General features: G+C 39.7%; 2 protein-coding genes across 4 annotated transcripts; both read left to right on the top strand.

Moving 5' to 3' along the window:
• Positions 1-3,540: 3,540 nt before the first annotated feature.
• On the top strand, positions 3,541-20,135 carry LOC106955430 (secreted frizzled-related protein 1-like). Its single transcript, XM_015045598.1, has 3 exons — positions 3,541-4,262; positions 8,559-8,639; positions 18,958-20,135. The coding sequence occupies exons 1-3, from the start codon at positions 3,752-3,754 to the stop codon at positions 19,281-19,283; spliced, it is 918 nt and encodes a 305-aa protein (XP_014901084.1). The 5' UTR covers positions 3,541-3,751; the 3' UTR covers positions 19,284-20,135.
• A 17,963-nt stretch (positions 20,136-38,098) lies between these two features.
• On the top strand, positions 38,099-106,678 carry zmat4a (zinc finger, matrin-type 4a). Of its 3 annotated transcripts, none has more exons than XM_015045595.1 (6): positions 38,099-38,268; positions 56,460-56,561; positions 69,505-69,594; positions 85,058-85,214; positions 95,084-95,305; positions 106,127-106,678. In XM_015045595.1, exons 1-6 carry the CDS (start codon positions 38,182-38,184, stop codon positions 106,225-106,227), a joined length of 759 nt encoding a protein of 252 aa, XP_014901081.1. In that variant the 5' UTR covers positions 38,099-38,181; the 3' UTR covers positions 106,228-106,678. The 3 variants fall into 3 exon arrangements, with proteins under 3 accessions (XP_014901081.1, XP_014901082.1, XP_014901083.1); XM_015045596.1 differs by lacking the exon at positions 38,099-38,268 and adding an exon at positions 48,216-48,323; XM_015045597.1 differs by lacking the exon at positions 38,099-38,268 and adding an exon at positions 48,496-48,683.
• The last annotated feature ends 18,018 nt before the right edge of the window (positions 106,679-124,696 follow it).

Genomic DNA, 124,696 nt, shown 5'->3' with positions numbered 1-124,696 from the left:
AAGTATTCAATGAGAATATTTCATTCATTCAGATCTAGGATGTGTTATTTGAGTGTTCCCTTTATTTTTTTGAGCAGTGCATAGTTCGAACATCCCGATGGCTGACCCGACCCCTTGGTGGGCCATGCAGGAATCTGTCCTCCCAGGGGCCCAACAGTGTTAATATTTAGTCTCCCTATTGTTCGCCATAAGCTTTTAAGGCACCGGGGTTTAGAGGCTGAATGTTGTAGTGACATGCACGCTCCGATACTCATCTGCTTTTGCTTGCAAAATCCATTTTTCTCCCACTTCGCGTTCCTCCTCCTATTTATTTGGCTCCGTGGGTCTTTTGGCTGAACTCTTTCCTGGTGGGAGAGCCTCTCAACCAGATAGGACGCTTCCTCTTACAGCTGAGCGAAGCCAGGTTCTTGTCTGAAGGGAGAAAAAGAAGAAAAAAAAAACTCTGTTCTACACGTTTTTTTCTTCGTCTTCTTTGCTTTAGCAACCAGATGCACAAACAGTTGTTGAGTGCCATCAGCCCATTAGGCGGTGTGTGTAGCGTTTCCAAAAACACAAGCATCCTTGTTAAAACATCACTGTTATTTTGATATGTTAATTGATGACTTGGTCCTCTCTTTTTGTTTTTTTGTTGTTTTTTTTTCTTTTTATCATATCATCACTTTGGTATGCAGATTTTTGCTCAGAGCTCTAAGTAATTTTCTCATTTAGCTGATGAGCGTCGCCAGGTTATATTTTTGGATCTGATGTGATTATAGCTTATCGGTGATTTACGGCGTTCCTCTGACATTTACGAACTTCACTCCAACTGTTGCACTCAGCAGCACATTACAGTCACTAACTGATTACAGCGCCATCTGTCACCTTCCCTCCACGCACCGCGATGCGTTAAGCATTCCACGTCTCGCTCCAGAGTATTTTCTGCTGGCTGCAGTTAACGATGTAGGAAAAGAAAAAGAAGGAAAAGATTGTCTAGGTGAGTGGTGTCTCTGCAGAGGAGTCAGCTAGAAAACACATTTATCTGATAAACAAGATGGGCTAAAGCGTTGCCTTCCAGCTGCTTCAGAGTGTGGAGTTAAGTGGAGAAATTTGCATCATTATCAAGGGATAGTTAGGAACACCTCGAATTATAAAGTTTGCTCTTTTCTAATTGGAGGAATTTCACATTAATGGTTTGTCGCACAGCGAAGAAAGACTGACATGATCTCTCTGGGGGCCTCGGCAAATTGTCTTTCGTCAGCAGGGTTTCATTTGGGTAATTACAGAAACACTTAGATGTGAGTTGCTCGCAAACAGTTTTACTGCCTCTTGTTGAGAACTGTGTAAGATATGACTAAGAACTTAGAAACCAGAAGAACAGCACATATTGTTCATGGTGTGAGTGAGGCCTCAATTAGTGCTTTCAAGGCTTTGTTTGAAAGTTATTTAAAGTGGCAGTATTAGGTTAAATCCACGTTTTGTTTTGTTTTTTAGCTATAACTACATCATGTTAAAGTGCTATTCCCTCATTAAAAAAAAAAAAAAACATCGGAGTGTTTGTTTTGTTTCTTTTATGTTTGAGAAATTCTTTTATCTCCCGTGGCAACCATTCAGCTGTGCAACGCTCCCCCAAACCGAGCTTCTGCGTTACAGAACAGTCCTGCCCTGTGACTGCCACGCTTAGCTCCTGCAAACTAGCAGCAGCAGCTAGCAATTTCCACAGCAAGTCTTCTGTGAAATGGTGAACTCTCTTCAGAATCAGGTGTCTGATGTAAATGAGATCTTGGATCTTGTACAATGAGGCAACCTGCATGACTAAAGGTCAACTAAAGAAGATTGGCGACTCACTCTACGTCATTCCCATCTGAAATGCAGCAGCAACACGTAGATGAAAAGTTATCTACAGTTGCTTTCAGAAGTATTCACACTACTGGAAAGTTCCAGGAGAGAGAGAGAGAGAGAGAGAGAGAGAGAGAGAGAGAGAGAGAGAGCGCTGCAGCAGCAGACCGGGCTGATTAACGAACAGGCTGCAGTTATGAGGAAAGAGAGCAGGAGAGAAAGAGCCTGGCACACATGGGCGAGTGAGGTAGAGTAAACAGAAATCAAATCCAACGAGGACAAAAAGCTAAACAGAGTCGAACTAAAATGACTAAAGCAGACTGAACTAAAGTGGAACAGACATAAGGCTGATCTGATCAAAATAAACAACAAAGGCAAACACAGACAAGAAATAATCCCAACCATGAACACAGAACAGACCAAGGTTCTGACAGCGATATCGTCACAGTCACTTTGCGGTGGTCTGTTACACAAAACCCCAATAAAATACTTTGATGTTTCTGATTGTAATGTGAGGAAATGTCAGAGTTCTTCACTATCTAGACGGGTTTAGAATAATATGGAAAAAACTATCCATCCATCCATCCATCCATCCATCCATCCATCCATCCATCCATCCATCCATCCATCCATCCATCCATCCATCCATCCATCCATTTCTTCACAGTTTGCTTTTTCTGCAGGTCCTAGTGTATATACAACTTGTTAAATAGGTGCTGGGACTTTAATTTGTTCATTTCTAGTTACAACGACTTTAACGCAATAAATATTTCAACCCAATTAATAACTCTTTTTTTTCAATTTTTAAATACAAACAAAAGTCCTGAGCCATGCAGAACCTTTATGTCACAGTCTGGAAGTATGATTGGAACCCCTAGTTGGAAAAACCTTTCGTCGTGTCCTTAGACTTTATGTAAGAGCTGAAAAAATAAAACTGTGGTAGAAAAGAAATGATGAGAAGTTTAAGGCACAGCTAAAGTGTTCCAAGGTGACCAGGTCACCTGTGGTTGGAAGCAAACACTAGACTGACCCCTGAACACATCATCCCCACCTTGAGACAAGAAGGCAGCAGCATCATGGAGAGCTGGTGTTCCTCAGAGCTGATGATGGTCAGATAAACGGAACAAAACACACACAAAAAAAATAAATAAAAAAATCACTGCCGTAGATGACCCCCCCAGTGTGAGTTATGATTTCTTTCTCTTTTTTTTTTCATTTCTAACATTTCTTACATTGTCTATGTATTTTTATGTCATTTAATATGTTTTGAAATTTCCTTGAATTTTCTGGTCAGACAGGGCTGAATTAATGTATTGGAGTGGTATAGTCAAAGTCCAGTCCAGAGTCAAAACCAACTGGGAGTCTACAGTAGGACCTAAAACCTGCTGTTTGAGATGCTCTCCTTCCAGTCTGACTGAGGTCGAACAATCTTCGAGAACTGGGAATAGTTTCTAAACGTGCGAAGCCGGTGCATCCTGCAAAAGACTCGCAGCTGTAATTGTGACAAGAAGAGGGCTTTGAAATAAATGAGTAGTATGATTTATAAAACCTTTAAAACCACGTATTAATTTTCTCCCTCTAAGCATCAACAGCACCGAAAATGGAAGCGCACGGCAGGACAGCAGTGGAGGGGGGTAAACAGGCTCCTGTGTTTTACTCTGGGGGTAATTAAAACCTTTGACTGACAGCAGACAAGCAAAAGGCGCAGACGCGCTGTGATTGGTCGGGGGCAGAGCTTTACAATCCCCTCTTGTTTCCACCCTCAGCGCACGCTGGGGCTTCAGCTCGTCCAACTTTCTCTGAAGCCGGACCCAGACGCACAGAGTGGCAGAGCAAAGTTGAAGAGCCTTCCTCCGCACTCGCCTTCCGAGTCTCCTGATAAAGTGAACGCCGCGGGTAGGACTTGAAAACAAAACAAAACAACGACAACAACAACATGAGGTCCGTTTCTGCTCTCTGGAGAACGATCGGGATGGTCGTGACGGTGGCGTTCATGTCGGCGTGCAGAGCATCGGAGTATGAGTACGTGAGTTGGAAGATGGAGAGCGCGGGGCCCATCTACGGCAAGACCCCCCAGTGCGTGGGGATCCCGGAGGACCTGCGGCTCTGCCACGGCGTGGGCTACACCACGATGCTGCTGCCCAACCTGCTGGAGCACGAAACGATGGCGGAGGTGAAGCAGCAGGCCAGCAGCTGGGTGCCGCTGGTGCACAAGAGGTGCCACACGGGCACGCAGATCTTCCTCTGCTCGCTCTTCGCACCCGTGTGCCTGGATCGCCCCATCTACCCGTGCCGGAAGCTGTGCGAGGCGGTGCGGGACGGCTGCACCCCGATCATGGAGGCGTTCGGCTACCCGTGGCCGGAGATGCTCACCTGCGACAAGTTTCCCGAACATGACGTGTGCATTGCCATGACGCCCAACATCACTGAGACCGTCGAGACTACAGGTAACGACACGTCCCGACACTCCCGATAGTAATAATAATCATAATAATTCATTAATTAAAAAGCAGATTATTAGTAGTTTTGATGTGGATGTAATATCATATTCTTCTTAAAAGTAATGGCGCATGATTTTTTTTTTTTTTTTTTTTTTTTGCCCAAATAGTTTTTTGACAAAAAGGTGACGACATGGAAGGTTAGTTCTTCACGTCGGTGATGGCTGGAGATGATAACTAAGTTGTACATATTCATAAATGAATCAATAAATTATTTATACGAGTTCCAAAAAATGATTAAAAAAATAACCAGTTAACAACTATTTCCGTCATGTCTTTAATTACAAGATAATAATAATAATAATAATAATAATAATAATAATGATTTTAAAAAAGCTATATATGGAGCTAACATAGACGTTTATTTTTAAGTTGAATTCTTCGCATATATTGTTAAAGGAGGTTCAGTATTATATGGTATTTGCAAATTAATCAACACTTTTGATAAAAATAGATTTCTGCTGTCATGACGACAGATACAAACTGTTTCAACTCCTACGAATTAGGAGAAGTTAGAGTTTTTCATCATTCACCTGCACATTCATCAACATCATCCCTCAGTCTACAAAGGTCTGAAAGAAAGTACAAAAGAGCATTACTTTAATATCTGCTGCTGTGGCAACATAAATAATGAGAAAACAATAAAAAAGAGGCAATTTTTCTTTTGGATCTTCAGTCCGAAATGTTAATACTGTTTGGATGAGGTATTGGGTTTTACAAACTTTGGCTCTAAATCAGTCATTAAAACTGTTGTCTTGAAAGTTGATTTAAAGTTGTACAAGTAAATACCTCTCTGTTAATTCTGTTATTAATGCTGCATGAATCTTTGATCATTTGTCAAGGAATCAGTGAATTTTCCATTGTAAATTCTGCAATTTTAGTGCAGTCTGGATGAAGACTGAATTTCACTCACAGAAACAAAGGCTGCAAGTTAGTTCATACTTCAGACATCAACTAGAAACCTCCAGCTAACGTCACTTCTACAGAAACACATTGAAAAACAACAATAATGAGGAGAAACAGCTAAAATGTGCTATCACAATACTATGATGCTTAGATCCATCCTCTATAACACTTTTTAGATGTTTAAATTTAATAAGCAGTTTATATGTTTGTAAAATAATCAGGAATTTTTTTAATGTCCCAAATTCTTTATGTTGTAGCAGAAATACAGCAGAACCGTATATATTCACTCAGAGGCGCCTTCAAAATTGGAATATACTGACATATGTCTGGCTTTATTTTCTTGTTCTGTATAATAAAACAATGTAGGATTTTGCTCTCCAAAAAAAAAAAAAAAATAAATAAATAAATAAATAAATTAGGTACCAAACATAAGCTTCTTACCTGATATAGAAAACAAATCCCAGGGACTTTTGCTGTTGTGCAAAAGTCAACACCCTTCTAACCCTCGTAACACTCTTAAATGGGCTTGGGAATGTTGTTTTAGGGGTAACGGTGTATTTGCACATGCAAATCCCACACAAAGAAACCAAATAGAACCTTTTGGAAGAGAAAACTGAGCTGTGAAAAGCCAAATCTGCTCCCATTTAACCTCCTCCATCCCCCCCTTCGCCCAAAGAACTGCTAAAACTAAAGGTGAATAGTTTATTTTCCTTATAATCGGCTACCTAAGCACTCCCTTTAGTGTGAATGCAAGCTGCCTGCTGTTGACTTTGAATGATCACGAAATATTGGAGGGGGTGGGGGAGGTGGGGGAGGAACTCCAGATGGTAGCGATTATTTTAAGGTGTTTGCCGAGTTTTGGAGGACAATGCTGGGAGGTAGTCCAGCTGCAACGAAAAAGCCAGTACCTGCATATATTAATGCTCGTTGTCTGACAAACACATTAAATCTGATGAGGGATGAAAAGCTGAAAGACAGTCGGGTGGGAATAATGCGAGCCGCAATCTAGGCTGCAGGCGGATTCCAGAGGCGCTGCCGAGGACGCATTCCACCGTCGCTTCATGCACCCTGTCAGAATCAGATGGGTTAGCTCAGGTTGTCCAGGACAAAACTATATGTTGTAAAACAAAACAAACAAACAAACAAAGAACCCACACACAAACAAAACACAGTTTCTTAAAGGATCAAGCTTGGACCGGTTCTAAATACTTGAGGTTTGGGGGGTGGGCTGCTGTGCCAGCAGCGTCGGCGCTGGGCACTTTAACGAAGTGCACAGAGGAGGGAGTGGAGAAAGCACAACCGACTCATTCACTTTAAGCACTACACTGTGTGACCTTCCATCATCACATCATCAACTTACTTTTACTGCCACCTGGAGGTGTAAATGAAGTTTTCAGAGACGTTTTTTATTATTTTATTTTACTGAACACATTAGGCTTAAATACATAACTTAGACAGAGCTCAGGGCAGTTTCATATTTCTGTGTGCGTGCGTGCGTGTGCATGTGTGTGTGTGTGTTAACATTTAACAGCTTTTTGGGGTGGGTGGAGTACCTACTCCTAGAGTGGCATAGAGGGACTTAGAGGGATTTTTGGTAAAAGTTTGCATTTGCAGGTTGAGGTTGGGGACCACACAAGCTCTGCCCTCCCCAGACACCACCTGCTGTCACTTGTCAACTTGAAGAATAAAGTAAGGCAGTGATTTCACTCAAGCTTCTTAAAGGGGCAGTATTATTATTATTATTATTATTATTATTAGCTTTACATCATGTTGTATTGTTATTCCCCCATTAAAAACATACCTGGAGTGTTGCCTTGATTCTTTCGTCCTTGTTTGAGAAATCCTTGAGTCTCCCATGGCAACCGTTGAGCTGTGACAAACACTTGGTGAGGCCGAGCGCCACCGTTTCAGAGCAGCCCTCCCCTGCGACTTCCCCAGTCAACTCCTTCAGACTAGCCAGCAGCAATTAGCAAACACCTGGTTGAACTGAATATCTGCTGAGCTCATTATATGAGCTGCTTCTCAGTGCATCGCTGGTAGAAACACTGGTGACGGGTTAAGAGAGGAGCCATATTGTGACAACTTTCTGAAGGCAGGATTTCAGAAAGATGAAGAGTTTCTCCAAGTTCAGAGGTCCAATTTCAAGGTGTTAAATTATGAAGTCACGCTTCTTTTAAGTCATATTTCATATAACATTTTTATAACAACTGAAGGTAACAGTTATTTGATTGACCTATATAAATGCATAATACTGCCCCTTTAAAGCTAATCAGCTAAATTTTTTTGTGTGTTTTCTGTTATCAGTAACGGTTCAGAAAGGGCCAGTATCTAATGCTGAGGCGCATAAAGACACAACAGATGCAGACTGATCTTCTTGGCTGTACTGAATGTTAGCAGAGGTTTCCATGCAGTAGTCTGGTGTTAATGGATTTAAAGGGTACAGACAAACAAAAGATCCAGTGACTCTGAAAACAGAGTTTACTTTGCACCAAACACTTTGCGCCTTGGGTGTTACTTTCACAAGCCTACGTTAAACATGTGTAACTGACATCTGGCAGCTAAAAGAGGCTATTAGTTTCCACCTTACCTGCCCCTATCTTTTGATTGATCTGAGTCAACACTGAGACACTAGTATCTGTTAAAGGTCAGTGCTGCAGGATTCCACAAACAGGGGAAAAAAAAAAATAAAAAAAAATAAAGAAGGTCCAACTTCGGAAAAGTAGGCTCAGCTGTTTGGCATAAAGCTTTCGTTTGCAGTATTATAAAAATTAAACTGTGGTAGTAAAGTATTTGCAGATATGCCTCCAGACAGAACTTTTTGGCTAAACCTATGTTGGCTTTCCTTGTTGTTCTCCATGAGCTAGCATTTCTTGGAATGTCCGACCATTCCAGTAAGCTGTAACTGAATATCAATACTATTTCTTCTTTTTTTATGCATTTCTCAGATCTTTGTAGTTGTTTTCCACATAGAACAATGTTACCGTTGAGCAGGCTCATTGTGAAAGCTGCGTACAAAGTGAAGAGGAGAGTGTTTACTGCCGCACTTAGTTACAGCTGGCTATAAAAGCGGAGTACATTCTTCTCTGAGGTCAGGTCGCCAGGACACGTGAAGCTGAAGAAAAAAGTTGAGTGACATCAAGAACAAGACGAGATGTTTGCAGAGAGAGAGAGAGAGAGAGAGAGAGAGAGAGACGTGGAAGTCAAGAATCCAAAAAGCACAGAAGTTTTAGTTCTTTCAGATGGGTTATGCTAATTTGTGACTAATCAATTTCTGACATGTCACCAGCTTTATTCATTATATTTCCATTTATTTATTTTTGTTTTTGTTTTCCTTCCCAGGCTCTTCTGCCATCTGTCCTCCATGTGACAATGAAATGAAAACAGACACCATGTTGGAGCACATGTGTGCCAGCGAGTTTGGTAAGCGTCCTGCAGACATTCACTAAAGACGTCCTTCTCCACCTTGGCAAGGATTAACTGGTTCAGTTGGTTTTATTTAGATTATTTCTCTGATCAGGGGAAATTGTGCAAATATTCCAAGTGAAGCTTTCAACGCATATGGATGCAGACGTGTGTTCAGGCCTTGGTGGAGGACGAGGTCATTTGACTAATGAATTGGGGTCGTTGGAGTCTTTATGTGGCAGTAGTAAAGCTGGATGTTTGCTCTGCCGTCTGGGCCGGTTCATGTTACAGGCGAACTTTTCCATATGGTGGACAGTCAGCTGTGACAAACTGTACAGAATGTTAAAAATGACGAGAAGAAATCTCCTGAAAACACTGAATTCAGTAGTTATTTCCAAATGTTTTGACATTTTTCTTACTGTGGTGTGTTTTACGAGTCCTAATTACAAAAGGACTTTGTTAGCCAATAAAAAGCTAATGAGTAAGATGGAAAAACATGTACCAGGGCGACACTTTTTACTAGGAATTTACGCAAAAGTTCATAAAATTCCTGAACAGGATCCTTATCGACCTGGTGATTTTGCCCTTTCTGTTGGCTTTTTTTTTCTCTCTTCTTAAAATTTTCTGTCTTAAAACATTTTAAGAATTTTTTTCTTAAGATGTTTGTCTTGTAAAAGTTTGTTGAAACATTGGTTGCTAATTCTTAGACTGTGCTTGGAAAGAATTAATTTTATTCATCCACGATATTTAAGCGGCATATTTAATCCGGTGATGCTATTTTCCAACTTAGCCAAAATGTTTGGGTAACTTGATTGGTCAAGTAAAACAAAGAAAGGAACACAAATGCAAAATTTCAAAAGTAACATCTTAACATTGTTACTTGCAGTATATTTCTGTATTAAACCTGCGTTATGTAAGTTTTATAAAAAAATATACATATATATATTTTACATATTTGTTGAAACAGTCACTGTGTTGCGACATCATAATATGAGACATATAATCTGAGAAAAAAATCAAGCTCCTCTGCCGTCTGCCAGTGCTAACTGAGCAGAACCACGCTCACTAGCCCCCCTTTGTCCTCTGCTACGCTGCAGCTAGCTTGGCCTGTTGTGAGCTATTTAGCAGTTAGCAATGCCACCAACAACAAATGAAAGCTATGACGACTGCTACTTTAAAGGGATAATCCAGATATTTTTGAAGAGAAGTTCAGTCAATTCATCATCAGTAATGGCTCTTTTACACAAAGTAAACAAGTGTCATACTGCAGTAAGATTTAACAAAAGTGAAGAAATCCTAAGCAGAGGAAAGTTTACAGGAAGTCAAACCGATCCCCTCTTAGCTGATCAAAGTGATTCAGCCACTCGGACTGAAAATATACATATCGTTCCAATACTCTGCAGCGAAGCCTGGAATTATTTGTTCCCATGACAGATGGCAATTTGAAGTGCTCTTTTGATTGGAAGTAATATTAATGTTTTGAAGTTGTGCAACCAGACAAGATGTTCCAACCTCCAAGACAAAAGATTTACAACAAAAGATAAATGGCCAAAAATACCAGATGAATCAACCAAAGAACTGTCTAGAAATTTCTAAGAATGGTTTAGTTTCTGTAATGTCATCAAAGGCCTTCCCATTAATCTTTAAAAACAGCATAAAGAGTTTTTGACCTACAATTTGTTTTGATAAAGCGTAATGGAATGTTTTTTTTTCTTCTGTTATACATCCTCTGTATTTTCTTCTGGAAAATATATACACTATCAGAAAAAAGTGTATTCATCAAAAATTATAGAATATCTCAATCTATCGGCAGCTTTGTTTTGCTATCTAACCTCTGTTTGTTGAGTCTGCCTCCTGTCAGTCTGTCCTAACGCTTGCACAGGATTTTTGCATCTTTTGCATCTTGTCAGTTTCGTAGTTGTCCGGGTTCTGTTGTTTGGTAATTCTCCCTACACGCACATCCATCTGATGAGGTCGTCTGATCCAGGCTGGGCCAGTGTTTGTTTGCATAGTAATGGGGAGATTGTTCTGCTGAGGAACGTGCATCCTAACGTTGGTCTTTAGTGAAAGCGTAGATGATTGATACCAGACAGTGAAGTGTCATGTCCCATGGATCCAGTTTGAATTGTGTTTAAATGGCTAACTTCAGATAAAATAAGGGCTCCACCTGAGCAGCTGTGAGCCTGTCACCTCTCAACTGACTTCTTCCGTTTTCTACAAAAATTGAACTTTTCACCAAACCTCATCTGAAAAACATCAACCCTTTTGGTGTTAAACTTCTACTCATACTTAATTGTAGTTTCAACATTTCGAGGGTTTATTCAAAACCACCTACATATGCTATTGGTCACTTTGTAGTTAGTAAAAAAGGGACAGAAAAATCTGCCCATTGTTACTGAGGGAGGTTTGTGAGATGTCTAGCAGAGTGTTTTCAGTCCGACTCGAATGGAAAATGTCCAATAAACAACAAACCCAAAAAGCAAGCGAGGAAAGAACATAGTTGGCTGCAGTGGGTATTTATAGCCCACTGCAGCCACTCAGCTGCAGTGGGTTTCAGCGACTGGTAATCCTGAAACCCACTGGTAATCCTGAAACCCACTGGTAATCCTGAAACCCACTGGTAATCCAATGGGTTTCAGGAAGTTCAGCAGAAATATTTAAAATGTTACACCTTGCATGTACCTGCACATTGAAATGCTTGTGTCAAACCAAACAAATCCAAAGAAAAAGTCAAAGTACAAACAAACTACAGCTGCAGAGTTCACCGTTGCTGCCTGTGGTGAACCGAAAACACCCAATGGGACTGCATCTCGAGGGGACGCCAACGATACATGCGAGCGGCGTACATGAGACACACAAGCGCCTGGTGCTTTACTTGCTAGTGGAGCCTGGAGCCATGGCATCCTGAGACCCTGGTGCCATGCCGAGCGAGCGGCCCGCCCGGACGCACATTGGAACCAGACTTTCCAGCGGTTCTCCAGAGAAGTTTAAGGTTACGTTTGTTTTAACGAACTGCCTCGGTGTTTATGTTGCGGTGATGGGACTCGCCTTTTTTTTCTTTCTTTTTTCTGTGTGTCCTCATTTGCCAGGAGAGCAGGGTGAGTGGTGGAGGGGTTGGTGGGGGAAGGCGAGGGGCATTTTTGGCTCGTTTCATGTCGGTTGAAGACAAATGTTGTTTTGCTTGCTTGCAGTAAGTCCCCTAACCAGCTGACAAGTGAGGATACACAGGCAGATTCACTGTCAGGCTGAAGATGATACACCACTCTAAGTGAACGTGTGGGCAACAGGGGGAGGAGGGGTCATCATTTCTGCAAAGCATCAGATTTTTGCCTTAAGCTCAATTTAACTTCATTAAGACCAAAAAAAGAGAGAGACACGAGAAGAATATACATAAAAATGTTTTTGTATATTTCTTTTTCTTCCAAAAGAGTTAAGTTTCAGTCCAAAGAGAAAACTGCAGCTATAAATATGCTGCGGGATACCTGAAGCCAAACATGGGTTAGTGTCTTGTCTTTGAATAGAAAAGAAAACACAGTGGTGGAAAAAGCCTGGCTCTAATCATGAAACACTTTATCCCCCCCAACAAAAGATAAGGCCATCATCCGGATTCCATTCTGCTGGTTTCAACTTGACTCTACAGTGTTCAGTGGGTAAAAAGTGTGTTTTTAGGATCCAGGGGGTTTTCTGCATCCCGGTTAAGGATGTGTTTGCCTGATCTTTGTAGTCGAGGGGGAAAACGCAAAAGCAGATATGATAGATGGACAGGATGTTGCTCCTCATCCCCGTTGGACGGCCGGGAAAACGGCAGGGAGGGTCAAGAAACGAATCAGCAACTCTCACCAGTCTCTAGTAAGCGGTGCGGACCAATCGTGTGTAAAATATTCACGACCTGGCAGCGAGGGAGTATGTTTTTTTTTTTTTTTTTTTTTTTCTTTTTGGCTCTCTTTAAACCTTATTTACTGGAAGCTGGGAAAGATGTGTTAGCTGAGGTAAATGTCAAGTAGGATGCTGCTGTTCTCTTCACACTTCCAAGAAATTGCGCAATTGTCTTCCCAGCAGAGTAACACAGATCTAAAGCAAAGAGTCAATTAGTCTGGTGAATCTCTTTTTTTTTTTTTTACTTACTTTAGGGCTGCAGTTCTTGTTGAGTTAATGAAGAGGTTACAGGTTTTGGAAGTTATTGTTTTGCAGATGGGCATTCACTGAGTTTTCTGACATCTCTTTATAATTTCTCTCTGAACAGACGCGTGTGTTTTGTTGATCGGCCAATAAAACAAACAAAAAAAGTTCATATCGTAACAGACAGGTGATCAATATTAATAGAATATATGTCAGATAGAATTTCTTTAATTCCAGTAATTTCCTGAAGCAAACAACTAAACAAATATTATGACACCAACTTCAGAATGGCTAGTGCCTTAAATTGCTTGGCTGAGCATGTCAAGACAAAATGAAGCTGGAAACTCTACAAGCTTCAACTTCTAAATTGAACCTTTGCTAAAATGTAGCTCTTGTTTTTACATCTGTAGACATTGGGAATGCAGCAGAGAGAAAGGGCTTGTTGAAATCTAGTGAGAGCTGAACTTGTAGCCTTGCAACATGTGAACTCGTCATTCACTGCAAACAGTGATTTGGGCAAACATGTCTGGAGGCTAGCAGGTCTTGATTTAGAGTTATTATCAGGGTCAACAATCCATCAGTTTTTACTCCTTCTGCTCTGTCTACAGTTTCCTTTTGAATATATGGAGCCATGAAAAAGTAGCCTACTTGACCTCTTGATTTTTTTTTTTTTTTAGCAATTCGGATGTGAACATGCTTGTGTAAAATGGATCTTTGTCCTGCTACAAAACCCAAGCACAGCTGAGCTTAAGGTTCTACCAATTACACTCAGTCATCCAAGTCCTGAAGCAGTAAAACCTAATGCATTATGGTCCAATCTACTCTCTGCGACTGGACAGCATGAATGAAATAAATCTGGTAGTTGCTCCGGCCTCCAGAGGTTAGAGGTCTCTCCAGAGGTCTGGATGCAGCCCAGATTTTTGTGACAGCTTGGACAGTGTGTGTCAGTTGGACATCACGGTTTTACACAGAGATCCAGCCTTTTGTTTACACAAAACCAGTGACCGGGGTTTATCAGACCAGCAGGTTTGGAAACCAGGTCTCAGAGTGAAACTTTTCTGGAACATCCCACTGTGGAAGCATGAAGCACTCCGCAGGTTTGGAATCGGACATGCACAGGACGCACAGATGTAGGGTTTACTTTACGCATCGGCAGGTAACAACAAACACAGCGACGCTTAGCGATGTGCTGCATTGTGCTACTTAACCTGTTCACATTAGAACAATTTCTGATAAGAAAAAATATATGTGTTATCTGAGCACAGAGACATGTTATTGTTTACGATGCGATGAAAACTGGCGGGGTGGAAGCTAAGGGTCAAAGGTGCATGTGCGTTCATACACATGCGAAAATCACAGTGCCATTTAGTGGCTTGGCATGACAACTACGGCTGACTCCAGGTGTGTTAGTGTTGCTGTCTAGACGTGGATCATTTAGTAAGTGGGTCTATTATGTTATTTGAGAAGCTGAACTAAACATATGTCATTAGTCAATTCACGATATAATAAGGCCATATTCCCGTCGTGGCTTTGTTAGGGTCGGTCTTTTCCAGTAGATCCTCTGCTGACATGATTCTTTTTCAGATTCCTCCAGTTGTGTAACTTCAGTGGTTACATTTTGATTTGGTTTTGAATCCACTGAGCTTGGAATAATGTGACCGAAGTTCAGCTAGCATAGTGCCAATGTCGATTATGCTACCAGTGCTGACGACCCCCCACATTGTCTTCATCGAAATGTCAGCTTTGGCTGGATTTTTGGGAACCAGCCCCTTGTCCTATGCTTTGCTTCGTCCAGGAGGTCTAGACTCTCGGCTGTTGAAAAATGTTTGCCGAGGCATGGACTCTGTTGAAGTTAGCAATTGTTACCCAGTTCCTAATATTTGACTGGAAATAGCTTGAGCAGAAAACAACCATCCTCTACTGCGAAGAGAGATTACTGTTAATGTTCATTCAATATTTGGAAGCAACCCCTTCTTCTGTTCGCTGATTGGCCAATGGATTCCTTTCTATTGGAGGAATCTAAGTCAATGAGAGGAAGCTCAGACTGTGAAACGAGATTTTAACAGGGCAATGGCCAGGCTAGGGAATAGATGAACTATCACTGTTCTTGACAGCACTTGTTTTTGACAGTTTTCAGTTCGAGTTACATTTCTGATCCTGGGTCTTTCGTAGTTTCTGATGCAGACGACACAGAGCAGCCACTTCATGCTGCCTGCTTCGTGGTTCCATCGGATTTTGTAGTTTTGTTCTTTGGCATCTGGTTTGGATCTTGTCTATTTATTCATTTGCTACTGAGTAGCTAGTTAAAGATACTGAGTAGCTTTAACTACTGAGTAATTAAGGCTACCCATAGATGGCCGTATTTAACTACCCGATGGTTAAAGCTTTAACTACAGGGTAGTTAAAGCCACTCAGCTTTAACTCAGCAATTTTCCTCCAAAATGGACCCGGGGTGGATTTTGTGCCACTGACACTGGGCTTTTGGAGGAATAGCAGAGTCCGTTTCAAAGAAATGACCAGATGTCACTGTTCCTATGTGATCCTGCTGAAAAGCTCTGGTCCCTCTGACAACACCAAGGGCAAAGAAAGTTCAAACTTCAGGAGATTATAGGTGCTGGAAGACTTATCTAGATGAACGTCTTGCAGGTATTGGCCAGGATGTCTCCATCGTGGCTCACTAATTATGAATGCTGTCCAGTTTGATTCCATAGAACACTAAGCCCTTTCACAGCGAGGGGGATAAATCTTTTAATCCCTTACATGCGCACCGTTAATACAGTGGACGGAAAGAGAAGCACTTTATTACTTTAATTAGCGATGGAAGACACAAGTGGAAAAGGAGAGTTCAGGAAGTCAAAAGGGATGTAGTGTTTTAAAACTGGGGAAAAATAAAAAAGACCTGTTTAATTTTTAACTACTTCAGTTCTTTGCTGGAGGCAGATAATTATTCTTACTTATCTGTTTTATTTGCACTGTACGTCAAAGTCAGATGTTTTTGTTTTTTTCCAGCCGTAGCACTGTGACTTGGTCTTGTGTCCTCAGGGTGTGTGGGGGGTTTACTGTGCACCTGGAAAGTATTCACAGCTCTTCACTTTTTCCACATTTTGTTATGCTGCAGCATGATTCCATATTGTATGAAATGAATCTCTTTCCACAAAACCTTTTTTTTCTACACAGCAATACCTTGTTATGAAAATATGGAAAAAAAATGTTGAGTGTTTAGCAAATTTATTAAAAACATAAAACCAAGATATCACAGTTATGTGAACCTTCCCAGCTGTTGTTTAATACATTGTTGACTCACCTGTGGCAGCAGTTCCAGCATCAGGTCTTTTTGAACATGAAGCCTCCAGCTCAGCTCACCGACCTTTAGGCAGTTTGCTCCGTTCTTCTCTGCAGTTTTTTTCCACCTCCATCAGGTTGGATGGGATTGGTCAGATCTCTCCAGAGACGTTCAGTCAGATTCCAGTCCAGAGTCTCGGTCTCTCCAGGACTCACACGGTGGTTCTGGAGCCTTTGACATCTGGGCCATGTGCTTTGGGTCTTTGTCCTGCTGGAAAATGAACCATCACCCAGACTGAGGTGAAGATGCTCTGCAGCATGTTTTAATCGGGATCTTTGTACATTTCTACATTCACATTTCCCTCTATCCTGACTGATCTGTCAGTTCCTCCTGCTGCAAAGATTCCTCTTAACGTGACGCCTGGTGTTTTTTTTTTAAATTTATTTTCTCTGCAAAGACGTCAGCCAATTCATTGCAGGCCCTGGTCAAGTGCCATTCAGATGCCACAGACACAGCAGGCTTTGGAAACCTGTCATCACCAAGGCACAAGCATTGCTGATGTTTGAGTAAAGGATTTACTCAAAGAATGTTTCTCTCGCACGTTTCAGTGTCAAAAAGCTTCAGAGTCCGTCTTTGTAGATTTCACAGTGAACTTGGATTCAGGTTTTTCTACCATTCATTTTCTGTCCTTTTTCATTTGTTCCACTGATATTTCTTCCCACTAGCCGCCATTTTGATTGCAGTAATGACGTGTGAGATTTTCGAATGGGTTGTTATCTAGCAACTCATTTACTGGGGCTACAGGATAAAGGGGAGATGGAAGAGTAAAGTTGATTTAAACGTTTTATAGTCGGATCAGCAGAAAATGTGTTTTTAATGATAACAGTCAAATTGTCATAGAGTGTGTGCAGAGTGTGTCCTCGGTTGTGTGTTTCCTCTTTAGCACGTTGAGTCAAACCAAAGTTTTGAAGTGTATCACAGTGTTTTTGCACCTCTGTTTTGGGGGTTAACATGGATGTTGAACATCTAAACAGTCATGATCAATACAACTCACAGACAGAAGGTCACTGAACTCATTTATTGCACATCTGTTTTTTTCTGCACTGCCCTGATATACTACGTTAAAAATAGTGTGTCATTTTGTGTTCAGTTCAGTACACGCGCTCATTATGTACATTTTTTTTTTAAAGTTGTCCTCCTCAGCTGCATGTCCCTTGGATCCATACTATTTCTATTTCTGATAACTACGCAGTGTTTTTTGTTGTAATTTTGTACAGTTTATCATTACAGTCATTTTTTAAACTTGTTTTTTATGTATTTTCAACACATTTGGAAGTTTTGTGTCTCACTGCTCCCATATAGCCATGCTTTTGTTAACAGCATAAGATGGATATTATGCTCAGTAATAAAATCATAATTAAGACAGATTTTTCTGATAAGGATCTGATTTTCAGCAAACGTAGTTAATTCACCTGGAGGTAGAAATAATTTTTCGGTTTGCTTTAGATGGAATAAATGTGAGGTTTGATTTCAGACCCACTTGATTTTTCTCAGCTGTGGTTTTTCTCTCACAGGGATTCTGCTGTATATTCTACTGTATCTGGGTTACAACAGGTGCAGAACTGATGCCTGGTTCCTTTCCACATCAATATATCAGACATCCAATTAGGATGTGAGGATATAGTATTTGTTGTTTGAATACTTTGCAGGATGTTCGCGTCTTTCTTCGTCACTCATTCATTTTCTTCCAGTGAAGTTTAGAAAGGGTGAGCCAGGAGATGGAGCACCAGTGGCTCAGTTACCAGGTGGTTTCCTAGGAGACAGCGTGTTATCTGGTTGTTGTGGAACAGCATGCTCCTGGTGTAAAGTTGGTATCAGCCGTGGTGATGATGTGGGAATCTTTGTTTGGCTCATCTGTCTACGTCGGTGTTTAATGTGTTCTGCTGGTTCATGGATTCCCGTTTCTGATTCACAGAGAAAAAGGTGGTTGATGTGATTCATTCTGGTCCAGATTTATTGAGACAGAAGCCGTCTGGTTTGAAGATGGAAGATTCTGTGACTGTCGCCAGAGTTTACTGATGCACTAAGTGTGTCTCTCATCTTCACGTTGAATTGTTGGGAACGGTCCACTGATAAAGACTTTGGTTTTAAGATTTCTGATTGTGTTCACCAGACAACTGAGATTGTACGAATTTTGAAATTTTGTTTTGCACCATCATTCACTCCAGAATGGATTATAAGATTCAAAATTTTTGCTTAATTATTACAAATTTTTAGTACTTTATATGCTATATTAAACACCATGTAATTCAGTGTGTAAACTACATATTTAGCTTGCTAACAAAATTTAGTTTGGAGTAAAAAAAATTTTAGCAATCTTAACATTTAGTTTGGAGCTAAATATTTAGTTGGCAAACTAGATATTTAGTTAAAAAGTGTGACATTGTGAAAATCTGACCTTGAGAAATGAACCTCAGATTTTTCTGTGACAGGCTAAATAACCCAAATTGTTGTTAAGTTTTGACTGTTTAAGTTTTAACTTTACAGACATCACCCTATATGAACGACCATGCAAAAAAAAACTATCTATCTATCTATCTATCTATCTATCTATCTATCTATCTATCTATCTATCTATCTATCTATCTATCTATCTATCTATCTATCTATATATATATATATATATATATATATATATATATATATATATATATATATATATATATATATATATGATTTCCGCAGGATTTTTCAGAATTAGTCATAAAGACCTGTTGTGTGAAGACAGCCTTAATCATTTTCTCTATTTTCCTGCGTATTAAACACTAACATGATGCCTTATGCGGTAGGGATATGCTTAGACAATATATTTTTCCCCCTCACATTTGGATTTAAAGTAATCTATGTTTTTGTCTCGATGTGTCTCCACCACAGCTATCAAGGCCAAGATAAAGGAGGTGAAACGAGAAAACACGGACCGCAAGGTGATCCTGCAAAAAAAAAAGAAGTTGATAAAACAAGGGAACCTGAAGAAGAAAGACCTAAAAAAGCTGGTGTTGTACTTGAAGAACGGCGCGGACTGCCCCTGCCAACAGCTGGACAACATAGCGAACCAGTATCTAATCATGTTCAGGAAGGTGGATAAGCAGTACCTCCTTACAGGCATCCACAAGTGGGACAAGTCCAACATGGAGTTCAAAAAGGCCATGAAGACACTGAAAACCCACCAATGTCCTGAATTCACCAACGTCTTTAAATAGTACATCCGCAGCCCCCGAATCCGGTTGAATTGCATTCTACATTCGAACTGGCAAAAGCAACACCAAACTTTGCTTTCTGTTGTCCTGTTTATATTCCTACATATCTCTGTATTTTTCACACTTATTCTTCAGAATGTCCACAGTTCGGTTTAGGATAAACTTGGTGAATGACAACAAAAGATGAGTTTCCTGTGTGCCCTTCAGCTCAAGGGGAAAGACTGTCGAGTCAGAGGTTGGGTTGGTTTTTCTGACCAAACGCTTGTATTTCTAAGAGTTAGATTAATTCTGCTTACAAGTTTTCTTTGGTAAATATAAAGTTATGTCAATTGTATTTTGATGTATTTACCTGAAAGTAGCAATCATTATGTAATTGTTCCTATGGATAGGCCTTGCTAGCATGTTCCTGCTTCAATATGCTAATGCTGGCTAGCGAATGAAAATAGGCAAGAAAAACTATTCTTGAGTCTAGAGAACTTAATGTCTTAACCTTTATGTGTGCTTGAGATTCGACAGTGACAAAAAGTATGAAATATTGCTTCTGTATGATAAATATGTGTCAAGCTGAGTGATACACAGTTAGCATTAAGGAAATGCTTTTTGTTGGATTTTATGATGCACATTGCAAAGTCTTCTTTAGTATTGGTTCATGTGTTTTTCTGTGTGTTTAAAATGCTAAATCTGGCACAGTGTATCTAAACTTGGTGTTTACGTCTGTTCTGCTTTGACATTTCTAGTCCATTTTAGCACAATTTCTTTTTTCATATTTGAATATCAGTATTGCTTATTACATATACTGTACATATAAATTTGACATAAAATATGAAAAAATAAAACAGTGTCACAAAGTATTAATTCACTGTATAATGCTGACTTGTTCTGTGGTCATGTGAAAATGTTTGCACTGTTTCAATTTTTCACATGTGGTCGTAGAAAACATAAGCTAACATGTTGTGTTCAGTGGAAAACTGGAGGTTTCTTCTTTTTTAAAAATGTTGTTTTAGGCTCTAGTGGATTTTATTGAGCAGGGAACAGACAGGAAATCAGGAGAGAGAGAAGGGCTAGATATCCAGCAGATGACCAGAGGCAAGGAATCAAATCCAGGAGAACTGCATGAAGGACTACAGCCTCTGCACATGGTGCGAACGCTCTACCAGCAGAGCCACCCAACGCTCCAGAGCCGGCGCTTTCTAAGCAAACTCTCAAAACCCTCAAAATGGTTTTGGCCACAGTACCAAAACGATGAATTTAGAAACAAAGTGTTAATTTACATTTTGTCCATCGCTGATGTCAGTTGCACACACATATCTTGTTAGTGAACATTTTGGTTTGAACATTTTCAAGATGTAAAAAGCACTAGCTTTTCTAGCTTGGCTAATAAGTACAATGTGAGCAGAACTCATTGTTTTCCCAATTTGTCACTTGGAACAGCACCAACTGAAAACTGATACTTTCAGTGTAAATACAACAAAACACAAGTCCAAGGTGTTCAGTTTGGATGAAGGATGTGGAACGGCCCTAACACATTTCAAACTGATGGTTCAAACACATTTTCCATGAGTACAGTGATTTTTATTTCCCCTAATCAAATGCAGAGAATTAATAGTACTTGCTAACATCTGAGGTGTCATCCAGGATGTATTACCTTTCAATATTGTTTCTGCTGCTTGGACGTTGAGCTGTTAGCATGTTATGACAGAAATGAGTCGGTCACACAACAGCAGTCTTTAACTTTTTATCTGACATGTACCTGCACAGATGTTAGGCATACCCAAAGTTCTGACTGCATCGGATTTACCATCGCAGTTTTACGGTTTTATTTCTTTTCTTAAATCCCTACAGATAAAGGCAATATTGACTTCTAAATGATTAGCAATGTAGTAAATATGAGGTTCTCTTTTTGAAGCAGCAACTTAAAAACCCCTTAAGATAAAATAATCAATGTGTTGAACCTCTAGCCCAGTGACAACTGACTACAGGAGGCTACTGTGAAAACTACTAATCCCACGGTGCACTGCTTTAACTTACTTTCAGTTTCAACAGGAAGAGAAGGAGTTTTGCTGCATCAAAACCCAACATCTGGTTACAAAACTGAGCAGCAGAAGGAAGTACGGTAGTCGTGTATTTCCCTTGTTGCTCAGGAGGGAAACATCAGAGAGGCCAGCATGCAGCCTTTCCTCCTGCTGGCAGAGAGAAGGTCCTCTCCATGTCCCAGGAGCTCTGGATCCAAAATATACAGGTGACTGTACTGCATTTGCCCCAACTGAAGAAATACACCTTCATTCTGGTTTTATTGTGAATTCTGCAGAAGGAACCTTGTAATTACAGGTTTCCCAAGACTGCCATCAACAAACTGACTCCAGCCGCTTGCCAAACGGCTAAGCTCACCTCATCCATCAGAACCGAGTTCACAGTAGATTGTGTTCTGGGCAGAGATAACAGTACAGTCTGGACAATAAATCCCAATTGTTAATGTTTAAAGTGCTGTGTAAATAGTATTCAACAGCTATAACAATAAAACCTGTTTAAGTTAGAAAAATAAAACAATGTTTACCTGGCTTAAGCTGCTATAAGAAGTATCATCATGTCTGGTGGAGAGACCAGACTCAGAACTACAGTAAGGTCCAAACGGGTCAGACGCTTTTACATTACTGCCCTTCCTCTGAAGGTTTTCTCAACTTTTCAGCGCCACCTTTATGTTTTGTAGTTTCCTATCACTGCTCCATCTTCACGGGTAACCTGAACTTATTTTGAGCAAACTTTTAATAAGTCAGGGAGTGTTCCATAGAGGAATGAGATGATGACGGCTGGTTAAAAGCAAAGCAAACAGCTGCTTAGGCCCCCAAGACCTTCAGGGGCCCCAATGAATGATTGAACTTTAACACAGACCACAGATCTAATAGTCTCATAAAGAGGATGCTCAGGGTTGTCCATAATTTTGTTGATTTTATAAAGAATCCTCCCTTGTATCATCATCTCCAGAGATTCCACAATCGTTCCCCAGAACAGAACCAACCAAAAGTCTGAGGCTATGAAATTGCTACCCAACATATGACAATAGAAGAGATGGCACTCTTGCATCTTGTTGCAAATACTGGAGGAACTAAGCTTCTTCTTATAGACATTTCATTGTCAAGGCTCGATTCCAGTCTGTCGTTTAGGTGAACATTGAGGTATTTACATTCCTCAACCAACTCCACTCCTTCTCCCATGATGGAAGTAGGATTCCTTTTAAATTCCACACTCATCACCTCCTACAATCATAAACTAGATCCAAGTAGCGACAGACACTTTTTTTTATTTACATTTTTAAAAGGCAAGTCATGTGTGAGAAGCAGTTATCTTCAGGCTTATGCCTGAATACGTTTGCCATCTTGAAATCATCTCCTCAACCGTGCGATTTCTTATCTGTCGCAGCCCACATTTGGGTCTTTACATGTGAAGTGTGACCCTGTTAGAACGCAGCAGAGAAAGGCCGGCGCAGATAGCTGCTGCTGCTTTGATGGATTTATCAAACGGAGCTGTTTGTAACGAACAATTTCACGCTGTTTTGAAAGAACAAGCCATGAGGTTGCCAGATCTCTGCACCAGAAAATCTCTCGAGCGTGATCCGTCTTACCTCCATTTCTTGGACGATATATCACCATCTTTCTGTTTGGATTTGCTGCTTCACACACTGTTGGCGTCTTGGTATGTTGCCTGTAAATTCTAATCCAGAGATGAGCATCATTAACCGTTCCTAGCAATATTTCCCTAAGGGGGACTGAATTGAGAGTCTTATTTAAAGGAAATGTTTTCATAAAGTCTATTTTGATGGGCAGACTCAACAGGTTTCTCATTTTTTAAGACCGTTTCATTTGAATCATGTAATGTGTGTAACCATCTAAAGCAAAGCAAAAACACACGTTTAAAAAGAAACAAAAAAAAAACATAAAACCAGCTTGACAATAAAAAAGCCTGTTAAAAACCAGGAGGTATCAAACAGGCCCACATTTTGCCCATCTGGTTCCAGTAATGGCTTCACCATTGGAAAATATATCTCAGATGTGGATTTTACTTTTTAATCGTTACTTTAACTTCCTTTAAAGGAGCCCCAGAAAATTCAGGGCATCTGTGCAATTAAGAGGTGATGTGAGAGATAGCATCCTGTTGCCCTCCTTGTTTCACGGAAAACCTCAGACTGCTGGTGAACCTACTGATTTTACTGGTTCCAAATCACTTACTAACATAAGATTTAGTTATCTTTATTTAGTTTTTTCCAATAAACACATTTTGAGATTGGGCAACAGAAGCTAGAAGGTTAGACACTTTCATTGTCTGACTAATTCAATTTATGCTTTATGTACTAATTTTCTGCTGCGCTTGCAGAGCTGGGCTATTATTATAAGGATTCCTCGTCCTTATTCCTGACATCAACCTGGGGACCCAAGAAAAGTGTTTGTTGTTCTTTTTTTAGATCACCAGAAGTGAAGTCCCTTGGATACTTGCTCCAAGAGTCTATTGTATTCTCTTGGCCTATTGCATTCAATAAACCAAGAGTAATTCAAAAATGCTTCATTTATTCCAAAGGGAAATTAAATGGCGTCATAATTCATGTCATCCAAGTATCTTCTAAGAATGGTTGTGTGCAAGAAGGATCTCTGGCAGCGGAGAGTCTCGGACTGAAGCTGACTGACTGAAGCCTGCTGTTGTATGACTGTGATGACATGCTAATTGCTCAGTTTTCAGGTAGCAAAGACAATATTCCACATTTCCTGGTTGACACTATCAATCGGTGGCAGCTCTGCTAATCCACTTCTTTAAATCTCTGTCGTAAGGGTAGAAAGCCGGGTAGAGAGATGTTGGAATCTGGGATGTGACCATCGTCCAGTATGATTGATGGAAGAGAAGAGATTGACATTCAAGGTGACAACACTGAAGGAATTACAAGCAGCAGTTGACTGCAAGCAACAACTGTTGCTAAGGTTCCTCTCCAGGCAGACCTTTATGGAAGAAATAAGAAAACCACTGTAGAGGAAAAGTCGTATCAAGGTTTGTGTTGGAGACTCCGGGGTCAAATGGAAGAAAGCTCTTTGGTCCGAAGAGACCAAAATGGAGCTTTTTGACCATCAGCAAAGCGTTATATTTGGACATCACCGAACACAAATCATCACCATAACCACTGGAGATGGCTCTTGGAACCAGACCTTGGAAGGAACGTAAAAGGAATTTGGCAAAATGAAGAAAAATTGTGGACAATATTTCCATCTGCGAGAAAACTACAGCTTCTGGTACTGACACGGCTTAGAAACAACAAGGTGGATGTTCTGGAGTGGCCCAGTCAAAGCCTAAACCTTAGTCCCATAGCAATCCCCATGAAACATGACAGAACTGAAACAGTTTAGCAGGAAGAATGGAGGAAAACCTCAGAGTCCGGATGAGAAGCCTGATCCACTGAACTCCCTGCTGGGACGACTTCTTCTGAATACTGACCTGGATTTATGCAACCACTTATTTTAAAAATGTTAAATGTTTTAATTGAATTATCATTATTTTGTAGGAATCTGTTTTCACTTTGACATTAAAGGGGAGGTATCGTATTTTCCAGGCACACAGTGCCATTTTATGGCACAATTAACTATAATTCCTTTGTTACTATAAAAAGGCTGCATATATCAAATACAACTTAAAAGAAATGTAACTTCACAATTGAACACCTTGAAATTGGGCCTCAGTCTGTCCAACACTCCACCTTCAGCAATTCATCACAATTCTCTGCCATTAATGGTGCGTTCACACGTTTAGATTGTCAGGTGCGTCTGGTTTACATTCAGAGTTTTATGTGGAGGTGAGTTGAAGGCTCTAGCGCAGAGCGATTCGAAGCGTTTGGAGCATTTTGACGCATCCAACGCATCCAATGCTTCCGACAAATAGGCTGGCAACGGGAAAAAAAAAAAAACTGCTGGAGAGATTTTGACGCATCTGATGCTCCCTCAACACACTTTCAATGTAAACCAGACAAACCTGACATGTCAAATGCTAGGTGTAGAACACAATGTCTAGTGTCTGCATTCATAGTGCATATGCATCGAACTTGAATCATCAGACATTTTTCTGACTCACATAATGCGTTTGTTGTGAACGCACCATAAGCCCTTAACAACATTCAAGGGTGTTGGACTGAGGAGTAGTTTATATGATAAGCTCTACAGGTGCACAATTCCACCAGGTGTTCGCTAATTGCTGCTGCTGCTAGTCTGAAGGAGCTGAGGGGAGGAGCAGTGTGGAAAAGGCAGCTCTTGGTGACATCAGGCATTCTGCCCTACTGAATGGTTGCCACGGGAGATTAAAGGATTCCTCAAACATGCATGAAATTATCAAGGCAACACGTTTCATCAAAAATGAGGGAGTAACACTATAACATGATGTAAAGCTAAAAAAAAAGTCCATTTTACATAATACCCCCCCATCCTACTTTTAAAAGCTTCAAAATGAAGTTCAAATTATTTTAATAAAGAATCATTATGATTATTAGTTCCCCCTTTTCTGGCTTTAAAGGCCTAGAAGTTAGTTTTTTAAGGGTAATTATCTCTTTCACCAGATCCAAACTGTTATTTTTATAAGTTTTGAGGTTTTTAAAAGTGAGGCCCCTCTGATCTCAGACCAGGTTGTAAAATCATCTTTGGAGTTTAATAATATATTTATGTAGAGTTTTATGGTGCTCTGTCACAAACCAGTGCTTTAAACTATAACTTCAGTCACGTCGTGCATGGAGGCTCAGTCAACCGTTTGCCATCACAGATCAGTACCGTATTCACAAGTCACATGTACATGTCGGAATGAAATAATTTCCTGAAGCAGCATGATGTTTAATGTGCCTCTTTAACACAAACTGGGCTGACCTTTGACATTTCAAAAGAACACCTCTGGCTTTACCGAAGCTTCCTCTGTGTGTGTGTGTGTCGCCGCATAAATTTTGTCTTTGAAATCCAGAAGTGTGTTTTTCCCTCTGTGGTTGACTCTCTGCCACAGAGCTCTTAGTTAATGTTTCTGGCTTGTCTGCAGGATTGAGGAGGAATGAGTCGGCAAAAGGGATTACAGACCATATCGCTGTGGAATTCTAAGATCGTAGTAAAATATGGCACATTGTTCCCATTAATCTTGTTTTTTTCTTTTTTTTTTGTCTTTTTTTAAACGAACTTCAGGCAGTTTGATCTTGGTAGTAGCACTTAAAGCATACAATTATGACATGAACAGTCATCAAAATCCAGACAGCAGTTAAAGCAAAACAGAGGAGCAATTGCTTTTGTGTTCACAGACGTACACAAGGGGCCAAGAGGAGGTGTGAGAGAAGGAGGAGGACCATTTTCTTGACACATACTACATTGTGGGGACCCACTGCTCCTTGTGGGGACCGAAGCCTGGTCCCCACAAGGTACCACAATTCACACCTTAGATTCAGGACTAAGGTGTGAATTGAGTTTTGGGTGGGGTTAGGGTTAGATCTGTAAGGGGTAGGGTTAGGATAAGGGGTTTAGAGTGTAGAAATGAATGGAAGTCAATGGAAAATCCCCACAAAGATAGCCACGCAAACGTGTGTGTGTTTAGCGTGGGCCACATGTGGGCAGCAGCCACATGTTTCTGAATAATAGCCATTAGTTTTAAGAGGGTGATATCATCGTAGGTGCGTTGTTGTTCCAGTAACCATATTCGCCAGATTCTGGATCAGATCCCCCTGGCTTTAGTAATTTCTGCATAGCTTGATCCTTACTCCTCACTAAAGGAGGTTAGCAGTTACCAAGCAGTGATCAGAGAGCATTTGGTTTTAGCATAATCAGAGAAATCCAAACATCATATCAGGAATTCTGCAGCATTAAAAAGGCATAACTTTCTGCATGTAGTCCTGAGCTACTTGCGCCAACATGGCGGTTCACTTGTGGGTGACCGTCAGCTGTGTGTGACCAGCCAAACAACATAGAGCTGCGGTGTGAAAAATGAGGATTTATTATTGTTTTAAAACCAATAAAGACCTGTCAAAAAAGGAAAAAAGACCCACAGAGGGGTAATCAAATCGCGCTCCGAATCAGAAACAGCTGCTTCTACTTTGGAGACTTAAAATGTTTTGATTGGCTGATTCTTTAAGACAATTGTCTGTTGTTGCGGTGGCTTGCGAAACTGTTCACTCACAGTGAACAGTGAACTATGTTTGATGGCGTGTAAGAAATGTTCTTTTCTCTGTCTCTTTAAAAGTCCAAAAAGTGCTCCATGCATTTTCAGTGTGGGCTTTTTTTTCTTTTTTTAAATCTGAGACCGCTCAGTCAGATCCAGCAAAACCAATTTACCATCAGAAGTCACCTTGTCAGTAAATACAGTACTCCTGTGTTTAATTGTAATCCAGCTGCTCTGTGAAGGCCTCACAGGTTTGTTCTCTAATAAACCTGTGAGGCCTTTAACTGATGGCAAGGACTTTAAAATACTTTGGTCAGTTTATAAATTACTGAACGTCTTAGCATCACGATAAATTTGAGATCTGCTGTTGTTGTATCAGCTTTCCAGACCTCTCAGGTCTTCTGGTTCTGGTTCTGCTCTGCATCCCCAGAACCAGAACCAAACACAGAGAAGCAGGATTAAGCTTTTATGCGCCGTTAATTTGGAATAAAGTTCTAGAAAACTCCTCCCCCTGCCTCAGCAGCTGATGAAAATCTCTTCAGCATTGCAGGATTTGTCTTCAGACCAAGAAGAGCGAGACTGGATTCACGCAACTTTGAAAAACAACTCCTTCTGAAGATGAACAAACACATTTACAGCTCCAGTTGACTACTCAGCTCCATACCAGTTAAAAGACAAGTTCAGTTTGTCTATACAGTATAATTCTCTAACGTTTATCGTAGTTCTGTATTGGAGAGAGATGGAAAGACTTTCATTGTCCGATTCCAATTTTTAAAAGAGTTTATTTTGTCTTTGAATATTCCTCCCAATAAATGTTTTGGAAATTCTAACCACTTTCTTTTACTCTATACTTTTACTTCAAGTATGTTTTACATGGTAAATTTACTCTTGATATTTAAGTGCGGTAAATGTCAAATGCGTTCAGACTTAAATGTCAAATAATCAGAACAGAAATGTTTAGCTGTTGCTCAACGCTGCGTTCTCAGGTTTCTGAAGCCAAAATTCTCAGGTGAATTTCATCAGTTCTGCTCACAGAAACAAACAGTTTTTACTCAGAAAATTATTTGGAAAAAAGGAGGGGTAAACCCAGTCTGAATTGCTGTTTTCTTTTCTCTCTCTTTTTTGTTTTTATTTATTTATTTTTTTTTACCATCACTTAAAATGAGTTTACTCAGTCCTCAGCTTGAACACTTCATTCTCGGTGAAAGATGTTCCAAGCCTTATGGATCCATAGTGGAATGATTCGCGACGTGTGTAAAGGTACGTACAGAGAGGGATGTCAAAAGTTTGAGTATTGAATATTTCAGTCAACAGAAAACAAAAAACACTGCAAATTAAAACTTTGTCAGCATTATCCTCATTAAAAAAGAGTATCAGCAAGCACCTTTACTAAAATTCAATTCAGTTTATACATAGTACCATTTCACAACAGTCTCAAAGCACTTTATAAAAAATATATATATATATATATTAATTCACTCACACTTATATTCCAACTGATCCAAGTTATCAATTATTAATGTTTCACCTAAAAGAGCAACTTTGCTTTATATCAAAGGGATCTTGGTGCCTTAATGCAGAGTTTGACCAAAAAAAACTATAAGAAAATAATAGATTATATTACAATTCAAATAGTCCTCCAAAAGTTACAGGCTCTCACAGACTGAGGGCTGGCACACACAGCCTTAAGGTCAAGATCCTGTTCCCATCCAACACAGCAGGATGTGTTTAGGCTGAGGCCCGATCAGCTACGATATGAGCAGTGTGTGCAGCAAAGCAATTATAGTTGAAACCAGAGCCAGCTAATAAAGATTTGGATGCAAGCACAAAAGAAAAATTTCAACCATGTGCTCCGTAATGGAAGTCCAAAGCTCCATCTGGGCCTTTCAATTCCTATCTGTAGAAGAGCTCTTGATGCAATGTAGCTCACTGCAAATTTGGGCTTGTAGCAAACTGATGGCAAACTAAAAATATCAATGATGATGATGGACATATTTCGTTGGTCCATTGCGTAATATTAGTTTGAGTCTAGCTATGTAGATATTTTCCTCATAACTGCGTCGGAAAAGTTTTTATGCACAAGAAGTGGAACAGCTTGGAAGCAAAGGCCCAGTGTTCATAGATGGACTGAGAACTCAGATCTGATGAAGCTCAGCATATATATGGAAACTTCCCTAGAATTATATTTTCTTGCATCAAAAGGAAAGATCCACGCAACGTACGGCACAATAAACCCAGGTCCCTATAAAGATCAAGAGCACACAGAGGCAAACTGAGCTCTGCCTCAAAAAGAAAATATGTGTTTTAGAAGTGGTGTAGCTTTGATTACAAGGCATCATAGAAAGAATTAGGAAATATGTCTTTCTACATCAAAGATGTGGCTCTTGGCCCACCACATCTTAAAATCAAAGGCTGTTTTAGACTCCTGCACAAAGTCAGAGTGGAAGGTTTGCTTTTTTTAATTATACAACAGTTACTACAATTAGAAAAAATAGAGGCAAGAATCAATGGAGTTTGCACAAATACCTGGCTGACAAAGGTATCACTCAACAGACACTACAGGGCCCCAGTGCTAATCCCAGTGGTCGTACACTTTGGCTACACCAGTAACACTGTCATGGCGGGAATTACACAGGACACCTCCTGGCCTGCTATGGAGCAGTGCTGCCAGCAGGCACTGCTGTCACGGTTGCCTGGAGACGGACGCCATGCACCTTGGTGCTCTCAACATCTGCACTCGTGGATGCTTGTTCAACAACTGAGTATGGATGTGAGGCAAATTTTTAAAAGACAAAAAGAATCAGGAGAGAGAAACAGAGCAGGAGATCCAAGAATCAATGTCACCGTTCTTCATAGCAACTTTTTTTTGACCCTCTATGACCTCCATTGTTGAGTATCTGATCACAGTCTGGTCTACCTCCAGTGTTACGGAGTAAAGCTTCTTCTCAAACAAGACGGAGGCTCGTATTTCTTTTACTGAACCTTTCTGTTCAGTATTTATTGAAGAGGAAAAAAACGGCGTCAGCTGATAACGGGCAACAGCTGTTCGTAACCAATAGCAATCAAAGTCAACAAAGCAAGATAGTGACAAAACAGTAACAGATCCTTAAGCATTCTTCAAAATAAAAAACTTCCTCTATTCAAATAAATCATGTCTTGCACTGAAATATATTTCACTTCGCCTTTGTAATTATATACAATCATGTTCAATACAATTAATAATAATCATCATGTAAATTATGCTTAACATATAATTGTAAATCAGTCACTTATCATGCAAATATACTGAACAACATAAGTGTAAAAAAGTCACAACATCCAGTGTGTGGAGGCTGTGTGGGTCCATCCACACATTCAGAAGGTGGACATGTGAGACCACTAAAGCCCTGATGGACTGCTTCGGTTGCACAGACTGAAATACACAGTTAGGGGTTCCTGGTGATGATGGTGGAGAAGATACAGTTTAGTTTACTTCATTATTTGAAGTAAACTAAATGATTTGAGTAAAACTGATTTAAATTTGTCAAGTTAAACCAACTTCATAAATTAAGTTGGTCAAATTTAATTGAATTACTTGTTACCAATTGAACCAACGTAACCAACTGAAGTTAAGTTGGTTCAACTATTTTCTCTTTTCAGGTCAAACAGTGACACGGTGCAGACTTCTCCCCACCAACACCAGCAGTTTCCAAACAGCGGTCTCATGTAATCAAAGCGTAAAACTAAGCTACATAACAAACAGTCATTTTTGTGCACAGTTACACACCAGCTGCATATCTACAGATAAATGAAGATGCTCAGTGTTATTCACCACCTTTGCAGGTTTCATTTACTCTCCAAGTTTACTCTCATTTGAAATGCCACAGTTCTCAATTGTTCTTTGTCATAACACAGAACAATTGCTTAAATTAGGTTTATCCAAGCCTAATTTAACCTCCTATGTCTATCAACATACAGTTTCCACCTGTGAACCTGTGAATTTGAAGTTCACGTCTGGAATTAAAATCAAGGAACTTTGCATCCACAAGAAGGGTAAAGAAATCTCAATGTTTTGAGATGTGTTCAGGGTGAGTTATGTTGGCCTGGTTTGTGTGTGCAGACAAGGAAGTTGTTTCTGATGTAACCTGTTATGCACCAAAAGAACATCCCTGACAGAAACTGTTTTTGCCTGGGATGATTTTTGCAAATAGCTCTGTGTGGACCTGACCCAAATGTAAAAGTCATATACTGTTTTTGTCCAGGATGTGTGGGGTCTGTAGAATTCTTAGTTGCCTCCCTCCTGACCATAGAGCTGTAAAGGTCCTGGATGGAGGGAAAGTCGGCCCTGACGATTGTCTCTGAGGCTCGCAGTGTTTTGTGGCAGACTACTGTCAGGCTTCCTGAAATGCAGTCATTTCTGTGTTCTGATAAAACTTTCTGTAAGTCTTCACTTTTTCACTTTTGAGATTTACTGTTTACTGAGAACTCCCTAGTCATTATGTTTTAAAATAATAATGATGGATGGAAAAATTACAGCTTCATAGGGATTTTCCATCAATGACAATGCGGTGCCACTTTAGTTTTCCTGGCTCTGTTCCCGTTGGAAAAATCAGATTTACAAAAGCTTCATATGTTATCTGAAAAGGCTTGATGTCTCCACACTACTCTTTACGTACGTACTCTTTAGACAAAGATTGGTTCTGAAAGTTTCAGTGCAGTTAAGTTTGCACTTGTCACTTTTTTAAGCATCCCAGATTCTTAATGCCGTTCCAAAGGTTAGGGGGTTGAATAGGGTAACTGAACTCATCATTTGAAAACTTCTTTTTGCGTTTTCTCACATTATTATTGACTGATATAAAAGACAACAAACCACTGATATGAACAGAGTCTCTTTTTAAAGTCAAATTGGAAGAATTTCTAGAGCACTGCAGATCAAATATGATTATTGTAATGATATTAATGTTGCCTGTAAATTTTATTGATGCTTGTTTTCCTTCTTTTACTTCAACATCAGGACATAGTGACAGTTTCAACAAATATGAAGAAATTATTATTTCTAAAAGTTACTGCAGCTTACATAATAACTACATTACTACCAACAGCAATAATCACATTATTACTAGTGGCAATAGAAGCATATGAGATATCTCAAAATCCCTGAACTGTTCAGATAAATCAAATTATATTAAATTATTATTATTATTATTATTATTATTATTATTATTATTATTATTATTATTATCTACCAGGTTTGCTATATGGCAGGACTCTGGTATCTTACTAAATATATCCTGTCCTACTACTTTAACTTGTAGGAATGGTATGATAACTTTTTAAACCTTGAGATCAGTAACCAGCCCACACTGCCATTGAGCACAGCACAGGAGTTTTCTGGTGCACAGGAGGAAAAATTGCTTGAGAAATCTATCAGAGCGCAGAATCGTCGACATGTTTTTGTCGGGTCAATGGTTAGGCATCAAAAAAAGAAATTCTAAACGTCAAAGGCATTCATGATTACATTTCTGTTTTGGTCCAGAAAACCTAACAAGTGTGAGCTCACCCAACTCTAATTTCAAAATATCATGGTAGAGATTAAGCTATATCAACACGCTTTTCTGAATAACCCCCGTGAAAACACCCTATTAGACAGAATACATATCGCCTGCGCACCTAGCATTACAGAAAATCTGGATCTCTTCCGTTTTAATCCGTTCTGTTTGCTCATCACCGCCGCTGACTCTCCCAGCCCATGAAAGAGAACCTGGGGCTGTTGGCACCTCGTGATAAACCTATCAAGCCCGGGCACAGCTGTTGACATTGGTTTGTTCACAACATGTCTGATGACTCGAGCCTTTGAGATTGCTTTGATTAAGTAAACTTTGAAATCACAAGCTCCTGGGGAAACACATAAATTTAGATGTAAGAACAATATTTCACTTGAAGGATTTTTCCAGCTCTGTTTATACAGCTCTCTTAAGTGAGGAAGATCCCCTGAGGGCGTCGTTTTCATGTGTGCACATGCTTATACACTTATTAAGTGGAAATCGTGCCTCGGCTACTCTTCTTTGCACTTACCTCTAAGTGCACTGTGTGGTCTAACAGTCATGGTATTGTACTGCGTTTCTCAAACGGTTGTCTTCATGGCAGTAATCAAAAGCAGGGACAGCACTTCGTGTTCTTTGGAAAACTCCTGATATTAGTACTCTGTCATCAGCATATTTCTGTTACATGAGGCCCACCTGAAAGTCAGTAATTGTCCTCTGCTCGACTCTGGATGCTGGCTTTCTTCAGTTCCTGTATTTGACCAGTTTGTTTATCACCACTGATTGGATGCTGGTAATTATGGCAGCGGCCACACATTGCTGACAAACTCTGAAAATGAGAATGACAAAAGGTTCCCAAAAATAAAAACGACATCTTCAGGAAGGTTCACGACAAGGGTGGCGATTTATGTTTCTGCTGGCGGGAGCTCACCGGCTAATCAACCACCGCTGGAGTCCAGGCGACCGCTTCCCAATAATTGGAAAATAAACAACAGGCCTGAAAACAAAACCATACAGGGTTTGTGTGATGTTCGTGACACATTTGAACTGCTCTGTTTGGTAGATGAGCTTTTGTCAACTGGTTGCCATGGCAAAAGGTGTGTGTGTGGTGACCCTGACAGGAGAGCAAGGGAAAAAAACTGGAAGAATCTGAGCAGCTTTGAGTTGTACTTCACCCGTTTTTCAGCATTATTTTCACTTTGGTGTGGCGCACTACAGCCGCTGTCATTTCTGAAAGTAACAATAAACAATATAAACTTGACTAATTGCCTTGTTTGTTCATTCATCTCAAAGCATTGGCAAGTCTCTCAGCTTTAATTTAAGCCACATTTAAAAGAAATCGGATAACAAATAAGGATCCCAGGAACATTTTTGAGACAAATTCACCCACAATCCACATTCCGCTTCGGTACACTACAGGTTTGCTCCATTACTGGATGTCAGTGGCCTGTTGCACACAGTTGATTGTAACATACTGAATGATGAACAGGAAAAATGACTGTAATTGTCTGGTGTTGTGATAAACTGATTTACTTATCCCATCTTGGCAGATTTTGACTACTACATCAAACATAGATCATACTGGGGGGGTTCCTCAAAGTTCTGTTGTTGAACCACATATGGAGGAAAGCAAAGGCTCTTCACATTGCTAACATTTTGGCAGGTAAGGCAGTCAGCTTGGGACTAACACTATATAAGATCTCTTATATAGGTTAGCACTCATCGACAGCTTACTGGCGGAACTGAGAGCATTGCGCAACACAAATAAGTATCCAGGCAGAACACAATGCACTAAATAATGAAACATAATTTCATAAACCCCGGAGGTAGATGATTTGTAAAAAGACATTTTGATAACAGGGCACTCTAATTATTGGATTAATGGTTATGGCCCTACTGTGAACATCTTTGTTGCAGTAGAAAGTTGCAGATCCTGGAGAAAGTTTAAAATTAAATGGTGGAACATGAAAACTCAACAGGCAAACTCCCTGCCAGGATTCAGACATAAGACCCTCTTACTGCAAAGATATATTGATAACTTCAGCACTGCTGGTATTTAATCAAATCAAATACAATCTGAAAAAATAACAAATTTACTCTGGACAATTTTTGAATTGCAATAAGTTTTTAAGTTTCTATAATAGAAAGGAGGGTTCTGTAATTGAGAGGATGGTTCTTACCTTCATGTTTTATAGCCAAGTGATGGTCCCGACAGTTTAAAACAGCATAATCGACAAGAACTTAAATCCCTTCTGACTCTTTTGTTTGGCTTCTCTCTAAACATCACAGGGACGAGTTTATATTAAACTCAAAAAGAAAAAAAAATTCTGGCTGTGCTCCATATTGCAACAAATGACTATATTAAGAAGATGTTAGGAAACGTGAAACTTGGCAACGCAATAAAAGCAAAGATCTGAGATGGATGGGTGTTTTTAAACGCTGGTGATGTGATTTTAATTCCAACGTTATGCTCAGATGCTTTCTTTGTGGATTTTGGCGAATGTTTATCTTAATTAAAACATCTCCAGAAGCACACAGCCAACTTTAAATAAACTCTAGTTGTCAAAACATTCACCACATTCCTAGACTTAATCCCATTTCTAATTTCAACATGAGCTGCTTCGATAAAGAAACATTAGGGTCCAAACCATTGTTTTTAAACACACAGTTTTTATGCACTATAGGATGGAGTGTAATACAGAGATGATCTACTTTTGCACAATCAGCGCTATCATTTCTTCTTATTATTATTATTATTTTTTAGAAGTTAACATGTGGCTCACTTTCACATGGCTCTCACATGGTGGCTTCAGTTCACTATTCAACTCAAAAAGCCTTGAAAATTTTCACTGGCAGAACATGGGAAAATGTCTTCTTTGTCTTGTTTTTTAACTAAGCAAAAATTTTAGCTTTGTCTAATTTCAAATGAACTAAGATATTTGAACTAAAAACTAGATACAAATACTTGGTAAGATTTTGCATTTTTGCAGTGTAAATATGTGTTATTTTGTTAAGTTAGTCCAAAAAAAAGTCAGGTATATATAATATTCATGTAATATAGCTAATGGTTGTAAATAATTTCTGCTGGGTTTTTCAAGAGGAATTTCATGTGCTGGTTCTTTTCAGATTTGCAAAAGTTCATTCAAGTTAATTTACAACGACTTCAAGAAAAATAAAAGTTAATGATAAAACAAAGGTGTCTGCTTATGAGACAAATTTTTTAAGAAGAGTTATTGTTCTTACAAGTTTTTAATTTTTCAATAGAAGCAACATATTTGTTAAGTTTCTTCATAATGATTGCATGAGGGGATTTTTTTTCACTCCTTTTTATAATATATTAAATTTTTTCTAGGATTATAGCAAACAAACAGCACCTGTAGCCCTATATGTGGGCCCACTGACTGATCACAAGAACCTAGACACCAGTGATGCTAATTAGTGTGCTTTATTTTATTTTATGTGCTTTAGTTTTTCCATACAAACTTGAAGAGAATCTCGTCCAGATCAGAACATAGCGCTTTGCTGACCTCTAGTGATGAAAGAACATATGACGCTCTTAACAGTCGTCCTGCTTTGCCTAACTCTACCATAAATACTTAAGTTCCTGGCTAACCATCTGTTAAATGTCTTTTTAATAGATTCACAAACAGGTGTTAAATTATAAACTACACCTGTAAACTTATGTTCTTTAAAGATTTTAATACCTAGCTAAGTTCGCAAATTTTACGGGTAAATTTCAGTAACAGTTGTCACTTAAAAGGGAAGGAGTTCAGGGTTTGTTTAGATTAAGTTTCAATCCTGTAGTGCTCTGCAAACCTTAACTTGAATAATTAACCTTAGACAGATGAATATGCTTTGCAAAATACTTTTCCTTAACATTTATTTCTTGGCAATTAATTATCACACTGAATAAAACACATAACATACACATAGCAACGGTTAAAGCCTCTCGCCCATTAACCGCTGAGATCCACCCATCCATTGTCCAACATGCTGAGATCCCTTGTGAGGTCGTCAGGGGATAAGTGTGTTGGATAATGGATGGGTGGATGGATGATTGATATATTTAAGGCCAATTTAGAGTATTTTGTTAAATTAAAGACCTTTTGAATCCTTAATTTTAGATTTGAAGCCTTTTCAAGACTTTTTAAGGATTTGCTGACATTTCTGTCTTCTGGAATGAAATGCTCACAAGGTATCGCTGCAATAATTTATGTCCTTTGATCATAAATTCTAAATGGATTCACATTCTTCGTAAAATGATCCTGCACTACAAGTATCTGTTCCCTTTTGAGGTGAGGGCAGTTCAGTGATGTCTGTACATACAAAGTGGGAAGGTCTGTGTGCCTCTTTGGACTGGAAGGAGGTTCTGCTCTGAGGAACAAGTTTTCAAGCTTCACATGTATGGCACAAGTTACAAAACCATTTAATATCCGATGTCACAGTTGGTCAAAAGCACATAGATAACGTGTTTCTAAGCATGCAGTCGGCACTATAATGACCTGAAGATGGGTCACAAAGTAAACTACTTGAATTAAGAGTTGGAAACTATCGCCATGGCTTTTTTCCCTCTATTATGTACAGATCTAGGTCTCCCTAAATTCTCCGTAGGTCTGAGTGTGTGTGTGTGTGCATGGTTTTATCCTGTGTGTCTCTGTGTTGCCCTGCGACAGACTGGCGACCTGTCCAGAGTGTACCCTACCTCTCGCCCGAAACTTTTGCTGGAGATAGGCACCAGCACCCCTCCTGACCCCGCTAGGGACAAGAGTGTATAGAAAATGGATGGATGTTCAGATCCAAATCAATATAAACATGACTTGGTCATTTCTCTGTAACTTTAGCAACTTCTTGGTTCCCTTGCACTCATTTGTTCTTTGAGTCTATTTTATAAATGTATTTATTAGTTTTGTCAATAAATATATATAATTAGTCTAAAGACAAATTTGAAACTAATTCAAAATGAAAAGTTGTAAAAATACTGATAATTGCTCGCGATGTTTGACCTGCAACAAATTAGCATTCTGTGTGAAAGGTATGTGCAGGTGATATTTCAGTAATGTAGGGAGCAGCAGGCACTTCCTGTCGCCTGGCCCGAGCTGAACTATCACGGCCAATGGCGGCGCAGCGGGGGCGGAGACAGCCGGCACATTATAGATACTCCAGCGTAGTATCGCGGCCAGCAACAGACGAGTCTCCAACTCAGTCTGGCGCACCTCAGTATCCTCTGGTTCATGGAGTGTACACTTTCCATCCAAGTGCAACAACTGCTGGGGGTCTTCCCGACGCACTACTACGAGGGCTACAGCGTGGAGTTACAGGTACCTTCATTCTGCACCCGCTCGCGCCTGCCTTCTTTTCCCTGACACGGGGGGAAAAGTAAATGAGTGTGAGTTTGAAGATGCTGTCTTGCAGAGGATGAAAGGCACAGCTGTTGGTGCTGCATGCTGATTTTGTGAGCATCCCTGATTGTTGCTGCGCGCGCTTCTTCTAGGAGCCGAAACGAAGCGGCGCGCGAAGCCCCGCGGCTCTAATGGTGAGAGGCAGTTAAAAAGTAAGCTAACCCTCCCAGAAGGGTCCGGGGGATGCCCCCCTTGAACGGGTTCTCTGCTGCGGACAGGACAGATGCGGTCTGTGTTCACCGGTCTGAAGCGCTACCCGCTCTCTTTTAAACCTTCAAGTCAGAATTCCCGCGACAGTCTATCAGAGTAACGTTAATTTCTCTCCCCGTGGCAGCCCCCATTGCCTTGTCAGAAAATAATAATAAAGCAAGAACGTGAGGATCAACTCCCCATCCTGCGCGTGCTTCCCCAGGTTGCTCTGCATGCTGCAGAATGGCCCCACTCTTCTCTGAAGGTGACATTTAAGGCAGAGGGAGAAGGGGAGTGGGCGAACCTTCTGTGTCACGATTTCATTTAAAACCACAGAATAGACTGAATGGATTATTGAGATATGATGAATTTTTTTTTTTTCGGTTTTTCTGCTCCACCTGCAGGAGGTTAGAGGGTACTTTTTTTTTGCCTCCAGTGTTCTTTAAACTGATTTAGTTTGAGATATGTTAAGTTCTCTACAGACAACAGCAGTGTAAATTAAGCCAAACTGGCACATTTCTAACTAATGTATCAGAAATGCAATGATCAAAAGATTTTATGGTCAATTTCTGATGACCAATTTTGTAAAGCTTTGATCTGCCAATTCGGTAGATGAAATTATAATGGGATGATAACATTAGGTAAAAATTTCATGGTTTTGCAGTATCACGGTATTATGATTACAGTATGAATATGTTTCTGGTGCAAAAGTAGTTGTGCCTTGAAGTTCGAATAGGAGTGGGTGATATAGGTAAGTTTTATCAATATTTTGTGGTACTATTGTGATAGTGGTGATAAGAACTATTTATTGCTTCTTTTAATAGCTGGCAGATCATAGTCTCTCAAACACAAATGCTACTTTTGAAGAACATTCCCATTTATAATTGCTTCTTTGGGACCCCAGTCTCATAAAGAAGGTTGATTTATACTATTAAACTGCACATATTAACGACATCTAATCATATTTTCTATTGTGTAGATATACATTACTGCTTTCATTGAACAAACAGTGGAGAAAATAGTAAAAATAACAAAACTAACAATAAGGGCAGTTTTTTTAAGCATCCTTAATTGGAATTTGTCATGATAAGGGTAAGTCAAAATTATTATCATTATAAGAACTTTAGCCTGATAAATGATAATACGATAAATCCCTACCATTAAGTCAGAAAGGAAAAAACCTATATAGGAGTTTTGCAATTGTAGGTTATTGAAAATCTTTTAGAAATGCAAAACAATAGTTACACCACTTCAAAGTCTTGAGTACAAGTACACAGACTGTATTCTTTGAGGGATTTTGATACTGCAGCTGCATGTGACTGATGGAATTTAACCTGTACTTTATATCTGACCAGACAAAACAAAAAAAAAAAAAAAAAATAGAAAGAAAACAAAACAAAACACTTATACCATGGCAGAAACAGCATGATGGAGAATTTTAGTGGTTTTAAAACCGTGACCTTTGTATACCTTGAAACCGACAAGTTACTCACGGTACAAATGGCAAAAGAACAATAAAATAGCCCAACTGCTTCTGTCATCACCAAAAATGTCTCTCTCTGGCTGTATAAGACTGTGCTCGGTAGGTCAACACTAGATTTGCACAAATCTGGTTTTGGAAAAGAAAATTCTCGATAGGTTATCTGGGACAATGTGCCTGATTCATAGGGACATATCTATTCAGTCTAATTCTATGTGTTCTGCACAATATGCTTTATTATTTAATTCACATTATATTTAGAATTACTAATTGCACTGGCTGAACAAATTAACATGTTGTTTTTCCATGTTTGACCAAGTATTGGTGTATTTAAATGTGCTGTACTAGTGCAGTTATCAAATCCATTCGTAATTCAGTTCAAGTACTTCTTCAGTAACTGTTAGATATATTTTGTCTGTGCTAATGGCAATCAATTCAGTTGCACAGTGTGATTGCTGTTCAACTGAATTAAATTGTTCGTCTTTGTAACAGCCCTCCCCCTCACCCTCCCCCAGACCAAATCCCCAGGGGCAACACTGTGTTCAAAGGGAAAGGTCTGCTCAGTCAGGTCTCCTGTCGGTTCCTCTGTGCAGGTCTGTCCGTTGATTCCTCGGCTGATTTTCTTTTCAGTTTAAAAATCAACAATAGCAGAATAGATAAAGGTCATTAGTTTGCATTTCAGACATATAACATCTGCTAATTTCCATTTGCAGTTGCCATTTGGATAATTTCTCTCTCTCACAGCAACATTAAAGCGTAGAACATGTTTAGTGCGGAGCTCACTCCTCTTTGAAGCTAAATTCAGGCTGTTGTGTTTTCTTTTTAAATGCACAGAGTTTTCTACTGCCAGTGTGTGGAAGCAACCCAGTTAAGATGTTGTCTTGACTAAACAGCCACTTTTGGGGTGGAATTCAAAAATATATTTTTCCATCTAAATCTGCTACAGTGTCATTATATATTATTGCCATAATATATAATTTTAGTATTCTTTAATTGTTTTAAACTATTATAATGTATTAAGTTCTGCTCCAGGACAAGGGATTTTAAAGACACCAACCACCTACTATAATATTTAAAATAAAAAAATATTCAGCAAACACCAGGAAAATATACATTGTTGTGCTCACATGACCCAGGTTAGTTTAGTCAGATATTTGAAAAAAATATGTTGTGTATATTTTATTCAAATGTTGTGCTTTATCCATAGGACCTGTTTTGTCCCTATTCTCAAGAATCACTGAACTTTAATCAGTCAAACCGATTTGCTCAGGAATAAATTAAATACTTTAGTGAGCCAAAAATGTTACAACTAGATACTACCTAACTTATTAATATATGTGTTTAATTTCCACTCATAGGGAAAAACTAGTGGGAGTTTTTAAAATGATGTGTCAGGAGTTAGGGGTTGTCTTGCAATAGGCCGAACCTGGAGCTCCCAGCTGTTAATGCAGCAGGAGGAGACATCTCTGAAATTGCAATATTGAAAACAATATTGCAATTAGATGATGTATTGATGAACCAAGCAGATATTTGAGATTTATATATCTACATTCTTGCTTAAAAACATAAGTGTAATACAGCAAAATAATTTTGCCACTCTACACAGCCATTGCCCCAGTTTGGACCTAAATTGAGTCATGGGATATGGTGGACCACGAAGGATATACGGGACCCATCCTTCAAATCTGGGGAAAAGAAGGACACCTTTTTAGGTTGCATTTAGAGGAGTCTTCGAATAGTCTATATGCCACGAGTAGTGGTGATGGACTTCCATTTAATCTTAAACCACATCGATTTTTTCTACATCCTTCTCTTCCTTCATCTGTGGTTGTAGTCTTCTTTGCGTCTCTTTTTTTGTTTGCTGCATTTTATTTGTGGTTGTAGTCTTTTCTGTTTGTGTCTAAAAAAGGGAAATATGTGTCTGATTACATGTCTCGAAATGGAATTCAGACAGCACTTCCAGAATTTTTCTGTCATTGAAAAAGAAACCAAGCTGTTCACAACTCGTTTCTTGGTGGATCCCAAAGAAGTGGAAGATAATCTGCAATTAGAACTCATCGAAACCCAGTGTGATGATTCTCTGAAGAATCAACATCAGCAGCTTTCTCTCCCTGAGTTCTACCGGGGCTTGGAAAAGGAAAAGTTTCCTCTGATGAGACGCCACGTGAAAAAAATGATCAGTCTGTTTGGCTCAACATACATATGTGAGCAAACATTTTCTCATTCTGAACAAAAGCAGAATGAGAACCAAAATGACCGACTCCCATCTCCATAATGTCCTTTGCATCTCAACCACTAAGTTTACTCCAGACCTGCCAGTCCAAAGTGCAGCAGCACTGTTTCCACTGAGTGCAATGTCGTTCCCACTTTAGGTGAGTGAAAAATATATTCTACAGTACCTTTGAGTTAATGCATGTGCAAGTACACATGCTTCAAATATCAATAAAACGCATCAATTCTGTCACTATCCTGCTTTTGCACACCACTTTCTTATATGCGTTTTTCTTGTTAACACACAGAGTACAAAGTCAGCTGATCTCATCTGATGCAGATGTGCTACTTGATCAAGTGACATCTGTCTGGATTTTTGGCACAAGTGGCGTCGGATCAGCGCCGCAGCTGGATGGCCCGATTTACATACCTAGCGCAGCTGATATTCACCAGAATAATTTAATAAAATTATATGCACTCCTGTTATTAAGTGCAGTTCAGCTTGTTAATGTTTCAAACGAACGTTAACTTAAATAACAAGCTTAAAATGTACCCATCTCATTTTCCCCTTTATTGTTTTTTCTCTGTACTGTAAATCTTCTAAGAAGAAATCTGAGGCTGCTGAGAAATAGCTACCAAAGTTTTTTTCTGAATAAATTGATAAAGATCAATTTATGGAAAGCTGCCTTTAATTATGTTCAGCAATATAAAATATTGACCACTTTTAATTGATTTTTCTAACTTACACTGAAGTTAAGGCTATATGTCTAATTTCTAGTAAGTGGCCCCAGCCCTTCCTATATTTTTATATATATGGCTCTCAATGAAAAAAGTTTGGACACCCCTAATCTAAAGGATGAAAATCAGAAACTTCTGCTAATGTGATTAACTCGTAGTCACTTGTTTTGTTTACTACATAAGCATTACAGTTATCATCAAAGTACGCTACATTTATATGAACAACTTCACCAGATAAAGGCTCATTTCTGTGATCTGCTCTGAATGGCAGTATGGAACCAGACGTGTAGATTTGGCTGTACACATCAACACTGTAAGACAGTTATATGGTAGTTGTTAAAGAAATGTTAGTTTCTAGAGCTAACCTCAAGTGTCTCAACCAGATCTCAGATTTTTTCAGTGATCCCACACTAACTACATTATGTGTTAAAATCTGTGATTTCATACTCCTCAGTGATCTGTGGTGCTTTCTTTGTGAGAAGTGATTTTAAAGGCTGACTGTCTACCCTATTAGTATGGGCTGTAGAGGATAAATAATAGTTGTTGCTATATCATCACAATAATCTTAAAGAACCTAAAAACTGTGGAGAAAAGTGAATGAAGATTATGATTAAGCTATTAAACTTTTCAACCAGTAAAATTACAAATAAATGGCAATGACACTGATTCCCTCTGAAAATTAGCTACTTTAAAAATAATCAATGCTGATCTTAAATCAACATGAGAATCGACGTGGTTTTTTTGATTTGGCTCTTCAACCAAATCTTCCACCAGTGGCCTTCCAATTGACAGGAATACATGGAATCTATATAAGTCCTTAATTTCCACACTGGTTTCAACTTCAGTGTACTCCAAAAAAATCACAATTATACTTCAATAGCCTGTCCAGAAAACAGCCAGAATGCTGGGCAAGAATCTGTTAAATGAGATTCTTGGTAATTTTGGAAGTCTCTTTTTCATTTTGAAATGTTGTTAAAAAGAGTCTTGACAGATTCTTGATTGTCAAATGAGAACTGAAAGCAGAAATACACAAAACAATACAATTAGAATATTTTTGTAGACCATATACATGCAAAAAATGCTCATGTTTGTTGGGAGTTTTAATTTAAACACTACTATAATCCAAAATTTCACACACGGTTAACTAAATTTGTTGATTACAGCTGTTATACAGAAAACTAGTTTTACTTGAGCTCTACTTCGATTGTGATTAATCAGCAAATGGATTTTATGCATGCTAACAAGTTTTGTGTCTAATATGTAACCTTGTTTTTAGCCTAAAAGATTAGTAAATCTCACAGCCTGTTAGCTTGAGTATTTAAAGTGGTAGCATAATAAGCGGCATTTTTTGTGTACAGTGCTCACCTTTGTACAGTACCTGCTGAATGTTGCTTTCCAGGGAGATCTAAAGTCCACAATACACTTGCAAATGCCACTCAAATAATTATCAAGGTGCTTAGGAATATTTAGGAGTTGTTACAAGGGCACAACATATTTGAGGACACGAGACAATAATGAGGGTTCAACAAAATATTTTATTCTTAAACTCTCTGGAACTTTGGTTTTCTTGGTTCAGCTGCTTCTGATTTTGTGTGAAGAAATAGAGTTAAAGGCCCTCAGTTTTCCGTGTCCCAAAAAAAAAGAAAAACAAAACCCTAGAAGTAGTAACAGAAAGTTGGACCTGGTGAGCCGATCAAACAGAACAAAACGGTACAGTAGGGGGGCCAACCCTGTACAGGGCCGTCGAAGCCCCTACTAGTACCGACTAAAGCAAAAAAGAACCTAATGCAAAAGAAAGATCGAAACCAGGACAACCGGTCCCACCAGACTAAAATCACAACGAAAAAGCAAACAAACAAAGGCTAACAGAAACACCGCACGGCAGGCTGGAAACGTCAGCTGTGGCCCACAGCGACTAGACGAGCACGCACCGTGTCAAGACGCTTCCCCTGTGGTGGTGGAGCGAGTGGAAGGGCGGAGATCCCAACATGCCGAAACCCAGCCTATTTATAGGCGGACCAACAGCGCCACAAATTAACGTAATCAAATGACCAAAAATAATAAATTATCCAAACTCCAAAACATATTAACAAGAGGTCATTCAACTAAAGTCTATAAGAAAGCAAAGAAAAAGTAAACAAAAATCATAATGTGCCCGAAGCACATAACAGAGTATAATGACTTTTGAGTATCAGACTAGTGAAGAATATGATGCCCTCAGTAATGGGCATCATATTCAAATTGAATGTGGAACATTCTTTCAACTCTATGTTGTACATTTTCTAGCATTCCAATGTTTAGTAAGGCTTATACAAAATCAATATTAATTTCTCCAGCCTGATGTCATTAACTACAGAACTACTTTCATAAATCAACTTTTCCCATTTAAAAACACCATCTCTTGACAGGTGCAGAAAAGGGGATTAAATCAGAATAAAATAAAAGCACTCTTATGTCTTACCATTCTATGACGGTGGACATATTTTATTAGACAAAACTGAACAACACACTCCTATGTTGGATCTTTTGTAAGTTACTACAGTTTTTTGTTGAGATATGATGCCTTACTAAAAAATACTAAATTTGTTTTAGTCAAACAGATGTTTATTGAATGTACTGCCTTTAAATCTGTATTAACACAGCATAAAAGGACAAGCGTTGCAGTTGTTTATTGTAATAATCCCGGTAAGCACTGACTATGCCTCCACTGCATCACTGCACACTCATGTTAGCATAACGCTAAAGTTGCAATTACTTCTATGGTTTTTATCACCTGCTGAGTTTAACCAGAGTTCAGCATAAGGACGCTCCCTAACGGCAAACCTCTGACTTAATGTATGACTTCTGTTTTACAATATTAGTTATCTTGACAGTTTTTCCTGACGTTCTAACACATGTAGCAAAATATCACTTATGTAATATAAAAAGAAACACAGTGTCGGGGACCCTTGTTACATAATTTATCAGCTTTATGATTCACTATAAACAACTTATTAGGTCTTTATTTAGTTATTTATTATCTGTAATATTGTAAATAGGCCTACAACTACAGCAAATGATCGTAAGACAACAATCACCTGTCATTTTAGACTCGCTTAAGCTAACCTGAATATTTACAACTCTCCTGTTGATACACTGACATAACTTACCTACCTTTCAGTCACTTTGAAAAGCTTTTCTTCATCCCTTCAATATCTTTATTGATCTCTCTCTTCCATTTTCTGTTTTGTGCCCGTAGAGCTTTTTTTCTTCTGCCGCTCCCATATTTAGCTCCCTGTTGTCACGTGCACTACGACAAATTTAAAAGAAAAGAAAAAAGTTCTAAGTTCTAAGTTGATAGAACTTAGAACTCACTAAGTTATATCAACTTAGTGAGTTGATAGAAGTTTCTATCAGCTTCTATCAATTGTTTGCTTTTGTTGTGTTGAAGTCGCTCGGCTTCTTTGTTGCTTTGCATTTTCTTATTGCACTTATTGAGTGTTTGAGAAGGGACACGTCTAAGAGACCTGTGTGAGAAGGGAGGTGAAGTCTTATCAGTGCTTTACTGTCAAAGTGAAATTTGTTATCTAAAAAAATAATGAAAATTAATTTAAAATACGTACACAAAATAAGTGCATTTAATATTCACCCCATTTTATCTTGACATTAAATATTTTTTTGTCAAGAATTTTGATCATGAAAGATTTGTAAAAGATCCAACACCTGAGGGGATGAATAGTTTTTTTATAATAGCTATTTACGTTTAGCTATTGTAAATAGCTATACGTTGCTTCACCAGAGAATGTCACATGTTCTCACATCGGTGGACAGTTTTATGTGACACTGACTTATGCTTAGATATTTTCTCTTTCTATCAACTCTCAGCAGGAAAGTTTTTCACAAAATACCAAGTAAACAGCCTTTGAAAAAAAGCTTCTTCATCGACTTGTTCCTTCATTGTCTTGGATTTTCTTAAACCCTGAAGTCATCTGTTTCTATTTCTGAAATCCTTCAAACGCAGGGCTAAGCACTTCATCGGTTTGTCTACTGTCTCTAATTTGGAACGCCTATAAATAAGTCTTTAAAGCCCAGCGCTTCTATGTCATTAATAATTGTTTGCTTTTGTTGTGTTGAAGTCGCTCGGCTTCTTTGGTGCTTTGCATTTTCTTATTGCACTTGTTTCAGTCTCATCCTCTCGTATGGAGTCGGCTGTGACAGGTCTTTGGGTTTATATAAATAGCGCAGTCTGTGACAAAGGGCTCCAGTAATTTTACTTGAGCATATTTATTTTCAAAGAGCCCACAGTTTGCTTTAAATATAACATTTAAACAAAGCAGGAGCTTTGTTGGGCCCATGAAAGGTCGTCAAGTCTGTCACAGCAGCAGAATGTCAAATACTCTTCAGAAATACCAGACTTGTCTCAGATCTGCTAAACTGCTGCTTTCTATAGAAGAAAAGAACAAAGCTTCCAAAAAGAGAGCTATATTCTCACTGACAGCAGTGGAAAAAAAAAGAAACGAAGGCAGCGTTAGATCACAATAGAGTCAACCCTGCGGCTGGTAAATCATCCCAACTGAATGACCCATGTTTTATTGTAGAGACAGGAGGGTGGGCATTTTTTGCATTATTGATCAATTATTGTGAAAAATCTCTGATTATGATAAGGATCTTTGATTTATTGTTGTCTCGCCAAATTTCAGTGTTTGATGGTAAATAAAAATAGAAAATTGACTGCATTGTTGAAGATGTTATTTTTGCTATTTTCTCCACTGATAGTTTCACAAGCACATATATCGGTAAATTTGGAAAATATGATTTAATGCAGTTACTTAGTGCAGCAGTAATATAACTCACACTTCTCTAAGTAAGTGCTGTCCTAAAGAAGCCTGTTGTAAATGGAAATGCTTTTTAAGAACAATATTTGTGTTTGTAGTGCTAAGACTAATGTGCCATGCACTTACAGCCAAACAGTTACCCCAAAAAATAAGTAATTAATATTTGTTTAATCATAATTTTTATCAATATCACAGTATCGCCACAAAAATCCATATCGCCCACCCCTTTGTTGCATTAACAAAATAATTTTTCTGTAGCGGATTGGGCACCAAAAATTGTTCCAGCTAAGGGGCCAACATCCTTGTAAATCCAGCCCTGGTCAGTACTTGTCAAATAGAGGCATGGTGGGGTGTGAGAAGCAGAACTTTATTATTTTCTTTATTCATGCTTGACTGCTAAACAAGCCTCCCGCCACCAGGTGGCAGCAGAGTTCAAATTAATCAACAGACGGCCTGTTCAAGCTAGTAGAAGCAGCAGCCTACTCAGGCAGACAGAACTGAGGTGGATGAAGTTTTGTGACGGTGCAAAGAAAAATGCCTATGTGAGTACTGTTTGTGCATGGCTTTAAATGACATCAGCTTTTTATTATTATTTTTATTTGTTATAAAAAAAACAATATACATGTGAAAGAATGTGCTCCGATGGAACCCTCTGTGAGTTAGAAGAGTAGCACAACGTGCTCCTGCTCCTCCATGATTGTGAAGCATCATGGGATGGAAATGCGTCTCTTCCAGGAGACTATGAGTGGAGCTAACTGGAGCGCAGTCCTGGAAGAAAACAGACTGGGATCAATGCTCACTTTCTGGTGGGCGAAATGCCTGGAACATTCACTCAGAGCTACAACAGAAGAGTCTGGATCAGACTAATGGGCCACATGTGGGCCGCTGATGACCTTTGAACTGTGAGTTTGGAGTAAAAGAGCAAATTCCTTTACTTTGTTATAGGTGCATAAAATACGACAACACATCTTTTATTTGGAAGGCCACTATTTCTTTCATTAGATCACTGGTGCAGTTTTGTGCCTCAGGAAATGTGTTGAACGGCTTTCAGGATATTAGCTCTTTGCACTCAGAAATGTCAGCAAACATTAAATTAAAAAAACATTGACACAGAATTCAAAGGTTTAATAAGGCATTGAGTTCTAAATATATCTTTGCTGAAATCGACCGCAGAGCTCTGTGCTTGCTGTGTGAAGGACATTGAGCGGTGTTCAAGGATTTCAGTTTCAACTTTCCGAGAATTTTGCAAGATATGGTGAACCATTTCAACTTGTCACTGAAGTCTGCAGCGCTGATTAGCTCTGACAAAAAAAAAGGCACAGTTGCAAATGTGTGTTACTCTCTGTGCTCCGTAACAAGGTTTAGATTTATGTGTTAAGTGTGGCCTAATCAAAGCTCACGCCTAGGTCTGGTGGAGAATCTGTAAAAAACTGTGGATTTGAACAGCTGGTGTGGACATACCTGAAAAGACATGCAGCTGTTACTGTAATGAAAGACGGTTTGAGAAAAATATAAAAAAAAAAAAATAAATATATATATATATATATATATATATATATATATATATATATATATATCAGCAATACCAAAACCTCATGGAATAAATTAAAGTTTGTAATAAATTGTGAATTTATTTTTTTTGCTATTTCCTCTAACTGTGCCCCGGCTTAAGCGTAACTAAAGTTGAGGAAGTTTGTAGAATGAAAGTGTGAATTTGTTTCATCAGCAGATGTGTAGATGCAGGTCAAGCCACATTCCATGTGAACGGGCCATTTAGCATCTACCGCATGGTAACTGCTCACTGCTCTGACCTCGGGGCATGTCATTCCAGCTCTACTTACCACGGCCTACACAAAGCTCAGATCAGGACAACGGGGGTATAAAGTGCAATCTCTCTGCTGTGCTATTGAGCTGCCACACTCACCCGGTTTGCTTAATTTCCCCCCCTGGGAGCAATATTTGACTGACTCTTTGGCCCCAGAGCACCAGCTGCACAATTTGCTGATAATGATAGAAGTCAGAGGTACGGTGAGCCGTATGGGTCACAGAGAGCACACAGCTGCTCCCATCTTTCTACGCTGTCTGCAACTTCAACGTTCTCCATCCCATAACAGTTTTCTTTAGTGATCTGGACCAATTTCAGGTGTTTTACTAAGTCGCAATAAATAATAAATCAATTAATGAAGAAAGGAGTAAGAGAATCATAAAAATAACTGAACAGATTATTAGCAAGTGAGTAAAAACAGGAATTAGATTTGTAAAAGTTGTTGATCTGAGCCTGCTTGTGTAAATTTGATCCTCTGAGCAGCAGAACAGAATCGATCACCTTGGCTGTCCGAAGTTAAGAAAGTAAATACTGGGCAGGCTGGTGTGAGTCCAGTTTGTCTGCATGGGCACCAGTCCAGCTTGGAGGCTCAACTCTCTCCCTGATGAATTACAGCTGACCTTTCACTGCTGTAACATCTGCTGGTCAGTGGCCGCTGCGACCTCCCTCTCATCTCACTGCTCCCTGCGGTTCCAGCAGCCTGCGCTCAGTCTCTGCTTGTTTGCTAGTTTGTCGTCATCGTCGCAGACGGATGTTAAACAGAGTTGGCTGTGTGAGAAACAAGTTAGCCTTCTGCAAATTCCAGCGTCAAATCAAGGTGGGCTTCAGCGTCAGCATCCCCCCAACCCCGCCCTCCATCAGCCACGTGTTGTTTCTCCTTCAAGCGGCGACATGACCTCATGGCGCTTCGCTGAGATTGCCTGACTGGATTTCTGCTGACAACAGCTGCTCTGATCACATATTGATGATCAGGTTGTGTAAACCCGCCCCCCCGCCCGTGACCTCCCTGTGGGCTTGTGATTGTGATTGCTTCCCCTTATCCGATTACTCTTAGTGAAAATGAATATTTTTTTCATTTCGGAGAGAGTCAGCCTTTTGTAATTTTAACAGTGGTTTTGAAACAGAAATCCATTAGCTTAATGAATTGATTGCCAAGGAGAGGCACATGTTAATTTACTGAGCTGGCTCTGGTCTTTAGAGCGCTGTGCTTCCCACTCATTTGAACTCACACTGCAAATTCTGTCATACTATTGATGGAACCTCACAGTCCTGGACACACTCTGCTGTTAGACGTTGTTAAAGGGGCGGTATTATGTGTTTTACAGACACATCGTGCCATTTTATAGCACATTCAACTAACTATGTTACGTTCAGTTGTTATAAAACTACTGTATATGTCAAAGGGTATTTATATGTATGTACTGAAAGAAATTTGACCACAACTCGACACCTTAAAATTGGCTTTTGTCTCTTTAGGAAGCTCCAAGTTATTTCTATTCTCCACTTTGATCACATCATCACATCACTGCTCCTCCATGATGCTGTTTACAATTGTTTTTAGGAGTGTTGGACTGAAAAGAAGTTTGTTTGATAAGTATCAAACGCTCCAACTGCAGATGTGCAGCAGTTCCACCAGGTGTTTGTAATTTGCTGCTGCTAGTCTGGAGGAGCTGAGTGGGGGAGTCTCGCCTGGAGACTGCAGCTCCAAAGCGGAGCGTTGAATAAATAAGCGGCACAATCTGTGAGCAAGCATAAAGAGCAAGTCATGAGAGATTAAAGGATTTCTCAAACATGCATGAAAGAGTCAAGGCAACACTCCAGGTATGTTTTTGATGAGGGAATAACATTATAACATGATGTAGAGCTAAAAAAAAAAGTCAATTTTCATCATATCCCTCCTTTAATAAATGTGTTTTTGTTTTTATGTAGATCAATTTGCTGAATGCCAGGCTAATCCTAGGTAACATGTTATCAGTGTTTTGATATTACTTGTTGACTCGTCATTTGCAGACAAATTTAACAGGAAACATTGTTCTGCTGATTGACATTCTTTGCTTTATTTGAATGTTATCCTAGTAAAGGTATGAAAATGGAATCAGTTCAAAACCTAGTAAATAAACCTAAGATTTACAGGGCAAATATGCTGCTTTAAAACTTTAGCTCTGGATAATAACTTGAGAGAAGAGTGTTGTTGTTGTTTACATGCTGCTGCGGATTTTGCCTCTGATGCCATGGAGTTTTGGGTGATTAATCATTCATTTTGAGCATCTGTGTGCCCGTGCAAAAACAGGCAGCAGGTCCGCTGCTGGCATGAGCTGACTAGGCTTTTTAAGGCTCTAATTTGTGCAGTTTGTCTACTGAGAGTGAAAGAGGAAACTACACCACTATCAACTGATTGCATGACTGAAGAGAAAAGCAGCATTACTGATTTAGGTATTTATTTATTCTTTTTGAGCGATTGCTCTGTTGAGTTTCTGAAAGGCTTTAGTGAGTTTGGTTGTTTCCTCTGAGTGTCTCATGCCTTGAAAAGTATTCAAGCCTTTGGATGTTTTTCCCTTTTAAATGCATTTACAAACCAGTCGTGATCAACAAAAGTACATGTCAATGTCAGCCTGAAAACTTACTTCTACCAATGCTAATGTTAGCATTGGATATGCTGGCAGCCAGCATGCCTAGGCTGTAAACTTAATCATTCACTGGTTACCATTTGTGAAATGATACTAACCATATACGAGTTAGTTTCTGTGGTAACATTTTTATGAAATTTCTCAACTCCTTCTCTTTGTAAGCTTTACAGAACTCCAGGCTGCTTGTATTCATATCAGCATAAAACTTTAAGCTGAGAGACAGAGCACTGTTGAACTTTCAAGGTCTTTATCAGCATTTTTGTTGCCTTTAGCTGCACACCTGAAACAACACACTTCCTCAAATGCTCACACACACACACACACACACTTGCATCACATTCCAACGACTTGGCATGTGCAGATGCTGGCCTGCCCACGGCGACAGCATATGACCAAGTAGACTGCGGTGCGTGCCGAAGTCCAGCCTATGGTCCGAGGCGTGCATGCCCAAGAAGATAAATATGTAATGTACTCTGATTACTTTGCTCTTTCTGTGGTGTTCATTCATACTGCACGAAGGAGTCCAGCGCTGTACAACTCTATATGTCATCAAAAATCAATTAGACTTTGGCTTGTGAAAACTAAAACTGACTCCAGCTCCTTTTCTTGGACTGGAAACAAAATAACTGGGTGACAGAAAGTTAACAACCCGCAGTTGCAAAAAATTGCAAATATTTTCCTGATTGTCCCATCAAGGATTTGGTAAAAAGTGAGATAATCTAGACCCTTTGTGTAACTTCATAGAACAGTCATACTTTACATTAGAAAGACCACAAAACTCATCATGGGCTTTACACCCCGCATTGGCATGTTGATATATTATCACAACCAAAGTTTAAGTTTTGGGACTTTCTTTTTAAATTTTACATTAGAATAAATCCTCCTATGATGACTTGCTCTTGGTTTTGATTCTTTGTAATATTCCTAATGATCTACAGCTTGTAAAATGAGCATTGAATACGTCAACAGTTTTCTCAGTTTTAGTATGTAAATGATTCACGACATGTCAACAACTCCACAGATACAAAGAATTCAAAGCAAAATAGTTCACTAATGTAGTTATTGGTACAGAAGTGGAAGGAAACAGGGAATAAGTATTGAACATACCAAAGGAAATGTAGTAAAGACTTTGTGGAAACTGCTTAATTTATAAGAAAATCTTCAAATAGACACTAGTCAGGTGTAATTTTGACCCATTCTGCCAAGCTGTCTTCAAATCTTCACAGGTTCTGGGGTTTCATTCTATGCACTCTGAAAACCAATTAAGAGTTTTCTTTGCTGTTAACTAAAATTCACATTTGTTTCAACTTCAGTCTCTTGTGAAGAAAATACATCTCCCTCTTCATCCTACCTCCAGTTTTATTCAGCTTCTATTTTTCCTCCAAACATGATGTGTCCAATGACACCCAAAGAGTCCTGATTTGGGATCTGATTATCAGCATTTATACTGGACAGTCCAAAACCTTTGCTCTCAACTTTAAATAAGCCTCAATGTGTTTTTTCTTCAGCAGTGGAGTCTTGTGCAGGGAAGCCATTGCAACTGAGCAATCGCTTATTGTTTGAATGGGAAAAACTGTCTGGTATTTCCGTATCTTTTTGGTCCTCCAAGGCTATTTTATCAACTGTATTGATCATTGTCATGACTCTTTTTTTCAGAAATCCTACATGGGTTTGTGGCCCTGACCAGTTATACCGAAATTAGTCTTCAATAATACTCACTGGAACATTCAGCAGTTTTGAAATACAGTATGTTTTGCAACAGTAACATTTTTATAAAGGTTCCTTTTGCTTTTACCAATCACCCCAATCTTGGCAATACTTTGATAGTAGCAAAGCATTTTATAGGTTTTCACTGTGAAAACTGGGAATATCCTAAACCAGTTTAAGAAGCTCTGAAGCAGATGCTAATTTTGATGTTGTTGGCAGCTAACACTTAGTTCTCATAGTGCTTACAAATAATTTGTCACTCTGTCACTGTTTCTTTGCCAACCAAGTACCTATAATTAAAAGTAAAAACGGTTTTAAAACTTTTCATATTTTTGTGAGTAATTGTCAGCCAAGCCTGAGGAACAGCTTTTATTAATTGCCTCTGTCAACACAACCGGGTAAATAAATGACTCCTTCTTTTCTCAGGGTTTCCTCTAGAAGTTTTGCTAAGCCTGGTGAAAGAGGAGCTAAACATCCGCTGTGTTTCTGAGTTAAAAAATGCTTATAGTTGACAGGAAATTTGAAAATATGACGAGGTAATTATGTGTTTTTTGGAAGACATTATTAACAATACAACACCAAGTGCAAGGTATTAAAAAGGCAAACATAAAACACACATTTTTTCCACTTCAGTTGTTTCATATTAATTAAAGTATGAATCAAAACTTTTTGATTCTTTATACGTGTCTTGTCACTTTATTTGCTGAAGTTGTTAGTGTGTAGACCGGTGAAGACAAGCCGTCTTTACCCGATGTGGTTACAGAGTTCCAGTGAATAAAAAAAGACACCTGTCCTCAGATCCCCTGTGTGTTCAAATACTGACCAACCATTTTGCTGAAGAGACTCTTTAACCCCTAACATTGTTACTGGTTTATAAAATAAAACATATAATAAACAAACAACACTAAGCCTGGTGGGGGTGCAAGAAAAGCCTGGTGGCCCACCAGGCTTTTAAAGTACTGGGGGAACCTGATGTCTTATTTCAAAATAAGAGACTAAACCAGCAATGAGGTGTAAGCAAAGCACACACCTTAATGTGCAAAGCTTATATATATCTTACATTTATTTAGCCATTAATAACTAATTGCTGGACAGCAACGAGTTTTGACTTTTCTAAAACCTTCACAAGAATTTATTTTTCCATCTTAAATTTGTTACACCCTTTATCATCATCAGTTAATCACATGCATGTCATTTCTGTAGAACAAATAGAAAGGCCTAATAATATGCTTAAAGAAATGTTAATGAGCAAGTTGTGGGTTTGTGAGGAGAAGTTGGAGGACAACTTAAAATAACACAATTTGCTTGCCGGTCTTATTTGCATTCAAAGACATCAATGAAAGTTTGCTTCAAAATACATATAGTCAGTTCTCATGTCTGCTGCTTCTCATAATGAAGACGTGCCCAGAGATAGTGATTGGGTTCAGCCTGACTGCATCCAAATATGAAATGTGAGCCCCTGATAGAAGCCTGACTGAATTAATAATTGCAATAAGAGAGGGCCCAGCTGTAAAGCTGAACGCTCTGTGGTGCGCCTTATATTTTTGTGTAACGCTTAGACCAAAGTTCCATCATATATTTTAATGGATTTCCAGGAAAACCTGCCAGCCTGATCTGCTGTAGTAATTTATTTATCATTGTGAAATAGAAGTTTAGTGTCGAGTCCGAAACAGGATGTTTGGCACAGGATGGTTTTTCTGGCCGAGTGCTTTCCAAGGCTGCTCAGCATCTAGTCCTGACGCTAAATGCTTCAGGTGATAAAATATTGATTAGGGACAATGGAAGTATGAGATGTGATGCCGTCGGCTTACCTGAGAAGGCAAACAAATGCATATCAGGACCCCCTGCAGTTTGGAGTTGGAGTTGAAGATGCCATACACCTGCTTCCACAAACCCACTGTCATCAGGACAAAGCAGGCAGCTCTGTGAAGATCATGTTGATTTCTCCAGTGCATTTAATGAAATTTAGCCTGATTTGCTTTGACACAGGTGGAGGCCTCAGCACTCACCTGGATCTATGACTACCTCACAAGCAGTCTATGGTTTGTGAGACTGAAGGACTGTGTGTCTAACCAGGTGGTCAGCACCAGCAAACACTTTAATGCCATAGCAGAATTTGATACTATAAGAAAATTCATTCTGCCACATGAAAATGACTGGACACACCAGTGAGCCCCTCCCCAGGCCGTTTTCTGACTGATTCAAGCATCCACATCTGCAGGAAATCTCCTCTAGTAGTTTGGTGAATGCAGTTCCAAAAATCTAAGGAAAAACAAACCTGGAACAGTGAACACATAATGTTAAACATTTGCTCTTGTGCTGGACGTGGGCCAAGCAAAAACCTCCCCAACATGCACACATCAACGCCATGAAGCTTTGTGATTGAGAGAAATCAACTGTTCTTATTTGAGTTCTATAACTACTGAAGTGAGATTAAAACTCTTGACTGCACACTGCAGAGGAATTAGTATGTTAACTGTAATTCTGATCTCCATTCCTGCGTTTGTCTTTCTTTCCAGATGAAGTCTACAGAGGTGGACCAAGGGCTATTCACAGACAGCTACTGCAAAGTGTGCAGCGCTCAGCTCATCTCCGAGTCCCAGAGGGTGGCCCATTATGAGGTGAAGATGGCCTCCAAGATTACATCATCCCAGTCTGTTACACTTCACTGCTGTTGTGGGGATAATTAATTCTCAGGATCATGCTGTTGTGCTCCTGCCTCCAGAGAGACCAGGCTGATGTATCCACCTGAACCCTGCAGCTGGCAGGAAACACACCTACCTTTGACTTTTTAGCTCCCTCTTTGATGCCAATTTTGTTACTAAGTAGTAACTGCGGCACAAAAGAGTCTGAAATACTTAAAAGTGTTTTTGCTACATCGTAGGGCTGGGTGATAAATCAATTTTATTGATCAGTCACATTTCTGGTCACGTTTAAAATTAAATCATTAAACTTTAATTTAATTTTATTTTATTTTATTTTTACCAATGCACTCCTTGTGTTTCTGTAGCTCAGAGTCAAGTTAGCACACCCAAGGTCCACTGTTTTGTGTGACAGCCATGTTTTACAGCTTCTGCTTATTTGGACTTCAAATTCACTGCAGAAACACTAAATCTCACTAAGTGGTTTTGGTTTTGTTTCTAGTGCAGCTGTCTTAGTACACTTGACATACAGGTAACTTTTCAGAAAGACATAGGAGCTTGTTTTAAGTAGATAATTTGTTAATAATAATGAAAAAGATTATTTCACATATTACAAGACATTTTCCCATGTTATAAGTGAAATAGTCTGGCAAAAGAACATATATTTTAATCAGTATTAAGGAATTATTGACTTAAAGCAAGTGCCAATATCTTGCTGAAAAGTTACTTGTAAGTTAGTTTGATCTTATGTCTAGTGTACTAAGATATTATGCTATAGAAAATCTTACAAAATCACCTTCTCTCTCCTATTTCCTGTCTGCGTGTTATTCATTAAAATGCCACTAGAGAACAAAACAATCTAACATAAGCATTTAAAGTCCTAAAAAGTGAGATGCTTGTGCTTTCAGAACTTTTGGTGACATTAATTGTCGACATTTATGGTGTTACTGCCATAAAATTAGTTTTATTCCTGTCTGACCCATTACAGTGGTTTTATTTCTACCCGTATGTGCCTTCAGAATGGCTTTTCTACCATTAAGCTGTATGAGCAATTCACATAGCAAGCATATTTCATTGAAAACAACATTAAAAGCAACATTAGTAAACTGCTCAGTGGTCAAGCAGGCGCACCATATTTTAGGATGTAGCGCTCAGTGCAGCTATCCTGGTACGATTCCCGGTCCTGGGCTATTTACTGCACGTCTTCTTCTTCTTCTTCTCTCTCTTCCGTTCTTCTTGTCAAGCTCCTAACAATAAACAAAACCTAAGAGTCCCACAAAATTCTACTAAAAAAAAAAAAATTAACCCTTGGGTGTGTGAGGACTGAAGCAAACGTAGAGGACTATGGAAAATGATACAAGTTTTACGTGTGTGGGGTCGGTTGGACCCCATTTCTACATACAAGGGTTAATAGCATGAACCACACTTCTATATCTGTCATTAAGCCTGGCATGGCACGAGTCTCTTTCCTGCACAGCTTCTAAATGTGCAGTAAAGCTGCTGCTTTGGTTGCTTCCTCTCTGCATGTTTCCTGTCAGGATGCGAACCGCTGCGCCGCTGCAGTAGTGCAGATGTTGCCTCGCCGACCGTCACGGCAGGCCAGGAGAGCTGCGGGTGTGACTGCAGGCCTGCAGCAGCTGGACAGCTGCGCTAACACGACATGGAAAAAGCCACGTGAACACAACTGACCTGGCAGGAAGAAAACTATAATGTTAGGCTGGTTCTTGGTAATGAGAGCTATGGACTTTTTTGGACATTTCAAAAGTTTGCACAACTTTGAGTTAACTTTTTCTTCTTAAATGTTATTCTAAAAGTCTTAACGGGGCAAACCTTGTGTGTGTGGAAGGCTTTTCATTTCCTCAGAACATTGCTACGAGGCACAAAGACTTGGCCGTACCGATGCAAATCAAATATTAATTTTGTTCTTATGTGATGAATGCTGAGAACAACACTGAGGCTGTAGCCTCCTGCAGATGCAACGTGTTTTGGTTGTTCTTTTAGAGCAGTAAGGGTCTGATGCGTCACAGTGACGACAGGAGAACCAAATTATTAAACCCCATTTACGAAACAGGACTGACTGTGAAAGCTACTTTATTTTCCGAGCCTCAGTTGCTCACAGGGATAACTGTCTTACAATCCGAAAAGTTGCAGACTTACTTCCAGCTTTCCTTGACACACGTCAATGTGTGTGAATATATGTACATTACAGCAAAACCAGGAACAAGTCATCTGAGAAAATAGTAATTTCTGTTGTTTTTAACAAAATAAGCTAGTCATGAACAATCCACCCCTTAAATAGCAGTTTGAGGAGTTTTAAAATGGTAAACTTTGTGTTTGAATTCAGCTTTTTCACACAGTAAACTGGAGTCAGCAGCCTATTGAGTTTCTGTGCTTTGGGCCCACAGCTGATTAACATAACGGCTTTTATTGGCCAGTCACAAGCTTTTCTTATTGATTTCACCCAAATACATTTAAAAGGAACATATGGTTACTTAATTCTGAGTTTCCATTTAGAAGTGAGCTGAAGCTGAAGAATGCTTTGGACTCAAAGTGGAAAAGCTGGAAGCAACATGTCTGACGCTATCGTCGCAACAACATCTGAAGAAGATTTGGGACGCTGTCGTTCAGCCGCAAACTTTCTCCAGAGTTCATTTACAACGTGCAGGTGGATTGTTTAGCATCAGAAAGATAGACAGGACATGAGAATGTTTGGACGTCTTGAAGCTAACAGACGTATCGTCCTTACTTTGAAGAAATATTCTGGTGGAAACACACCTGGACTACTTATATAATTGGAGGCATTGAAGTTTGCAGGAATACTTTTCAGTTTCTAATGGGTGAGTTTTAATTTTCAGAGCACGATTACGACACATAGCGCTAAATAATTTCAAACCTATTTCTGTGCTTTAGAGAACGTACTAAGAAGAGTTCAGGTAAAATATATTTTGAGTTTGTCTCTCGTTTCATCAGTGATAGTCAAGGGTAGAAGGGATTGATGAAGCATTCCTCTGTCCCTATAGTGTCAGTCTTCTCTGTAGTTTTCCAGTCTGTGTAGCTGAAATCCTGTTCAGAGTGGCATGTCTAGATGTTTCGGTGGGATCGCAGATTTAAATGGACCGATTGATCTTGCATGCAGCCTTCATCTTGTTCGACAACAAAAAATCATATCAAAGAGCTGCCAAGACGCAGGTGAGATGAGGCGGCTTTCTCTCCAGAGGACGATTAGGTCATGACGTTGTGGAAAATCTGGATAAATGCCAAGAATGCCTTTCAATCAACAGTTTGGTCGCCTCGGGTCTTCCTCTCTGCTCTTCAGATGAAACATTTTTTACAGACAAGCTGTCTGACACACTGCTGTGAAGATCTCCTATCTAGTCAGAATACCTTTGAATTTTAAACTTAAAGCAGCATTTGAATGACAGTCAACTGGAAAATGTAATTGATCTTGAGCCCTCTCTCTCAACCACATCAGAGCTGAAATTCCCCGTGTGGAGGTGATCAGAGCAGCCTCTGCCTCACAGTTCAAAGAATCATAGATGGTGGTAAGTTATGCATCCGTCTCTTTGCGTGTGGACGAGACAGGATGAGCACTGCACTGGCTCATGGATGGCATGGGAGCTTTTCCTTTCTTTCTCACTATGGCCTCCTTGTCTGAACGAAAACTGGAGTGGTAAGCAAGCAGAGAATGTTTTTCCTGATTTCCTGTCCAAGCATTGCTAATTTGCTGACAGTCTACGTACATGTAACACTACCAGATTTTTTAGGTGGCTTTTAAAGTCTTTTAAAAGTAAGCATACATTTTTGTAACTCTTCCACAGTCTTATGAGATGGTGTCATTTGGGCGCCTTGTAAGCGGTCAGCCAGGGTCGCACTGACCCCTTGTGTGCTTCTGGCTTTCCCTCTGTCCAACCGTGACATCTGCCACGCTCCTCCTGAGCATCGCACTAAGACTGCGGGTGGGTTAAGAAATAACTTGAAGAGTTTTTTCCACTATGGATAAACTAGCTTAATACACTCAGGTCTTGACTTAGACTTGGGTTAGGTGATCTTGACTACAATACAAATTTATTATTTATTCTAAGTGCTTAAACATTTTTTTCATTGTGGAGAACATCATCCATTTGATTTACTTTGTGGATCAGTTTTTCAGTTGCCTGACTGCTCCAACAGTGGCACCTTATTGTACTTCACTGATATGATTCTTTTCACATGAAGGAGAATAAGGATGTTCTGGTACCATGGAAGAAGCTTCAGCCTTTGTGACAAAAACAATCATGTTCAGCGCTGTAGGGGACATGGGCATTTAGCGTTTGGCTGACTTGTGCGGGTTTTGACTGCTGTGCCCTTTGTCCACTTTGTATTTTCACTAATTGGTTTCCATTATCCTGAAAGCATTTGAAAAGAACTTTCCTTTTAAACATTTGTTGTGGTTTTTCGTCTGTGCTGCTCACTGTAGAGCTCTTGTCTCGGTTAATTGGCAGATGAAAAAGAGGCCTGTAATATATTTGACTTTCATATTTACCCCACCACTGCCCACACTGAGGTTTCTAGGGATTGAATGCTTTTGCTGATACACATTCAAACAAAAATTGCTTGATTGAGCTGCCGTATTGTTGAAATGTGATGTTGGATTCATAGTACAAGAAAAAAAGATGTTGTTTTGCTGCAGCACAGGTTGCATTGTGTCAGAGTGAAGATGTTTGAAGAGGCCTGAGCCAAGAATGTAATCTGTCAGATGACTGACAGAACATTATATGGTAGAACAATTGTGCAATATTACAATTCTATAATAGCTCTCGGCAGAGGGAAGTTTGTTTAGCTCAATTCATTGCATGAAAAGTGGAACTTTTGTAACTGTGGCCAAATTAAGGCATGCAGGGTTACACAAACCTGCATAATAATGAGCCAGAGTGACCAATGGTGAAAAAATGTATCGTTGTACCATGGATACTTTTTATATGGATTCAGATTGAGTCAATCACTGTCTTTTCTTGTAAAGGTGACGTCATGCTTGTGCAATTCAAGTTCCAGTTGAAATCATTGCCACCCAAATTATTCCCACCACCACCAAACAGACAACCCCAAATGATTTGTTAACATCAGTTTCTGACACAGAAACGTGAACACCACTTCCTGTAGGCAGCTTTTAACTGCTGGGAATTATCGATATCCGTGGATGTTCACAGGCTTGGAAATCTGGATTTTTGTCCTACATCTGGTGACACAGCTGTGGGACAACAGCAGTGACTGAAGGTCTGCATGTTCTATTCATATTTGAGACTTGTTTAAGTCAAGTTGTCAGACTTAATGTTAAAGTCACTTTTAGTAACATTCGTATATCCAGCTGCATTTTGGGTACAGGGTAGGAAAAAAACAAGTGGTGATGAGTCTCTGACCACTAACCGTTCCATGACTTTCCAAAGCCAAAAACCGATTCTGGCTCGGCTAATTCGGGTGCATCCAATGTGTTATTGATGAGAATTGATGTGCATTAAATGTTGCCTTGCAGCATTCATAATGGGTTTTCTCCCTAAACCCATTTGTCACTGGTTCATCAGATCCCTAAACATTAAAACAGTTTCACTTTAACATAGGTTGACCATTGTGGAGACGCCGTTTCCCCGCTTGGCAGTTCAGGGGCCTGACTTTGAGAAGTCAGCTTCAACACACCTTTCCACTTCAGTCCATTTAGGACAACATGAAGAGTGGGTGTAATTTCTGGCTTGTTTTGTTTTTGAAAGAGCAGTATGTATTTTTAAATCAGTACCAACTTGCTGATTTTCCTAGTGCTACAGTGTTGTCTGGATCTTTTAAAATAGCACTGCATAGGGAGTTGGACTGCCTCTGTTTAGGATTTGTCACTGCAAAAAGATTGAAAACAAGAAAAAGCATTCTTATAGGTTTCTACTGTATGTTTGAAGTAAAATTTAAAAAAAAAACTCAAATTCCAAGTTGCAGTAATTAACAGGAAGATCCCTGAAGTCAAAATTCTGAGAGGATAAGGCAGCTCATCAACTAAACCTTAAAATCCAGTTTGGCAGCCATGTTTGTTTAAACACACTGATAGCAGCAGTAGAAGAAGACCGTTTAGTGGGACTGTCTGGCTCAGTTGGTGGTTCTGGTCCTAGACGTGGTTGGTCTGGGTTCCATTCCTTCTGCTTCATGTCTTTCCCTCTCTCTCCACCCTGCTTCCTGTTCCTTAAAGGCCACAACAGCCAAAACAAGAAAACTGTTTGGCCATATCTCATTAAATATTGGACATAAATACATTTATGTAGTTCATAAAGGTTAGTGGCCATCTGTGAACCTCGTTGTGAAACCTCTCCAGAACCTTTCACGATAACAGTGAGACTGACAACACAATTTGTTCTTATATCCAGAAGAAATCATATTTTGAATAAAGTGCTAAAACCCTGGTAAAATAAACCCTAAACTCCATTACTATGCTTGGTGTCATGAACAACATCTCTTCTCTCCGTCTCTATGCAAGTCGTTGCTGAACCCTGTACCGGACGGAATCTTGTTGCTTTAACATTCAGTAGAAATATTCCAGAAATGGGATCAGAAGAAGACCAAAGGAGATAATATCTGTCTGTTTCCGCTAATATAGTTGTGATACCCTGGTGGGCGTCTCATCACTCACCTGTTCCCCTGACTCCAGCAGCTGCGGCTGTTTTTGATTACTGTGAGACCTCAGTGTGTCATATAATATGAGTGAGCGCTACAATATGAACCTACTGGGAATCCAGTAGGTCTTTCATCTTATGGAAAACGGGCTTATGGTTCCCTGGGAACCCTAGCGATGCCAAAGCTGTGAGGCTTGATTCACTGGGGCTTTGCTAAATTATTTTGAAAAGTTTTAATTTGACTGGCTCAGCTGAATATAGATCTGTGGTGCCAAAGACAGTTCAACGGAGAGTAAGTTTGATAAAGGTCAAATTTAAATGGCAGAGATGAGCCGAGTATAGAAATGACATTGATTTAAAATATAGTATTCACTTAACAGCATGGCATTTAGGAAGTCTGAAGGTCAGCAAGTTGGCTGAAAAAACTTAAGGATGACTTTATAGCCGCAGCAGTTATACTGTCATATGCTGCAAATTAAAAGAATAACTAACATTATTGTGTTTGAGTACTGCTAAGATTGTTTTCACACTAAACTTTGAATTTGTCCTTTGCTCCGCATAGGAGTGGGCGATAAGGACTGGGATTATTCCAATATTTTGCACTACTATTCTGATAACGATAAAAATGATAATGATAATGATTACTTCTTTTTTATGGCTCAGCATTCGAGGTGCCAAGTTTGTGATCCTTCTGTAACGCCACATACTTACAGAAGTGTGGTATCACTAAGCTGCACATAGAGACATTATTCATACTTTTGGATTTACTGTTATTTTTTTATGCTCTCATTGGGGAAAAAAGATGAGAAATAGTAAAAAAAAAAGAAAAACAATTTTAGTCAGTTTTTTTACATTAACTGAAATTTGTGATGATAAATCAAAATTCTTATAGTGAACTTTAATTTTCCACAATAAATGATAGATGTTATGATAGCATTTCCATTAAGTGAATTTATTGTCGTACTTTAAATGTTTGCCATTTTATGGCTAATGGAAACACAGAGTTATGTGGCACAGCTAGCTGCTTATTGCCTTCCTTCAGCTGCTCGAGTTCATCCACACCCTGGACCTTTAGAAATGCTTCTGTTTGTCACAAGGGGTATACAATGGCAACACTACCATGTTACAAAAGTTTTAAACAACTAGCAGCATCTCCTGTTTCTGATTCTCAGCCATCAGTTACCTGCCACAGCAGATGGGAGGAGCTAAGAGTCTCTCTTATCAATCAGTTATGTTGACATGAATCTTTTTGACAACCTTTATAGATCCAATCCAAAAGCGCTTCTGTCTCAACTAATTTTTAAACCTGTATGTTCACAAAGTGGTTCCGAAATGTTGTCGGCATTAAGCTCTCATTTTAAGAAAATACGGATACTCAGGTGTTTAAACTGCTCTTACTATTTTTCACTTGCTTTAGAGGCAACGGGATGGAAATATTAGCTATTTGTAGCGCTGATGAAAAAAAGTTCTGCTGGAACAAAATGAGGCAGAACCGTAACGATGCCGATCGAAAATCAAAGAGAAGGTCTGTATGAGCGCGTTAGGAGTAATCTGTGGAGGACACGCTCAGCTATTCTGCTTTGCTTTTACTTGGTTTCCTCAGGAATTAGTCTGTGTGCTAAGCGATAAAAAGCACAAGTAGAAGGTGATAAAGCTGGCCCAGAACCTTTTGCCAGAATGAAAAGTGGCCTGACACTTCCTGTTTAAGCAGAAACAGCACTGCAGAGCTGCTTGGTCCTCTTTATACGGTTCACCCTAATGCAGTGGCACTTACAGTGCAAACACTGGAGAGAAAGAGAGGTTATTAACAGAAAGAGTCCTGAGAGATCAGCTAGTAGGTGGCCTTTAGAGGGAAGAAAAAAAAAAACAAGTGAGAAAGAATAGTGAAACCGTACTGTCCTCTTGAAATATGATTAAACAGAAGGAAAACAGCAAAAAAAATCTCTGTGAAAGAGCGACAGTTAGTCCGTGAAGCATGTCATATTAAAGGAGTTTGACATTCACATTCCACTCACATTTAGGTTTCTATGATCTCAGACAGGATGTTCATGTGAACATTTCACCAAATGTGCTTCCAGCCACGTGAGGCACAAATTTAAAACCACAAGCTAGTTCCTCAACATTGTGAGCATCATGTTAAAACTTTGGTATCGTGTGAAAACTATTGCTGTGCTGTAACACAGGGGGGAAAAAAACGCAGAACATGGTAAACATACAGAGAAACTGATGGTTTCGGAAAATAAACAAGTTATCAGGCATTACAGTATAACAACTTCATTTAAGTTAAGTTTGCTTTAACCAGCTCTCTTGACCCTAATATGTCTTTATAATTTGCATTACTTCAAGTTCTGGGCTGGAAGAGCATTTTAAAGTAAATGGTTGTTTTTAATGACATTAGAAACTTCCGTCCCAGTTTGTCAGCAGACTGATCTCTCATACAGAGAGATTTAGGAAAACTATAACAATAAAACTCTCTAGATGTTGTCCAGCTAACGCACAGGAATGGATCCGCCTCTGGGACTTGCACTGAATCATTCTAAATGTCATAATTAAATGAGTACATTGAATAACAGTGAACATCCTTACTGGGATTTATTGCTGCAACTTTATAATTGCATTGCTGGTCAGACTCTGTAGAGTCAGTTGTAAGGAAGAATTTTTTTTATTTTTGTCATCAAATTTTTTATTATCCTTTGTATTTCAGTACAGATACTCATATTTACCTTCCAGCAGAGTTTCCCAGCCCTGGTCCTTAAGGCTCACTGCCCTGCATGTTTCAGGTGTTTCCTCTTCAGCCCAGGTGATTTCAACTGACTGGTGTTTGTTGAACTGCAGTCAGCTGAATCAGACGTGGTAAAGCAGGGAGACGTATAAAACCTGCAGGCGGTGTGCCTGGATGGCCAGGGTTGGGAAACACTTCCTTACAGAAGCAAACGAACAAGAATGCACACAAAATTAAAGACAAGAATAACATAGGAAAAGAAAAAAAAAACAGAATCAGGATTAGAATCATAACCCCTGGAACCTATAGCTTGAGAGCCCTTTCACATGAGGAAAAGATGTTGATGACTTTCATGGCCCCCGGGTCTGAAAAGGGTGGGGCAGAAGACAGCCACTGTTAAAAGAAAACCATAAGAAGTCCAACATGACTTCTGGCTAACTGCAGACATGTGGAAGGAGATTTGGCCTGACCAGACCAAAACTGAATGTTTTGGCCAAGATGCAAAACGCACTTAACTCTGAACACACCATCCCTGCTGTTGAATATGGTGGTGGTGGCAGCATCATTCTCTGGAGTGCTTCTCTTCAACAGGGACAAGGAAGATGGTCAGAGTTGATGGAAGATGATTGGAGCCAAATACAGAACAATGTTGGAGAAAACCTGTTGGAGTGCAAAAGGCTTGAGACTGAGGTGGAGGCTCGGCTTCCAGCAGGACGACCACCCCATACATAAAGCCAGGACTACAATGGAACGCTTTAAACCTAAACATGTTCAGGTGTTGGAACGGCCCAGTCAAACTCCAGACCCAAACCCAATCCACAATCTGCAGCAAGTTATTCAAAATGGTCTCTGTGTGATCTGACCGAACTTGTTTCAGTCACAGGATGAGCTCAGCTGATAGATGACAGTAAAATCAGGAGCAGCTTAGTAAGCTAAGCTTGTACAAAGACTCAACAGGTGTTAACATCTTTTATCCTCAAAAATTAAATCCACTTTAGTTCATGATGCAGTGGTGTAGCTATTAAATTCTACATTTTATAGATCTGGTTTCAGATCTATATGAATAGATTCACAGCTGAGAATTGGCGCAGGCTGTTGCAGGCGACTACTGAACAGGAAGAAATGTCCAGCATGGGTTGAGTTCTTGGACCAGAAGCGCCTCTGAGCAGCTCTTAAAGATTATTTATACTCCTGAGGAGCAGATTTTACATCCGACTGGGATGAGTCTGTTTAAAAAACAAGCCTAGGTCGTTTGACATCGAACAGCCCGGCCCTTTAGCAGGGGGTTGTCTGGAATCACATTATCTGTGATCTGCTCACTGATGTGGTAGTAATGCGATATGGATTTTTTCTTCAGTCCTGATTATCTTCTCTTTGCACAATAGCCACCCTCACATTCCAGCAATCCTGAAGAGGAACTGCTCCAAAACTTTTCAGACTTCTTATTAGTAATTACAGCCTGTGTCTGTCTCATCTGATGAATTTGATGGACTGATGTGTGAATGAATTATGGAGATGTTTACACCATTAAATGGCAGGAGTACAACCAGATGACCACAGTATTATGGACAGATCACTGGAACGCATGCAGAGACTTTTCCATAAACCTTGACTCCTACTAATAAGGGCACATTTTCTTTGTTTTTCTCCAGTCTTGGTCAACTGATATCAACTGATATAATAGACATCGTCAGCCAGGCCTTTGCCGTCATAAAACACTTCGTTCTATTCAGATCTTGCTTACAGTACAGTCTGGGTTTTTTCCCATTGAAGTGAATTCCTCTGGTGGAATTTCAACCGGGCCAATCAGCAAACTGAAGGGGATGGTGTGAACGATGATGTCACTTTTTATTTTTGGAATTGTAGTCTGCTTGTAGTTTTAGCAACGTCAGCGGAGGAGGTGAACGAAGCCGTTCAGTCTGTGTTGGCCACGCTTCCAAATGAGAAATTAACAAACAACAATCTTGTTCAACTCTGCGCTTCTCTCTTCACAGTGGAGGATGGTTGTTTACAATGCAGGCGATTTCTGGTAAGCTTCACCAGTTCGACACCAGTGTCGAACTGGTGCACGAGCAAACATTAGCAATTGGGTAAAATTACAAATTTTGAGAGAGGTGATTGCTTACACCTACAGGAAGCAATCACCTCTCAGCATACGAGAGCCTAAACCCTCTGGACGAAGCAAAGCGTAGAGCCAGGCTGACCTTTACCAGGGTCAGTCTGGGCTAAAGCTAGCCAAAACTTTAGTGGTAAAATTCCAGGAAACATTCCATAGGAATTAACAAAGATTTGTGAGAATTGGTGGGACTAAAGTTTAATTTTAAAATATTAAAGCTTGACTGGGTTTTTTTTTTGTTTTGTTTTGGGTTTTTTTGAGCACAACTTTGACCAAAACAACTACATTTCTTGCAGGTGCAGTTCAGTTCTTCAAAAGCCACAGTGGTGATCATTTGTTGTCTAGACTGCCATTGTGACACATGTAACATTTGGAGATAATCACAGAAAAAAAGTGCAGTTGCTTCATGTGTCTGTGTCATACCTAAGCAGTTTTCTTATAGTACCCAAAAATTAATTAACATTGTTTTATGTAAAGGCGTAGCGTAGTTGTCACACTGAAGGAGTAAATGTTCCAACCAAAGACGTTTCCTTTTAAATATTTTTTTTTTTTCTGTGAGCGCGAAAAGAGCAATACGGCACTTTCTTCAGTTTAATTGCGTTTAGATGAGAACAGATCGTTTGAGTGACGAAGCATAATCCATCTGTCAACATTGGGAAGTTTCCTCCATTAATTGTTTACTATCTCACTATTGCTCAAGTTGCCTTCATAGCCAAGCATCTTTAAACATTTAAACTGAGGTAAAAATATGCAGATCCTTGGCTTTGTGTTGATTTTTAGTTTTCAGAGAACTATGCAATAATACTGCGGATATTTAGCATTTTATGATGAACAGTGGGAGGAGGCAATACGCCCATGGCACAAGAGCCAAGTCAAAACTCCCACAGTGACGGTATCAGGTTTCCATATGCACATTTTTATCGAGTTAAAAAGAAGCAGTGGAATAGTTTCCTTAAATATTCATTACAGTAACTTTTTTTCATTTTGCACAAACTGAAAGAAACTTTTTTTCTTCTGTACACTAGTGTTCGGTTTTTTACTGAAGAAGTGTGTTTTTTTTCTGCATTAGTGTGAAGTTCATAAAGTGCAATAGGATTTCTAAACATAATGTAATATTTTATTAATACAGCATGACACTGCTCAGAGCAAAAGACAGAATTAGACTGACTAGATCTGCCATTATGGACTGGGCACATTGTCACCAATATCTGATCCAAAAAATGTTCCCGATATCGGGACCAATACAGATTTTAATATTGAATCGGTGCATCTCTAGTTCACAGTTTAGGTCAAAGTAAAAATCTCTTAAGTCTGTGTGTGTCTGCCATCAATGCGGCCGCTTCATGTCTCAGGGTTGACCCATGATTACATCAGACAGTCAAGCATTTTGTGTCATCTTCCAAAAGTAACACACATTGAACGTAACTGATATTAATTTGAATTTTTCCTGCCTTTCAGAGTCGGAAACACGCCAACAAAGTGCGGCTGTATTACATGCTACATCCTGTGGATGGAGGCTGCCCGGCTAAGAAGCTCAGAACAGACAACGTGAGTCCTTATGGTTTAAATCTCTTCTGTCTTCTTCAGCTGCGTTTCCCCCATAGCCTCTGTAATCACTTGCAACATGCACACATGCAGTCAGGGCTGTGGGAAACATTCACTGTGATCGGCAATTATCCACCTCGTGTGTCACAACAGCAGACGGATAAATGACAACAGTTTCTACCCCAGTGAGCAACGGGTGGCAGAGGATGCCAAACTTTCATTTAAACCAGACACGTTGTTTGGGATTCAGCCTGCAAACCGTCCGCGTCACACGATGCACGTCTGACAAGCACAAAAGTTCTGCTGCTGAACGAGTTTGTCCCAGTTAGGGGAAAATGGAGAGGCGCTGTGATAAGATTCCACGTTGGCGTGATGATGGAAGGCACTCTCTGGATTTCACTCTAAGTGTCGGAGTGATGATAATGGTCAGGGGAAGAGACGGAGGTTTGTGCTGCAGTGATCGGGACGCTGCCAGCTATCAGTGGAGAAATCAGAGTTTGCGATCCAGATAAGGATGCATCAAGGGACACTAATGCTCTCTCCTGACTCCTGCTGCCTCAGCTCATCATCCGGTTCTGCTGTTGTTTCTGTTTGCCTCTCCATTCTCACTTCATACCTTCACTCCGCTCCGCTCTGCTCCGTCTGTCTGTCTTTCTTCGTTCTAATTTCCTTTCCTGCCCTCTGTTCCCTCTGTCACACGCTTACGATCACATCTTTTCTCCCGCCTTCCTCCTCCTTCCATCTACGGATAGTTTTCAGCTTTATTTTTTTTCAACCCTAGTTTTAATCAATTAATGATCACTGTCATAAGTCTTTATCTGACATTTTGTCATCTATTTCCCTCTCCTTTGTGTTTTCTCTGAGTGTCATTTCTTTTGTTAGCCATTTTTGCTTCCCATTCGTTCCTTTTAAGGTTTATTTTTAGGTCAATTACATTTGTTTGTCCATTTTTTTTATCTGCTCTGTTTCTCTCTTATGCTGTTTCTTTTTATGCTGTGAGTTATTTCTTCTTCAGCTTCATGTATCTGTCTTTTTCATTTTTTTGCAATTACTTTTATCATCTTGTTGAGTTTCCAGTAAATCTTTATTCTTTTTTTTTCTTGCTTTTACCCATGGCTTTTTCTCCACTCTCTTTTCACTTCTTTTATTTTCCATCTCTCCCTTTTATGCCAGTGTTTATGTTTTGTTTTTATTTCATCTCTATCCCGATCTTATATGGACAGATTGCTATTCTGTTCATATTTTAATAATTAGCTCCAGGTAGAAAGCTGGCTGATATGATGAAGAGGAGAATGGTAGATGTATTATGTGAGGAAGGGCAGCGAGGTTTAAGCTGTTTTACTGTAGTGTGGATAGGATAAGGCTACTATAGTGTGGATCAATAATCTGGCCGATTACTGATTACCAATCTTTAAGAAGTCTGACCTGCCAATCCCAGTTTTGGCTAATACTGATTTTTTTTTTTTTTTTTTTTTTTTTTTCCGAAACATTGCTGAATGTAGCAATAAAGTCGATGAGTTAGTAAGTAGTAGTTATTGTTGACTGCATGACCTGGTGGGCGGGGCCAACATTCAAACCTCTCTCAGAGGAGAGCAGACAGTCGTTGATCTTTACACCTTTTTTGAGGTTCATAAGATCAATTGATAATATCGGCTTCACATAGGAGTATCAGCCAATCATTGATCTCCCAAAATCAAGGGAATTTGGGTCAATTTACGGGCTGGCTGTAATGCAGGAAGAGATTCTGGAAAGATCTTGATGGAGTAGAAAGTGGTGATGAGACCAGATTTGAATGGACATGTTGGTGAAGGAAACAGCTCCTTATGAGTGTGTGTTGTTTGTCCTGTCTGTCTCTGTGTTGCCATGCGACAGACTGGCAACCTGTCCCGGGTGACCCCGCCTCTCGCCTGAAATGTCTCGCTGGAAACAGGGACCAGCAACCCTTCTGATCCCACTAGAACAGGGGTGGGCAATCCTGGTCCTCGAGGGCCGGTGTCCTGCAACTCTTAGATGTCTGCTTGGTCCAACACACATGAATCCAGTAGCTGAATCACCTCCTAAGTGCAGACTGGTTCTCAAGAGTCCTGCTAATGACCTCATTATTTGACTCAGGTGTGTTGAAATAGAGATACATCTAAAAGTTGCAGGACCTCAAGGCCTGGAGGTGCCCACCGATGCACTGGGGACAAGGGTGGACAGAGGATGGATGGATGGATGGATGGATTGTTCAATTTTAGGAACATGGATAATGTAAAATAGACCATTTCATAAGGTTTGATAGAAATTTCATAATTATATAAACATCTTGTGCCTTTTTGTTTATAACAAATCAAACATAGTTATGACTAAAAGGGTTTCTGCATGTGTCAATATATAATGTAAAGACCAAAGTGTAAGGATTTGGTTGTTTCTGTGTTCTGTGGCTCTCAGTGTTGTCCCGTCTAACCCTTGATTAGTTACACCTGTTCCTTGTTTCCCTTGATTGTCTCCCTGTGTATTTAAACCCACCTGTGTTCCTTGTTCTTTGTTGGGTCTAGTTGTCCTGTAGCTTGTTTCATCAAACTGTGTACAGTGGAGAAATGAATGAAGAATATTTAAGCTTTTAGTTTAAACCTTATAAACTAAACTTATTACAGCTTTGGATTCACTGTGTTATCCTGTGGAAGGACTTAGAGTAAATGTTCTTGACAAATAAATTAAAGTGCAACGGAAAACTCGGCTAATAAGATTTAGTCACTGACATTCAAGTGTGTCTTGTTTGTACCTGAGGATGTATTTTATTGCAGAGGTTAGACTACAAATACACGATTGATCTGTTGTACTTTACATGCCTGCGGATAGTGCTTGGCCCAGACTGAAGCCACAGAGGCAGCGCTGACAGTTTTATCCATAAAGACAATACTCGTGCACCAAATTACAAGAACATGACGGATGAAGAAATACAAGGTTATGATGGACCTGGGACTTTTCCAGAATGAATGAATGGATGGATGATCTGGGTAGTTCTTAAACTAAACTAATAAAAAATCTGCTTTTACATACAATGCTACTGAACACCATGCATTTTCTTTTTGATAGAAGGGCGGTTAATTGTGGAAGAGCTGCATTGAAATTAGATTTGATGGCTGGATCTGTGCCTTAGATTTGGTCAATATTTCAAACTATCTTGAGACTGAACTCGCTTATCCTTTTTTCCGGCTAAGAATGTAACGCTTAAAGACTTTTTAGGTTGGCCAATGAAACTTCTCCCCCTCTTCCAGATTTCACTAAATGTAACACAGAAGCTGTTGGAGGTGCTGATGTTCTTAGCAGCATTTGTCCACAATTATAAATCATTCTCAACACATCTCTGAAAGCTCGACTACAAGTTATTCCTGCGGTTCACGTAGAGCTGCGCAACCAGAGCTAACGTGATGGGGTTTAAACTAATACTTTGATCAAAAACTCTGGAAAGAATCTTAATTCCTCACAAGGGGTTGATGTAGATATCCATACAGGTCGGCCTGTGTCCGGTTTGATTGAAAGGAGACGCGTGTGATCTGCTTAAAGGTAAACTTAAGACCTCCAGCTCCTGCAGCGTACGAGGCAACATGCAGAGGCGCCAGCGGTGCGATTGGTCCAGCTTTAAATCCATAAACAATAAACCTATCTTTTATAAACGTATCTTTTAGGAATACATCTGCTCCTCCAGTGAAACGCTCAGAGCAACAGAGATGCTTGCAATCCGGCTTTAAAAAAATAAAAATAAAAAATTTCCTGCGCAACCAGGTTTGACCTGGACAAATAGGTTTGACCCCCAAATCCACCCAACAGCTAAAAAGAGATGCTATTTTGTCTAGCAATGTGGAAGATGGAAGTACAACCAGGCGGCCATTACTCAACAGCTCTAAGGAATCCGTCTCACATGTTGTACAAGTGCTTGCACTGTATAATTCCCTATCTGTACTGCCACCACAAGAGTCGAGCCAGACCAACACAGATTCCAATAAACATATCTCAGTCTTTTCCTGTGTCCGGTGACAGATTTCTCTCCCTCAGCTCCATCAGGACTGGAGAGATCTCTTGTGGAGAAATGTGTTTTCCTGGTTGGTGGACAGCTGAGTGTATGAGACTTGCACAGCACGGGATCGATGAAGCCACTAAAAACACCTTTTCCGGCACGAGACACCTCCTGGTTACGCTCAGGTTCAGGACGGATTGAAAAGTGACATTCACCCAACTGTTTTGAAGGTCGTTGGAGAACTTAAAGAAGTTCTACTCTCTTCCATGACAGTTTGTCCTTGCTGTGCGGCCTTTGTACTCATTACATCCAGGATGTCTGAACCAGCTCGCTGCTTCAAATGGTTAACGTTCCCATCCGGGTCGGTTATCCCTTTTGGAACAGTGGAAAAACTGTCCCCAATGACTTTGCTCTCGGTTTTAGAGAGCTACCCTAGTTGGGGTAGTCTTGTCTTTGGGAACAGTCACAAAAGCGCCACTGGTTGGGGTTTCAGAGATGTTTGTTAATTGAGCTTCCCCATTCAGGGAACATTTAAGCTCAAAAACAACAGAAACTTTACAATTTAGAGACGATTTTTTTTGGCAGACTGATGGCTGTGATGTCTCTGACTCTGTTTCCCTCTGAGACACGTTCCCTGTCTGGAGAACTCGGTAATTCAAAGACACGGGTATATTTGACTTTTAGCGACGACTTCTCTGGCAAAGTCAGCAATAAAATTGATGAAGCCAAAACTTCAGCAAAACCTTTTGCTGTGAGGTCAGCCTTAGAAAGATCTTCCCCAGCTGGGTCCGTTTTTGTCTTTGGGAATGATTGAAAAATCATTTCCCACGACTGTCCTCTCACACCTAAGATAGTCTTGTACCGTCGTGTCTCTAAAACCAGTGACATTGCTTTGACTGGCAACTCTCTGACTTACAGGACAAACTTCCCCAGCCGGGTCAGTTTGTTCAGTCGGTATGCTCGTCCTTGGTACGGTCTTGTAAAGTCTCAGCTGAACCAAAGTCTGTGGTTCTGCAGACATCCGTCGCTTGTTTGAAGCAAACCTCCGCAGCCTGGTCAGTTTGTTCTTTGGGAACAGATGAAAATTATTTCCCAGAGCTGCGTTCATCCAAATCCTTTCTAAGAAAGTAGTGGTCAAACACTTTCTTCATTCCTGTGGTCACCGCATATCCAAGCCCAAAGCCAAGCGGGAGAAAGAAAGGGACTAGTGCCTTAGAAAAACTAAACATCCTTAAGAAACAAAGTCAAATCTCCACGAACTGTGTGGATCCTAAATGCTTCAGTGTGTTGAGATTCTAGCATTGAAAGCCTCAGAACTTCTTTGATCTACTGTGATGTACATGAGGTCATCTATGACCTCATCAATGAGCTCACTGCAGTTCTGTGGCACGTCTTGCTTCTGATCGTTGCTATGGAAACGATCAGATCAGTTCTGCATGACTCAAACTATAGAAAAAATTATTAAATATTTAAATATATATATATTTCTTTTATTTAACATGAAAAGATTAACAATATATCAATTTAAAAATGTCACTGTCTCATTTGGATTTGGCAGAACGAGGAAAAGTTTTGACCAAACCAGTGTGAGCCTTGCATGTTGGTTTTCTCCTTGTTTCTTTATTTGTGTGTGTGGGTTTTTTTTTCAGTGTCACAGTAAATCACTGTTGGGTCTATGGGCCGACCTTAGGCCCCTCGTAAAAGGGCACATCGTCATGACGGAAGAGAGCTACACTTAAACTACATAGATGTGATGCGACCAGGCTGTGCTTAAAAGGTGGCACAATCTAAAAATATACTCAGCAGCTCTGCCTCCAGACACTGGGAGTGTGTCTGACCTGGCACAGCCCTACATATGGACCCATTGGTCTAATGGCATCTGACAACTGGACACGCTGCCGGTTATGCTAGTCGCTTTGATAACCTGCTCTCATGTTGAGCGGGGGATGGGCGGGAGTCGGGTAGCATGTTCTTGATTAGAGAAAAGTAGCTCGACGTGTTCCAGTGTAGGGTTCCAGTTTGTCGTGTTTTCTATCAAACTGATTAGATTTGGCTAGATAAGATCAATCTTAAGATCAACGGTATCAAAAATGGAGCTTTTAACTGCAAACCCCAGTTTTGTGGCTTTATTTTAACACTCTGGTGTCTGTGTTCACATTCTACTTAATCTGCAGAGTAATGAAGTTCAGACAGATATGGATGGTTGCATAAGAATTGCACTACAACTTTATTTTCCTTGATACTGCAAAAAAAAGGGGGGGGAAAAGCTCAGAGGTTGAAGAAGGCGATAAGATTTTGGTTCATAAAAGATTTAGAAATGCAGTTTTGATGTGATTCACAAAGCATACAAGCCCTGAGGGATAATTGCAGTTGTAGATTAGATTGCCAATTAAATTAGGGGATAAATTTATTGCAGGAAATCAATATGTTGCTGACAGTTTTGCCAATTCAGTTGTCAGATACTAGACAGAGCAGTTATGCTGCTTACAGCTTGTTTGCTAGAGTTCGTCACACTGCCACAGACATGTATCAAAGATTACTTAGATTTCTTCCTTTAGATTTTTTTTAATGTTGCACTTAAACACTTTAATGCTTCAAATAACACTGGGTTACAAAACAGTTAGAAGTTGTTTGTGTTTTTTCACCTGAATTAGGACTATTTTCCACTGCTGAATCCAAAAATGACATCCATTTTTCTCAATCAGGTCAGGTTTTTATTCTAATTTGATTTAGAGAAATCTGATCTTCTGACTAAATCAATTTCTTTTCTGTGACATTATAAGTTCATACTTTTGTCTGGTAAAGGCCTTTCAGCTTCTCTTCCCCTCTTCGCCCCCCAGAAGAAAAAAAAAAAGAAGCAAAGTCCAAAAGTGAAAATAAAACAGAAATGGGATGGAAAAACTCCAAGATTTACAGTACTTTAAATCTCGGTGGAATACACATGTAAACACACATCTGTGAATGCTTTGTAAAGCACTCTGCACTACATCAATCTCTACACAGCCATAAAAAAAGCTTGATTCATACTGAGACATTTATTGAACTCAATTATTCAAAGATACACGAGTGTTACCAAACAGGTGTATAGGATTCTGCATTAACTGAACTGTTAACTTGTCGAATATAAATAGTGTGTGTGTTGCATTTTTTGGCACAGTTCAGCCAGCAGCAGTAAATCCCATATGCATATTCATGTGTGCAGACTTGTGTAGTTGATCTGGTGGTTCTGGTGTTTGCCTGCCAGTTTATTCAGCTGCCAGTTCTGATTAAATCAGGCCGTCAGCGTCACTGCAGGATCTTGACGGAGCTATCGCACTCGAGATGGCACAGTCGTCTGCCCCGGCTCCGCTGAACAAGAAGTGATTGTGGTCCTGCGCTTCATTGCCTCAATCCCACCTTGAGCAATATCCAGCAGATTGCACTCTCGGTGCACACACACACACACACACACACAAGCGCGCACACATGCAGCATATTTCATATAACACATTAAATCAAAGGCATGACCAAAAAGCACCAGAGCATTAAAAAAAAACAAGAAAAAACAAAGACCTGTCTAGATTTCAGTTCTCTCTCATCCAGAAGGCCGAAGCATCATTCTTCTTTCCCAGGACCAGATCTGTGAAATAATAAATCCAGCAATAAGGATATGATTTAGACACAATAACAAGCCATGACGCCGCATATAGTACTCAGAATTCAACTATTTACAGTAGGAGAAATACATTCATGAAAATATGATAACTTAATTTTGTCTCTAAATGTTCAAAAATAAGGATTTCTATTTAATTAGAATATAATTAAAGGATACGAAATGAGCTACAGATGGCCAGCCAAAGAATAAACTGCTTACAGATGCAACACACGTCTATAATGCTGCTGCAGATTGTTTACATAATTTAAACAGCAGAAGAGAGTTGTAGACATTGTATAGCTTATTGTCTTCCATGTTTCATTTCGTCAGTCGAAGAATATTTTTGGTTTTTAAAATAATTCTTACAGACATGAGTTTAAATTTTAATGCTGCAGTTTGCAACTTTTACAAAAACAAGTATTTTACATATTTCTTTAAACTGTCAGTCTGACCTGACATTTTGTGTGACACACATGATCTGTAAATAACTCCAGCTTCCTGTGGTTCTACAACCACCTACAGAAATACACCACTTGGTCAGAAAACCAATCAGGGCCAGGAGGAGGGTCTTAGTGCTGCTAATAACCCTCGTGCTGCCACGAATGCTAAGGCTAGTTAGCATGGCCACCAATGATGGCAGATGAACAGTTTTCCTGGAACGGTACGTTGTTCCTCCGGTATTGGCACACTGAGTAGCACATACACAAGACTGATTGACAGCTCTAAGAACTTTCTTGTGGCTCTGAAAAAGCAAGACACCTCCTCAGTTCTGCTGGTATCATATTAAATATGTTTCCGACTTAAAAATAGACTTAGGAAAGTGAAATACGGTTTCACCTTCATAATTTCATGTTTCAGCACCTGTCGCCGTGAAACATATGCCTCACTCTTCAATTTGTCTTCCCTAAGTGCTTCCACCTTTCATTGCAGAGCAGTTTTGTGTGAATTGTTGCTCCTAGTATCTATCAAAGGTTCGTGAGTTGGCTAAAGCCTCTCTCTCTGGGAGCAGAGGTCAACATAAAGAAGGACCCCAGGCGTGCAAATCTGAGGCCAATGGAGCACTTCATAGTGAAAAGTGTTGCCATATGCAGCCGGAAACTGGATGTGTGTGAGATCACGCAGCGTAAATGTTGAATAATTGAAAATCATAGAAATGTGCACTCCCTGAGAGCCGCAGTGCAGTTTTCTCGGGAAGAAAAAAAAAAAAGACATGATTGTTTGAGACTGGAATTGGTTCATTTAGAAATATCAAAGCACCTTGAAAAATGGGTCATCAGCAGGTGTCTTACCAAAAACTGCCTCTTGAGCAAGACAAGAATGTAACTTCATCCTTTGACTCTGAAACATTATTCATGGAGGGTTACATTTATGTTACGTGGTTTGCAAAACTATTCACATAGTTCCACATTTTGTCATGTTACAGGCCCAGACGTAACGAGGTAAGCCAACATCGTAGGACAGAACTGTGAAAAGTAAAGTACACCACTACTGTAACAAAGGATATCTGTGTCTTTGACACCGACTCATGAAGTCTGAGATATACTTGGTGTTTTCAGTCAGTACCATTTGCCAGAACACGCTTATGAAAGAGACTCAGTCTCAAAGAGCTTTTATTTTATAAAGGTTGATAGTAAACACATGTACGTATTTTGTGTTATAGTTTGAGAACTCCGTCTCCAAAAACCAAGGATTCGATATGCTGAAGCAAAACAGATTTACAGGGATCCCCGGTCTACTCTTTTCCTGCCCCATTAACTGCATATAAACGATTAAATAAAATGATTGCACTTAAATGATGAATCAACTTTGGCCTCATAACTTCCTCCTGACCTGCTTGTGCAGAATCTTGAATCAGAGCTTTGATGTCGAATTATGAGTGCCACCTTGGCCAAAGTTTTGAATTCGGGGAACATTTCTGGTACATATATGATGATGAATCTCAAGAGATTTTTCTGCATAAATGAAGAATTATTAATAATAAAAGACTCTCTGGACGAGGGGTTACCTGATCCTCACTTAAACAGGATTGCCCTTCTCCTGCTCCACTGGTTCTCCTGGCCATAACTCTGCAATGCACTGACGGCTCATGGATGGGGAGACGGATTTAGTCCAGGTCAGAGAGGATGATGAAGTAGAGAGTAAGCGTTAGTTTCCCTGATCACAGAATTCTGAGGAACTGGAGGGACTGAACAATATTAACAGTAGTTAATCATTACTGATTTTCACTCAAAGCAGTGATGAACAAAGAGGACCTGTGGACTCTTTGAAGAAATGCATCCATCCCTCCTTACACAAAGAAAAGGGCTGGTGTTAAATGTGATTGGCCAGTGTCAGTGGGCTGCCGATCTAATGGTTTTGTGTAAATAAAATGTTTGGATTGTTGGTCAACATCTGTTGACCTACTGGGAAAATGTCCGGTATGTCTGATGGCCAATCGGCCCATGAGCAGAGCAGCAGTGATGATCAGTTAGACTCCACTTAATGTGTTTTATTTTGTTTTTGTGGTTTGCCTTGGTGTCTTCAAAGCATCCAGAGGTCTGAGTCTCAGTAAGGTCCAGGCTACTTGTATAGTTTTGAAGACATAAAAAATTTTTTGGCATAAAGTTGGTTGCAAATAAAAAAAATTAAAAAATTGTCCTGGCAAGGAAAAGCAGCCACTGCCAAAAGGCTGACAAAACACAAGCCATCCATCATGCTTAAGCTAATGAGGAAAAGTGTCATTCATTGGTGGCCTTGCATGTTTCTATTAAAATTAAAAAATGTACATTAACATTTTTCCGCAGCTTTTTGAACGATTGCACATTAATCCAAAGAGACCAACCAGGATGTATTCCCTCCTGCTGTTGGTTTGGCCTGCAGGTTTAATATGAAGGTCACTTTACTGTGTGTGCGCTGCAGCAGCTGTGGGGTATAGTGTCTGCTTAGTGTTGCCTTCATGCTTCGCTTGGCAGGAAAACACTGGATTATCCACAGCTATGTTGGGAGCCAGTCTTTTTTTTTTTTTTTTTTTTTTTAAATCATGTCCTGTCCTATTTCTTCTCTGTGCACCTCGGGGGACATGCGCACGAGTAGCTGGAGCTCCCCGGCCTCCTGATTTAGCCCAGACATTATCCTGCACCGAGCCAGGTTGGGCCCGGCCAGATTCTGACTGGCCGTCACCCGGGGGATCGGTGCAGCTCTCGGATTAGCTACAAGGAATAAAACGCTGGAATCCCCCAGCGGTGGGGAGAAGGGGGGGAGCGGAGGGAGGGGTGGAGGTTTGCCACCATTTGTGAAGCGGTGGCAAAAACAAACGGCACCAGCCCGGTGCAGTGAGACGTCACACACCGCATCTTTGTTATGGCGCAAACATGAGCGAGGCCAGGGACGCGAGGTCTCACTTCCGCTCAGATGAGAATGTGCTGCTCGGCGCTGACAGCAAAGAGAATCTACTGCCTGCAAATCAAAAAGATTATTTTATTATGCCTCATGTGAATAGAAAGAAGCCCAACTCCCCTCAGCCTCCCCCGCCCCTCCCCTCCACCTTCTCCCTTCCTGTCTCCATTAGTTACATATTCTATGAAGTGTGGCAGAGACCTATATTGTACCAGTGCAAAATTCTGTTATTTCTCATTGTGGAGCTGAGATTTCGCTACAAACGGCAGCCGAGGCAGAGTGTGTGTTTGGTTTGTGATGACTCATGAGGTTCTGGGGAAACAAATGGAGAAGCAAGATCTTTTTTTTTTCTTCCTGCGACGCCTTCTGCTCCAAAGTCCAATGCAGCTGAGACTCTGTCTGCCTGAGACGCTGCGACTGTCAGGCTGGGAACTCACACCTACACCGCTCCATTAATTACATTCCTCTGCAATTAGCACCTCGTTTATACAGCTTTAATTAAGCATGAAATTATGGATCCCGCCTGTTTGAGGTTAGCATCTCATCTCCTGTTGCGAATGCTACTGTGAAATCCTTCGCATAAAATGGAGTTCTGCGCCTGATGTGTCCCTGGTGGCTGAAGAAACAGAGGCTCCGGAGAGTTTCTACATGAGAATTAGTAAAGGACAAGACCAAGGGCAGGAGGAGGGGTTCTGTGTGTGTGTGTGTGTGTGTGTGTGTGTGTGTGTGTGTGTGTATCAGAATGACTCACAGCACGGAAGAGTTTTTCTGCTATCACACTCTGTGGGGGGAATAGCTGCGGTTTTCTCCTTGTGGACATTGGAGTTGTTTGCAATGTTGCAGCTCACAACACGCAGAGTTTCAGTAAAACATTGAGAATGAAAATTCAGAAAGAGTCAAACTTTAGCTACTTGGATAGTCTATTAACGCTGCAATAGATTCTTTGTGTTTTGAATCATGATGGAAAGACTTTTCCATGACTGACAGTGGAAAACCGATTTAAAGTGTTCCTGGTTCCACAGCAATTCAGAGGGAAAGACGTAACCAGGAGCTGCTAATCAAATAACTGTTTCATTAGTTCACTAGAGCATACAGGGTTGTTTTAGCGCAAAGTTAAGAAGGAACAATGACATTTTCCTTCTTCAAAGGAAAATTGTGGTTAGCATGAGAATAAGTTACATTAATTGCCAGATGTCAGTGCAGGGATACTTTGCAGAAGAAGTGTGAAAGCTCTCATTGGCTATAATCAACCTCGTGAATATGCTGCTCCCTCTAATGGCAGAAAAACAAACTCACTGTTACAGGAAAACAGTTTCACCAGTGACTATGCTAACTAACCTTAGCATTCATGACAGGCTAAGCTGATAGGGAAAAACTGTATCACAGCAGAGAGCAAAGGGGGAAGTGGCACGTACATGTGAATGATTGACAGTGCTAAGACCCGCCTCCTGGCTCTGATTGGTTGTTCCTAATTAGCACTTAGAGAAAGCAGAAGCACTTTTTTTTCACCATTATCTGTCTCTTATTATACTATCATGACATAGTGACAGTTTCAACAAATCAAATATATTTTTGTAACAATTATGTTCAGCAGCTTTAAGTCTGACAGCGTTGAAGTTTCTTAACATTTCTGTTCTGTGGGATAAAAAAAATCTAAATTTGAATGTGTGTAAATAATGTTAGGTTTTCTATTTTGAATCACCTAAATAACAGCTTATTTATCCAGCTCATCTATCAGCTGGATGTTTGCTCTCTTCAGTTCAGAACCTCCCACACAATGAATCTAGATTCCTCTGAGGGGAAGCTTTTATGTTTGAACCAAACACTACTCTTCTATCACATAAAAACCGCTCCACTGTAAAGTGTCACGTACCTTTTTTTTTTTTTAGAAAAAAAATGAGACTTAAAGTGTTTTCACCTGCCTCTCTAAGCGAGTGTATCATTACCTAAATCATTAATTAGCGTAATTACCCTCCAGCTTGAGTGTGATGCGAAATAGATGCTTTCACGTCGCATAAAATTAAACGTTGATCCATGGGTCACATGACCTTCAGCCGCTACTACGGTATTCCTAACGGTGTGGAAAACAGGGACTTTGAACAACCTGAAAATGTTACCTGGGTTCACCTGATCACATATGAGAGCTTTCATAGGAGCAGAGGAGTAAAATGATTCATGGTTGATTCACGTCTCGATCCCTGTTTTTTTTTTTGGGGGGGGGGTGGCGTTTCGAAGCAAACGCAACCCAGTTATCATTATAAATGATTCAATGATTCTCTCCACATTTACATGGTTGGTTTGTTGGCTCGACTGTTTTCGTGTGTTTCTAAAAAGGCTTCGGTTACTCCGGGCGCCGCATATCGCAAGAAGAAACTCTCCTCATTCTCGTCTGAGTTTTAGTCGCCGCTGTTGTTCCGACACATCCATCCATTAACATCGAGTCTCTTGAGGTTAATTTTTCCCCTACGACGGTTGTTGGGTTGCTGTTACTTGTAAAATATGCAAATAATAGCAGTGGGAAAAAAACAAGTAAAAAAAAAAAAGACGTTTTGAAGTCTTTATGGAAATTTCAGGGGATGGAAGTAACCGCTACAAGCTCTGGCTTCGTTTTAATGCTGATTTAATCATCAGTGAAGCTTCGTGTGCGAGACGAGACACGAAAGGCTGCTCCATCCATGCATAAAGAAATGTATTTTTAAAAACCAACAACAGAGGAACATGACAAGTAACCATCGTGATTTAAAAAATAAAGTCTTGAACACAAAAAAATATAAATAATTGAGCTTTTCTCTGAAAAATGACAGTGGAGTCCTTTTTGATGTACTAGGAACTTTAGCTCTGTGTTTTTCTGATCAACAGTCTGTTTTTTGATCTGTGCTTATTTTTGCATGCAGTTACTTCACAGTGACGTTTAATGGGGATGCACTGATCCACATTTTTTTACTTGGATTCAGATATCTGATTAGTATCAGGCAATACCAATCCAATTTAGAAAAATAGTCCTGATTTTATTTTTTAATGTTTGTTTTTTTAACACAGACATAATTTTACTAAAATATTAATGTGTCTGATAACTTTGCACCAGTACGGCACACTTAAATACATCAATAGTTTCACAAACTTGGTTAGGCAGGTAAAAACAACACAACTGCAATCTGTTCAATCAGTCGGTGCAATTAGAAGTAAAACAGCCGATGTGAAAGAAATGATAAAGAAACTGAAACTGAAAGAAACAATGGGTTGACCACGTTGGCTAAACATGTAGAAATAAACTACAAAAAACCTTTCAAATGGTTCAGAAAGTGCAATTAGGAATTCAAAATAAAATGTAAAATATTAAACCAAGATGTCACTCAGAGACAAATCATAGAATTAGACTGAATGCAACTGATGCTAGAATAAAAAAATAAATAAAATATTGGGACCATTACAGATATTAATATTGGAGTGGTGCATCTCTACTGAACTGAAAATCAGTTTCTGAGTCATCTCAAGAACTGACAGAAAATATCAGATAAAACAGTGAATTTCTCCCCCCTGAACAGCCTGGTGAGTGATGACCAATCCCTTCATTTTCGCTTGTTGTGTCTCTCTGAAGAACAGAGAGGAAAAAGTTCCACCGTATCGACTAATGCCGAGAACACAAGAGTCCTTCTGCTGGCCGGGGGAAGGTGATGGAGTGCTGCTGATAGTAATTGAGTACTGCTGAAATCCCTGATTGGATCCTTTGAGAGAAGAGAGGAAGGACTGAAGTGTTTAACGGCTCTGCGGAGTCGGTGCCAGCTGGCAGCATTTGCATTCTGGCTCTTTTCCAGCATTTTTAATGAAAATGTGAAACAAAGAGAAAAAAAAAGTCTCGGTTTACATTTGCTTTTTTAATTAATGTGGATACTGTCTAAATTGACAGGGAGTGTGGATAGATGTGTTAACAATGACTGCAACAATGATAGATGCATATGTTAACAATTAATTATAAAACACTTAATGAATACATTTTACAAAATAAATAAATCTACAGTACCCCGTATTAATTCTAACTGCATTCATGTGGAGTTTATTTTTTCCAGCTGCTCAATGCACTATGTTGAAAAAGTTTCAACATATCTGAGAAACAAACTGGTTAAAAGATGGTCAGAGGTACAACAATATTGTGATTTGTTATGATCTTCATTTTTCTTTCTGCTATACTTTATGACCTATAAGGATTTTCCTTTTGCATATAAAACAGAATAACATTTTTCAGAAGATATCAAAACCCACAGCAATTAATGAGGTGAAGAAGCAAAGCAGATTGAACTCATTGCCTCTCCTGTAGAGACGGTCTCAGTCTGATTATGGGTGGGGAAACGGGCTCCATGGCAACGTCTATCTCCCAAAACTGGTACCTGCTTTTGTTTGAAGTTTGGGTTCATGCCTCATCCATCAGATAATGTTGGCTCCTTTCTTTTCCTTTGCAGGGCAGCGATGAGAGCGACGTGGACAAGAACAAGTGCTGCACGTTGTGCAACATGTCCTTCACCTCAGCAGTGGTGGCACAGTCTCACTACCAGGGTAAAATCCATGCCAAGAGGCTCAAACTGCTGCTGGGAGAACAGCCTGCCATCACAACTAAAGGTATGTTCTATGGTAAAAATGCTCCGAGTATAAATAATGGAGGAGCTGTGTTGTCCAAAAGTTCATCCATCTATGCAATTTTAATGTAGCTGTTCCATGTTCTCCATTTACATAGAAAATGGACAATGTCCATTTGTCATAAACCAGTGAAAGGTGCAGTTACCTGTCTCGTATTGTGATTGCATATATTACTATTAATCTGGGCTTCTATGTCAGCTTAAAGCAAATAGTCCTAGTGGATCAACTACCTGCTGACAGCGACGCTGAGAGGAGGAACTTTCTCTCTCAAGAGGTGTGGTTGACCCTGTTGCTAGGTGTGGTTGACCCTGTTGCTAGGTGTGGTTGACCCTGTTGCTAGGTGTGGTTGACCCTGTTGCTAGATGGGACTGTGATTGGTGTAAACACAAAACAAAATAAGAAAAAAAAAAAAATCCTATATTTGATTAATGCATCATACAGTCTAGACTGGATTAAAAAGTGGCTCGATGAAGAAGTTATTTATAGTTGAATATATTATCACACAGCATTGAGAATATATGCTGTGTATATATTATCACAGTATATATAAGATATGCTAATTGTCTTATTGTCACAGTAAGAAAATAATTATTGTGTTTTGTCATGGCTTTTTTCAATGCAAGTCACTTTACTACATCATCTGTTTGATATTAATGTGGACGCTCAGCAGTCAGTAATTCACTGTGATTCTTGCTGGTGCTGTTGGAACATATCATGTTGTCAGTCTATTAGTTCACCACTTTACTTCTGAAATGATGGGGAAACATTCATTATTGCCCAACATCTGGCTAAGGATCTGCTTTTCTCAAATCACTGAGTGAATTGCTCCATTTTTATCACACAAACACACACACACACACACACACACACACACACACACACTGCACAGGGTTTTCTTATGTTGTAAATGTGTTTTTACTGTCTGTTATGTTTCTCTTCGTTCTGTTTTTAGATTTAGTTTTCTTACTTTGTGTGTAAATTCCCATCTGTCACTTGCTGCTGCTGCCCACTGAAGAGAACAAAGGTTGTAGAGATCTTCTGGTTTTTCCTCGGGGTGACTGAAGGCTGGCATAATCGTGATCCACTAACAGCTGCTCACCTTTAATCTTCTTACAAATCGGCAGCTGTGGAAATAATGAGCAACGGTCACGGGGCGTGAGGGCTTCAACACGAAGCCAGAAACTCTGCAAACATTTTACTGTCAAATTGGTGTGAAAGGCAGTCACACACACATACACACACACACAGCAGTGTGTATGTGCAGAGTTTGGCCGTGAGCTTTGTTTGTTTACGAGCGCTTCCTGGCTCTCTGCTTGACCAGGTCATTTATATGCACTCCACAGCTCCATGTTTTTACTTTTTGCTCTCGGCGCAGCTGAGGCGCTGTGCGGACCGATAGGGCGGTGCGCGTTGATGGTGGTGTTTATCTGAGCTCATGCATTGTTTAGCCGTCCTAAATGTGTTCATTTATTTCTGTGGTAAGACTGAATCTACTTAACAGAGCACCAAAGTCTTGGTCAAAAACAAGGAGGAGACAAATTTTTGCTCTTATTGCACAACCGCTGAAGAATTTTCACTTCAAAGTGAAGCACAAGATAAAAACAAACAAACAAAAAAAAACGCTGTATCTTTAGACCAGAAGAGGTTATTGTATGCTTGCTTTTTTTTTCTTTTAAAGAAAGAAGCACATTAAGAAATGCATTCCTAAATGAAACCATGCAGAAATCCCTAGCCAGTGTTTTCTCGGGTCATGTGCTGCGTTCACAGCCTGCCGTTAATTCACCTGAGGGCTCTGTTCATTTTTGTCCCGGGGCTCTGCATCGATCTCTCAGCTTCTCTTTAAATCTACTCGGCAGCTTGAAATATTTATGCTCTCAGGCAGTGATTGAACCAGAAGTTGATGCAGAAACAGGGGGTTTGCTGTTTTTTCTCGTTGCAGAGTTTGTGTTGAATTAATTTATCTGGTACTATAGGGCCAAACTGTCCTTAATTTTGCATGTTCCTATGCATGTTGAGAGGATTGAAAAAACTGGAACGAAACCACAATTTGAAACTTTGATTTATTCTTTCAAACTGGTCTTTCTTTGCCGTGAAAGAAGTATGTAACCGTGACGTCCTACACAGCTAAAATATTAAGAACCTGACATTATGCTTGCAAATAGTTCATAGCTAGATCCTGAATGAGAGGCATATGGAGTTTTGTTAATATAAGGAGATGCAGTGATGCAACTGCCATGATAGTTCTTGTCAAGCTGATGTTTGCTTTAGGAGTTACTGTTAAGTTATTAGCATGATCCCTTTCAGTAAAACTACATCTGTTTGTGAGTGTTATCAATAGTTTATTTGTATAACACGTGTCCGAAACAAGGCAGTTCAAAGTGCTTAAAAGTGCATTAAAAACACAAAACTACAAGGCTCTGTGGTGGCGCATTGGTAGGAGCCTGAGTTCTTGGCGCAATTGTCACAAGTTCAATTCCCGGTTTGATGACCTTCGCTGCATGTCTTCTCTCTCATTGCCCACTTTCCTGTCTGACCACTCTCAAATAAAGGCCACTAGCGCTGACAAAACCTTTAGAAAAAAGCATACAAAATAATAAAAGACTCCATACAGTAAACCAGGAAACATTACATTTTAAGTGCATCAAAATGTTGGTCAATGTTTTATCTCTCTTATTTCATTTATGATGACATCAGAGGAGTAGTTCTCGTCTTGCCTTGTGTTGACACTCAACAAATACTCATCAGACAACACTAGGATACATGAGTGTCAAAGAAACTGAACAAATTTAAAGGGGCGGTATTATCTAAAATTTTTTTTCTTTTTTTTTTTTTAGCTTTGCATTATGTTATATTTCTTCATCAGAAACATACTTTTACTGCCTTGATTCTTTCATGCATTTTTGAGAAATCCTATAATCTCCCGTGGCAACCATTCAGCCGCGCAAAATGCCTGGGTGGACATGGCTCCGCCTTTCAGACGCAGCTCCTCCTCTCAGGCTATATCTGTTAGAAAGCAAATGAGGACAATATGATTCCTGTGTACACGTCAACCTGAACTGCATAACCAAGATATTTCTGATATGCTCTATTGGGAAAAAAAAACAAAAAACGGCCAGTATTCTGTGAACCATATGTAGAGGTCTGCTGTAATGCATATATTTATAGAAAGCAAAACAAATGCCTGCTGAGACATAACAGAGATGTTGTAGAGTGGAGGTTCTCCAATCCAGGCCTCAAGGGAACGTGTCCTGCAACTTTTAGATGCGTCTCTGCTTCAACACACGAGTCAAATAATGAGGTACCCAGCAGGACTCTGGAGAACTTGACTAGATACTGAGGAGGTAATTAAATCATTTTATTCAGGTGTGTAGGGACACATCATAAGTTGAGGCCCGGATTTGAAGACCCCTGCTGTAGAGCCTAAGGCAGACGTCAACATCAGGTTTCTCTGTTCTCATTGATGAAATATGCCAGAAACACACCAGGATTCTCCCATTTTAGCATTGCAAATGTTCAGATATGCAGCACATTGTTGTGTTTCCTAGAGTTAGAGTGGCTCTGAATGCTGTGTGATGATGTAGTGCTCTGACAGCACACTATGCTCTTTGCTCTCCCTGCCATGTGTCAGTGACAGACACAGTCATTAAGGATGCCATCTGTGGTCAATGGTTCAGAACAGGAGAAGCACCAGCTCAGCCAAAAAAAAGGGGGGGGGTTGGTTCAGTCATCCATTGAGCTGACACCCTGCTACCGGGGCCTCTCCCCCCAAACAAATATGAAAAACGAGGGAAAAACTTTTACGCTTGCAAGTGTTTTTCACTTTTTCTCACCAGGGTTTCTACAGCCTTGAATGTGACATCTGCAGTGTCCACCACCGTCACCATTAAGTACAAAGTTTAACATCTATTTAATAATTTTACCCCATTACGAAGCCATATACACAGTTAATTTTTACCGTCAGAAACAAAAGGCTTTAAGGTTTTATCAGTAAAATGTTAAATGTGTTGCTCTTTGCTAATGGGAACTAAAACAACTGCAGCCTCCTGGACAGAGCTGGTTTTATGCTCTGAAACTGTTAATCAAAGCTCTGCTGTTGTTCAGGCACCCAGACACGTCCTGGTGGATAAATCCAACACACCTGGAGCTCTGGGATATTGATTACTACATAAACAACGTCAGCAGGTAGTCCTGTTGATCTGGTCTTTTGGGTCTAACTCTTCCTGCCAGCTGGCACCAAAAACACAACCCCACACATTTTAAATACTCTTATAATGGACACTACCAATACAACACAACACAGGTGGTTTAGTTAAAGCCTTGCTGGATGCCAGTAAGATAAAAGCAGCTCCAGAACTTAGACTATTCTACATAACATCAGCCACATGAATGTATATAAATGTTACTTTCACTTTTATTTTTAATTTCATTACTCTGTAGGGAACCAGGGAACTCAACTGTTGAGTGTAGGGATGGGAACTGATGAGTTTGACACCGCTTCCATTATTGATTCTCATTGAGAAATAAACTCTTTAATTCAAAATATGCACCATGTTGTATTTGATTCAAACAAAATTAAAGCTTCCTTAAACCATAACACTCCCACTTTCTGATGCTCAGTAGGACTCCGATCAGGACTTGTAGAAGGCCAGTTCAAACCTGTCCAATCTTTTGCTCTTAGCCATTGTTTGTTTCCAGCTGTGTGTTGGGTCATTAACCTGTAAGAAGACGTAAGTGAGACCAGTTTCTAATGACAAGCAGCACATTTCTCTCCAGAATGCCTTGATGGTCTTGAGCTTTCATGGTACCCTGGACAGATTTAAGACACCATGTGCCAGATGAAGCAAAGCAGCCCCAGAATGAAAATATGTTTCACAACAGGGACAGTGTGCGCACGCATGTGTGTGTGTTTTTTTCTTGGTAGGCTACATTTTTGAATATGTGAACACTGAGCTGATGTGACTTGCTAAAAAGCTTCAGTTGGTCTCATCTCCCAAAGGACATTCTCCTAGAAGCTTTGTAACTTCTCAGTATGCATAGTGGCAAATTCCACTCTCACTTTTTTGTGATTTGCTTTCAACAGCAGTGTTCTCCTTTACCTCAGACAAACAACGAATGGTGCAATCTGAACTGACGTGCCTCAGAGTTCACCTTTCATTTGTGTGGAGGTTGTTCTGCCTCTTTGGTTGCCATTCGTGTTCTTTTCAATTTGTTCTCAAATTAGGGTGGGGGGTGTTTGTTGGGTGCTAGTTTGAAGGCTGGAGCTATAACAACGTCAGTTTTTTGTTTTCATACAGCCATCAGGAGCCATTTAGTAATATTAACCATGACGAAAGACTATGTCCAAATCCAAATTTATGTAATGCAGCAAATAGAGATTTCCAATTAACCTTGTCAAACGTCTTCTCTGCAGCTAATAAAACAATTAAACTGGATTTATTTTTGGGCGTTGCTGTAGTTTATCAGATTGATTAGTCTGTTTTTTTTTTTATATTTATAGGACATTTATGTATGCATGGTGGGACGCTTGAACTCAATATTGATTAGGCCAAACTGGACCTCAGTAACTCCAGGCCTTGCTATATTGCGTTTTATTTATTTATTTATTTATTTATTTATTTATTTATTTATTTATTTATTTATTTATTTATTTATTTTATAGTATTTACATACCATCATAGTCTAGGATTAGATTGGCAAACACCCTCTGAAGGCACCTCTGTTCCTCTGGGTTGCCCCTCCATCTGGTAGCATAATAAACTGCAGCTTCCCCTTGCTGTTGTTTAAACATGTAGTATAAAGTGGCCAGGGACTTCTGATCCATAGAGTTTAATGCAGCCGGTGCAGTGTTGAGCTAAAACCATCTGCTTCTCGGGTGGGGAGCAGTCCTGCATTCTGAATGGAGTTGGACCCTCCCTGAAGGCTCGGCGGGTCGCTACAACAGCACAGCTCTAATGACAAGCATCATGTTTTCATTTCTTCCTTGTCTTGATGGGCTGTCAGGTTTTGTCTATGACTCTAGACGGTCATCTTCCAGACGCATCTCATATTAAGAGCCTTCATCTTCACACCCAAATGTGAGAAACTGCAGGTTAGAAACAAACTGTTGCAATAGACAAGTAGAGTTGACTGGGAATACATCTGATTTAAAATGGTGATACTTACTTGGGGATTTGCATAAGTAATTTCTTCCAAGTCACGTTTCAAGCGATTTAGGTCAGAGTTTATGTCAATTATTATTTGTGCAACTTAATTCTACCTGGAGTTTTAAACTCTAGTTGGCATCTCTGTATTTATTCATTCTTTTCTTTATGACTGTTTTACTCTGAGTTGGATCAGGACTTAAATGGCTATGAGGTCAACTTAACCAAATGACCTCAGATGGACCTTTCTAGAACTCTGAGCGATGACTAATGGAGGAGAGGGGATCGCTTTTTTTCACACCTTCATTTAAAAACTAGATTTTATGTTTTGCCTTTGACAAAAAGTAAAATGAGTTCCCTCTGACTCCTTACAGAGGAAAGCTGTTGTCCAGAGGTGGCTGGATCCTCTTCAGATTTTCTGCTACACACTATAAGCTAAAATAAGCTTTTGGAAAACACTTTTACAGAACACACACCTGTTTGGTAGCAGACTTCAGTGTTTTCATCATTATCCTGTAAAGCATAGGTGCTGAATTGAGGTTCCACTGTAAAAACACGTGAAATATGAACAGTCCTTACAGCTGCTTGCAGGAGTATTGAGACAGAGACAGTTACCATCCACAAGCAATGAAAAGGATGACTGTTATATTCCACTTTAATGCTAGAAGACAGAACCCCTGAATTTGCTGGTTTTGTGCCGTTATTTTCAACACTTTTAGGCCAATATCACATTTCTTTGCTTAGATATCTTCACCTTTACTTCACCTTACCTATTAAATATAAATAATGATGTGATAGTGGCAGTAGAAACCTACAAGACTGCCAGTCAGTGACTCTTTAAGATGGATGGGTGGGTGTGTCGGTGTCGGTGCTGGGAAAAGGTTGAATGGATATATTAGTTATTTGAAAAACTATCTTCTAATGTAATTGTTATTATCCTGGGTTGGGTCATATGAAAGCCTCTTGGTGTGCAACCAGGTGCAGGCGATGCAGACAGGACGATTCAGTTCAATGCATCAGTTTTTAAAGATATAGTAGGACGTTCTGAGAAAACTGTGGACTTTGAGTTTGAACAAGCACGCCTGACGGCTCCTCCCTCACGGAGGCAGTCCAGAACCTGGAACATCAGGGTGTTTCTCCGCCATCAGCACTTCTGCAGCACACCGGCAACCGGGTGTGAGCAGTGCATGGCACAAGCATGATTGACACTGCTAAGACATTCCTCCTGGCTCTGATTTGTTGTTTCTGATCAAGACTGGTGTATTTCCGCATATTGCAGTAGGATCACTGGGGGGAGCTGGGAGTGATTCATTTAATTAAATTTTTTTAACAGATTACCTGTCATTTTATACTCATTCTCCAAAAATGAGCCCTCATAGAGGGATAATATCAGTGCTGTTGCAGGTAAACCTGTTTTACATGAACAACTTCCAAATCATCCATTTTGAGTGAGGGCGGCGCTTCACATTCAGGCCAAATTACAAAAATTTGGAGGTGAACATCCAGGCGCTGCAACAGGAAGTGAGGTCAAAGCACAAAAGTGCTATTAGTGCGCCCCTCTCCCCCACTCCCCTCTCACACCCGGTTTAAACTGTAAATCTACCTTAAAATAGCTTCAGCTAAAGCCTGGCTGTCTGCCAGAATTATAATACATCTGAAGTTACAGAATTATCTCAAGACTGCAGAATTCATGGTTAATAACTTTCTGTACGACTGCAAATCAAATCATGGCCTTGCAAAATATGTGCATTGTTTTACATCCACTGAACTGAAATTAGTTGTTGATGATGTGCAGCATCGTTCAAAGTTTGCTTATAAAACGAGAAGCTGTAAATATGAAACATAAAGCCTGGTTACACATTACGCTGTTGACTGCAGTAACTGTTTATGTTCTGTGATGGATTCAGTAAATATTTCCCTCCCTGTGAGTTCAGAAGAGCAGGATGTCTGTATTGTTTTCATCTGTCATCCCAGGCTGCCAGATAACTGCCAGCATGTTGCTGTTCATGATGCGTCTCATCTACAAGAGTCGTTTAAAGACTGTTGATTTCATAATACCTGAGCTAAATTGCCATGCTTTCTGGACAAGGCATTAAAGCTGCTCACTGAACCGACAGGAGGGTCTAAATGTGGTCTGACGTTGCATTAGTTATTTGAAGAGGTCGTCCTACAGCCACCGAGCCTCAGATGAGAGCTGTTCAGAACCGAGCGCCTGCTGCTGTGGGGGGAAGCTTCAGCCACGTGCTGACAGCAAAGGTTCCTCACAGACTGCTTTTTTTTCACTGGATTTGCCATTTTGAAATGTTGGCTGGTGTAATGGTACGTAATGGGACAGCACTAAATGTTGACTTAGGGTAAGCTGAGCGCTGGAGTGTTAAAACCGATTAAGCTGATAGTGCCATTTTGTATCAGGAGCCCAGGGCGGTGTTTGGGGTTAATGCCGTCATCCATGCATGAAAGTACAAACGGCCCCGCCTTGAGAAGAACGGGCTATTTCCTCCGTTTGCCAAGGAGAATTTAGCTTCTCCTCTTCAGGCATCTAATGAAGATAACAGCTTGTTATTCTGAGGGCTCCAATCAGGGCCGCGGCCGCCGTTTCAGCGTTGCAGATCAGAGCTCGTTAAATCCTTTGCGTTGTTCCCTTTCTGCTTGCTAAGGCAAACTTGTGTTTTCACCCCTGATGGCTGGCTGTGTTCTTGTATTTTTAGAAAACTCGGAAGCATAAGTTGCTGTAAGGCAGCTTGTAGCTCAGCTTCTTATTTAGTGTGTTGATGTTTTGGTAGAGGACTCAAACCACTTTGCATCCCAGGAAGCAATGTGTGAATGGTCCATGGATGTCTAAGTTTAAAATGGTATATGGTGTAAACAGGATGATGTGGTTTTTTTGTTTTACATCATTTTTATCCATCAAGATGGATAAAATGTCTCTGTCTGTCTGTCATGAATGTATTTTATACTATTCTCTGTTTTTGGCCATAAAATAGTTTTTTCTGAAATTTTTTTTAGTGAAATCACAATTGAAAAACTATGAAAGACATTCAAACTGAATTGAATGGAGTTGTTGGCATATTTTTTTTGACCCTATAATTGTTTTTTCAGTTTACGTCTAAGATTTGATTATTTGTCAGATTATTATGCATCTGCCTTTCATTTTTTGTGGGGGAAAAAATCAATGCTCTTATATTACAAACATCACAGAAATGACACAATTATAAAACTTAATCTCGTATTATGCTTCACCTACCAAGGGAAACATGACGGATGAAGCTGATCTTGGGTTTTTCTGGCTGTCTGACTAATTTGGTTAAGAATTATCTGACCGCCTCGTAGAAGATTGGAATGTCCAGATGGTCACATGATCATTACATAAAAGTAACGTCCCTGGTCGTGTTGCAGCAGGACACTGTGAACTCCACATCATTATTGCACAGGGACTTTTCAGAATGAGATCCATGAAAGGAGTTGCTGTTCAATGAAATTCAACTTTGTTTTCTTTTGATGAAATCTCTGCAACAAACGTTCTACAAAACACCAGCATGCATGGCAAAATAGGAAACAATAGACCTAACATACAGACCTAAATCAGCCTGAGATTGATGCGTCGATAAATAAGATTTACCTGTAGCCTCACTGCAGGTAAAGCCTTTTCTTTAAACTTGCTGACCAAATTGTTTATCATCACGTTTGTTTCTTTCCTGGTTTTCCTATCAGAGGCATCCCACAGTCCTGTAAAGAACTCCCCAGAAACTTCTCCCATGATGTCACCGCGACAGCGCCGCGACTCAGACCGATACTGCCAGCTATGCAACGCCTGGTTCAACAACCCCGGCATGGCTCAGCAGCATTACGACGGGAAGAAGCACAAGAAGAACGCCACTAGAGCCGATCTGCTGGAGCAGCTGGGGCAGACCCTGGACATGGGGGAAATGAAAGGTACGGACGCCTCTCCAAATTCTTAAATACGAGTACAAAAACGGTTCAGGGTCACACACTAGAAAAACTTCAATTTAAGGTCCATGATCCCACAGAAATGCTGCCAAACAAATCTACATACCTGTTTATGAAAAAAAAGATGTATATTTCTTTGTCCAACTTTTCCTTTCAGTGCACAGACACAGATTTTAGTTTTGCAAGTCACAAAATATAAATATAAGTAACCACGTTCTTTTATCAGAGGTTTTGCTCCAAAGATGACAACTTCTGTCCCGTCAGAATTTAAACGAAGAAGGTTTAGTGTCATTAAGGTTTTTCTATCTTCAAGAGATGCCTGATAAATTGATTTATCAGATGCTATGGATGGATATGGTGGAGAACCATCATTATAACGGTAGAAGTTTATCCCATGTTGTCTGATGGTTTTTCATGTTGCAAATATAAATAAAGAATTGGTCCAAGCGTAGAGTCCTGTGGTACTTAACAAGTAACCCTGGAGTATGAAGACGATTTATTATTTATATGAACAACCTGGAATCTGTCTCACATATCATCAATGTAAACCACATTGTTTTCAGGACATCGTCTTCCTAAAGAAAAGCAAAGTTATTACCATCGTACGCTCAGGTTATTCCATTTTCAAATGATTTTTTTTTTTATGCTTTGCCCATAATCTCGTAAATCTAAAAAACTGCATAGGCTTCATCATACTAAAAAAAAATCCATAGTTATTCCATTCGTAGGTTTTACCTTCTCAACCCTTATTACATTTTTGGTTACTGAAATGGTTGTAAATAAAATCTTTTCCCATATGGATTCTACTCTCTAGCAGAAAATCTTCAGGCGCTCTGGAGTTCTGCAGTTTCTAAACTAAATTATATCTGAGAACCTGTAACTGCTTCAGATCTTGCTGATTGGCCAAACGTTTGCTCCAAACATGCAGATGAGCATAGTTTTACGTTTGTGCCCGGCTAATTTCCACCTCATCTGTTTTCCATTTCGCTGTTAAGGAAGGTGTTTTTATAAATATTAATGATCCATCTAATCAGACACCAAATAGAAAGCCAACCAGCGTAAAGCGTCACATGTGGCTCATCAGGTTGTGCTTCAAGCTGGGAGTGATAAATTACCATCAAATCAATTCCTCCACTGAAAACATGTTGGCTGTGTGATCCAGAAGGGCCCATAAACCTGGAGCCCGTCTCACTGTAAATCTGAACTCTGACTTGTGCTGCCACTGTCAGTGGGACTTCTTGGACTTCCACCAGCCTGACAGGCTATTGCTGTTTTACAAGGGAGGAACAGAATTGCCCTTGTTGCCTGTTTCCTGGTCACTGTGCGTCAATAAGAGTTTCACAAAATCATTTATGCCGGTGAAGGATGAGAGGAGAGCAGGAACTGCTCTAAACCGATCAGGCTCACGCTCATTAGTTAAGACTTGGTTCGATTGTACAGTATCCTGTCTGTGAATCTTCAGCTTCCTGACTAACTGGCAGTAACAGGTGAGGGGTCTTCCTCCTATCCTGGTCCCCCAGGGGCCTGTTCTCTCCCCATTCCTTTTCGCTCATAATTGACTGCAGCTCAGATTAACCTTCTTTGAAACTCCTGCCGTACAGAAGACACCACTGCAATTGGTCTCATCTACAAACAATAGCTGCGTTTCAAAATTGCGGAAAATGATATTCTGAAAATAAATTTGCTTGATAGAAATGTGGCAGTTAAAAAAAAAACTTTTTTCATTAGGATGAGGAGGTTTTTCAGCTGTATCAAAGTAGATGTAATTCACAAAACTGCAATGGAAACATTTTGCGCGTCACACCAGTCACATGATCAACAGCCGGATGTTACTACTGATGAAAACGAAGAAGAAGAATATGACAGGAAGTGGTAGAAGGATGACAGTTTGCTTTAGTTTTTTTCAGTCAGTGTGCAGCTGGCTCCTCCAGATCTCTCACAGCATCACAGTTCATAAAAAGTTGAGTCGTTTGAATCCACAGCTTTTCTGTTAAATCACACTGCAATTTCCCCAAATCACTGCATAAGTCGCCTCTTTCAAGAATAAGGGGTTTGTCTCTCCAACAACTGAATAATGTCTGCTCTGATTGGCCATGGCGGCATTATGAATATATTTCATGTATCTGTTTGCATCCATCGCTGCCGTGATTTTTAATAACTCATCACGTGAACAAGCTTATTCACGTGATTTTAATTTAATTTCTAAAAACTGAGACACCTGCATCAGTTCTGCTCATTTCTCTCTGCCTTGCTCAGCTACATGGATGTCCTCCTGGACCTGCTACACCAGGTGTGGGCAATTACTTTTCCAGAGGGCCCACATTAAAAACGTCAGCACCTTAATTTGATTAATTAATAATTTTAACACTGTCTCAATTTTTGTGCATGCAAAAGTCCTGAGTCAGAGCGTTGAATTCACGTGTTTCTGATATGCCTGTAAATCTGATGCAGAAGCAACATCAGCCAGCAGCAATAGAGGAACAATGTGCTTCTCTTGGGTTATATTTTTGCTTCAATAAACAATCTGATGGGACACGGGAAAAGGCTACAGCGTCCAAAATGTAAAAAAAAAAAAAACAGTTCTTCTACCACCTCTCTACTTTCCTTCCTACCTTACTTCGTTCGATGTTCTCTGTTGACTCTTGAACGAGTTAAAATAAAAACAACTCATAGAGGTAGCCTAATTTTGCCGTATTTAGTTGATATCGCTGTAAAAATGGTCATAAGGTGCTGCACATCGGTTTGCGCGCCATGATGACATAGTCATATAAATTATATGGCATGAATCCAGTGATTTGATCAAATCGCCAAACATGTCAGGGAGGAGAGGGGATTATTTGCTATTATTTCCAAGTTTTGTAAATACAGCTGTCTAGCAGCCTCGACTAGGTGTGCAACTTCTACAGACAGGTTTTGCGACTGGAACAAGTCAGAAGCCAAGACGATGCTGGCAAAAGCAACTTGACAAAACCATCAACATGAGGTCACTGCAAAGGCTGCACAGTACACTCTTGTCAGAAACCTGCAGAAAGTCCAACAGCCTACACAGTTAAACGGCTCCTTTGTAAAGAATAAAAGGTTGTTGAATCGTTTGGTTATCTGAGCTGGAAGCTGAACCCCCAGACGGCCTTTTCATCGAGCCCACGACCTGCCCGCCACTTTCCCGTCTTTGTCTTTCTTCTCCATCTCCTGTTTCTCCTGCCATCAACTTTCTGCTCGGCAGTACCGCGGCGCTAAACTCCGTCTTTATGGAAGCTGATGCATATTTCATCCTATGGCAACATTCGGTGTCAGATTGCACATTTCCTCTGCTATCTGAGAGGCGTGTGAGGACAGCAGCGGGGTGTCAGAGAAAGCGTACGGCCGAGCAGAACGCAAACGAGAGAGGAGCGAAAAATGGGGAGAGATGGAAGGGAAGAATGATGACGAGTGCACTGCATGATGGGAAAGAGATTTTCTTCATCCAACATTCCCTCCTTCTTCCCTTCTCGGTGCTGTCTGCCGGACTGAGCACGCTGTGGCTAATTCTCCTCTCCACATGCAGACGCTGCTGATTTTTCCTGATGGGGATGATTTGCCTCTTCAGTCCTAATCAGCGCACTGCAGAAACACATCTTACCAAGTGTTTTTGTCTTACACACGATCATAATCCCGTTTGACATCACTCTGATGTATAAAACTGAGTCTGGTCTGGATATTCAGATATTATCTTTTCTACTTTGAACACAGACTTTCTCCTAAAATACTTTCTTTTGCAATGCAGAATAGTGTGCGTTTCTCTGGTCAGCCAGTTCGGATAAAGCAGATCATGTGTTTTATGTGTGTGTGGTGTAACATTGCTGACAGGCTGCCTTTATCGTTCTGTGTGCCCAGAACACGTCCAACAACACAAACATGCTACCTGCCAAGTCTGGGACAGGATGACAGAGCCGTGTTGGCAGACCTGCTGCTGTGGTTCTGCTTGGTCCCATGTTGGCACTGACCTTGGCCCCGTCACCATGGAAACTCTGTTAACTCTGTTCCATCCTGCACTAACTTTTTCTTTGCTTTCTCCACACACTTAGAATACTGATGGACAAAATCTGTGGAATGGATGATCTTTACGCTCGGTCAGGTTCTAGTTATCCTTCCCAATCGCCCCAACACATGAACACAAATCCAGTTTCGTCATTGAACATTAAAACAGAGACAGATTTTATTCCAAAGTTTATTCAGAAATCACTTCATCCCAACACAGCGACATCTTCAAACAAATGGTTTATTTGGTGTAATGTCACAGTAAATATGATTTCACTTGAGACATAATGTTGTTTTGGTTGGGAGGAATATCGATGTTGAAAACAAAAAGGGTTGAAAAAACAATGACTGGTGCAAAGTTATTTTATGTTTTTGTCACAATTTAGTGTCAAGCAGTTAAAAATATTGCATCTGACTTCAAAATTGGATGCCTGGTTTGACATGACATTTACGTCGAGTCTGAAGGCGTCATAAGAGCACTTCCTGTAAAACATGGCCTCATCATTGTGATGCTATATTTTTAACACCTTAGCATCTTTTTAGTGATGTGTATAGTTATCTCAGTCAGTATCACCTGTGGAGAATGTAGAACAGTATTTTAAGCCAGCAATTAACAAAAGGCTTATTTCCAAGTCAGTCATGTTCCATATCTGACAGATTAAAAAAGAAATACAATAAAAATGAACAATTTCAGTCTCTCTGTTTCTCTTTCCCCATGTAACTCAGTAACAACGCCTGTTCTGGGGAATGTTCTTTCAACTTGGCTCGTACGCAGCATTACTGGATGGAGAAATACACAATGTTTTTGCCCCCCAAGTATGTTTGTTTATTGGACACAGACAACATGAATGTTTCCGTATAGTTTGACTGATGGGGAGTTTCAAATGCAGAGTTTCTCATATCTGCATTTGTTTTTAAAAGTAGCTATGAAACAGCTCGTGTACTTGTGGCCTTTTATTGTCACACTTTCATCTTCCATCAAAATGCTTTTACAGCCTATAATCTTTTCCATAAACCTGCTGTAGAGGAATACCCCAATATTTTATACCAGAAGGGATCCTATTGTTTCTTGAATAATGAAAGTCAGACATTGTTCAGTGACCACACATGGTGTGTGGACATTGAGCTGACTTTGTTTTCATAAATTCCTAAAGTTGTCAAAGCTGTTTTGTCTCAGACCTTTTAGCCTCTGTCAGTACTCTTGCAAAACAAATAAAAATAATAATAGGGCATTTTACACTAACCTGTGTTTTTTGTTTTGTTTTTTTTTTTCAAATATCTTTAGACTTATGGTTATTTGACCACATTTTCAGCGATGAAAAAAAAATCAAAAAGTAGAAATGAGTAGCAAAACTTCAAAAAAATACCCAAAATTGTCTGCTATATTTTCTTAATATACCTCTGTCAGGATCCCAGACTGTGAGTTAGTTTTGGGTTTTGGTATTATTTCTGTTCCTTACTTCTTTATGTTATTTACTTTTTTCAACTTTTACTTCAGTTCCTTCTTAGTGATTCCAGTTATGTTTAGACTTCAGATGTGTGCTGTTACTGCTGCTGGAGTTTTGCGTTACCACAGCGACAAAATTGACTACTTTTCAGGATTTGCATATGTACCTAGAAACACATCTTAACTTTTCGTTTGTAGAAAAATCTGAGTTATGTTCAGAAGTGTAAGAAGGCGTCATTTGTTCAGGATTTTTCACCTCGTCCTCACAAACGCAGATTTGGCTCTGCTGTCCTGCATTTCGGTCAGGTTGTAGCCACGAGGGTCTGCTTTCACAGAGTCTGCTCGGTTTTACTACAGTTTTCTGACAAACGCCTCACAGCTGTGGCTACAACGCCGCAGCGCGCCAAAAATCAGTGTGTGAATGTGTGAATAGGTGAGTGAATGAAGCTTTACAATTACGGGACATTTACCATAACTCAGCCTGACTCACAAATCTAAACTGGCCTCTTGACAACATTAAAGACCAGAGTCATTACACACCGTCTGAACCCTATCAGCCGTGTCGTCATGGATCAGTGTCCTAGCAACTATACCGTCCCTCGGTGTTTTGTACTTTCTCAGGTGGTTGTGAACTGAAGTGTGTTTCCTCATTTTATCCGTTCTCTCTCTTGAGGCAGCTGAGGTCAGTCCTCACTCTGCCAAACATCCCAGCAGACGTGCCGGGTTCCTTCTAGCCCATCACAGCTGTTAATTGGAGACGTGGTCGTGGCAGACATGATTTAGCGCTCTGTTTTTCACCTTCTCAGAGCTGCCGTCGAAGCTCACAAGTTGCAGTTATCAAGCTGTTGCTCACGGCCGTGCTTTATATTCAGCGCTCCCTGTGACAATAAAAATAGATCTATAGCCTCCGTGGCAGACTCGGAGATGGGGAAATTGCGCTGAGCTTATCAAGGTCCTCTTTCTAAAGAAAGAAAGGATGACGGCTTTTCAATCTGACTCTCGATTCAGAGATGCTCCCGGCTAATGCTCGACCGCTTCGGGATATTTAATCTTTGCTTCCTGCACAAATTCAGAGACCGATCATATCTGGGATTTGGCGAGTGCGACCGTTTTATTTCTTCAAGGGGATGAAAACACTTTTGAGCGATGATTTCATCATGGAAGTCCATTTCATGCTATACGGTCTACTTTAAAACATCTCCCTCTTGTGATTCAGCCAAACGCATTGCTTGGTCCACATTGGGATTTAGTGTGCGCCCTTTCAGCCGGGGCGCCCTTTCAGCTGGGGCGCCCTTTCAGCCGCGGCGCCCCGCTGCAGCCGTGGCAGGAGCGGGTTCAGCTTCCAGCCTGTGAATGGGCCAGATGGCAACTGGCTCATTTAGCATGAGGTTCGGCCCAACACCACCTTTAGAAACAGTCCACCAGGAGGAGTGCACTGTTGATCAGTCACACTGCCAACGCGCTCCCTGCAAACCGCTAACTTAATAGCTCTCAATTAACTGAGCGAAAACAAGATAGTCAGGCTGTTGCAGCTTAAATAAGGATTCTTAACCTAGCAACCCCATGTACAGCTGAAACATCCAGACCTCATCAGGAATTAGCTTTAAGATCCTAAGAAGCAAAGTTATAGAATAAACATAGCAATAAAACATTGTATTTATTGTTTGTTCAAGTAACACAAAGTGATTTTAACTGTGTAACAAGTTCAGTTATAAGTATTGCTGTCAGTTGATTTAAAAAATTAATCTGATTTATCACACTAGTCATGGTTAATCACTACACTTAATTTTGTAAGTTTGAAATATAAATATGCCATTTTCAGAAAATGTGTAAAAAATATATTTTATTGTCTCAAACAAAACGTGTCAGAGAATTCTCTTTTTTCAGATTTTCTTGTTTACAAAGGTTTAAAATAAGTCACCTGCGAAGGTCAAATGCAACATATTCACGTTATATACACTTTGGTTTTGACCAAACTTCTGTCGCTGTTTTGAAATTAGTCGCAGGTCACACCACTCTGACTCTCCTCGCTCATCTTTTCCCTCCTTTGTGTCTCTGTATTATCCACCGATGGCCTTCCTTACAGAGACTAGCAACACGACTCAAGTTTAAACATCTTCTGTGGTTCGTTGCTCCCCTGGTGACGAGCTGCTGTGAACAAGGTGACCCTCTGCTGGACAGAGGCTTTCAGGTCAAAATAATAGTCTGATCAACCTACATTGAAGTCCTCTAATCTGGGAGGACGACTTAAAAAATAATAATTAAGAAGCATCTGGAGAACAGCTACAGTGTGGAAAACCTTAGCATAGGAGGTTATTACAAGAGTTATGTGTGATTGATGTACAAAACTAGCTTTATGTGCAAAGCGTGTGTGTGAGAGAAGATTGCCATTATAATACTAGTGAAAAATTGCTTTGCTGAATGATTAATCATTGATAGATAACCAAATAGAACATATTTAACAGCGTTTCTTTAACATTCACTTCAAGATGACAACCCAGCTAGCAAGCAAATGTTCAGACTACGTTCACCAAACGTTGTCTGAACGTTCACTCCAAACATTCGCTCATTATGGGAAAATTTATGTTTGCTGGAATTTTATATATTCACTTTCAATATCTTGTATATAATAGATATTTTGTTAAAAGCAAAATATCTATTTTTGTCTTCTTAGAAAGTCTGCATCTGTGAATGTTGTCTGAAAGTCTGTATGCGACGTTTCTGAGCATAACTGTGACACCCGATCCGACACAGGTGGGGTCATTTGAGAGGTCAGGCCTGGTTAGGGTTACACAGTAATACTGTTACTAAAATGAATGGAAATCAATTTTAAAAAATTCTTAAAATGATTAGAAAAACAAATGTGTGTGTGCGTCAGCTGAAATAACCATAACAGGAGGGTTGATTTCAAGATGTATTGTGATCTTATACAGTTTTAACATGCTTTTTTTTGTTTTTGCAGTTTACAGTCAGGCTACTTTCTTTCCAAACTTTAGCTCATGATTAAATAAAGATGGAACACATCAGAACAAATTTGTTTCCACATTCATCAGCTCCACAATCTGTTCCAGTTTTCATATAGAAAAAAAAAGAAAAAATCCATCCTAATCCATATAAATGACACCAGCGAGCCCATTTTTCTTCCCCTGCGTTCCCCTCCTGAGCTGCATCTCCATTTCACAACTCAACAAACGAGTTTCCAGTGACTCATCGGCGCCGCCCCAGAGGGTAGGAAGTAAAGGTGATGGAGGGGAGAGCCCGCCAAGGCCCCGGGGCCGCCGGCGCTCCATTGCTCATGCAGCACGTCGTCATACGGCAGCGGCTACAGGTGGATGGCACTGACTGATTTCTGGAGCCACTGTGTAACATTTCATCCTTTGGAAAAGAGTCTGAAAAGCAGCTCGAAGCGCTCGCCCATGCTACCTGCTGCAAAACGTTTGTGTCATCTGCTGACTGCGTGGGGCGCCGACGGTGAAAGCTTATCGGCGGGGGGAATTGCTGCTGCTCTCTCCGGGGGAAATATTGCCCTCTATCAAAATGTTAGAGGGAAAACAGCTGACACCGCCGACTCAGAAGAAAACTGCTACTAGATGCAGATTTCCACCCCCTCCTTCCAAAACGTTGAAAGAATAAAGGAGAGAAGAAAAAAAAAAAGCCCCTCCTTTCTAAATTTCAGCAGCTCAATCTCCAGTGACACATGATTCTGTAAACGTTTTATCAGACGCAGGAGGATATGGAAATGTGACTCAATGAGAGCACAGTGACATTTATTTTCTCTCGGCCTTTCGCTGGGAGCCACGCGAATGGGGAAGCTAACTTAATTTTGAGAGCAAGGCAATCAAGTGGGCCATTATTCATGCCGCAATAAGATTAGTGCAACACGACAGCGATTACGCGGGCTGCTCGCAATTCACAGCAACACTCGACACATCTGTAATCGCAGTGAAAAGGCTGCTGGTGTGTGATTGAATTAAGAGGAAATTAGCAACTTATTAGCATTTCTGGACGCCAATAATGCTGACAGATCCAGGTTCGTTTGAATTGTGGTCAGGCATGAAGTTCCTGTTGCTGATAAAGCTCAATCACAGATTTTGTTTGTTTGCTTTGCGCAAATAAACCAAATTTAATAAAGATAAAGTAAACCAAAGTTTTTTATTGTTACATTCTTATCCAAGCTTATGAGGAGTCGAGTCGATGTCCCCAGAGGACTTTAACCATTTTAAAAAAGCTTCAGCTGGAAGTCAAAGTTTAATTTTATTAACCCTTTAGCTGTTGTCTTGCTTTTGTTGAGTGGCTACGCAGGAAATAGAGGATGGAGGTCGTGTGCCAACAAAGACCTTCCTGTATGAAACACATGCTGAGAAAAGAACCTACAGAGAAAATGTTTGAGGCACAGCAGAAACTCTGGATACAATTTTCATTTGTTGGAGTTTAAAAAGTGGGGAAACTAGCAGAGGTTTGACTTTAGGAAACAAAAAAAAAACTACTTCCATTTTAACGTAGGTTTTCTTTGCCGTAGGGCATTTTGCCCTTGACCCAACATAATGCCTATAAATGTTGTAAATCTATGTTTCCATTAACCATAAAACTGCACAAATGGGAATTACAAAGATAATTTACTGAATGGAAACACGGTAAAAACAACTTTCTTTTCACTAGGATTAATTAGGTGGGGTTTTTTCAGCCGTACTGAAATAGATGTATTGCAAAGTTGCAAAGGAAACACTCTTTTCACACCATGAGTCATGTGATCAACAGCCGGTTGCTACTACTGGTAAAAACGACAACAAAGACGACAGGAAGTAGGAACAGAGTTTGCTTTTCTGGTCAGAGTTTGAACAAAAAAAGCACACCTCCGCAAACGAGTTGGACTTTCTTGGCAAACAAACCAGAGTTCTGTTAAAGTGTTTTAAACGTGGCAACCTAAAAGTCTACATCCAAATATTTCTGTGCTGAGAAACAAAACCGAATGCTCTCAGATGAAACTGTGAAATGCAATTTCCGGGAGTCTTCAATCCGCTGTAGGTGCAACTCTAATAGATTTTTTCCACTCCATCACCAGCAGCCTGCGATCATGAAAAAGACACTGCAAGTCCACCTGCGAGATGAAAATACATTTGCATAAATCAATCATCCGGTTTTTTTTTTTTGTTGTTTTTTTTTTTTTTTTTACCCCCTTGCAGAATTGCTTTTCTGGTTCGGGTGGCTTGTCCGTGTGCCGTGCAATAGAGTGAAAATCATATTCCCACATCATGATTTAAGACGTGTCAGTCCGGCGTAATGAAGGCTGAGAAGTGTGTTTCCTGAATTGATTCATTCCGTGTGTTTGTGTTTGGTTGCAGGCCTGAAGCGGAGCTACACCTGCGAAGTGTGCGGCGTCACGCTCAACTCGGTGGCGCAGTACCACTCGCACCTGCAGGGCTCCAAGCACCAAAACAAGTGAGTGCGCCACGCGGCCGCCGTTCTCCGCCGCCGACATGCGGCGGAGCTAGAAGCCTCCGCACTCCGTCCACACCAACATGTGTTGTCTTTGCTTTCATCTGCTTCCCATGCGTTTCAAACGCGGCGCACTGCGGCGCATGCATAAATGATGAGAATATTGTAATGAGCTGCACAGCCCCAACAGGAATTTCATATGGACTCATTTTGCTTTAATTGAGCGTGTTTTTCTTTCTCATGCTGGAGCTAACTGGTGGCTGTGACACACACACAGGAGACGAGTTCCAGCTGAGAGTCAACAAGTTTTTACACGTCGGTCACAGCAAGCAAGCACTTCACTGAATCTCAGTTTCTGCTAGACTGCTGTCAAGACATGAGCTAAAAAAAAAAAAGGAAAAAAAATTGGCAAAGATCTGCATCTGTGCTTGTACGTCCAATAAATTATACAGTATTAATCATCTAGTTCTCTTGTGAACAGACTGAAGGAAACACTGGCTTCCTGGTACATTCAACTAAAAACAAAAACAAAAAAAAGCTTAGTTTAATAAGAGCAAGTATCAAATGCTGCAAACTCGCTTCACAAAACAGAAGTGCTCCAGACCGCTAGGGGGCGTCTATCATGGTAAAAACCAGCCCACCCAGGGTCTGGACCCACTGATATTGAGAAATGATTGCTTCCTGTGGGCATGCAAAGTTTAAAATTTTGTCTGATTGTTAATGTGCCAGTTTGACGGTCTGAAGCTCACCGGAAGTTACCTTCTGTAAACAACCATCCTCCACTGCATAGAGAGAAGCGCAGAGTTAAAAAAGTTGGCTGTTGATGTTAGTTCAATATTTGGAAAAGTGACCAACACTGAATGGCTCCGTGCAGTTCCTCCACTGCCATTGCTAAAACTACAGGCAGTCTAAAACTCACAACAACAAACACTGCAACTTCTTCTTTTCTCTGATTGGCCTGATAGAAATTCTGCTGGACACAATCTAAGCACCTGTACCTTTTACCACACTTAACAACAGAGGAGCCAGTCAGCAGCAGCTCTAACCCCTATACCAGTATAACCTCTCCTGTCCCAGTGAAAAAGGTGAGCAACATTGTGTTCAGTGATGAGCTAGTTGGCATCATTCCAGGGAGTGATGGGGTTTTGTCTCACTTTGCCCTTTTTAGAATTAAACAACAAAAAAATATTTATTACTGACAGAAATTCAAACAGTCTTTGTAAAATAATAAAAAACAGCCTCCCGTCTGGACTGAAGCCAGTCCAGACAGTCCTACCTTAGCTTGCATTTAAATTACAGATATCTATTCCCACATAAATATCTATGCAGTTATAGATAACTATGTAGTTATCTATAACTGCATTATTATTTATGCTGCACTTGTCTATAAGCCACACTTTTGGGGATTTTTGTGATGGGCACTTTTTCCATAAGCTAAATATGACTGTGGTGACACTAACTGAAAATTATTTTAACAGACTTTTAAACAGTTACATTCAGTAAACAGCCAAGTATGAAACAGCCAGTTGAAGTCAATAGGACTTCATCACATCTGCAAAAAGAAATCCTTTTTGCAGACGCGATCCTAAGTCCACCAAAATGGATCCCATCAACACCTTGACGGCTCCTAGAAATTTGTGACAAAGGGCAACCTTTGGAGAGTTCAACACTCACCGGATATTACTCTTTTTGTGTTTCTCCAATCCAAACGGTTTGCAAATTCAACTTTTTCAGAAATTAGTGCTACTTTCTTGAGGACAATTTACATTTACAATAGCCCCAATTTACATGATTTTGGAAATCTAGAGGGAACCGGAGCACCCAGAGAAAACCCCCACTAACACTGGGAGAACAAACAAACTCTCACAAAAAGAGACGCTTGGTTAAGAACTAAAATCTCTTTTTTGTGAAGATGCCGCCCATTTTTTTAATCTAAAACATGAGATGTGTTTTGAGGTCTTGAAACGGTTCAGAACTTACCTGGACACTTTTTGCTAGTTGCTTGTTTTAGAGGTTTTCTTGCTTCTCTTCAGTTTTTGTTGCTTCTTGAGGCTCAAAGTGTGTCATATCGTTTTCCACACTGAAGATGTTTCTTCAGAGACTCCTCCAATGGTTCAGGATCTTGGCTTTCCCTTTTCTCTGACAGAGTTTCCACACACAGGTCTGTCACTTCCATGGCTTCNCTGATTTATGTTTTCGCATCCACCTGAATAATATGTAGTTGCGCCCCTGATTATTTCATCAGTGTTTTACTGAATCTGTTCTTTCTTAATATTGTGTGGAATGGTTTGGTTTCCTTACTAGTAAAACTAGCTTGATGAGTCTCACTAATGTGGTAAATAAGGTAACTGGAGAAAATCACGCCCAGTTCCACAATCAATAAGCTCTGTAAGTGAGTGAGAACCAACTGATTGGTAACTGTCCTGAAAATCCACTTGACAATGAGTTTGATCTTCTTCCATCTGTCTTCCACTTCATGAGGTCTAAGATCAAATCAACATGGTAGACTCTTCATTCCTGCTGTCACTGCTGAGCTTTAGCTCCCTGGCTTGGACTAGACCACTTTTCAGGTGTTTGAAATGTATTCATTTTATATACTTGTTATTTTGGGAGCACAATGCACTTAAAGCATCATGAGCAATGACTTGGGTCATTGTGACGTAGTAGCATCATAGCATATCATGAGTAGTAGTAGTAGGATATTGTTTTATTCAGTTATTTCTCCTAATATTTGGAGTTGTACTGTAAAACAGAATGCATGTGATGTCTTTTGTGGATGTTTTCTCTTGTTTTTGTCTTTATGGTGCCTCCCGCATATCAATTTCCCTTTTGAATATCAATATCTAAGCATTCTCCCTTCTTCACAGAACATTTTGTTTGTAAAATCCAAACTAACCCCTAAACCATGGTACGGTAATGTACCATGGTACGGTAATGTACCATGGTTTAGGTACATGACTTGTGGTCTCATCCTTCCAATGAGACCACAAGTTCTCATTGGAGGAAATCGTGCTGATCGAGAGAAGTTAAATCAGTTGAAGACAGACAGCCACCGGCTCAGAGAACCACTGAGGTGTCTTTAATTAACACCGTCACATTACTAAAGGTGCTAACTTCAAATGAGTTTCCTGCCATTAAAACTGTCTTCTCTCCTCACTTGCCTTCAGATCCTAAGACTTTGATTTAAATTGGGTTTTTGAAACACATACCTACAGATTTGATCAAACACGTGTATTTTATGGCACGTTTTTTTCTTTTGCAGCAGCTTTTGACTTTTGACCCACAAAAATTCCTTATTTTGAGGAATCATCTTTAAAAGGGTCAGCCTTACCTTCAAAGCCAGCAGGTGAAGAGACAGCATTGGTCAGCCGTCCACCAGAGTGTTTGGCTGTTGATGTGAAGTATTTAGAGGCTGAAATGGTGTGTTTGGTGTATTGGGGATGTGCTACTGTGCATTATGACAAAAATATTTCCAATTTGGAGTGTTCTGGTTTGGCACGCCAGTCTGGAAGTCTTCCGGTTTGTTCTGTCTTGCTCTAATTGCAACATGTTGACAAAAAAAAGGCCACGGATCAATTTGGGGCACAGAAGTAAAAAAGAAAACTATTTTTAATAAAATTGCAGAGAGAGGAAATCACTCTCGCTCAGCTGACTAAAAAAAAATAATGTGAAAACAAGTCAAAAAGTTCTCAATGGCTTTGTGTATGTGGATGAGGAGGACTGCTCCTTCTTTCTGTTGCAGAGACGTAATTGTCAATATAAGAGGAACTCTGCTGAAGTGTTTTATAAACCGTCCTGCAGCACATTTCAGAGCCTCATGTATTACAAATAATCCTAGCAATATTTGATGTTGCACAGATTTTTCAAAATGTAGCTGCACCCACCCGCACTGCACTACCCAGCTAAACAGAGAAGAGGAAACTATTTCAGCAGGAGGCGGGTGAATATTGTCGTCTTCAGGTACCAGGCAAAGAGAAGCATTTTTGTTTTTTTTTAAACTAAAATCAGTCTCACACAACTCACATCTGCATCCAAAGTCTTGGCTGTAAAACTTCCGTCTGGCATCCGCACGGTGGAGACGCTACGAATCCAGTAGAACCCTATTGTACCTCAAGGCATAAGGAGTGATGAAACTGCAGAATAAGCCAGGTGTAACAGAAAATAACTTGCTTGAATTAGTTAAGAAAGCTGCCTCATAGCTCAAACTGGTATGAAAAGATCAACGGCGGTTTGATAAAAACCGGCGTTGGGTAAATGTTGGAATGGCTGGAATTCCAGCATACAGTATGTGATGCACTATGTAATGTGATTCCCCACATTTCTCTTTCCATCGTAATTCATGAAAACTTTATTTATGACCCACATGACTTTATAACTGATTTGCAATTTAGTTGCATTGTTTTTATTAAAAATGACCTTGACCTTAGAGTTTTAGGGTCGAAACTTGAAAGGGTAGAAGCAGAAATGCTTACTTGAAGGGTGAGATCTAATGTGATCTGACATGATATAAAAAAGCTCCAAAGTGGCCGTTATGTTTAACACTGAATGCTTTATGTAATTACTCAGAGATTACATGTCTATTATAGGTTGGTTCAAGTCAGTCAAATCTGTTCAGAACTTTATTATTAGTGGGCTTTGAGACTCACCAGAACCAAGCAAACAGTTACCAGAATGCACCCTGTCAAAATAAGAGCGTTCCTGTAACCTGTTCTTTATTCTTTCCATTACTATGACTTTCTAGTCCTCAGCCAATCAAACTCCGGCTCCTATCAGCTCACTTCCTATAAAAGGGCTGGGTTCGAGGTGTTGCTCTCTTTAGTTGGACGACAAGATGGCCGTCACAGAGGACACGCCCACACGGTAAGAAACATTTCAGCAGTACCTTGACACACAGAATGTTCACACCTACGCACTCTGGAGATAAAATAAAAATATTATAGAGGAGCTTAGAGCTTCTTAACATTTGCAAAGAAAAAAAATAGATAAAAAAAATCTCTGGATAAACAAACTTGGAGACACACAAATGTCCTAAAACCTGAAACTTCAGCATCACATGGTTTACAAAGTACTGACCAGATGGGGCAAAATTAGTTCAACTTCTCCTGTTTTTTTTTTTTATTTGTTAAATTTTTTTTTTACAATTATGCAGTGTTTGCAGTGTTCTGGTACATTAACTCCCAATAAACCACACTGAGGTTTGTAGTTATAACATGAGAAACTGTGGAGAATGAAGGCAGATCGCAGGACGGATCTGTTTAACGACACAGTTTCAACGATTGGGGTGGATCACCCGATCAGTCGTCATGAGCATCAGGAAATGAATGAAATGTTCACATGTGCTCATGTCCTGCTCGGTGTTTGTAACCAGGGAAATGAGGCTGACCCTGACGTGATGCTGTGGAGGATGATCCATGTCTTACTGAGGAGAGACAGAAACTACTGAAGTGTGCAGACACAATCTAGGCATTTCAAACACACATCACTTATTTATTGTTTCCAGGACATTAGACTCTTTTATGTATTTATTCATGTACCGTTTTGTCAACATTTCATTCATTTTTACTAAAGGAATTTTGAAGAGCACACCATTAAATGTAAAATAACTTTGTAGTGTAATTTTCTGTAGTTCACTTAAATGAGAATGTCCTGCCAAAGTACTGTGAAATATAAACACTCTATTGCTCTTTGCCACAGACTTTATTGATTTATTTGATCTTATTTTTGTGTGTATGTGAACAAAATTTGCAAGGGGACAACCACTTTTTGTCCAGCGTCTTTTGTGTTTTTAAGACGAACTCAGACACATTTGTCAGAAGAGCGGCGACATCTGATTTCTCCTCCGACTGGTTGGTGAAGGAATGGGGCAAACAGCTGCTCCCCTTCGATACAATAAAGCATTAATAAAAGTGCAGTGACTGGAGCGGGGCAAATTAGGTTAATCAAAAGCTTTCAGGGGATTTATGAAAATGCATCAAGCCCGCTGACAGTTTCCACCGTGGCTAATGCAGCACAGCACTTAGCTGGCTGAACGGAGGCCGTCTCTGGCTGCCGTCACACAGGGCCGGCAGGTCGCATCCTGGAGTCATTCTTTTGTTCATTTGCATTGCAATTTTTCACGAATTACACAGCATTTAATGGAGAATAGAGAAAGGAGAATGGAGAACCGGAACGTACACAGGCCTGCTCTGATGAAACTAATTGCAGATATTAAGTGCTCAGCAGAAGCTCCTGTTAAAGAAGCAGGGTTTGTGGTCTTATTGCTTTCTGGAAATCAAAGCATTTGGGTAAATTTAGAAATTATGGGAAACTTGTGAGCAGCCTCAGCAGGATGGTAAGTGTCACATCTGCCACGCTAAGTTTGTGGAAATAAATCCAAATGGTTTCCAGCAGCAGAAATAAAGCAAATTATTCACAGCTGTTAAAGGGGCAACATTAGGTAAAATTGACTTTTTTGAGATTTACATCATGTTATAATGTTATTCCCTCGTCAAAAACACACCTGGAGTGTTGCTCTGATTCTTTCCTGCATGTTTGAGGAATCCTGTAGTCTCCCATGGCAACCATTCAGCTGTGAAAAATGCCCGGTTGGAGCTAGCACCACCTTTGAGGCCCAGCTCCTCCTCAGAGCTGCAGCTTCCAAGCAACCGAGTTTCTGCCTAACAGAGCAGCCCTCCCATGCAACTACTCCACTCAGCTCCTTCAGACTAGTCAGCAGCAATTAGCTTACGACTGGTGGAACTGAGCATCTGCTGAGCTCATTATACAAGATCCTTCTCAGTGAAACAATGATAAAAACAACGTTAAAGGGTTAATAGAGGAGTCATGTTGTGATGACTTCCTGAAGGTGGAGTTTCAGAAAGAGTAGGAGTTCAAAGCCATTAAATTACTAAGTCAAATCTTTCTTTTAAGTCATATAAGTTATATAGCATTTTTATAACTGAAGGTAACATAGTTAATTGATTGTGATACAAAATGCATCTAGATACCTGAGAAATACACAGTACTGTCCCTTTAAAGATCACCAGCAATTTCACTGTTCTCTTTTTTTTTTAAGTCATTAAATTTACAGGGTCTTTTTGAAGCATTCAGAAGCTTCACATCTGATGCAGACATTATATATAGTTCACTGGCCAGCAGGACAACAATGTGACACTAGTTAGTAAAATCCCATGGTCTTGGATGGAGACGGAGTGCATAATGGATAAAAATGAAACAAAACACCCAGAGCCATGCGTCTAAACATGACCCACAGCGGTCTCAGACATCAAGCTATTTCACTCTGTATGAGTTTGTGATCTGCACTCCAATGATGAAGTAGACTCCAGAAAAAAAAAACACATTTGGACCTGCAGCTGACTGACAAAGTACTCAAATGCATCCAGAAACATAAATACTAGTTGCAGCAAAAAGCTACCTGGAGCTACACTGAATTACACTGTGTATGTGTGCATGAGTGTTTGTGTGTCTTAAATGTGACTGTGTGATGACGCAAACTAAAAATTATTTTAACAGACTTTTAAACAGTTACATTCAGTAAACAGCCAAGTATGAAACAGCCAGTTGAAGTCAATAGGACTTCATCAAATCTGCAAAAAGAAATCCTTTTTGCAGACGCGATCCTAAGGCCACCAAAATGGATCCCATCAACACCTTGACGGCTCCTAGAAATTTGTGACAAAGGGCAACCTTTGGAGAGTTCAACACTCACCGGATATTACTCTTTTTGTGTTTCTCCAATCCAAACGGTTTGCAAATTCAACTTTTTCAGAAATTAGTGCTACTTTCTTGAGGACAATTTACATTTACAATAGCCCCAATTTACATGATTTTGGAAATCTAGAGGGAACCGGAGCACCCAGAGAAAACCCCCACTAACACTGGGAGAACAAACAAACTCTCACAAAAAGAGACGCTTGGTTAAGAACTAAAATCTCTTTTCTGTGAAGATGCTGCCCATTTTTTTGGTCTAAAACATGAGATGTGTTTTGAGGTCTTGAAACGGTTCAGAACTTACCTTACACTTTTTACTAGTTGCTTGTTTTAGAGGTTTTCTTGCTTCTCTTCAGTTTTTGTTGCTTCTTGAGGCTCAAAGTGTGTCACATCGTTTTCCACACTGAAGATGTTTCTTCAGAGACTCCTCCACTGGTTCAGGATCTTTGCTTTCCCTTTTCTCTGACAGAGTTTCCACACACAGGTCTGTCACTTCCATGGCTTCGGGATCAAGGATGCTTGAATCTCTCAGCATCTTGTTTTCAAAGTCATTCAGCTCATTGGGAGATTCATCAGGAAATTCAATATTCTCTAATAGATGTTCCAGATCCATGGATGCAGGGTCATAAATGGTTTTTACAGGGATAGTGTAGTTTTCCCCGTTTGGTTCTTGATGCCCGGCCACTTTTCTTCTTGAAGGTCCTAGTTCATCTCTGTCTTGGAGCTCCATTTTCAGATTTTCCATCTTTTGGTCCATCATTTTCAGTTAGTGATCTTTCATCTCTTTATCTATCTTTACGTCTTGTGTTTTATGTCGCTGTGCACCCTGGAAGCGATTATAGCTCGTCTGAGAGACTCTGAATCAGAAAACTCTTCTCCTGTCAGTAGTTCTCTCTTCATCTCCTTGAGTCTTTTCTGCCCTTGTAACTCGGCTTTTGTATTCTCCAGTTCTCTTTGCACGTAGACTAGCTTTTGGTTCTCCTCAAACCATCTTGCTCTCTCCTTTTCCAAAAGAGAGCCAAGTCTCTGGATCTCTCTCTGTAACTCAATGGGAGGCGTTCTGTTCTCAGTCCAGCCTTGCAGATTCTGTCCAGCTCTCCATGCTCCATGCTGGGGTCTCATCTCACCGTTGGAGGAATGTGGCCTTTGGTTCAACATGTTGGACAAAACGATGTTTGTTAAAATCCGTTTTGATCAGCAAACGATCTCAATGTTCAACTTTGAAAGAGCTTTGTGAACGTCTGAACTTGTCAGTAGTGCAGCAAGCAATGACAAGAATGTAGAAGTTTGTTACATACATACAGAGCTGATGACATCACAAGCAGGACTCTAGTTGTGACATCACAGAGTTTTCCTTCATCTTTGGAATGATGATGTGAGAGTCTGAGAACTCTACCACACTACACTGATGGCAATACTTTTTTAGGTTTATTTTTATGACCAGGAGATGCTAATCATTATTTCAAAAGCTCAAATAGTGAACTAACTACTGCCACCTGTACTACAACCACAAATCTCATGAGACTTGAAAAGAAGGTTTTGTTCATGCAGAGCAGAGAAAATGTCTTCCACAGTTTGTAATGGGCAAGAATCATATCCCCAAACCCAACATCTTTCTGCCCAGCTTTCAAACCAAACAGCCAGAGAGATATTTACAAGGGAGCAGCAGTAGAGGCAGATGAGATTGATTTACCAGTTCATTACAACAACTTATGGTGTCATCCAAGACTTGTGATTGTGGGATATTGTGTCTGCAATCAGGATATTGAAGTGTTAGCATGCCATGACAGCAACACTGTCTTTAGAAGAATAATTGATACTGGAGATGATCCTTCCTGCCCACAGCAACAACATCCACCAACTCTTTAAGATACTTGGTATATATTACAACAGTTAATTTCCATTGTAATGTTGCGGATGTATATTGGATCACTAGAAATACAAATATTTTTCTAATCCTGACATGTATCAAGTAGTTATCAGTAAATTCTGCTTACCTCCACATTTCTGCAGTCAGAGGAATATGGGAAAAGTTTAAAAAGAGTGGCACATTGATGTCTTCAAGTCTCCTTATTAGCTCATTTATCAGCTATTTAGCAGAGAGTCAGGCAATAGGTGTGGAGGGAGCTCTATAAGACAGACAGGCTGCACAATGATGCTTAGTAAGTTGTCTCTCAAACATCCAGCTGGTGTCAAAGGGCGTGATAAAAGCTGATGAGAATTTTCTGCTTTGTGTTCGACCAAAGAGATCATTTTACACTGATAAGCAACTTAGAATAAGTGATGGCAGCTCATGATTTAGGAAAAACTTACAAACAAGAGTAATAATTATCATGTTTGGAGCGTATTATATTACTCAGCTCATATTAGCTTAGCATTAAGATCTTGAAATGTAATGTGTCAATCATGATTGTCCTTGTTTGGACCTGTGATGTTTATCTGTTCATTGAACCCTGAAGAGCAAATATTCAGTATAGTGAGTCAAAGTGGGCTTGTTTATAGCAACCTCATCAGAAACTACTAGTTACCGTTGGTTACACTGTCTCTGTTGGTTTATGGAGAGACATGTTTTTTAAAGGGGCCCAATTAAATTTTTTATCATGGGGCCCAAGATTCCTGGTGCCGCCTTTTTCTCTGATCCTGATTCACACCTAGTTTGTTGCTCCATTCTACATTCCGGTTCTCCTGTTTCAGAGTTTTGTGCAATTTGCGTTTCTGTTTTTTCTGTTCTATGTTTTTTTTTTTGGTTTGGTTTTTTACCCCCTGCTGTGCAGGGCGGTGGGGAATCGTATCGATGGAGACAAGCAGACTGACATAAACCTTTTAAAACAACTGAAACAATTCCAGTATTGTGATGACTAAAATTCAAAAGTGCTGTGGTGCTACCACTTACAGCACCAATGTTAACTGTATAAAATGAACGCTCTCTAACGTGGAATCACCCATAGAGAGATTTCTTTATTTAAATTGGTTCATTTTTCTGAGGGATCCACAGTGAGGGTTTCGTGATTTTAGTCATTACCCATTTATAAGATCGATCTTCCGATGTCCTTGCATGGAAGAGTGCAGCATCCTTAACTGAACATTATGTCTTCTTTGTGTAAAATTCCCCATCTCTTTCTCAGGATCAAGAATACGTTTCTCAGGAGCTCCATCATGCAATGGTGTACCATTTTGATGCTCCATCAAAATAGAGCATCATCAATTTTGATGCTCATGTTGCATTTATAGTTCAGAAAGTTGATGTGATTGAGCCAAACCAATGTCATCTCAAATCACAATTACCCTAAACCATTTGAAAAACCCCAGACAATTTTTTGGCTGTTGATCAGTGTTATTGTTCATGCACCGCTGAACAAAGTAAATGAGAATTTTTCTGATTAATTTACAGTCCAGTTCAGTCTGAAGAGCATCTTTGACTTCATCGATTCTTCAGACTTTAAGATAAGCATCCAACAAAAAAAATTCTAATTCTATTTTCCAGTCCACTTAAAACTGATAAGTGACCAGGACTACAGTGAGTACTTATCTTTTTGTTCTGTAAGTTCTTCTTCTTCTCTTGCTGAATACAGCAGAAAGAATACTTTGAAAAAGAAAGACTTTCTGAAAGCCTAATGAGGCAGGAAAAATGAAGAACGTCTACTTCTTTTATTCTCACATGGCTGTCATGGTATTGTGCTCAATATGTGAAGCAGGTATAATTTTCTGGGTGCGCTGGACTATAATTAATCCCCATTTGTCAGTCAAGTGGACATGAAGACGGTAAATCATTGCAGCCTGTCCCGCCTGGCAGCTGCAGTGGGACGGACGGCATCCAATATTTTGAGTTATGGAAGAATTTCGCTCATCAGAGACGAGACTGATAAGATGGACTGACGAGGTCATCATTGTTCTAACAGAATATTTGCAGACATCTGATCTAAAATCTGCTTTTTCCCAGAACAAAAGGTAATGTTTAATATCAGATCTATCAAACCCTGCCCTGTTTGCAAACATGCTTACACCCTTAAAATAAAATTTTGAAGCATGTTTTGATTTATTTTACCATTGGATATATCAATTAGAGAACTTGTTAGCTAGAAATAAAATACCTGGAAAATACATACAGCCCCTCATCATAGGACTTAATTGTACAGAGGTATCACCCTGGAGAAGGGAACAAAAGATCCACAGCATTACATACACCACGGCACAGAAAAGACAGAAATCGATCATTTGATGAGGTTTCTCCAAAATGGACAAAATCTGAAAAGGTCAGTGAGGCTGTGAAGAGACTGACAGCACTGGGCATCTTCTACTAGCAACCAAAATCTCCTTTATTCTCAGAAGCTGCGTTTTCTTTACAAATCTACTCAAATCTTTGTTGATTTTCCTCTAAAGTGGGAAAAACACAACTTTGCAATGTCCATTAAAAAAGAAACGCAACGTGAAAGAGTTTGTTCACATGATAAGTTAATAAAAAACATGCAGCGCCATGATCCTCCTACCACTTCCTGTTGTCTTCTTTGTGTCTTCCTCCAGTAGTAACATCCAGTTGTTGGTCATGTGACTCGTTTTATGCAAAATAAAGTGTTTCAATTGCAGCTTTGCCAAACACACTGATTTCATCCTATTTTTCCCACCTCATTGTAGAGGAAAATCGTTTTTTTGAAAAATGTGTTTTGTTTTTGTTTTTTGTTGGGGGGTTTTTTTGTTTGTTTTATCAAAGTCAGTGTGTTTCCATTGAGCAAATTTGTTTTCGTAATTCCAATTTGCACAATTTGAAGATCTATGGAAACACGGCTAGTGACAAAAATCTTTCTATCCAAAGAAAACATCCAGGAAAAATCTTCTGAAACACTTTTTTTTGCAGGTTTATTTTCACATTAGTTGTTTAATATATGACCCATTTTTGTTACATAAGTCAGGTAAATCCATCCTCAACAAGTATTTTACATTTAAAGAAATTATTTTATTCTAAAAAAAACTGAGTGCTTGCTGTTTATTTCAAGTTCAGTGATCTACTTGGTCAGAGAAAGTAACAGAATCTATTGGACAGTCTGTCCTGTAAATGTTGTACTATTGCCAATCGAGCTTGTTTGAGTTCCCACTGCTGCATTTTTTCCTTTCAGTTTTTTAAGCGCCAGGTTACAAACCGTAGTTCACTTAACTCTTGAAACATGACGTTACCAAATAGTTAAAACAACTCACTGTTGTAATTTTATCTTTCACAAACTCAGACATCTAAGTTCAAAATCTAAAACTTGGAAGATTTCTTTGACATAAAAAGTAAAAATTAGTAGACACAACTAAATGAGACTCGAATGTTTAGATCTGTCTGTCGAAGCAGCTCAGGGAAACAGACCGACCTCCAGAAGAGATCCTTTAACGCTTATAAACCTGTTAACATGTAAATGACTTCCTCTGTTCCTCTGGCCTTGATCCACTGTATCAAATAGCATTTTGTCTTTGTGAGATTTACAAACTGCAAAAAAAAAGTCCACAAGGAGAAGAAAATATTTTATTTCACAAAAAATTATTGAGATAATGCAACCAAGACTTTGATTAAGCTCTAACAGCCATTCAAGTAGCAGATCTAAACAAAACCGAACATCTAAATGTGTATGTTTGGTGTAATAAATGAGGGAGTCACCACAGCAGAAATAAAGAACCATTCAGGTTGAGTGAACTGAGACGGGATAAACAGGCAGCATAAACAGATAGTCCTCAGCAGGATGGGCTGAAAAACAAAAACCTATGCAGCAGACATGATGACTCTAGTCCCACATTTAGACTCCACTTTAACTTAAATTGCAAACTTGAAACTTGACTTGGTGCAAAAAGAAGAGACTCTTGGTTTGAGTTTCATGAACAATCTGAGTCTCATACGATCAGAGTTGCAGGTTTTCTGCGAAATAATGCTTAAAGGTAACAACCTGTTCAGGTTAGATGCAGCTTAATAAGGAAAACCACTTCATTGAACACAACTATCAGTTTAGTGGGTTAATATGGGGAGAAAATAGTCTCAAAATACCTGTGTGTAATACTGGATTTGTAATCCATGTAAGCATCTTTGTGTGTAACTTCAGATAGTCGTATTTGTGAAACATGATTTGTAAACCATAAAAAAAAGTGTGCGTAACTCCAGGTACTTGTAAATATGTGGTCAAATGCACACACCAATATTAAGAAATTATGAATACAAAATAAAAGTAAACACACAGTTACAATTTCTACAAAGATTACATTTCTAAACACAGATTTCTTTAACTTCAACCTCATAAATCTGACAATTCCCAATTCAAACCTTCTCCTACGCCTACAAATGTTAAATAAGTAGTCGCCTGATACACACAGACAAAACTGTGTTTACTCACAGATCCATTTACGAATGCATCAGGATTTTTGAGACTCCTTTCACACTTCAGACAGCCTCAGATTTGTGCGTAAGCAGTGAGTTTAAATGCTGGTGGAATTTTTGTTTGGAGTTAAATATTACACTTCATGAAGGTAGTCGACTAAAAATCAGAATATGATTTGAATTCATTACCTAACACAATGCAGCAATAGCCACAGATTCGCCAAACCACAGCAGCTGAGGGAAATAAGTTAAAGTAGCACTACTTCAATATATTTTTACTGAAGTAGAAGTAAAACATAGTCATACAAAAACTACTCTAGTCGGAGTAAAAACAGTACTTAAGTGATTTTTGTACAAAATGATGTATTCTGACAGAAAATATTCAATTCTATGCAAATTCTGTAGCTTTTAAGATTAACATAATGAGTGCAAAGAAAATAACAAAAAGAAAAGAAATTCAGGCAATAGAAACACACAATTCAGAGTATAATTTGCATTACAAAATAAACATTTTAAAATACTTACAAAAGGTTGTGTTTTTATAAACAGGCAGCATAAACAGTACTGTTTAATAATTTAGTCTCCAAATCTCACAGTAAATTCAGCAGCAGCAATAACGACTGTACACACAGAAGAAGCTCCTTCATTTATAACATAACTAAATGTGTCCGAACAAACCACAAGGTCGGCAATATGCATAATAATAACACTAATAAGAGATCTGACAGATGGATGTGGTAGCACCAAACTCATGAAGATGACTGAATGTTCCCAAACCCTTGTGAGTGTTTAGCAACAGCTTCATGTCTAATCCTGCTGGCTGCTCACCTGCTGGTCCAGAGTAAACAGCAGGCAGCTTTACAGAGAATATCCGTAAATATTATGGTTACATAATCAGAGCTGAAAGTTCAATATTTGGAGAGAGTAGCAGCACAATGTGCACATCCTTCCATTCATAAACAGCAGCAAAGCAGCTCTTTAGCTGTAAGCCAACAGAGCTCAGTGGGAGGAAAAGTCAGTTTCTCCTCCATCAGCAGCTAAATCGTGTCTCTGGAGATGAACCACGCAGAGCCACACTGGCTGTACGGGCAGCATCCACTGGACAACTCAGCTGCTACATTTAACCATCAACATATTATTAAGACTTTATCAAAACCTATTCTAAAATATGACGCAGTATTAGGGCCACACTGAGAAAATAATAATTAGAAATAAAAGTATGAGAATAAAGACGTGCAAGAAAAAAGTAAAACAAGCAAAACAAAACAAAAAACAACTATATATATATATATATACATATATATATATATATATATATATATATATATATATATATATATATATATATATATATATATATATATATATAATGATAAAGTCATAATATTAAAACATTCTGGCAATATCATAACTTTATGCTGATAATATTATGACTTTGTTCTCATTATTTAGACTAGTCTCAAAATATTACTACTTTATTCTCATAATACTATAACTTTATCGTCATATTATTTAGATTTTAGTCTTGTACGACTTTATTCTCGCAATATTATGACTTTATTCTCATATTATTTCAACTTTATTTACGTAATGTGACTTTATTGTCATGTTGATTTGACTTAATTTTCGTGATTTATTTTGTCTTGCTTTTCATTAGTATGGCCATAATTCTCCATCATGCTAAAACACATCAGGTCATTATTCATTCATCAACTGAATAAGAATAACTAAATAACTACCGACATTTCTGTGTTTGGAAAAGCGAGGTGTTCTGAAAATCAAAATGTGCAGCTGAAACATGACATTCTTCTTCAGATGAAAAGAAATCGGCTCAGTTTTGTAACCGTCCTTCAGTGGCGACGTCTCCTACCTTAACTCCATTATGCAGTCGTCAAGCAGGGGGATGGAGACAGAGACGTGGGAGTGATTAGGAGACGGCATAACCTTGAGGAGGCTTCATCATTCGCTTTGCAGAGTGCTGCTTTCAAAAACTTGTTGCTCACAAATTACACTGCCAGACCAGACAATTTGTCAGACAACCTTAGAAAGTCAAACAAACAGAACTCCACTAATGTCCTTTTATAAATATTTTTATGCTGGCTTTGGTACGGTCATCTGGCCATGCAGCCCGGAACGCTGGACTGAGAGCAGGAAATAAGGCAGAATTAAACATTCAGGAATAGGAGGATCCAGAACATTGATGAAAGATGATTTTACCTCCAGCTACAGCTAAAAATCCATGTTTCTCATGTGTTCATGAGAAACATGAACACATGCTCACAGAAGCTCACAGAAGTTACATATTAAAAATGACCTTGAACGTTTTTATGTTAATCAAAGTAAGTGCGTAACCCTGGGGGTTAAATAAAAGATGACAGATGGCTATGTCGTAAATCACGGTTTGAGTCAGGTCAACGTTTGGCGTTTTGTTCACAGGGAGAAAATGAAACTGGAAAGGGAAGAAACAGCAGACTGTGGTTACGAGACGGGAGCGAAGTAGCAACTTCACCTGGTGACCAGGAGAAAAGTTGTGAAAAAAGTTCTAAAACTTTTATTTTAAAGCCACTGGGTTTGGCTTTAAAGGGGCAGTGTTAAATAAAATGTTGTTGTTTTTTTTTTTTAGCTTTACATCATTTATAATGTTACACGCTGATCAAAAACAAACCTGGAGTGTTGCCTTGATTCTTTCATGCATGTTTGAGAAATCCTCTAATCTCCCATGGCAGCCATTCAGTTATGAAAAACACTTGGGTGGACCTAGCTCCGCCCTCAAGGATTCAGCTCCTCCCCAGACCTGCAGTTTCCAACCGACTGAGCTCCCGCCTAACAGAGCACAACTGTCTCCCTGAATCCCACTCAGCTCCTTCAGACTAGCCAGCAGCAATTAGCAAATACCTGGTGGAACTGACTGTCAGCTGAGCTCATTATGCTTCTCAGAGCAGCACTGGTAAAAACATTAAGGGGTTAATGGAGGAGCAATACTGTGATGACTTCCTGAAGGCGGAGTTTCAGAAAGAGCAAGTTTCTTAAAGAGGCAGCAACCCAATTTCATTGGGTTAAATTACAAAGTCAATTTTCTTTTAAGTCATATTTGATATATACAAAATTGAAGGTGTCATAGTTACTCAATTGTGTTATAAAATGCAACTATGTACCTTTAAAATCCACACTGCCCCTTTAAGCTAGCTGAGGATTGGTAATATCAGATGAAGGCTAAACTCTGGGTCTTCTCTTTCAGGTTCCTTAGTTTGCTTTAAATGGAAGATATTTAAAATGTTTTACTGAGTCTGGAGAATGTTAACAGCCTGCGCATAGGAAATGACAGAAAGAAGAAAAAAAGAGAGGAACCTGACTTTTACGCATCAAATATTCACTTATCTTTTAATCCTCTTCTTCTTGCCTTCCCTCATTTGTTTTCTTCCCTTCTGTCTTACTTTCTTTCATCAACAGCCTGTTGGAATAAGTGGCTGCTCTGGTATTCCGCCTGGTTTTCTTTGATTCTGAGAGTCTCCATCTTTTCAGACTTCAAAGAGCATCTGTTGCTATGGAACAAGTCAAAGCTCCCTTGGAAGCCTTGTCAAAACACAAGCCTCTCATTGTTTCTTGTCGCAGTAACTTGGCTTTATTCCAATTTCTACTGATTTCTACCGCTAGATGAAAACCAAATGTAAATTTTACAAAACGGTTTGAAGAAATCTTGGTGCACAAATGGTGCTGTTAGAATAATTTTTTATGCATTTGAAAAACGGCCGGTTAGGACTGATTAGAGGTGGTGAAAAAGATTTCATGGTTGAACTTTTTTTTTTGTCATTTTGTTCAGTTTCCAGCATGTCAGGTGTGAAGATCTAAAATAGCCTACGGGGTAAACAAAGCTACCATATTAAATCTTTATTAAATCAAGGATTGGCTTTAAAATATCACATTTTGTCAATACCAAAGTTTATTTTCAAACAAATTTGCTTACTGGAAACATGTCAATTTTGAAAAAAAAAAATCATTTTTCGCTAAAATGTTTTGCCACTGGTTGAGGTGGGTTTTTTTTTTGTTTGTTTGTTTTTTGTCTTTTTAACTGAATCAAAACTGGTCTATTTCACAAAACTGAAATGGAAATACTTTTTTTATTTTATTTTTTTTTTTGCATCACATAAGTCACTTAGTCAACAACCAGAAGTCAGCACTGGCACAAACCACGAAGAATCGAGTGAACAGGAAGTGGTGGGAGGAGCATGGCGCAGCAACTTATCACGAGAACAAACTTATACATGTGTGATTTTATTTCTTGAAATGAAATGAAATGGAAACACTGCAATTGTGAAATATTGACAAAGTTTTGCACCTTGCAACTTTGTAATGAAAGCTCAGCTGTTTTCATTAGTTGATAACAAAAGAAGTGGGCAAAACGGCCTGTATGGAAGCTTTTCAGTAC

This window comes from Poecilia latipinna, unplaced genomic scaffold, assembly GCF_001443285.1.
Source record: "Poecilia latipinna isolate Pla-1442-1.1 unplaced genomic scaffold, P_latipinna-1.0 Scaffold734, whole genome shotgun sequence".
In the NCBI taxonomy this organism is placed as follows: Eukaryota; Metazoa; Chordata; class Actinopteri; order Cyprinodontiformes; family Poeciliidae; genus Poecilia; species Poecilia latipinna.
Note: the sequence above shows the minus strand (reverse complement) of the source record. Positions and strands in the feature narration are given on the sequence as shown.

Coding starts and splice junctions, on each gene's coding strand:
- LOC106955430 (XM_015045598.1), top strand. CDS start 3,752: ATGAGGTCCGTTTCTGCTCTCTGGAGAACGATCGGGATGGTCGTGACG. Junction 4,263..8,558: donor TGAGACCGTCGAGACTACAG/GTAACGACACGT, acceptor TTTCCTTCCCAG/GCTCTTCTGCCATCTGTCCT. Junction 8,640..18,957: donor CATGTGTGCCAGCGAGTTTG/GTAAGCGTCCTG, acceptor TCTCCACCACAG/CTATCAAGGCCAAGATAAAG.
- zmat4a (XM_015045595.1), top strand. CDS start 38,182: ATGGAGTGTACACTTTCCATCCAAGTGCAACAACTGCTGGGGGTCTTC. Junction 56,562..69,504: donor AGAGGGTGGCCCATTATGAG/GTGAAGATGGCC, acceptor CCTGCCTTTCAG/AGTCGGAAACACGCCAACAA. Junction 69,595..85,057: donor AGAAGCTCAGAACAGACAAC/GTGAGTCCTTAT, acceptor TTTCCTTTGCAG/GGCAGCGATGAGAGCGACGT.